The sequence below is a fragment of the Juglans microcarpa x Juglans regia genome, chromosome 5S (genome assembly GCF_004785595.1).
Source record: "Juglans microcarpa x Juglans regia isolate MS1-56 chromosome 5S, Jm3101_v1.0, whole genome shotgun sequence".
NCBI lineage: Eukaryota > Viridiplantae > Streptophyta > Magnoliopsida > Fagales > Juglandaceae > Juglans > Juglans microcarpa x Juglans regia.
This window is the reverse complement of record NC_054603.1, coordinates 28,981,946-29,126,124: the sequence shown is the minus strand read 5'-3', so window position 1 is coordinate 29,126,124 and position 144,179 is coordinate 28,981,946. Positions and strand designations below refer to the sequence as shown.

Below are 144,179 nucleotides of genomic sequence, written 5' to 3'. Positions count from 1 at the left end.
TTAAACTCTTATTCTCATAAAGTAGCTGATTTCTTTTATACCACATACCCTACGCACATAGGAATAGTCTCTCAACTTCACCTTGTTGATTCCTTCTAATCAAATGAGACAAAATCTGCATAAAATCAGTCTGAACTTGAAAGTCTTGCAAAAAACTGAGTTGTGCTTGCAAAACATCTTTGAAACTAGAGCAGTATAGTAAAGCATGATTAATGTCCTCCTCTTCCACATTGCACCATCTGCATTTGGCATCATCCACTACCTTTTTTGCTTGCAGATTTTTCAAAGTTGGTAGCCCTACACACCCTCCAAGCAAAAATCTTTATTCTGTCAGGAACTCTCATCTTCCAAATCTTCCTCCACCATCTCCTTTGCTCCTCCCCATATGAAACCTCATCAAGCTGTCTTTCTTCACCCAGGTCCATGAATAGTCTGTAAGCACTCCTGACACTAAACATTCCATTAGACTCATGCTCCCACACCATACTATCAGATCTGTTATCAGTAGGTAGCAAGATGTTTAGGACCTCATGAGCTTCTCTTTGAGGTAAGAGTCTTCGTACCTTTCCCAAATCCCACCACCTTGTCTGTTCATTTATCAGATCTGAGACTGTCCAGTTCAACTGAGTTGGAGTAATAGAGTCTGAAACTGGGATTAACTTGTGCTTTGGCAACCAATAATCAGACCATATATTAATAACCTTTCCATCTCCTACTCTCCATCTGCACCCTTTTAATAGCAAACTCTTTGCTTCTCAAATACCCCTCCACACATAAGAAGGAGCTGCTCCTAGCTTAGAGTCTTTAAACTTCGAAGAGGGGAAGTACTTAGCCTTAAAAAGCTTGTGAAGTAGTGAGTCCTCCTCTTTCAGAATCCTCCATCCCTGCTTTGCTAAGAGTGCTAAATTGAAAATTTTTATATCTTTAAAACCCATACCACCATTTTTCTTTGATTCACACATTTTTCTCCAGCTAACCCACCTAATTTTATTCTCCTCTCCCTTTTGACCCCACCGAAACTTAGCAATCAGACTCTCCAATTCAGTACATAGAGATGAAGGAAGCTTAAAACAACTCATTGTGTAGGTGGGTATAGACATAGCTGCAGCCTTGATAAGTACTTCTTTCCCTCTTGAGACAGAATCTTCTCCTTCCACCCTTGAAGCTTTTGCCATACTTTCTGCTTAAGCTGAGAAAAAGCTTGGTATTTTCCTCTCCCCACCATGGAAGGGAGCCCCAGATACTTGTCATAGTTTTGGCATTGCCGCACTCCCCACACCTGCATGAAAACAGCTTGTTGAGTAGGAATAACATTTTTACTAAACACCATGGCAGTCTTCTCCTTATTCACCTTCTGCCTAGAGGCCTTCTCATATATGTTTAGTAGGTGCATTATGTTCAAGTTGGTTTGTAAAGTAGCCTTGCAAAAAAATACACTGTCATCTGCAAACATTAAGTAATTAACAATAGGAGCATTCCTGCATATCCGAATCCCTTCTACTGTCCCATTTAACTCAGCTTGCTTTAGAAGAGAAATAAGGCCTTCAGTGCACAAAAGGAAAAGGTAAGGGAGATTGGATCCCATTGCCTTACACCTCTAGTAGGATAAATTGGACCTTTGGGCTCCCCATTTACCAATATTGAGAAGGAAACAGACTTTATACAATGCATAACCAAACCAATCCACTTTGCTCCAAAACCCATTTTCCGCATCACTAGTTCAAGGAAACTCCACTCTATACGGTCATAAGCTTTACTCATATCAAGTTTGATGGACATGAACCCTTCTTTCCTTGCATCTTCCTTCGAATAAAATGGACTAGTTCATAAGCTATTAGAACATTATCCGAGGTTAACCTCCCTGGGACAAAAGCACACTGTGAAGATGAAATTAGGGTGGGTAAAATTCCTTTTGGTCTGTTTGCAATCACCTTTGATACCCAACTTGTATATGACATTACAAAGACTAATAGGTCGAAAGCCAGAAACTAGTTCAGCCTTATTCTTTTTTGGGATCAAAGTGACAAAAGTATGGTTCAACATGGAAGGAAAAATACCAGAATTAAGGGCATGTAACACAGCATGAGTAACATCTCTACCCACAATATGCCAATATTTTTGATAAAATAGAGGGGCCATGCCATCAGGGCCAGGGGCCTTTGTGGGATTCATTTCCTTAAGAGCAGCTCCCACTTCTGCTGCTACAAATGGCCTGTCAAGCTTCTGTCTCATATCATCAATGACCCTGCCAACTAGATTCTCCAAGAAATCAGCACTACCCCTCTCAGTAGATGTTGTAAACAGACCTTGAAAATAATTCACAATCACTGCATCTCTTGCATAATCCACATGCCAAGTCCCATTAGAGTCTCTAACACCCTTAATCATGTTTTTTGCTTTTCTTTGTGAAGCCTTCTGATGGAAAGATTTGGTATTTCTATCCCCTTCAGTTAACCATAACACTCTCGACCTCTGTCTCCACATGATTTCACCCATTTCCAACCACTTATGCACCTCTGATCTTGCATTTTTGATAGCCTCATGATTAAGGCCCTTAGGATCTGCATCTTGTACCATTTGGAGTTTCTTCTTAGCCTTTCTTAGATTTTTCTGCACATGCCCAAAATTGTTTTTGTTCCACCTCTCTAGCTTTTCACCACACCTATTATTCTGTTTCATCACCCCCTCTATTGTTCTTTCTCCAACACTGTCCACCCAAGCAGTCTTAATAATCTCTTGACAATTCTTGTCCTCCACCCACATTGCCTCAAAGCGAAATGGTTTTCTTCCTTTCCTCATAAACTCATTAGACTGCAACTGTAACTTAATGGGAATATGGCGAAATCCATCGAGTTTTATGTATCTATTTCCTTTTCACTCGAAACAATAAAATCTTGACAAACATTTGAGCAAATTAATTTTTTCCAAGATCCTTCAAGTTTTGACCAATTAATATATGTTCCAGAGATGCAGCACCCACAAGTTTCGACCACTCTACGCATTACAAAAAAGATATTATTTATTTGCTGTCAGTTATTTTTTATTAAAATGATTACTTCTTGCCAAAACAAATATATTTTTATCGCAAATAATTCATTATAAATACTCATTAACACACACATATATATAGTTGAATCTTGCCAGTTCTAATTAAGGTCAATTTTCTGAAACAAAAAAGAATTCGTTTTTGTTTAAATTACTGTATACATGTCCAAATTAATGAGCCACAAAAGTGAACCACCATCTTTTGTGTGTGTATAGTCAAAACAGAAGCACGAAAGGAAATAACCACAATATTGGTTCAGTCAATAACAGGCGGATTAATATATTATAATTGAGGTAGGAATATTATTAAGAATAGCAAGCATCTAGTACCTACGTACGTACCCAACTTCTAAGGTCAAAACAGATCATTTCAAAAGCATTTTATATATCATTCAAATTTGTGGTTATTTGGACAACAAATTATATATATAGGACCTTCTGGAAAGCAGTATATTATATGTATATAATTAAGAATCAACGAATTTAGGTCAATCGTGTGGAAAATTCATGGCTGCCGATCGACGAAGCATGCAGCTAATTATTGTAAATAACAAACCCATTTCAGAAGTCTTAATTTCTTTCTCAATGAAGCTTCCTCCATCTTTAGGGGCGCAGGTTGTCTTAATTGCATGTCTGGTATTTTTACCAGGCCATTAATGCCAGGAGGTACTGTCGATTTATCTCATCTTATTATTATAATTTTTTCAAATTTCTATATAAAATATAATAAATAATTCAACTTTTATTCTACTATTTACAAACCATCTCAACTCATCTCAACTCATCTCTGAATTTAAACCAGATCTATATTGAATAAACCTACTTTCTGCAAATATTTAAATTGGTGTCCAAGAAGATTTTCCCTTGTTTCTTTAGCCTTTTATAGTGGAGCTCACTGGATATTGGGCTTTCTCGGATGCATATATAACAAAAAGAGTAATGCTAGTTAGATACAGAGTATTCTTTGCAAGTGTTGTGCATTTTTATTAAAAAATAAATAAATATGGAATTTATATAAAAAAATATTTTTTTAATAATACATCCCATCTTTTTCAAATAGATTAGTGCATGATACTTGCACACTATATAAACTATATATAGCATTAATCCAGATTTGTATGGGTGCGTACAGCTCCTCACCTTCTAGTTCTTTAGGATCAGGATAGATCATGATCTTTTCGGGCCTCTACTGGATTTGTATGGGTCTGCGAGCCCATTTACCCAATATTTGGTATCAGAGCTTCACTAAGCTCAATATGTATGTTGCATTGTTGCCGGCCACTAAAATGGTTCTGTACAAGGATGCTAAGGTCATTGAAATAACATAAAAACAAGAAAAAACACTGGAGGAGATAATATATGTTATTACAATAAAATCGATTATTTGTGGTTGTTGATGCAAGAGTTTGGTTAGGCTAGGCAACTAAGATGAGAAAGTTTATTTTATCATTGGGTTTGTAATTTGGAGGAATGTAAATTATCTTGACTTTATCTATAACTATTTTGAGTTTATTTAGAAGTTATTAAGAAGTGCTTTAGATAAGTCAAGAGTGTGAAAATCAAGTCTCAAGGAGTCTGTAATTATCTAGAGAAGAATTTGAATGAGAATCTACTTCTACTGAGAAGATTTAGTGTCAGGTGTCAGCATCCCATCAGGAGAGTTATTATGACATAGTCGCTCCGTCAGCAGAGTCCTATTGCAACTCAAATTGCTTTCAGATTATTTATTTTAAGGGATACAATTGGGTAATTGACTTGGAGATTTTTGCCTGGAATTATTGAAGAGTATATTCTAAGTGCTTGTGTGTGAGAAAATTCACTTGAGAATTTTTTAGTTATTTTTCTCTCTTCAAGTGTAATCGTGCTCCATGTTAGAAATTGATTGATTGTGTTCAGCCACTGGAGTTCCAGGAGAGAAGTCAATACTTAAAGATTGTCAGAGGTTCTGACTGCTATTGCGGTAGAGACAAACGAGTCGTTTTTCTAGGCAAGTAAAAGTGTCAATTGACAAAAATTTTGTAACTGAAACTTGCTTGTACATGATTTTCAAATAATAAAATTGAATTTTCTGGGTTTGGCTGTCCTGTAGGGTTTTACCTCTAAGGTTTCCCTTCGCTACCAGTATTGATGTTATGCAATTTATTTATTCTATGTTATTGGTTTATTATTAAATAATTACATAGTTGATGACTAACCAATTTGTTGAGTAAATTGCTAGATCTTTGTGTTACACTACAGGGACATTTGGGTAATTCACAAGATATGGAAGGTTTACAACAGGCTAGAGATGAGTTGCAAGTTTGGTTGGAAAGGGCTGAGATCATGTGACAGCAAAGGTCAAAGGCTTTGTGGTTAAAAGAGGGTGATTACAACACAAATTTTTTCCATAGGAAAGCTACTCACAGAAGGAGGAAGAAGTAGATTATGAGGCTTCAAACAGATTTAGGTCTGTGGAAAGATTGGAAGGAAAAGGATGAGCTTATTATGCACTATTTTCAGGATATATTCACAACAAACTCAGAATAAGCAGAGATGGACTTTCTTTCAGATTTACATGGTAGAGTAACAATTGATATGAATGAGATTCTAACAAGCTCTTTTATAGCGAAGGAGGTTGAAGATGCTTTGAAGGAAATGAATCCAACAAAGGCTCATGGTCCTGATGGAATGCCTCCAATATTTTTTCAACAATATTGGAATACTGTGGGGAGCTCAGTTACCTCAGCTGTGCTAAAAGCATTGAATGATGACCACTTTCCAGGTTCTTTGAATCACGCATTCATTTCTTTGATTCCTAAAACCAAAAAACCTGTTAAAGTGAGTGAGTATAAACCTATTAGTCTTTGCAATGTAGTTTATAAAATAATTTCCAAAGTCTTAGCTAATAGGCTTAAACAGATTCTGCCTAATGTTATCTCAAAGTCTCAAACAACTTTTGTTCCCGGAAGAATTATTTCTGATAACATATTAATGGCATATGAAATGGTCCATTACCTGAGGAATAAGAAGGTAGGAAAAAGAAGGGCTCATGTCCCTCAAGCTTGACATGAGCAAAGCCTATGATAAGCTAGAATGGAATTATTTGAAGGTGGTGATGAAGTAGATGAGATTTGCTAGTAAGTGGATTGATATGGTAATGTTCTGTGTTAAGTTAGTGAGTTTCTCTATACTCATAAATCTTGAGCCAAAGGGACCAATTTATCCAACAAGAGGTGTGAGGCAGGGAGATCCTTTATCCCTACTTATTTCTGTTGTGTACTGAAGGCCTCATTATTCTTTTGAATAAGACTACTGAAGGAAGACAGATTAGTGGGATTAAAGTGTGTCGATGGGCCCCTTTAGTAAATCATTTTTTGTTTGTTGATGATAGTGTTTTATTTTGTAAGGCTAACCTCAATGAAAATGTGGCAATGCATGAGCTTTTACAAGTTTATGAATTTGGTTCTGGGCAGAAAATAAATAGAGACAAAACAACAATGATTTTCAGTGGGAATGTGTCAAATGAAAAAAGGATAGATCTGTTACAATTATGGGGGATACAAAGATTTGAATAATATGAAAAATATTTAGGACTCCCACCAATGATTGGAAGAGCTAAGTCTTTATATATATATATATATATATATATATATATATATATATATTAAGCATAAGGTTTGGCTCAAACTACAAAATTGGAAGGATAAACTCTTGTCTTAAGGAGGAAAATAAATAATAATCAAGGCAGTGACTTTATCAATACCATCATATTCTATGAGTTGTTTTAAGCTACCTTCTTCTTTGTATAATGAGCTTGAGCAAATGATAGCAAGTTTTTGGTAGGGCCAGAAAAAAGAAGAGAAAATAATCCATTAGATCAGTTGGAAAAAGATGTGTGAACCGAAGAGCAAAGGGGGTATGGGTTTCAAGGATCTCATAACTCCCAATGAAGCCTTATTAGCTAAATAAGGATGAAGACTTATTCATATTGAAGACAGTCTGTTTTACAAGGTTTACAAGGCTAAGTACTTTCCAAATAGTAAGTTATTGGATTCAAAAAAAGGACATAACAGTTCCAATGCATGGCAAGGTATATGGTCAGTTAAGGACAAACTATCACATGGTTGCAAATGGAGGATTGGCAATTGAAGAAGTATTAAAATTTGGAATGATTCTTGGATTTCAGGTTTTAAAGAATTAAGAAGCTTTGTGAATGAGAATGTCATTGAGGATGTATGCAGATTATGTTTAAAAGAACTAGAGAATACTCTTCATGCCTTGTATTGATGTGATCAACAAGTTGTATGCCGGAAGAGGCACTTTCTTTACTTGCAAGTTGTAGACTCATAATTGCCATTTGGGGAATTTTAAGATTAAATCAAGAAGGCAAAACAAAAGCAAATTTGGAAATAATGTAGCTCATTGCTTGGAACTGTTGGTATAAGAGAAATCAATGGATTTATGAGGAAAAACAACTTAGTCCAGATTGGGTGATTACACGGGCACTTTCAATGCAAAAACTTTGCAACTCTGTTAAAACAGAACATCCAAACACAGCTAGCAGATTTACAAAATGAATGCCTCCACCTACTGATGTAGTTAAGTTGAATGTTGATAGAGCTGTTTTTCATGAAGTAGGAATAGCAAGAGTGAGAGTACTTTTAAGAGATAGTAAGGGTGAAGTGCTTATGGCTTGCTCAAAGAGAGAATTGATAGTGATTGAGTCCTATGAGATTGAACTTATTGTAGTGTTGAGGGACCTGATCCATCTTTACATTCCATTGGGTTTACAAGAGTTACAAATTGAGAGTGATTCTCTAATGGTGGCAAAGGATATTCAAGATCAAACAGATTCCTCTATAATGATGGGTCATATTGTCAAAGATATTCAACACCTCATGAATAGGTTTCCAAGTTGTTCAATCCTTCATGCTTTTAGAGACTCAAATGTAGTATCTCATAAACTTGCAAGGTTTGCTTGTACTGTTCAAGATACTAATGTTTGGTGGGATAGTTTTCCAACATGTATTCGGCAGCCAATTTGGGTTGACTAGAAGTTGTAATGTTTTATTTCATTAATGAGAAGTTCATGTTTCATATAAAAAAAAAAAATTACAGTTATTATCAAGATTATATATGGTGAGTAATATCATCAATTGATTTTGGTGATATTGCTCGAATCAGGCCGGGAAGTACTGATTCCTGTCTCCATGTCGATTAATTATGTTATTATATATAAGATATAGACATCCATTCTATTTTCCTGGCCAGTTAAAAGAGTAAAAGAAAAACATATCTGAATCCGACTAGAGTATGATCATCAACGACTCCTTATAAGCTTACAATATTGTGCAGAAAATCATTGGTACAAAAAAAGAATAAAAAAGAAAGAAAAGAAAATCTTACTTGGGCATCTTTCAAACGGGTTGGATTGATGAAGAAAATCTTTGGCACTGAGATATTGCACGCGTGCTCATTGCCCGCTCGATCAGGAAACCATTTGTCTCATTGAGATCACTTAGGTATCCCATGCACTGTGATCATCATGTAGATGATGCTCATCGATTTCTTTTTCCACAAAAATAATAAATTATGGTCCCAAAAGCATATGCAGCATGCAAGCAAGCAAGCAACCTTTATGGAAAGCATAAAGAATGTTTTGCTGCAAAAAGCTGACGAAGGATAGAAATGTCAGAGGCAGAGAATGAATGCAAAGAAAATAGTTGTAGTGAATTATTATGTCCACGTACGTACCAACTAACTCCAATTTGAAGAGCTAGCTAGCTAGCTACCTACAAGACGTCTTGCACGGACTTCAAGACGTAAGGATCAAGACTCCATTTTGTAGTTCTACACAACTCGAACTCAATTATTGCTGGGCGACAGTACCAAAGACGGACGAAAAAAAAAAATAACCTACTTATCACAAGGTTTGAATGAAAACATGCGCTGAAAAATCTTATTAAGATCTTATATATTGTTAAGAAAATTAAAGGGTTAATTACATTTTATTTGCTCAAATTTTTATTTAATTCATAATATAAATGTACCTCTGAAATTAATAATTACATCAAAGTAAACTCTCGAACTTTTAAAACTTCTCATTCCGTCTACCATCAACGTTAAATCTAACAGAAATTCACTACACGTGTACTGCTCATATACATAACATTCACTACAAAGATTTATTATTAAATAATTTATATATAGTTAATGAATATCACATAATTTCATTGTGTACATAGATTATTCATACTTACTTGCTACTTAGGTATAAAATAATTTTATATATAGTTAATGATTAATGACTTATTATTAATTGATAGTATATATTATTTTATATTTTACATGGTCAATGACAATAAATTAGATGAAAATTACATCTATGTATTGAATTTCTATTAGATTTGACGCTATTGATAGACGGAATGGGGGATTATGAAATTTTGAAAGTTCAATGGTCTATTTTGATGCAATTATTAGCTTTGGAGGCATATTATAAATTGAATGAAATTTTGAAGGGGAAAAGTGCAATTAACTCAAAATAAAAATTAATAGATAATGCTGTACAAACGTAAAAGTGCAAGAAGTAAGGAGGCATATTATGAATTGAATGAAAATTTGAAGGAAAAAATTACAATTGACTCAAAACAAAAATTAATAGATAATGCTGTACAAACGTAAAAGTGCAAGAAGAGGAGACAACGCATGGAAAGTGTCGTAGTGCGAGTCCATCTTTGTCAAGCAGACTGTAAATAAGGAGACTGCAAAATTAATCCATCGTTGGTCCAGGAACCAGTGACGCGCGCGGGGACTCAGTCCTTTCTTTGTCGTCACAGTTCTCTCTTTTGGTCTGTGCCTTGAGTTGCACTCCACCTTTCCTCCCTCCTACATTTCTGATCCTGAATTCCCCCCTTGTATCATCCTCTAACACTAAAGAAAAGGATCACCCTATATAATATTAATATGCACCAATGCAAATCAAAATCAATGGGCCCCTTACGTACACTAGACAAGAAATTATTATATGTTCTCTTTCATGGCTCTTCCACCCTAGCTAGCTAATTCCCATCTTTGGGTCGACGCTTGGTCCTTGCCTATCTACCAAAGCTCTGATCCATTTGTGCGCAAATCCACGTGATATACTCGGCTTTCATGCACACACCACCTCGCATATAGTAGTAATGGTGGTATTTTCCCGCGTATTAATGGTAGTATTATCCCGGAAGGAAATTTAAAAGAAAAAAAAAAAAAAAAAAAGAAGCTAGTTTCTTATTTCATTTTGGTATTTTCCCGCAATGTTATCTATTATATACTTCGTTAATTATACTGCATTAAGTAGTCAAGAGCCTGATGACATGATGACATATAACCCGGTTCTTCAAATGGAAAACATAGGTTCGAGCCCCTCACCCCCTTATAAAAATAAAATAAAATTATACCGCATTAAGTACTTAATTATAAATGATTATATCAAACCCCTCTTAACCACATGCACCTCATGATTTTGAAATAAGAAGTGCTAAACACACGGGAGCACTGCACAGATCAGATCAAACATGGGGTCAAAGTAACGTACTATTATTCATGTAATGTTCACGTGAATAATAAAATTTTATGAACTGAGACATGTATGAACAAAATGTTACTCCAAGATCAACTTCACTCATGCATATATATGTTCACAAATGCATGCAACATGACTAGCCTTCGTTCATTATTGGTCTATATAGACCGATCAAGGACACAGCGGGGATATCGTAGTAAACTTGTACCTGAATTATAAACATCTCCATGCATGAAGATGGATATCATGAATTAAATTTATTCTTGAATTTCTTTTATTCTTCTTTGTATCACGTGTTAGTTACATGTATTTTATTTCCCTATCTACTGATATAAATACCTGCTTTGGTCACTGTACATAAACGGATTCATTATTCAATTGAAGTATTTTTCCTCTAGAACCTTCTCTCGATCTTTGCTCAACTCTGCTAAGGTTTCATCCCTTTACTGTGCTAGGGTTTTACCCTTTGTATTCTCCTAGGATTTGCATTTTACATGGTATCAAACGTCCTTTTTTATTGCTTCCATGGCACCATCTCACAAATCCATCTATGAGGATGCTACTTCTCCTTACTTTCTTCATCCTGGTGTTTTTTTGGTCACTCAACCTCTTCTCGGTGAGAATTATCATGCTTGGTCCCGTTCAATGTCCATGGCTCTCTTGGCGAAGAACAAGCTTAGATTCGTTGATGGATCTATTCCTAAACCTTCAGATTCGACGGATTCTCTTCTTTCTACATGGCTCTGATGTAACAATTTGGTGATATCTTAGATCTTAAACTCTGTTTTTCCAGAGATTTCTTCTAATATCTTTTATATTACAATTCCTTGTGAAATCTGGTAAGATCTTAAGGAACGGTTTTATCAGAAAAATGGAGCTCGCATTTTTTAGTTGCATAAATCAATTTCCTCTCTTTCTCAGGGTTCTCTTTCGGTGAGTAATTATTTTACTCGTCTTAAGGGCTTTTGGGATGAACTTACTAATTACAAGCATGTTCCTACTTGTTCTTGTGGAGATGTACGAACATTGAACCCCTATGTTCAACAGGAACATGTTTTACAATTTTTTATGGGATTGAATGAATCTTTTGCACTTGCTCATGCATAGATTCTGCTTATGGAGCCTCTCTGCCTCCTCTTGATAAAGTTTTTTCTCTTGTTTTACAAGAGGAACGACATTAAGAAATCTCTTCTGTTTCTCTGCCCCTTGTTGATTCACATGTTTTTGCTTCTCAAATTGATGGAACCAGATCTGTTAAATCGTTTTCTAAGAAAGATAGACCAATATTTAAACATTGTGAAATTACTGGTCATGTGATTGAAAAATGTTACAAGTTGCATGGTTTTCCCCCAGGCTACAACCCGAAACAGAGACAACAATCTATGGCTAATAATGTTGTCCTTAGTGATAGCAACTCCCTACTATTTCTCATTTTTCCTTAACTGAGGCTTAGTATCAGCAACTCTTGTCCATACTTCATCCTTCTAAATCTGTTGATGAAGTTCTTTCTGCTGTCAATGCAGTTATTTCGAATTCCTTTTCTGGTATTATTTTTCCTCATAATAATACTCACTCTATTTTTCCTGGATTCTTGATACTGGAGCCACTAATGGTCAATTTGTGTTTGTTACCCATATGTTTCTATTTCTGAACATCTTATATTACATGATGTTTTATGTGTTCCAACTTTTAAATTCAAATTGATTTCCATTAGCAAGTTAACACAATTACTAGCTTGTTGCTTTCTGTTTTCCTCTGACATTTGTCTAATACAGGACTTGATTCGTTGGAGGCTGATTGGAGTGGGTAGATTGCAGGTAGGCCTTTTTATACTGCAACAGTCAGACCTTTCTATTTCTAAACCTACTTCCTTTTTTAGTAAATATGCTGCTTGTTTACCTGCTACAATATCTTCACATGCTTGCTCTATTTCTTCCAAATGCTCTAATTATGAGCTTTGGCATAATAGACTTAGTCATCCTTCTAATTCCATGATACTGTTAGTGAATACTTTTATTCCTAAATTGATTGTTCCATGCAATCCTTGCATGATTTGTCCTTTAGCTAAACAAAGGAAATTAATTTTTCCTAATAATGTTTATTTGTCGGTTGCTCCTTTTGATCTTGTTTATTATGATGTTTGAGGTCCATATTATGTACCTACAGTTGAATGTTACAAATATTTTTTTAACTATTGTTGATGATTCAACTCGTGCTACATGGCTTTATCTTCTTTAACATAAATTTGAAGTTTCACATATTTTTTTAGAGTTTTTTATAAAATGATTAAAACACAATTTCATGTAAAAATAAAATCACTTCGCACAGATCATGGCAAATAATTTTCTTTTGCTCCTTTTTTGCATTCTAAAGGCATAATACATTAGCACAGTTGTGTTGAGACTCCTCAACAAAACTCTATTGTGGAGAGAAAACATCAGCACATCCTTAATATAGCTAGAACAATGATGATTCAGTCTCATCTGCCTATTCATTTTTTGGGTGATGTTGTCTTAACAATAACTTATCTCATTAATAGGCTTCCTACTCCTCTTTTCAAACAAAAATCTCATTTTGAGCTTTTGGTCAAAACTTCTCCCTCTTATGATCATTTAAGAACTTTTGGTTGTCTTTGTTTTGTTTCAACTTTACAAAGATCTTGAACCAAATTTGATCATAAGGCTTGAAGTTGTATTTTTCTTGGTTATCCTTTTGGCATAAACGGTTATAAACTTCTTGATCTAAAAACTAATCAATCTTTTATATCAAGAAATGTTGTTTTGCATAAATATATTTATCTTTTTACTTCTCAAAATACCACTGATTTTTCTTCTATCATACCTTCTATTTTTCCTGTTGAATGTTTAACCTTAGATTCTTTAACTGTGCCTTCAACAACACATTCTCCGGATTTACCTCTTAACTCCTCTTCACCTTCTCATTCAAATGATTCATTTGTTTAGTCTTCTTCTTTCCCAATTTCTGTCATTGTACCATTGCCTCTGATCTTCCTAAAAGATCTTCTAGAATCAGAAAGGTACCAAGTTATTTACAGAACTTTCATTACAATTCCTCTTCTGCACACTCCACATAAGATTCTTCAACAATTATGATTCATCAGGTTCTTCTTCCCTTTTGTCTGCCTCTCCTAAATATAATATTTTCAACTTTTTATCTTAAGCTAATATTTCTCTTTCACATAAATATTTTGTCATATCCATTTCTGCCGATACTGAACCTGAGTTCTATCATCAAACTATCAAGCACTCTCATTGGAGAGATGCCATGTCAATTGAGATTGTAGCCTTGGAAATTAATAATACATGGACTGTTACTTCTTTACCTCCTGGCAAGAAGCCTATAGACTGCAAATAGGTTTATAAGATTAAGTATCGTGCTGATGGTTCCATTGAAAGATATAACACAAGGTTGGTTGCCAAGGGTTATACCTAAACTGAAGAATTGGATTATTCTGAAACCTTTTCACCTGCTGCTAAAATGGCTACTGTCAGAACTCTTTTGTCCATTGCTGTTGTGAAAGGCTAGCATCTTACACAGTTTGATGTAAATAATATTTTTTTAGATGGGGACATTTGGAGAAGTGTACATGATTTTACCTCATGGTTATCATGTTAAAGAGGGGTCCCAAGTTTGCAAGTTATATAAATCACTCTATGGTTTGAAATAAGTGTCACGTTAGTGGTTCGCCAAGTTTTTAGCTTCTATACTTAGTATGGGTTTTCAACAATCCAAAGCTGATTATTCCATTTTTACTAAGACTAAGAGTTCATCTTTTATTGCCTTTATTGTCTATGTTGATGATATTCGCATAGCTAGTAATGATATAAAATCTGTTGAACTTTTAAAGTCCTTACCTGAAGAGAAGTTTAAGCTTAAGGACCTTAGTAAGCTCAAATATTTCCTTGGTTGGAAGTGGCTCGGTCTTTTGCTGGTATTTTTTTGTGTCAAAGAAAATACTTTTTGGAGATTTTTCAAGATGCTAGTTTACATGCTTCTAAACCTATTGTCTTTCCTACAGAACAAAATATTAAGTTGAGTAAAGATGTGAGAGACTTGTTGCCTGAACTTACAGTTTATAGACGACTTGTAGGTCGAGTTCTTTACCTCACATTAACTCGGCCAAATTTTGTGTTATTCTGTTAATAGGCTTAGCCAATACATGGCTCAAACTAGACAACCCCATTTACAAGCAGTCTATAAAATTCTACAATATATCAAAGGCATTCTTGGTCATAGTCTATTCTTCCCAGCTGCCAATTCATTATCTCTCAAAATTTTTGTTGATTCTGATTGGGTTTCCTATCCTAACAGTAGAAGATTTACAAGTGGTTATTGTATTTTTTCAGGGATTCTTTGGTTTCTTGGAAAACAAATAAACAAACCACTGTTTCTAGATCTTCTGCAGAAGCTGAGTATAGATCCATGACTTCTACCACTTGTGATATTATTTGGTTTCTCACTCTCTTATCTGATTTTGGTATTTCCCATACTCATAATGCTCAATTTTTTTGTGATAGTTAGGCCACCTTACACATTGCTGCCAGTTCAGTCTTCCATGAAAGAACAAAGCACATTGAGTTGAATTGTGACTTTATTCGAGAAAAAATTCAAGCTAGAGTTACCAAGACCTTTCACTTGGCTTCTAATCATCGACTTGCTGATGTGTTAACCAAATCTCTTGGTTTTCAGCAATTTCATCACTTAGTTTCCAAGATGAGAGTCCATTCTATATACTTTCCATCTTGAAGGGGTATCATGAATTAAATTTATTCTTTAATTCCTTTTATTCTTCTTTGTATCACGTGTTAGTCACATGTATTTTATTTCCCTATGTACTGATATAAATACCTACTTTGGTCACTGTACATAAACGTATTCATTATTCAATTGGGGTACTTTTTTTTTTCTAGAACCTTCTATCGACCTTTGCTCTACTTTACTAGGATTTCATCCCTTTGCTGTGCTAGGGTTTCACCCTTTCTATTCTCCTAAGGTTTACATTTTACAATGAAAAAAGATTTAAGGAAAAGAAGAAAACAAAACTTGCTAGATGAGTCGTCGATCTCCAGGCCAACAAATTAAAGATCATAGAAGGCTAGTGGATCCCTTTATATATTTCCTTGATCTCCATATCAAGATCTGGACCAAATAAACAATTAAAACTTTGATCAATGAATACTAGCTTGAACTATTTTAATCTATAATTATGATGATATGATGTTCATCATTAGTTAATTCCCACCTATTAATATATAATCAGTGGTTGCTTTGTGATTCTTCACTCATACAGAAACTCCGGTTGTTCCATGCTAAATTAATCATCATCACTTATATACATGCTATATATATATATAAAAGATTGATAGGTCACTTGTTTTTCTGACAAGATTCTTTCTGCTAATTGTACTGTTATTTGTATTGTTTGTTTTGTTAAAGGCTCCTCCTTAACCTATAAAAGGGGAACCTCACCTCAGGGGAAGAAAAACTTCTAGAGAAATCTAGATAGTATGAAAGGGAGAGAGAAAAAGTAGCTAATGGAAGAAGTTTCAGGATTATGAAGATATTCTTCTTTGAATTTAGGATATTCTTGATCTTATAAAGATATTCTTCTTTGAGCTCAAGATTAGTAATTTAACTAATCAAGGTTAACAACATATTTTCTTGTTCTTCAGTTTTGGTTAAGACATTGATTGTTTTATCCAAAGATTTAACCACTATCTTTGCTTCGTCAACAAGTGGGGTTGCCCCTTTTGGTATCAGAGCCAAATATGGCGTCTGGTAGGTGATTATATCTGTTCATCTTATCTATTGTGCTGTCTCCCATCCTTTACTTCATACTCTCTTCATCTTATTCAATTCTTGTTTCTGTTGGCGCCACCCTGGTTGTAAAGAATCCCAAGGATCATGTCTGTAAGACTCGTTTTGCTAGGAAAAATGTTTAGGGCATGAGTGGGTAGATGGTTGACCTCAGAGTATATGTTACAAAATGCAACAGATATATGAATGACGATAGGATTAGTGAGTCTTAAGTTTAGTTTTGGTTGATTTCATGATGAATAAAATGTTTAGATCTAATTCATCTATTAGTTCTAGATCTAGTATGCCCCCTGATATCATTAATGAGGACTTTTCTATTCAAGAAACCGGTACTGTTGGTTTTATTAAATTGAGTATTCCAAAGATTGATACTAAATCCATTTACAAAATCAGTTGGGTTCAGTCTGCTTTTAAAACTGAGTTCAATATTAAAATTGTTGAACAAACCTATGTTATTTCTAAAACCCATGAAAAATGTTGTCTGTTTAACAGAAGATTGATTCAAGATTTTCTGGTAAAATATTACAATTTTTTGCATATTGGTTCTGTTCAAGTTGTTGTTACACCTCTCACAAGGAAAGACATCAATGCTTTAGTACTTCTTTGTTTGCGTGATGCTAGGTTCAAGAAATTTGAAATCAGCAATCTTGGTATGATTTAATCTTCTTTGTATAGTGGTCATGTCCACTTTGATTGTTTCCCTAATTTAACTCTTGTTTTGGATGATCCTAACATTCTTAAAGCTTTGACTTTAAATATTTTGACATCTGGGTATGATATGGAAGAAGGTAGCAAAGCTTTTGCCATAGTTTATCGTATTTATTATCGTACATTAAAAACTAATTTAAATCCTAAAGCTATTTTAAAACATGAAGTTTCTCCTGCCAAAGTTATTTCTGATGAACTTAACCTTAATTATATTCAGCAATTTTTGAACGGTATAATTAAAATTAGTTTTGATCAACCCTTGGTTAACAATGAAAGGAGAAATTCTTTTGCTAGAATCAGAAGTTCCTTTGCAAGATCTATTGTTGATAACCCGGAAGGAAGAGATCAAAATTTCAAAAAATTTCTGGAAGATTCAGTAAAAACTGTTAAACCTGATTTAAAATTGAAAGGCGTCTCTACCGCCTCTTAGGTTACTTTTGCTTATTACAATACCAAGGATACTAGCGTAGCTAAAGGTAAATGCATAAAGGAAGAAGCTGATAAAGAAGAATAAGATGCTTCATCTTTATCCCCAACAGCTTCGAATATGGTTGCTCATATTCATCACAAATAGCTTATTGTGATTAATAGAGCTTTTAAAATTGATTTAATTGCTTTATATAATGAATATAATTCTGCTAAAAATAGTGATAAGAGAAAATTTTATCATGCTACTTTTTCTAATTTTTAAAAATCACATGTTAAAAGGAAATGGAAAGAAAAAATGAATGCATTACAAAATCACGTTTTAAATGTTTTTAAAACCAATTGTGTCAAGGAAGAAGGAAAGATAGTGATTAAATCTAGCCACCCTTCTTTAGAGACAATTGTTATTTACCGTAAGGGAATTGGATTAAATGCTTCTCCCTTTAAAGTATCCAATCCTGATCCCAAATTTACTGAAATAAAAAAGATTATTGAATAAAATAATTCTGTCATTCAAACTCTTCATGTTATAGGTCAGCAATTGGACCGCATTGAAGAGAAGGTTGAGGGGCTTGTTTTTGCTTCGACTCCCAAAATGGGGAAACCTATTTAAAAACCATTGATTATTTTACCTGAGAGTAGGCAAGGTCCCAAGACCAAGCAAGCCAACACTCTTTGTAAGATTAATCAAATGCTCACTAATTTAAAGAAAGAACAACCCTCTACCAGTGTTTTAAATAGCAATGGCAAGAAAATTGTTTCTAGTTTTTCCACAGAAGAATCATCTAATACTGATTCTTCTGATAGAGATTTTGTTTTACATGGAAAGAAGTTTCAAGATATTGATTTGGAGAAACCTGGGAGTAAAAGATTTTCTTTAAAAAGGCCCAACCCAATGAATCTAACTAAGAATTGGTATCACAGACCAACTCCACTTGATTTATAGTTTGAAGAAAGATTTTTTCAAACACAGTTATCTGTTTCTTCTGAAAAACTTTATGAATAGAATATTGATGGATTATCTGAACAAGAAATTTTCAATACCATGAATAAAATGTTCATGGTTGCAAATGCTTATGTTAATAACAATACTCTTAGTCAAATTGAGACAGTTGATTTATTAATTCTAGTTATCTAGTCTTGCTTTTATTTCTTTTAATTCACCTGCACTATCAATCCAGTTATCTGGTCTCTACTTCAACTCCAGTCAGCTGGTCCCCCTTTCTTTATCTATTTATCTGTTCTCTATATTATCTTACTTCCTCCCCTTTTGGTATCAGAGCATTTGGAAGTGTAACAAGCGGTTCTGAGGTCAACCATCTACCCTAAATTCAATAGCACGACTAATAGATTGAATCATACTTTCAGAAATATCATAATCAATAAATCTAATCTTGGTTTGGAATAGTTTGATTTCCTTAGCAGAGACAATAGGACCATTTTGTCTAATGATATCTAGAACGAATTCAAATATTTCTAGTGTTCATCAATAGATTTTGAGTAAATGAGGACATCATCAATGTAAACAATAGTGAAATTGGTAAATGAATTGAAAATATCATTCATAATGTTTTGAAATAGACTAGGGGCATTTTTCAGTCCAAAATGCATTATATTTCACTCATAATATCTAAATGGGGTAGTAAGGTAGTTTTATATCTATTTGACTCACTAATCAGGATTTGCCAAAATCCTGATTTCAGGTTAAACCTGGAGAGCACTACCGCATTACTGAGCCTATGATTATAGTCATTCTTATTGGGGATAAGATACCTAATCCACTCTAATACTTTATTCAAAGGTTTGTAATTAATAACAAGGTGGAGTGTCCCTCTCTCAATTTCTGCATTTTTCTGAATATAAAAAGCAGCACAAGACCAAGTAGACTTAATATGCCTAATAATATTCTTAGCAAGCAAATCTTGTATTTCAGTTTTGTAAAATTCTAAAGTCTCACTATTCATTTGAATAGGTTGAGCTTTACTGAGAGTATTTTTCTCAAAAAAATCTTTAATATAAGGTAAAGTAACAACATGTTTCTTCATATGCCAGAAAGCATTTGAAAGATCAGAACAAACATCATCAATCAGTTTTTTGTTAAAATTACTGATCTTTGACTGTAATAATTGGCCATTCAATTGTTCAGCAATTTTTTTATATTTGATTTCCTGTTGTAGGAAATTCAAATGTTTTGTTTTAGCAGAAAGTAGAGATTTCAAACTTTTATCAGTATCAATGTCAAATTTTGAAGCAAATTTAAACTTTACTTTCTAACCAAAAGAATCAGTAGTAATGCCATCATTTTTTAAAGAAATGGATATAATGAAGAAATGAAAGGAATTCCTAATATGACTTTGTTAGTCATATTTTTAACAAGAACTAAAGGAATTTTAAAACACATATTATTTTGGCAGACATGAGCAGTGTTGAGCTCATGCTTGATCTTTCATCTGAGATCCATTTGCCGAGAATGATCTTTTAGTAGATTTTTCATAATACTTACTAGATATTATTCCTTCCTGAATGTAATTCATATCAGAACCGGAATCAATCATAGTAATCATAGTAAATTCATATTCTATATATATATATATGTATGTATATCGGTTTTTTATATTTCTAGTTTTTCTTTACTTTTCAGCGGTCTTCTAGTTGTTTGTGTGTTTTGTCTTTAGCCCCTTGAATATGGTTCAAATTTAATAGAGGCTTTAGTAAGCCAATGAAAATCATTAATTAATTCAAAATCTTTCGTTTATAATAAATAAATGTTTTAGACGTTTTGCTTCGAGAAATAATTAATTTCCGTATTACTGTATGTTGTAAAAGAACTTGAAATATCACCCCATTAATGACTTCACTTGATCCGATTCCACTTTGATTAGAGTAAAAAAAGTTTAAAATATAGAGTTGGAGTTGGAGTACTACTCCAACATCTTCCAAAAACGTTAGATCAGTAGAAGCCAGATCAGTTTGGAGTCCAAAAGTCAATTTTATTACACATTTCAAAAGTCGCATAATTAATTGATTACCCCGTGGGTCGACTATACTTCTAAAATAACTGGGGGTAGTGAGTTAGGAACGTGATATATATATATATATATATATATGATTGGCTCATATCTACAAGTTTGTTTTACCATAGTAAGACAACACATCACCATTCTAGAAAGATTAGAATAGAACTAACCTCACCTAATCCCATACAATCACGCTGTCTCTCTCTCTCTCTCTCTCTCTCTCCTCAAGCTACACCCCTCAGTCTCTCTCCCATTTGTACGATGTGATGAAGACATTGCAGACGCTTCTACTTAAAGTTGATTGGGCAAAGTCTCTTTCCTACACAATTGATGAAAGGTTGATGGCTCTGTAAGAAGGTTCTTATATGTTGTCAATGAACCTATGAAACAATTTTGGCATTTCCAAAACCTTATAGACCAATCATAAGAAATTACATGGGTGTTTAGGTCTTTTTTGAAAGCAAGATTGGATTTTATAATTTGATAAGATTTGCTAACAACTAACAACTCTTGGATAATAACATACAAGACTTATTAACTAAGATAGGAATCATGTGATAAACGGAGTTTATCTAGATAAGTCCCAAATGTTGCTGCAAATAACTCTTTCTCACTGATTGTGGTTGACTAGAACACTTCAACTCAAGATGACTCTAAGCATTGTTGTGTCATTTCTTTAACAGCCCCTCTCAAACTCATGGGAATAGTTAAGACCATGAGTTTGTTTTGAAGAATTAAAAACCTAGAAGAAGAGAGCCCATTTGTAAAAATATCTGCACATTGCTCATCTGTAGAGATATATTCATTAACAATTTCTTTGTGTAAAACCTTCTCTCTAATAAAATGATAATCTCCTTCAGTATGTTTAGTTATTGCATGAAAGATTGGATTAGAAGCTAAAGCAAGTGCACTAAGATTGTCACACCCAATTCAGGGAGGTGAAAAAAGAGGAACCTCAAATTCCTTGAATAACATTCTCAGCCAATATAACTCTGCAGTTACTATTGCCATAGATCTGTACTCTGCTTCTGTGTTAGATCTAGATACAACAAGTTGCTTCTTAGCTTGCCAGGAAATTAAGTTAGGAACAAGAAATACCCCATAGCCACTTGTAGACCTATGATCAATAGGGTCACCAGCCCAATCAAAATCACAATATGCTTGAAGTTGTATAGGTCTTGTAGTGAAGTATAAGCCATCGCCTGGAGTCCCCTTCAGGTATCACAATACTCTTTTTGCTGCTTTGAAATGAGTTATAGTAGGAGAGGAAAAACTGACGTAATTGATTTACTGAGTCGAAAATGTCAGGTCTAGTGAGAGTACAGTACTACAATGCTCCAACTATATGTCTGTAGATTGTTGGATCTGGTAAAGGATCTCCATCAAATTTGGACAATTTTCTACCTAATACAAAAGTGTTGAGTATGGCTTGGCACCTACCATGTCAACACGATCTAGTAGATCAACAATATACTTGGCTTTACTGAGATGAAGCCTTGTGTTATCTCTGCAAACCTGTATTCCTAAGAAATAGGAAAGTTCTCCAAGATCATTGAGTTTAAACTCAGTTTGTAGACTACAAATGAGTGTACTTAGGCTAGAAAAATATGTGCCAGTTATGATAATATCATCTATATAAATCAACACAAATATATGCATAGATGACTTATGAAGATAAAATAGTGAAGTGTCAACCAATGAACCAGTGAATCCCAAATTAAGCAAAGCTTGAGTGAGCCTATGAAACAGGACTTGTGGTGCTTGTTTTATGCCATAGAGTGCATTCTAAAGTTTACATATATAGATTGGATGTTGAGGGTCAGAAAAACTCATATTTTGCTCCATATACACCTCCTCAGTTAAGTGTCCATGCAAAAATGCATTGGACACATCTAATTGCTTAATAGGCCACTGAAATGTAACTGCAAGGCTAAGTAGCAATCGTATGGTTGCTGGCTTAATAACAGAAACTAAAAATTTCAGAGAAATCAAGACCATATCTCTGCTCAAACCCCTTGGCTACCAATCTAGCTTTGTACCTCTCAATAAAACCATCTGGCCTTTGTTTTAGCTTATAGACCTATTTATTTTTTTATCACATTCCTATTGGATGGCATGGGACAAAGGGATTAAGTACCATTATCCAGCAATGTTTTGTACTCACATTCCATAGCAGCAAGCCATTTGGGATCTAAGATTGCTTGAGAGAAGGAAGTAGGCTCTCGAGGAAGTAAGGTGACTACTAGTTATTTGAGAGGATGTTTGGTGGACTTTGTTGAATGATATAATTGAAAATCTGGAAAGGGCTTAAGTTTGAAAGTACCAGCCATTGATCTGGGGATTATATGTGGTGAGGAGGGTTGAGCTAAGGAGACATGACTTGTCTCAAGAATGGAAGGAGCAAGGGTAGTTGTCTCAAGAGTATGAGAGACAAAGGAGGTAGGACTCTAGTTTTCTGGTATAGAGGTTGTCTATAGAGGTGTAGAAGAACCAGAATGAATATGTTAAGGTGCACTGGTGAAATTTGCATTAGAATAGTCTATAGGATTTGAGGATTGGTAGGACTGAATAGGCATGGAATTAGAGAAATAAAATTGAGAAAGATCTAGAAAAATACCTTTGTGTGAGAATGGTTCTGTTGTAGAGTCTGTAAGGTGGGATCCATCCTATGCAGGAAACAATTCTCCATCAAAGACCATATACCTTGATACATAGATTCTATTGTTAGACAAGTCAAGACATTTATAGCCCTTTTGATTTGGGTTGTACCCTACAAAGACACATCACTTACTACGGAATTGGAGTTTGTGTTTAGTGTAGGGCTTCAAAAGGAGGGTAACATGCACATCCAAAGACATTTAGGAAAGAGTAGTCAGGTTCTTTATTGTAAATTTGGTGTAGGGAGTGTCATACTAGAGCACATGTGTGGGTAACCTGCTGATTAGAAAAACAGAAGTTTGAAAAGTATCAAGCCAGTATTTGGAAGGAAAGTGTGATTGAGCCAATAGTGCAGGACCTATTTCAATAATATGTTTGTTCTTGCACTCAGCAATCCCATTTTGTTGGGATGTATAAGGCCAAGTGAATTTATGATGAATCCCATTTTCAGCAGGGTATTTGGCAAATAATTGAGACGTGTACTCTCCACCTCCATCACTTTGAATCTGTTTTATTTTGGTGGAAAGTTGATTTTCAATTATACATTTAAATTGAACAAAAGTAGAGAAAAATTCTAACTTATGTTTAAGGGGAATGAACCAAGAATAACGAGTGAATTATCCACTATTATTGCATAATATTTGTTGCCATTGATTGAAAAAATAGGAGAAGTCCAAATATCACTGTGGACAATCTCTAAGGGAGTAGTAGTTACATGGCTTGAGGACTTAAATGGAAGCTATTTATTCTTTTCTAGCTGACATGAGACACAGATGGACTAATTGGACTCAAGTTTAGACATTTGGAGTTCCTGATTTTTTAGTGCATGCTTCAACACAAATTGGTGAGGATGACCTAATCGATTGTGCCAAACTGAGGTAGTGGTCTTGATGCCAGCCATAGCCATATGTGATCTTGTCTTATTGATGACTAATTGTTTCAGCTTCATAGGATAGAGTCCATCCTCACTAGGCCCCTGCAGTAGAATCTTCCTTGTGGTTTTGTCCTTCACAACAAAATTTTTATCTGTTAGCTTAAACTAGTAATGATTATCTCTATAGAAATGATTTATAGAGAGTAAGTTGGTCGAAACATCGAGACAATGAAGTATATTTTTGAGTTTAACAATAGAAGTTTTGGTCACAAAGGAAGATAAACCAATATGAGAGATTGAGAGTCCACTACCATTTCCCACAGCAACTGCTTCTTTGCCCTGATATGGTTGCTGAATGGTCAGGTTTTCCAACTTTGCTATGACATGGTTGTTGGCTCCACTGTCTGCAAGTCACTCCTCATTATCTTCATGCAAGGAGTTGGATTGAGAGACTATAGCTGCAAGTTCCTTGGGTGGATGTCTACCTTGTAAAGCAAAATCCATGTGATGGAAGCAGTCCAAGGCCTGATGGTTGCTCTTTCCACATATTTGGCAAGAAGCTTGGATAGTGTCACCAGAGAAATTAACAGAAGAAGTCCTACCTTGCAGAGGGCTGCCAGAATAGTGTTTCTTTTGAGTTGAGTTCTTTGCATCATATGAGAATTTGGAGGGAATGTTTGCACCATATCTTGGCTTAGAACTTCCTTTTTTTGAGTAGAAGGCAAAGGATGTTGTTTCAGGTGTATTTTGGAGCTTAAGCATTTGCTCATAACTGAGTAACTCTGATTGAAACTCTTCAAGGGTCATACAATTATCTTTGGCATCCAAGGAATAATAGGTAATGAAGGGGTTGTACTGAGGATGTAATCCTCCTACAATGTGGGAGATTAAATCTTCATCTTCCACTGGTTTTCCCACCAAGGCAAGTTGATCAGCAAGAATTTTGGCAACTTGAATGAAATCTGTGAAGTTTTTGAAGCCCTGCTTCATATTCTGCAGCTATCTCTTGAGATGATTCACCCGAGAACGTAAGGGAGATACATACATGTTTGCTAATGCACTCCAAACTTGTGAAGTGTCAAGTCCATACACAATAGGTACTACCTTTTCAGATAAGGTAGCAATGAACTACCTTAGTATGCACTAGTTTTTCTTTTCCTAGAGTAGGTAGTCAGGATTCAACATATCTTGGATAGAGGGTTTCCCATTATTGGGAAGATACTTGGGAGGAGGGGGCTCGGACCCATCATCAATGCCCATAAGCCCATTGGATCAAGAATAGGCAAGAATTGACATATCCAGACGAGGTAGTTATTGTCATCAAGCTCTGTAGGAGCAAGATGAGAAATGTTTGGAAGTGAAAAGGAGGGAGTTGACATTGCAGTAGCTTTGCTGGATTCTGCCATTAAAGTATGAGTGGTGTTAACCTTGGGTTGCTTTGGTACCATGAAAGAAAGATTCGATTTTGTAATTTGGCAAAATAATTTCCTTGTGTATTCATTGTATATAAATAGAATTACAACATATGATCAGTTTACATTTGATAAGCTTTGCTAACAACTATTGGATAAGAACATATTGTTACATACAAGACTTATTAACTAAGACAGGAACCATGTGATAAACGAAGTTTATCTAGATAAGTCCTAAGTGCTGCTGCAGATAACTCTTTCCCACTAATTGTGGTTGACTAGAACACTTCAACTCAAGATGACTCTAAGCACGACTGTGTGGTTTCTTTAACATTTTTTCCCTTTCTTTCATCACTGTTCTTTTTCAAAAAGGTTTGTTGTCTTCAATTCGATTTGTGAAGGTCTTATCCTTCTGTAATTACCTTCTATTAATTGTGAGCCTCACAATTGAGAAGCAAAAATACTAAAAAGAGAGTACTAATATAGACAACTTATGGTCATGGGCAATTCTTTTATGTTCAGTCTATATTTTGTGCAAAGGCAGTCTTCATCTATCTGGAGAGCGAGAGAGAGAGAGAGAGAGAGAGAGAGAGAGCAAATCATTCAGATTGAGAGAGAGGGAGAAAGAGGAGAGGAAAGAGGGGAGAAGAAGAGAGAGACAATTAGCTGAGGCCAGTTCTATTTTAAATTTTTTAGAATGGTGACATGTCATCCAACCATTGAAGTGTGTAAAGTTCCTCTTGAAACCACATCTGATCTGAAGTTATTCTCTATAATTAATGATGACGTAGGTTCCAGCAAAATGGTGGGGTGCTAATTAAAAACCCTAATATTTCATTCTCTCGATTCTTGAAATGGTCTCTCCCTAATAACATAGAAGCACCTTTTTCTCTCTCACACACACACTCTTATTTTTCTTCTCTCTCAACGCTCACACTCTTCCATTGTGCCTCTCATGGTTGTCATTTCTCACTAAGTAGGTTTAGGATTTGATTCCTATAACTTTAGTTGAACTTCCAAATGTTCTCTAACTTTTTACATGAATTTGCAAACCGCTTTATTTGAATTTTGTTTATGATTATTTGTTGGGTTTTGAAACTCTAGGTCTAGAATTGAGTAATGCTACTCATTATCTCAATTTTCATCATCATCTTATCACCTCATGATATGTCATTAAATGATTGAAGACTATTTATTATATTTCACTTGTAAACCTAACATATAATGCTAGAAATAATGAGAGGATAATGAAAAAAGAAACGATGAATAGATTTTTTCATTCTCTAGTGATCATGTTTCAGGTTCTCACTTCAATAAAAAATAAAAATTAACATTCAGGTTTTCTCTTGACATGTTCAATCAAATTATTGACTTTTAGAAATAAATTAAAATTAGTTGTCATTGCTGTCTCACTTACGTACCCACTACAAGCTGCTAGATGCTATTAACAAAAGTCAACCGTCATCAACTCAAACCACACAATCACAGGAGTTACCAAGTGAAGCATATGCAACGGCTATAGAATCCACACAATCAGAAGACTTACCATCTCATGCAATAGCTACCCAAATTCTCAAAGGAAAGTCCTTCACATGCAACGGTTAGATAATTCCTTTTTGGTTCAATATTCATATCCTTGCATTTACATTTTCAATGTATAAATCAATGTGTCTAATGGAAATATACATCTTTTAATATTGTACTCTATTATAAAATAGATAACAAGAAAACTCTCAGACACTCAGAGTTATTGAGGTTTTTTACAAACACTTTGTGTGCACATTGTCTTTATGGTATCAGAGACCGTGTGAGTGAAGAGAGTCTTCCTCCATGGCCACAATTGCATTGAACGTAGGAAATCTTGTGACCCTGCGTCTCTCCAACAGTAACTACCCACTATGGCGTGAACAAATACTAGCCTTGGCTGAAGCCAAGATCTAGTCCACCATCTGCTATAAGCAGACTCTGCCTCTCCCGAATTTGAGATCCCTCCCGATGGATCATCAACCTTGAACAAAACACAAACAGAGCCCTACCTCCAGTGGCACAAGTCTGATAGACTTTTATAGGGGTGGATTATTGGCACCCTTTCGGAAGAGGCACTTGGCCTCGTCGTGGGTTTGGATTCTGCCCACCAAGTTTAGGCGGCGTACGCCCATGACTCTCAGGAGCGAGAGTTTCATCTCACTCAACAATTGACATACCTCAAGAAGGAACTCACGATGCCTCTTGTAGATCACCTTCGAACCTTCAAGGGCTTGTGTGACAACCTAGCTTCAATCGGACGGCCCGTTGCAAACAAGATGAAAGTTTTCTCCCTCTTGAACAGTCTCGATGCCCGTTACGAACCGTTCACCACCTCTATACTGAAACCCCCTATGCCCACTTATGTCGAGATTCTTCCTCTTCTTCACGGGTATGAAATCTGCACCTCTCTCCATGAGTCTAACAATTCTTTTGCTTTCTATGGTCATCGGACAAGTGCGCCGCCATATAAGGATCATCGTGGAGGTGGTGGTTGCTCGCAACAGAGAGGGTTCTCCTCTCGAGGCCGTGGGTTTCATCCCACCACTCAGTTGGGTAGAACCTCTCCAAATGTGGGCTCTCAAATCGTGGGCTCCTCAAATACTTCTTTTACACGTGAGCCCAACAATAGGCCCAACGATGCTAAAGCCCGAGACCCACCAGATATTTGTCAAATCTGTGGTAAAAAGGGCAATGTTACTCTTAAGTGCTAGAACCGATTTAGTCACTTGTACCAACCTGATGATATTCCTCAAGCTCTAGCAATAACGACGTTGGAAAATTTTTCTCCTGATAATGAACAGATTGCAGACATTGGAGTGTCTGCTCACATGACAGGTAATCCAGGTATGCTTGAAAATTTACATCACTATTTTAGTACTGATGCTGTTATTATTGGAGATGGTAGCTCCCATACTATTACTCATGTTGGTGATACGTACATAAATAATTGTAACACTAGAATTAAGTTTTGTGATGTTTTTTTAGTGCTGGCACTTGCAAAAAAATTGTTATCTATTGGGAAACTTACCAATGATTATCTGTATGACTGTGAATTTTATGGTGTTGGTTTTGTTGTTAAGGAACAAGAGACCAACCGTGTCCTAGTGAGCGGACGTCAGAAAGGTAATCTTTACACCTTATCTGCACCTTACGAAGCGCACTTCTCCACTCGTTTCCGAACTGCCTCTAAAGACGTGTGGCATCAACGTTTGGGTCACCCTCAGGCCTCTGCTATCCAAATCCTAAAATCTAAAAGACTTATTCAAATTACCGGCTTCAATAAATCTCAGTCTGTTTGTGAAAGTTGTCAGCTAGGCAAATTAAGCAAATTTTCTTTTTTACCATCTTCTAGTTTAACTCATGCTATTTTTGATAAAGTTTATTGTGACTTGTGGGGATCTACCCCTGTTATTTCTGTTGGTAAATTTCATTACTATGCATGCCTAGTTGATGCATTTTCTAAATTTATGTGGTTTATTTCTCTTCAAAAAAATCTGATTTTTTCTTAGCCTTTTTATTTTTTGAAAAATATGTAAAATGTCAATTTAATAAAAAAATCAAAATTTTTCAAACCGATGGGGGTGGTGAATTTGCTAATACAATTTACCTCTCATTTAAAAAATCAAGGTATTATTCACCAATTTTCATGCCCTTATACCCCTGAACAAAATGATGCTATTGAACGTCATCACCATACCATTCGTGAACTTGGTATGACGATGCTTTTCCACAGTGGTGTTCCAAAACGTTTTTTAGTTGAAGCCTTTGTCACTGCTACCTTTTTAATTAACCGTCTTCCCACTACTACTCTAGATTTACAATCACTGTTTTCAATTCTTTATGAAACTTTCCTTGATTATCGGTCCCTTCGTGTTTTTGGCTCCAAATGTTATTCATATACTTGGGACACCTAGCATAATAAATTTGATCCAAAAACCTTGCCTTGTATCTTTTTAAGCTATAGCGATCGACATCGTGGGTATAAATGTTATCACCCACCTACTTGTCATACTTACATTTCTCGTCATGTTATTTTTGATGAACTTAATTTTTCTTATAAATAGCCTAGGAACCTTCATTTACCCCCACCCTCTAATTCGACCTTGTCTATTTTTGACATGTGGGTGATGCCTCCTTTGATCCACCCTCCCCTTACTACTTCCTCCCCTCTTCTAGACCTAAATATTCCCTTACCCACACTCATCACCTCCTTCGCTACTATACCTAATCCCCCCTCTCCACCTTCTCCACTCTTGCACTCCCATCTTCTCCTTCACTGCCTTCTACTTCACCTTCTCCAAATCCACCTCCATCCATTCCACATACCATGATCACCTACTCCCGTTCCGGTATTCACAAATCCAATCCCAAATATGCCAACCTCCATGACCTCTCCCATATACCAAAAGAGCCCAAAACCATCCACCTGCTCTCAATCACCCTGGTTGGACCCAAGCTATGCTTAATGAATTGTAAGCTTTGTATGCTAAAAATACATGGACTCTTGTTCCTCGTGATTCCTCTATGGCTGTTATTGGTTGTAAATGTGTTTTTCAAACTAAACTCAATGTAGATGGAACCCTTGATCGATTGAAAGCTCGTTTAGTAGCAAAAGGATTTCACCAAATAGATGGTATCAACTACCATGAAACTTTCTCTCCAATAATTTGTCTAAGCACTATTCGGATTGTTATCGTGCTTGCTCTGATCAATCATATTCGTCAGTTGTATGTCAAAAATGTGTTTCTCCATGGGGACATCCATGAAACCGTCTACATGGATCAACTTCCAGGTTTTGTTCACCCAACTTACTCTTCTTATGCTTGTAAGTTAAACAAAGCTTTGTATGGCTTAAAACAAGCCCCACGTGCATGGTTTGATAAGTTCAGCAATTTTTTGCTCACTTATGGTTTTCATTGTAGCACTGCTGATTCATCTTTCTTTATTTATCGTTCTGCTCGTGGTTGTCTTATGTTACTCCTCTATGTTAATGATATTTTACTCACTGGTTCCTCTACTGATTTCCTACATGAATTTATTTTGACCCTTAGTAGTGAGTTTGCCATGAAAGATCTAGGTCCTCTCCATTATTTTTTGGGCATTCAGATTGCTCAAACCACTAATGGCCTTACCTTGACCCAAACTAAATATGTTCTGGACATTTTAAACCGTGTTCAAATGACTGACTGTAAGCTCATGGGCACTCCCATGATGGCTAAAACCAAAGGCCTTCAATCAACAACGGCTTTCTCTGACCCAGCCCATTATCGCAACCTTGTTGGTGCTCTCCAGTATCTTACTCTTACTCGTCCTGACCTTGCATACAGTGTTCATTTTATGTCTCAATTTATGCACTCTCCTACTGAAGGTCATTTTAAAATGGTCAAACGTATTCTTAGATATGTGAAAGATACAATTGATTTTGGACTTCATTTCAGTTCCAACTCTACACTTGATCTTTATGCCTTGTCTAATGCAGATTGGGCTGGTTGCTCCCTCACCCGACGCTCCACGATTGGTTATTGTGTCTTTCTCGGTAGTAACTGTGTTTCTTGGTCTGCTAAGAAACAACATACTGTCTCTCGCTCGAGTACTGAAGTTGAATATAGAGTTATGACCCAAACTACTGCTGAACTCACTTGGATTTCCTTTTTGCTTCATGACCCTGGCATCAAGCGCACCACCTTTATTGCTTTGTGATAATCTTAGTTCCCTTTACATGACCATTAACCCAGTTTTTCTTACTTGAAGCAAGCACATTGAGATTTCGTGAACGTGTTGCCCTTGGTCTTCTTCATACCCGTCATGTACCTGCCTCTTTACAACTTGCTGATCTCTTTACCAAATCACTTGGATGCCCAGCTCTCTTTCTTCTTTGCACCAAAGTTGGCCTCGTACCTTGGCACAGTTTGCGGGGGCATATTAACAATAGTCAATTGTCATCAACTCAAACCACACAATCACAAGAGTTACCAAATGAAGCACATGCAACGGCTATAGAATCCACACAATCAGGAGACTTACCATCTCATGCAACAGCTAGATAATTCCTTTTTGGTTCAATATTCATATCTTTGCATTTACACTTTCCATGTATAAATCAATGTGTCTAACGGCAATATACATCTTATAATATTGTACTCTATTATAAAATAGATAACAAGAAGACTCTCAGACACTCAAGTTACTGAGCTTTTTTGCAAACACTTTGCACATTGTCTTTAGATGCCGTATATACCTTCATTAATTGAACACCTCAAGATTGTTTGGGGTCCTGCCTTTTATTTGGGCCATCGTTAACGGTTCAATTAATTTATTGCGATCTAATAATAAATAAATATTGATTAAAATTTGCACAATTTTTTATATTTTCAGTGATATACGTATAATCATTTTTATAATTTGTTTACAACTATATTTTACAATGAGGGTACGTATTTATGTTATAAATTAGTGATGTTAGTTTTCTAAGTTGTTTTATAAAAATATCTATATTTTAAAATATAATTATAAAAATAGTTATATGTCTATATTTTTCTTTTTATATTATCCAAGCCTCAGACTCGATTGAAAGAGTAAAAATAATTATTTACCACCATATATCCAGGCCATTATTACTTGGAAATATGGTATTTTCCAATGTCATAATTACATCAGGATGATCACTTTGCAGGGAATTCAAAGATGGAAGAATTCGATCGATTACTAATTAATATGAATTAAAAATTCTTTTAATTAAAGTCAATTTCAATAAAATTATGGTGATTGAGAAATCATGAAGTCATCGGTTATATATATATATATATATATATATATATATATGTAATAGCTAGATTGGTCTAGATCATGTAGATGACTTTCTAATCATAAACTAAGGATGTCAAAACCTTTAAAAATATATTAATTAGGGCAGCGACTGGATGTAAGTGTAATATATATTAGGGCAGCGAATGGATGTAAGTCATGTTATGTTTTAAAACATTTTCCTAGATATATAGATTCATCAGTGTAGTAATGGAGGAGGGATTATATATATATATATAAGCTTACATATATATATATATATATATATATATATATATATATATATATATATATATCTAAGCAATGACGTACGTAGAATTACATTATTAATTATTTCAATATTAATGTCTTATGTACGTACCTCAAATTCTCGACCCCGAGGAGCGAGCTTTACTAGTATCTTCTTGTATTTTACGGTTAGGGAAATGATCTTTGTAATAACGTAATATTTTGTCTTATATGTTATCGTATGTAGTAAATGTATATCATTAAAAAAATTCCTATGATTATATTGATATATTTGTGATGACATGTTTTTTAGCCTAATTATTTAGGCTACGTTTGGATATTAAGATGAGTTGAATTATGAATAATAGTATTTTGTAGGTCACATTGAGATGGGTTTAACTTTTTTAGATTGACATATGTTTAACTTTTTAGATTAAAATGTATGAAGTAGCTAGGGGTGTAACCGGTCTGATTTTAGACAAAATTTAAGACCGAACCGGTATGTACCGATTTTACATTTTTAAAAATTGATTAGGTACCAGTTACCCTCTAAACCGGTACATCCGGTTTGATCCAGTTTGTCGGTTTTAAAGTATATATACTAATTTATATATAGACTTAAAGTATATTACTAATAGTAATATAGTATTAGACTATTAGTATTAGGCCATAAAATGCAAATTAGAATTAATATACATTATATACTAATGTATATTAGTATTACTAACTCACTAATGCATTATGTATTTATGAAAGAATATATTGAGAATTTATTAGACCATAAAAATTTGGTAATAATATTTGAGTGATTTTATTTCTTTTTTGATAAATAATATTTTAGTGATCTTATTTACAACTTTGGTATATAAATTCAAATCTTTTGATATTTAGGATTTTTTTTTTTCAATTGATGTGATTTATCAATTTCAGTTTAAAGTTTTACATTTTCAGTTTATTTTTAAATTAATTTATATTATTATATATATTATATATAAAAATTATATATAATATAAAAATTATTATATATAATATTAAAAAAATAATTTAAAATATATATTATATAGAATGGTTCTAGTCTAGTCCGGGCCTAAAAAGCCTAAAACTAGAACTGGACCAACTCCAATCAATTTTGTCATTACGGAAACTGATTTCGGTTTTCGATTTTCTTTTACACCCTTGGAAGTAGGTTGAGATGAGATTGATTTTTTTTATAAAATATTGAAAAAGTAGCCTACAATGGGACATAGGGTAAGCTTTTCTTATTTTCTTCGACTCCCGAAACATATAATTGCCTCTCTCTAGATAGTGCATGTCTCCGTTTATTCAACACTAATTTCCTAAATTGTTTCTTAGTCTTGTTGTACGTCCCTTTATGTTTTTTCTTTTCCTTAATTCGGTTTTGAGGTTTTAATGTATTTCTTCATCTTCTGTCATAAGTGAGAATTATAAATAAAATTAAAATATTATCATTTTTTTAAAAAAATAAAATAAAAAACTCCAACTTTGAGAATTACATATGTTATAAACACACCAATACTTGTTAATATCTATTATGAGAAAATATATTTACAACTGTAAATTGTGTAATCGCTACATAATCACTTTAAAAAAAGTAAAAAAATATGGAACTTATATGAAAAAATTAATTTTTTAATAATGAATTCTACTCTTTTTCAAAACGAATACGTAACGTTTACATATTTTATAATTGTATGTTTACATATTTTATAATTGTATATAGAATTATTCATCTATTATATGTGTATAGGAGAAAAGATAGTAATAATTTGTGAAAATCTTTCCAAAAAAACTAAATCACAATTCACAATTAAAAAAAAAAATGCATAAAAATATGTTGTCACGTACACGCACTTTCTAAAACTTGTAACTATTATAAAAATATATATTTATGGAAAAAATATCAATATGTTAAGGGCCCTACCGACACGTTGTCTCGAGAAGTTTATTTCTTTTTTCTTTTCAATTATTTTTTAATATTTTTTTTTTTTAAAAAAATTATAATATTATTAAAAAATACTTATTTAATCCTTACATATGTCTTTTACCCATGGCGTTTTTCATATGTTAATATATGATTATTTGACTTTAATAATTTAATAAAATTGACTGGTTCGAGGTTAAGGAAGGTGACCGGTTACCGGTGGCGGGGGCTGAATATTATATAAAGGATGCTTTGGAAAGCTTGTTCAAGTATGTATAGGTTGGACTTTAGAGTGCAAAGAGAGCTTCTCTCTTTTCTCGGATCACATCCATTTCTACAGAGAAAGTGAGAAACGAAAGAGACATGGAGTCCGACGAAATCGATCGTCGCGAGTATCTCTGATTTGACATTCAGTTTCAGTCACCACTACTTCAAGGTAAGATCCATGAAATTCGTCTGTTTTTCCATCCTACTTCTGACCTTTTCAGCAGTCGAACGGGAGATTTTGTTTGTTTAATTGTGTGTTGGTAGCTGATTTTTGTTGGATTTTTTTGTGTTGGCTTCGTGAGCAGCGAAGTGAATTGCGAACGTGCTTCCACTCTGCCTGTACCATCTGACTCTGTCGAAGCTCTTCCTGTCCTCTCCTCCTCAAAGGGTAGTTCATCGTGAACTTTTTGCGTTCTTTGAAAAACTTTCAAATTTCATGGCGTCCTCGTTCCAAGAAGTCCAGGCAATTGCTCTTTATGTTTTCCAACCGTGTAAAATTACCGGTCATATCTGAGACTGAGAGTGAGAGGGGAGTTTTCGCGATGGGTTTTTTGCTTGATTGGTCAACGGGGCCTCCGATAAAACGAAGAGCGGGTTTGCGGATAAAACAGGCGGGGCGAAGTTCATACAGGGGCAGCTAGTGAAGGTTTTCTTATGTGATAATTGGACTGAGTTTTCTGCTACTCTACTAGACCTTTGTAAATTCCTTGAGTGTCAAGTGATGGAGACTACTGCTTTGAGGCAGTTGTTGAAAAGTCTCTGCAGCAATTCGCATTGGGAATATTCAGTCTTTTGGAAGCTTAACCACCGAAACCAAATGTAAGTTGCTCTGCAGCTACTTATTTTTTAGGCTGGGCTTTTCAAAGTGGGTTCTAACTGGACTTAAGGTGTTTTTTACATTAATTTCTAAAGCTTTCTTGCCCTTTCCCTGTCCATGTCTATCCGTGTGTTTACGTATTTCAAGGAATTGAGGGGCTTTCTTGCCTTTCATTCAGTATTTTGACGTAATCATTATTCTATCCTGGGTGAGATCTTTAGACTGCGAACATTGAAATGCAACGGCAAGAAATAATGAGCACAGATAAGATCTTGACTGCCATAGTTATAATTCAGGGGCATGGGAGAAACCGAAAGGGTTTTCAGTATTTACACTTACAAAAGAAATGAAACTTGTTGAGACTAGACCGGTAGACTTTCATTAATTTATGATTGTCTCTCTAAAAGCCGCAGTTATTTGAATATTTCGTCGAGCGTTGCCTTCGGGAACGTGGACACATTGCTGCAGTCGGCTTGTGCTGTTGGGACTCGATGTCTTATTATACAGATTTAATTTTGTTTGGCTTACTGGTTAGTGCAGTAAAGAGCGTAGCGTCCTGCTGCTTGGGCGTTCTAAATGGATCAAATTATTTTGCACTTGTTTTGAGTAATAGAGGCTATGTAAGACATCACACTGATCTTTCGAAGATGAGGAAACTACGAGACTCGCGTCCCTACTTCCCCATTCCCCCTCCCAACCCCACCCACAAAAAAAAAAAAAAAAAAGGTTCCATGAATCACCTATTTCTGTGAGATATTTTCTTTTCAGGAAAGTTCGTTGTTTACTGATTGTGTTTTGTTATTTTATGGATGTAAGAATAGAGTTCATGTCTCCAGTATGACATTAGTTTCTTGATATTGCAGGGTTTTATGTTGGGAAGATGGATATTGGGCTTGTCCAAAAACAGCAGAACCTGTCGAGAATATACCAGATGACATTTACTTCGAAGGCGTAAATGAGATATTTTCTTCAGCAAGTAAAATGAATATAGGTGATGATGATGTAATGGAATATCGAATTGGACGAGCAGTGGCTGATATGTCATGTCATCAGTATGCCATGGGAGACGGGTACTACCGTGTGCTTTTCCCTTTGTATTAAATAACTTGTTGTACTTTCCATTACTCTCCAATGTTATTAACTAAATATATTTTCAGAATATGAGATCATCCCCTTCAATTTTGATGGATGAACTCTTCTTGAACGAAGGTTTCCGGAATGAAGCCTTATTAATTTGATTTTGAAGGAAATTTCCAATGGTTTTCTGATCCTTCTCTTATCCCACCACCTCTTAAACTTGTGGTAGTGCACGCCAAACTAGTCCCATGCTTAGGTTCGAAATCTCATCCATCTCTGTGTGTGTGTCTCTGTTGGCCTGTCTGTGCAACATGTTATAGAGTGACACTCATCATTTCTTAAGAAGATATACTAAACTAAATAGTATGCTTACTACCGAGGTTCTATTTTTATGAGGCATTGAGTTTAAAAATTAATGATAATTGACACTGGATTTCTAAAATTCATCAGGGCTGTCGGTGAAGTTGCATATACAGGAAGCCATTGCTGGGTTCTCTTTGAGAATGATTTTGCTAGTGAATGCAACTCCAAGTTAGTTCCTGAGGTGAGTTTCTAATGATGATTGCTAATTTGAAAAATGAGCTTGTTGATAGTTCTGCAAGTAGTGGACAGAATACCTCACAAGTACCTTTTTTTTTTTTTTTTTTTTTTGTGGATAGTATCCAGAAGAATGGCTACTTCAATTTGCAGCAGGTGTCAAGGTAACTTCATTATGAATTATACCATACCAAAGTATTGGTCACCTGGACAGATTTGAGTGTGCCGGTGCTGGTGCACATATTAGGCTAACTTGCAATTTGGTGGCTCAAATTTCACTTATTATCATTTCCAAAATACTGATGAGTAATTGTTGACATCCTGGCAGACCATTGTGCTGGTTCCTGTACTTCCACACGGAGTTGTACAGCTGGGCTCATTGGAATGGGTGCGTATTTATTCTCAACTTCATTTTCTGACTGTAATGAGAGATTAATGAGTTAAAAAGCCACTCTAATTCCAACTTTTGTTGTGTCGTTCTGGGTTCTATTTTTGACCAAATAGTGTATAATTTAAGCCTAAAGTGTTCAAAGGTGTGCAAGTCATTAGGATCAACACCACTACCCCCCCATCCCAGTGTGTGTAAATGCATTTCTGTTGCTTTGTTAGTATTCATCTTATGTGTTGCATTCTCTCCCATAATATTTCAGGTTGCTGAAGATCTGGCCTTGATTGCGTATGTCATAGATAGGTTCAATGCCCTTTACAATGTTGCACAGATTAATATACCATTCACCTCAAACAGAGATATTCAATCACAATCGTCTTCATCACTAATGTCTGGTTTCCTGGAGAACCCACTGGAGCCCTCAGACATGACCATTACCCTGCTGAAGGCTGAAGATTTGAAGGATTTTGACCACATTAGACCAAATAAGAACAAATTCTCAACATTATATGAAGTTTTGCCAATGTCAATGTATCAAGATGCCGTTCAGGTCTCTGAAACAGAACTTCCTGAATTGTTTGGTAATGTTGGCCAAAATGTGACTGATGCTCCACCAAATAGTCTCATTGCCGTATCAACTCCTTTATGTCAACCAATAAATACCAGCCAGTTAGAGACACTAGAGAGTGAGTTGCTTGGATTATCTTGTCTGAATGAATTGCAGGCTTATCCTCAATTTAACAGCTACAATTTGGGGGCTTCTGTAGAACCCTCCTGTGGAATCAGTCCTTTGTGTGGTGAATTAATGAGTCTTGGAGACACAAGGGTTAATGATGCAGGCCATAGAAGTGCGAGCAGTATCACTAGCCTTCCCATAGATTCTGAGCTACATGAAGCACTTGGACAAGCTTTCCAGAATCATATCGTTGAAGACATGCACAACTCATCATTCTTAATTGAGGATTCGTGTAGAAGCTCGAGTTTAACCCACAATATAGATATTGTCAATGGTGCTGAGCCATCATCGTTTGCTAAAGCTGATGATGCAGATCATCTGTTGGAAGCTATAGTTGCAAGTGTGTCTAGTTGTATAGACGACTCTTTAGCTAGCAGATTTAAAAGTTCAACATCATCTACATCCTCGTCAGGACAAGGTGCTAGTTTGTTCAGGTTACAAAGTCAATCTGAAGCAAGTGGCTTAATAAGTGATGACTCAACTCCATGGAGTGATTTTAGATCATCATTTGTTTCCTTCGACACAAATACCTCTACTGGTTCTGTTTCTTTCAATAATACAAGGAGCAAATTGATTGATAAAGAGCAGCAAGGAAAACCTAATGGCTCTATGCAGCCTAGGAAGGGAAACAAGTTGTCCAATGCCAGCAAAAGACGAGCCAGAACTGGTGAAAATCAAAGGCCAAGACCAAGGGATCGGCAAATGATCCAGGATAGGCTGAAGGAGCTCCGACAACTTGTCCCAAATGGTGCGAAGGTGAGTGTAGTCAAAGTACCCGTTTGGTTTTGAGGTTGAGAGTTAAATTTTTGATAGGTTAAAAGCTCTTTTGAAGAAAAAATTCTATGTTTAGAAAATTTATAAAAAGTACATTAAAATTTAAGTTATGCGCCCCCAAAAAAGTGGCAACCCATTTTCTAAAAAGCTCCAAATTGAAGCTTTTGTTGAAAAGTTCCTGCAGATATTATGTGACTTGCTGAGAACAACTGTAACAATTTGAAAAGCACTTTAGAGATACGTTTACCAAATAATAAACAGCTTTTCAATAGTACAACTTTTTAACAAAGCTCTACAAATAAAATCTCTATCCCCTACAACAATCCCAAACTCACCCTAATTGTTAGTATTTGTAGTGCTTGAAGTTGGTAATTACTTGTATGTTTTCTCGTCCGGTCTAATTCAAGTGAGAGCCATGTTTTGTGTAAATTCAGTGTAGCATTGATGGTCTCTTAGATCGAGTGGTAACGCATATGCTGCATTTAAGAAGCATGACTGAACAGGCTGAGAAATTGAGGCACTTGGCTCCTCGAAAGGTATGTTGAATCGGCTGGTAATTGTAAAATTGTTTACATCAACTTCCCTATATATATATATATATATATATATTGAAGAAATATTAATTTTCAGATTTAGATTAAAGATATCTTTAATAGATTAAATTGGAAATGTGTTGGCATCGAAATATTTTGTGCAAATAACGAATGACTTCTACTTCAGAAACTTAGAGGCTGCAGCTATGAATATGAGTCAACTGATTGATTTTGGGTGGGTCCGTAAGATGTTTCTTATGTTGAAAATTTTCTGATTAAGGATGCAGAGGGTAATAGATTAGAATTTATTGTAGAGTACATAGTCACTATTTATACCATTTAAACTAGATTAGCAGAGAGAGTCCAGGCATAATCAATTGATTCAAGTCAGAGAATCCTCGGTAATATTAGGGATTCAAAGGAAGGCTGGGTTGCAAGACATGGATTGTCCAATAATTTTCACTGGATAGACCACAACTTGAAAATGGTTAGTTGGTTGTGGAGTGATTTTGCACGTTGCAAATAATAGGCTATCCATGGAATTTATTTGCTGTTTGCAGAGACTATAAATCAAGCTAGTAATGGAATAAGTTATTTACTCAGCTACATTAATGATTTATTTGCTAATTCCGGAGATGACAAAATCAATGTAGGAGTCGAATCGGTTATGTACTTAGCTTACTAAGGTTATATACCTGGAAGTAACAAACAACAATGTGCTATGCAGGTGGCTGATCGGAAGAGTTGGGGATCATCTGAAATGAAAAATAGTAGTCAAAATGGGACTAGCTGGGCTTTTGAATTTGGAGACGGACTTCAATCATGCCCCATAGTTGTGGAAGATCTTGAATATCCGGGACACATGCTGATAGAGGTATTTGCCATCATCTTAATAACTAAATTTACCCAGCTCCATTGCTTGGATACGAATTTGTTTTCCCCCAATTTCCAAGCCATTTTTTCTTCCACATGCAGATGCTTTGCAATGAACGTGGGCTCTTCTTGGAGATTGCCCAGGTGATTCGAAATTTGGAGTTCACCATCTTGAAGGGTACAATCCACCACCGTTCAAACAATGCCTGGGCTGAGTTTATCGTCGAGGTAATCATATACAAATGGGCTATTAACAACACAAAAGTGCCGCCACCTCTCTTAATTTCTTTCTCATAACACTATAATCCGGGATGTGCACAGGGTCAGAAGGGCTTTCATAGGATGGATTTGTTCTGGCCGCTCATGCATCTTTGGCAGTGTAAAAGAAACCCCGTCTGAAACAAGTTTTGAGAAGTACTGTTGAATTGACGCTAGAGATGGTTGGTCTACATGAGTCTTATAATTTATTACAAGGCAATATTAGAAGTTCCTGATCATCTAAACCAAAGTAAAGGGATTTCTTGCTTGTGAACAAACTCATGAAGTTATTGGTGTGCTGTTAATGATGAACTAGCAACTCCTAAAAGAAGAAAGACATGAATACTTGCATATGCATGTGCACACGACTTCTATGTACATAATACGTAAAAGAACATAGTGTTCAACTGACTAGTATACCCTGCTCACAAAGCTGTCACCCATTAACCCTCAGTGGACAATTTTGGAACTCAGCCAGCTGCATGCAACATCTTTGTTGCTTTATAACCATCAGATGAAACTTGGAAAGGCGCGTTTTGGTCGATGGAATGATCTCCTAGCTAGGTCAAGCTGCAAGCAATTAGCAGGAAGATAAGAGGTGAATGCAAGAATGATACACCTTTCCTTGAGTCTTGACTGTCCTTTCTTCCGCATTTTCCATGAACTCTAAACATCCAGCACTTTTCCAATCAGCCCATGTCTAGCTTCTCGGATTCAGCTTATATTCTTTCCAAACCCCACCCTCAACATGCTAGTCAACATCATCCACCACTTCCAAATCTTTGCCTTTATAGTCATGGACGGTGTATGGATGCACTGAAACAAAGGAAACCATGTTCAAGCATCCCAAACACCCTTGGAAATGGCAAAGCAAATTACAAGACTGTCACTGGAACATGCCCTAGCTTGGTGCCAAAAACAAATTCTCCCATCTGCTCCTTGCAACCGCTACCAGCCGCTTCTCTAAAACTCTAATTGCGATGCGGGTCAACTACGCCATTCTAGCTGGGGTATGCAAAAACATCAAGGTGAGATCATCCAATCTGGGGCAAAAAGTTTACCACGACTGCTCTCAAGCGGCTCTACTTGCCATCAAAGAAGCATCTCCTCAGCGCAGACAATATCATTTTAGAAGGAGACTCTGGATGACATTGACAAATCAAATCTTCAGTAATACTACTGAAGATTGATGGCTTCTCTAGAAATACCAAAAATGGTAATCGACTCAAATGGTAGCTGCCAACTTCTAGAGGGACAGCATAATGACACTTCCATCCACACTCTTGGTAATGAATACATGTGGATTCTACCCACCATGATACTCCTCATGTAATCTTTAATGTTTCTAGTTATATGTTATTACTTTCGCCAAAAACATAGATAAACAAGATGTTGATAGGTTATATAGTTTGATAGCCCATGCATGCACAATGAAATAGTAGTCTTTGGGCAAAACCAAACGGAGAATAATCTAAATATACAAGTTCCTTTCATTCTCCTTTCTTAACGACATAAATTTCTTTTGTACTGGCGAGATAAATATGTAAAATTTAAGCTAAAGAATAATATACATATTGAAACTTGGCGATGACAAAACAGAGGTGTGAACCATGTTTTCGTCGATATATCTAACTACAGTTGAACTTTGGAAAAGAGAGGTCAGCCCATCCGATCCGGTGGTAGTCAAAGCCTTGAAACTTTGAAGGTGGATATATAAGGGAAAGTACTTCATTTTAATTTCTACATTAGCAACCTAGGAAATCCTATCGCAACTCATTTGCCCAAAAATGCATTTTGAAGACACCGCTTGAATACCAAGTATAACCTTAAAAAATTTAGACATTTAAAAGAAAGAATATGGGGAAAAGTTAACAACCAGAAGAATAAGTTTTTGTCTCAGGCAATGAAGAAAGTGTTGATCAAAGTTGTGATACAAGCAATACCTACATTTCCAATGAGTCTTTTCAAGCTGCTCAGGAAGTTGTGCAAGGAAATCATTACACTCATGTCGAAATTCTGGTGTGGTCACAAACAAAATGAGAATAGAGTACATTGGAGGAGTTGGGTTAAAATGGGGGAATTTAAAAAAAAAAATGATGATTAGGATTCAAAGATGTTGAATGCTTCAACAAGGCTATGCTTGCAAAGCAATGTTGGAGAATGCTAAAACAACCTTACTCCCTGGTTGCCAAAGTTATGAAGGACAAATATTTCAAGTAAGGTCATCTGTTAAAGGCAAAACTGGGCAATGGACCTTCACTAAGATGGGGGAGTCTATTTTCATCTATAAATCTAGTTAATGCAAGTTTGATGTGGAGGGTGTAAAAAGGTGACCAGATAAGTATTTGAAAGGACAAGTGGCTGCCTATACCCACTTCATACCAAGTTCAATCTTCTATTAAAAATTTAGACAAAGAAGCAACTGTAAATGAACTTATAGAGCAAGGGATTGGTAGATAGAAGGAAAATCTGATTAAAGAGACTTTTCAACAAGGTTGAAGCTGAGATTATTAACAGCATCCCTTTCAGTAGATTGAGTGTTGATGATAAAATTATGTGGATACATACCAATAATGGGATGTTTACTGTTAAAAGTGCTTACCATTTAGAGCACACTAGAAACAGATTGATGAAATGGGAAATATCAGCATTAGCTGTAACAAAAGATGGCTGGAAGTGGATTTGGGATTTAAAAGTGGAAGGTATGGTCAAACATTTCTTATGGAAGGCTGGACAAGAATTACTCTCAATTAAATTGAGCCTTTTTAAGAAGAATATCACTAATAATAGCTTATGCCCAGTTTGTGAAAGAGAAGTTGAGTCATCTGTGCAAGCTTTGTGGAGCTGTTCTGCAGCCTCAGATGTTTGGGTTGACATTGGTAGCCCAATGCAGAAGTGGTCTAGCGATGAAACTGCTTTCATGGATCTATGGAAGAAACCGAATGAGAGACTAAATGCTGAAGAAGTTGAGTTAGTGGCTTATATAATGAGAAGAATATGGTTAAGAAGAAACTCTCTAATTTTTTGAAACAAATTTGAGCATTCGAGAAAGTTATTTCTAAATGCAAAACAATGTTTGGTAGATTTTAATTTAGCATAGAGCTATCAATAGGAGAGTATGCTATCAAGAAGAGTTGAGAGACCCTTAAGCAACTGAAAAAATCAACTGGTTTGTTCTGTAAGGCCAACTGAGATGCTGCTGTGGATAAACAGTCAAAGAAAATTGGACTTGGAGTGATAATCAAAGACACCGTAGGTGATATTTTGGATACTCTGTGTTCAAATATAAAGCATGCAATGAAACCTATTATAGCAGAGACATTGACCTTGAGAAAAGCTATGGATTTCTATTTTGAGCTAGTGCTGGGGCTGTCAAGGGTGATACTGGAAGGAGATTCTCAGACAGTTGTGAAGGACACAAACAACATGGAAGATATTTATACAGGTTATGTAAATGTGATTGTTGATACTCGAAGCATGCTCATTGAAAGACCAAGCTGGAGTGTTTTCTTTATATATATATATATATATATATATCAGGAGGCCAAAACGGTGGCACATAAATTGACAAAGTCAACTCTTTCATGTTTAAAAGAGAAAGTACGGATAGAGGAAGGTCCTATATAGATTTTGAATTCATCTTTGAGTGAAAAATTCTGCAATGACTGATTTGATTTGCATTTGATCAATAATATTCTATCCATATTCAAAAAAAAAAAAAAGTAAGTAGGATATTATCTTGTATTCTATTTAAGAAAAAAAAGACCGTTAGTAATTTCCCACGAGGCCCAAAGGAATAATATCTTAATTCTATTATCCAAATTTGAAGGTTATATTAACCTGAAGTCCATCTATAAGGATTGCTGACTTTGGGATTTAAAGCATAAACAATGGAATTAATGTAACAGCCCAAGTCCAATTCCCAAGCCCAGCTCATAGCCCATGATTGTTTTTTTAGAAAAAAAGACTACTCTTTTAACACATTCACCCGTACAGCCCGGGCCCCCTACTTTCCCATTTCTTCCCCCGATTCTCTCTCTCTCGGCCAAATATCGATTTCTCTCCTATCTCCGTCTCCTCATTCTATATCTCTCTCTCTTTTGGGTCTCGAGAACTCACTACCCCCGTGAAACTTCACGGCCACAAGTCTTCCACTGATTCAAGTAAGTAACTCTGAACCGTTGTATTACGTCTTGGATTTTTGGTAGTTGGGAAAAACACACTTGTTATATATAGATGAAATAAGTTTTTCTTAGTGGGTAAATCGACTAGACTGAAATGGAGTTTGGAATCATGATACCTGGTTCCAATTGTAGTCAATATTCTTTCATACAGTTTTTATCAATTTAGTATCTTCAGATCTGTCTAGGGCCCATCCACAATTGTGTTTTTAAGGGTAAACTCGTGGGTCTTGATTATGTCTGTTAGCTAGAATTAATCAATGTTGCGTGTCACTGTTATATGGCTGAGTTTGGAATAATAATGGACTAAAGGCTGGTATATGTGCTGTCTAGCAACATGTTGGTAATCTAGAATTTGGGATTTTATCATTAGTGAGGATCATTTTTTTAGGCACGCCCAGGGGCTGATCAAATTTTATTCTAGGTAGCCAATTTAATGTAAGTCTCATTTATGACAAATTTATCTTATTTAGGCCTTGTTTGGAAAAGCATCTCAACTCATTTCATCTAATCATTACAATTTTCTCAAATTCCTAAACAAAATACAATAAACAATTCAACTTTTTTAGATCCCAAAACAAAAATACTATTAAAAAATAATATTCTAACAATATTTTATTTAACTTTAAGGGACACATAAGGTGGAAAAAGAAGGCACAAGTGGGTCCCATCTAAAACCAAACCCAGCTAAATGTAAGGGACACGTAAGGTGTGCTACAGATCAGCCATGAACAGTGGCTGATCCATAGCTTTTCTCTAAAATAAATTTTATCAAATTTCAGATTAACCCGCATGCACCAAATCTGGGTATCAAACATCAAAATAAATATGAATACTAGAGCAAAGCAAGTCAATTATAAGACATTGATTTTGGTGACGAAGGGAAACCTTTTAAAGAAATCTTTAAAGGTAAAACCACTCAAGGGCATCCTGCCAGAACAAACCAATTTCACGATTTGAAGATTAATACAAGTAAGTTTCTTACAAACCATTTGTAATATGAATCCCTTACTTGCACAACAGAACGACCAGTTTTTTCCCACTGCAGTAGCAGTCAGAACCTCTGACTTTCTTTAAACTTGTCTTCTTCTGGAACCTGCAGTGGCTGAACACTTTAATCAATATCTCCACACAGCAGCAGCACCAAAATTCATTTTTCTCTGTCTAAGAAGTTACTTTTGCTTCACTGAACTAGGAGAAACACCTTTTACTTCTTATCTTGATATTTTTAACGTCTTGACATGCATGTATATCTTTCTGCCTTCTCCCTGCGCCAATCGGTACATCATATAGACTGGTGGTTATCTTTTGTCTTTATCGCTTGATCAGGAAACCACACTCAACTTCGTTCAGATGAGATATTCCTGCAGAGTCCTGTCATGACAGGTTGCTGGAATACTTATCTTTATTTGGAGTGCACGTAATCCTTATCTCTTTGCTGGAACTTGAATTTTACATAATCATTTAAAACCATTCTAGTTTATCAACAACTATACCACACTTTGACTACCGAATTTAAGCCAACCTAAAAACCTAACCAACCCCCTTGACTATTCGGTGACAAAATACAGCTTAAGCTCTCAAACTCATACAAGGTTTTGAGAAGAATTTAGTTCTCAGAAACTTTTCCAGCAAATATCCAGAATGTCTTCCATTTAGTCCTGCATCACAAACTTCAGGTCAGGTGAGTGGACATGTATCAGTATTCATGGAAATGACTTATGAGACTATCTAGACATTGTTTCCTAATGTTAGATAAACTGCAACCAGAAACATATCACAAGTTAGCATTACTAGCAACACAGCTAAGATAAGAGTTTAACATTACATGTACTTAAGATAAGCTAGAAATACAATTTAACAGTGCAGGTACTTAAACTATAGTCTGTCCACCCAAAAGAAATTACTGTGGCCATGAACCCTTCACTCGAATTTAATAGTTACTCCCCTTACATATGTTGTCACACCCCGGACCCAGAGGGTTAGGGAGTGAGTTCCTGCCACTTAAATCAAATCCCAACAATACAAATATAGACTCCAGATGATACATGGAAAGGCTCCATAACATATAAAGCTCATTTATTAAAAAAATATACATTCCTCCATAGAGACGTCTATGAACTCCTCCAACATATATAATAAAGATCTCCACAAAGTCTCAATAAATGCATCAATATCCTAAAAACTATTCAAAAGAAAATAACGTATTTTCCAAATAAGATCCTCTAGTAGTCTCTTGTACCCTTTGGCACTTATTCCAGTCTGTTAATCCACTTGTGCCTCTTAGGCACTTAATTCCACTACACTCAACTAATCCCGCCCATGCTTCCCATTATTGATTCTTAGTTGAAACATCAAAATCATCTGAAAAATAATTGAGAACCAGTTACAGAATGCAAAAGAATTCAGATTATCAAAATAACAGAGTGATATTTCAGAAAACATTTATATACAATTACAATATAGACTAAAGATCTTAGTAGAAAAAACAGTGTGGATAAAGGATGTCCCAGACTTCTTTGTAAGTTGTCTGGTTAGTGACAAAAGTTGTAGTACTTGATCCTTATTAATGAAATACAAAGGTATTGTTTTTCAAAAAAAAAAAAAAAAAAGATCTTTGTCATAAGCATGGCTAAAACAGCATCATAATAGAACAGAGGCCAGGTTTAACCCCATGGTAGGGTTGTGCAAACCCCGGCGGCCATGTTTAACCCATTATTTTTCAGATGACTATGTTGGTTGTGACAATTGAAATAGATGGCACGTGACAGGATTAGAATAGGAAGGTAAGATAGGTGTCGAGTGGCATAAGTGAATTTGCAAGATTTGAGAGAATATTTAGTAGTGTTGAGTTTAATCTGTTTCGAATAATTTTTGACGTATTTGATTTTGGGGGATTATTGTATCAAAGTTTTATATTTTGTGGATTTCAGGTTAAAAGGGTTCACCCCCCTTTTTGACACCATGGGCAAAGGGTGGTCTAAGCTGAACCAGATGCATGATCTTCATCTTAAGTAACAGCAGATTGACCCATTAGAGAGCAAACATCTAGTGAGAGCTGGACCAAATGATCATTTGCCCAGACCGTGTCAGACCGAAGAAGTCATGTGTCAGAAGTCACCTGCTGCATGTGCGGTACAATACATTCCATATGAGAGTCATGGTGAGCCCTTGCCTCTTGCAACCGCGAATCAATGTAGGCATGTTGTGTAGTAAGAAGCTCATGAAGCTGGTCCACCTTCCGAGATAGAGCATTGAGCTGCTCTTGAAGAGAGGGACTAGAGGTCTGATGCACTGAAGGTGAGGGTTCAGACTTCTTGCCCTCAACAGCAGCAGAAGATTTTGTGAGATTGTTGATGCATCAATGGGATCAAGGATTCTCAGGGAAGGCTCATAGTCGCGTATGAGAGCATTATAATGGGCAGACATCTTGGTGATAAGACAACCAAAAGGCAGGGAGACATCCTGAACAACATAAGCATGATGTATAACACAGATGATAGGTGTAGGAAGATCAACAGAGAAGTCATGAAGGAGAGCATAATAAAATTGAGGTTATCAATTGTGACCTCGGTGTGACGATTAAGTGGTCAGTGATTTGTAAGAACGATCTTGGTGAAGTGCCGCTCAGCTGGCATCATCACAGATAGAGAGGAATGCGCTGTGATCCCATTTTCCACTGCTGAGGAAAACTAAAAAGAGTAGAAAGTAGAGCTGGTGTAAGATCAATATGGATTCCTCGAAGCACGACATGAATGCTAATGCTATGAGTGTCGATGTCGAAGTGAGAAATATTAGCATAGAATTCATGCACCAATTCTACTGAAGGAGCAGGAAGAGGCTCAGCAATAGCCAGCCAACTGCGCTCTCGAAATAAGGTGGGAATAAACTTATTCGCAGGAGCAGAGAAACTAGAAAGACCAATTATACTGAGCTCTCTTGATTACTTTGACCTGTGGTTGAAGAATACAAAGCATAGGTCATAGGGAAAGTAAATGGAGTTGAAGATAAGATAATCTAGATAATCATGAAATTCAAATCTTTTGATAAGCTAAATCTTGGCCTAAACTTCTCATCTCATCTAATTATTAAATTATTTTCAAATTTTCTCACAAAATAAAATAAACAATTTAATTTTTTTAAATCTTAAAATAAAAATAATATTAGAAAAATATATTTTAATAATATTTTATCTCAATTTATCTCATCACGGAAAATAAAGGAGGCCTAACGGACATGGTACCCTTTCGGCTTAAATCCATTCATTTCCCCTCCCATATATACTAGGATCTCAATGTCTGTTTAGCGCAAAAGTCATTTTAAACTGTAAATGACAATTCGATCGATAGAATTGCATTAATTCAAAGTTTAGGGATAAGTAAGAATGGATGGCACTTGTTCGTGAGATTAAACTATACCAAGTTAAATTGTCTTTTTCTAATCTTAATAAGGATTGCCATCATTGACTTGTCTCCTCTAGAGAAAATTGCATCACGGCTGATGATCCTTTGATCTTCATTAGTTGACATGGCAGACATTGTTGCTCAATTGGAGGAGAAGGAAAAGGGAAGGAGTTTTCATTTGATGGGCACTCTGATTCCAGTTTTACATACAGAAAAGGTCAAAACACCCAACACAAAAAGGCTAACCAAGCTTTACGGAAAAATGAAAAGGTCAAATTCCTAACTGCAATAGCAACAAAGGGACTAGAAAAGGTCAAATTACTGCAATTGCAACAGTGGGCCACTAGTCCTTTGCCAAGTGGCTCATTGCCCGTTGGCTGAACAACAATGTCCAATACAAATACATTCATATTTGAGAAATGCTTTTCAAAATTTTATAACAGTTATAAATTAACGTGATTTGACGTGGTATATCTGTAAAGTTATTTTTATTATAAAGTAGATATGACGTATCACATAAAGATAGTCAATTTGTGAGTTTATTTTTATAAATTTTTTGTAGTTGTAACATTTCTATTCATATTTAAAATTTTTAAGATTAACCTCCAATATTTTATCTTAAATCTGTTTATTTTGTAAATCAGCTTCATATTGTGCAACATCAAGCTTTTCATTTTCCTAATTCTCAGTGTACAAATTATAAAATAGAAAAATAAAATAAAGTTTATAAAGGGAGGACCAAAAACAATTTGGAAGTATACATATTAAAAACCCAAAGAACAATGTAAAAAAAAATTAAAAAACTAAAACAAAATCTTATATATATATAGCTGAAATAAATAAAAAAATAATTAGAAGAAATACCAAACATATATAGAGAGAATTGTCGTGTAATGTTTTGTTTATTTATTTATTTTTTCTGAATAAAATAAATAATAGATAGTTGAGCGGCGCTAATTACCCTATTACCCTCTATTTAGAACTCAAACGTTTAGCCGAGAATTTGCCATGCGAAATCTTCGAGGGAATTGATCAACTCACATTCTCGTCTTCTTTCTTCTTCTTCTTCTTCTTCTTCTTCTTCTCCTCTTTCTCTCTCTCTCTCTTCTCTCTCTCTCTCTCTCTCCCCGTGTGGAATTGAGAAATAAAGCAAAAGAAACATAGATAAAGTCCGGCACTTTCGTTCTTTTTCCCTGCAGGATTCCATTCCTCATGGTAGGAAGCGGCATGTTTTCTTCAAGAGAAGTAATTCACGATCCCTTCAAAGCCTGGAAATCCATGGTTTTCCCCACAAAATTAGCCGGCTATGCTGCGTTCTCTCTCTTTTGCACGATCGCTTCTATCTCCTTCGTCTGCTATGTCGCTTTCTCAACCTATTCCCTCCGTTGCCCCGAATGCCATAGAATGATCTCGCACCAGAAAGTCTCTGACGCTGATATTTCCCCCGCTTACGAGAAGACTAATATATCCCACATCCTTTTCGGCATCGGAGGTTCCGCCAAGACATGGCAAAAGCGCCGGTATTACACTGAGCTGTGGTGGAAACCGAACGTCAGCCGCGGATTCGTCTGGCTCGACGAGGAACCTCAGAAAAACGTGACATGGCCGGAAACCTTGCCGCCGTTCAAAGTCTCTGAGGACACGTCAAGATTCAACTACACCTGCTGGTACGGCAAGCGCTCTGCAATCCGGATTGCTCGCATTGTGAAGGAGAGCTTTGAGCTGGGTCTGGACAACGTGAGGTGGTTCGTGATGGGCGACGATGACACGGTGTTTTTCACGGAGAATTTGATCAACGTATTGGCGAAATACGATCACAATCAAATGTATTACATCGGTGGGAATTCAGAGAGCGTGGAGCAGGACGTGATACACTCTTACACAATGGCCTACGGGGGAGGCGGCTACGCCATTAGCTACCCGTTGGCAGTCGAGCTCGTCCGAGTTTTGGACGGCTGCATAGATCGGTACGCGCATTTCTTCGGCTCCGATCAGAAGGTCCAGGGTTGCCTGAGCGAGATTGGCGTACCGGTCACAAAAGAGCTAGGTTTTCATCAGGTTCTTCCTCTCTCTCTCTCTCTCTCTCTCTCTCTCTATATATATATATATATATATATATATATCTCTGTGTCTCCTTATGGAAATGAAATTGTCGCGGGGGCATTGATTTCGCTTCCATTTGAATATACAATATTTTATTTACAGCTACCATTTCTCAAACCGAAATCAATATTTCAGGTCGACATACGAGGAAACCCGTACGGTTTATTAGCGGCACATCCATTGGCGCCATTGGTGTCTCTGCACCACCTAGACTACGTCGAATCTATATTTCCGAACCGGACCCAGATGGACTCTTTGAAGAATCTGATCCGGGCATACGAAACGGACCCGAATCGGGCCCTGCAGCACAGTTTCTGCTACGACTTGAGACGGAATTGGTCCGTGTCGGTGTCTTGGGGATACACCGTGCAGTTGTATCCGTCGTTGGAGACGGCGAAGATCCTCGAGACTGCGCTGCGCACGTTTCGGACGTGGAGGAGTTGGAGCGACAAGCCCTTCACGTTCAACACACGTCCGGTCAGTACAGACCGGTGCAAGAAACCGATTTTGTATTTCTTGGACCGGGTCGAGAGGCTTGGCTCGGGTCAAACGTTGACCACCTATAAAAAGTACTTGTACCAACGGGGGAAGGAGTGTGACCGGGTCGAATACGCCTCGGCCTTGGCCGTTGGATCTTTCAACGTATCGGCTTCCAACTTCGACCCTGACTTGTGGAAAAAGGTAAATCAACACCTGTTTCTTGTCTCATCCTCACCTCAGCAATTACTTATAATCTTCCAATTCGATTCTCAAACGCGGAAACTAAATCAAAGGGTGCAATATTATTTTCATCGTGTTGATATATAAATAAATAAAATAAAAACCCTTTAAAATTTGAGCTGTGACTACTCAATATCCATTTATCAATTTAGTCGTGTCTCAATAATTACTTATCAGTGAAATAGAGGGTTATGATGTCATTTTGAAGATCAAAGAGTAATGCCAAATACAAGTCTCAAATAAATAAATTTTATACAAATCTTTTAATAAAAAAGTAGATCTCGTTAATAAAAATAGATTTTTTTTTATATTTTTTTAACGTGAAATCCACTTTTTTAAAAGAGCTTGTATGAAACTTGTCTATTTAAAACATATACAAATCATTTCAAACATGACCGACCGGCCAACTAATTGGAAGACTTTAACATGAATCGTTTGGTTTTTTTGTTTTTTTTTCTTGCGTGAAACTCTCCATCATTTTATTAGCGCAACCGGTGTAACTAAAAGGTAATGCAGGGTTTTGATTATTGACTAACTTTGTTTGTTTGTTTTTGGGGGGTTCCTTGATTGAACGAGCAGGCGCCACGCAGACAATGCTGCGAGATCATCAACGGTGAAGATGGGGTGGACACCGTGATTCAAGTCAAGATCAGAGGCTGCAATCGCTTTCAGAGTGTGACTCCTCCATAAAATTAGGACGCCAACATGTACGCGATCGAGTTAGTCAACTACTTATTTGACCCTTACGTGGCGTGCATGACGACGTTGCAACCCGTGTTCATAACACGTGTAAGGCGCTGATTGGAGACATGTTAATTTAAAGTTCCGTTGGTAGGCCCACGTCTTGCCCGCCTCACCCGACTCGGTGTTTCTATCTACATACACGTCCGTACAGCAAAGGAAAATAACATTTTGATCTATAACTAGTAGGTAGGCTGGCACGTGGAGGGTCCTTACATGGCATGGCATGTGTTTGTTCCCTTTATTAGTTGATAATCCGAATAATTTATTTCAACAAAAATTATTGTTTATGAAAAGATCATGGCCTCTTTTTATAGAAAGAATGCTGAGATGAGAGAATCCCAATTGATGTTATGTTATCCTTGGATTAAACTTCATACTAAACTAATTTATAAAAAAATAAAAAAAATTATTTTTATTGAAAATTAGTTATTATATTTTCAATTCCATGTGTAAAAATAAAATGAATTGAAACAGATCAACATATTGTGACTCAAACCATTTAGTATTGACAAAGCACTATAAGAAAATTGTTTATTTATTATCAGTTATTTCCTGTTAAAATGATTATTTCATGTTAAAATGAGTGCTTTTATCTCAAATAGTCATTCTCATCGTAAATAATTTGTCTCCAATACCCTTTTTTTTTTTGTAGTGAAGTCTTTAGCTGGACTCTTGTAATTAATTATATCACTAATATCTTTTTATTTATTTTTTAAATAGATTTATCGCGTAAATAATATATAGTTTAGAGGCATTAGAATAACAGTGCTCGTTAGATATAAAGATGTTTTAGAACTTTATTCTATATATATTTGTGAGCAAAAAGTGCTTGAAGATTTGTTTAATGAGTAATGTGTTTGGTTTATTATATATGCATACATATACGTATGTGTATATATATATATATATACATACATACATACATATATATGCATGGGAAATGTATATAAGTGCATGACTATATTGATCCATAACTCGATCAAATGAATCTCAGGTGCATAATGGATGGAAATTTTAGTTTTAGTTCATTTAGGTCATTGATATTTTATTATATTTCAAGAGTTTAATAAATGGGATCAGAGTCCAATTAGGTTTCGAGCTAGGAAGATAGCTTTATTTGAAATAAAAAGGATATTTGCTGTCTCAAATATTGTCATCTAGAAAGAAGATAAATATTAAAGGGTTCTTCTAGAAAGTAGCTTTACACCCTACACATATTAAGAAAAATAAATAAAAAATAAAAACAGATGTGTGGTGTAGCTGCTAAGTTGAATTTTTCTATATATATTTTTTTCTATATTAAAATACACCTAAGTTATAAGCTCATGATTATTTAAGTGATTTGTACATAATTGTAAATTGAGTAATGTTGTATACAATTGTCGAGTTCGTAAGTATCGTGCAATCGTTTTAAAAAAAATTAGAATTTACTATTATTCATATGGATCTCATATTTACTCAAATTTTTTAAAAAAAATTACGTGATGCTTGCGCATTCCATTACATTTCTTTTGTAAATTTAATACAAAGTACTCTGTGCTCTTGTAACTTTTTCTCTTTAACCAAATAAGGTATACAGCTCTTAGCTCAAAATAATAATAATAATAACAACAACAACAACGTAACGTACAGCTCCATATTTCACCTATTTGTAATTATTTTTGCTAAATAAAATTATAAAAAAGTTAATATTTATAAATAAACCATTTTATTTATAAGTCAGTGTCAAAATATATTATTTATATGGTATGATTTGATTTATAAAATTTAAATTTTTAAATTTTACTTGTCACATCAACAATGTAGAATATGTGCCCTATACTAACATATGAATACAATTTTTCTTCATAAATTTCTATCCTAATTTTCCAATAAGAAAAAAGATGCTAAAATATAAGATCCGGTTTAGATATAAGAGCGATCCTAACTCATCTCATCTCATAATTACAATTTTTTTAAATTTTTATAAAAAAATAATAAACTATTTAATTTTTTTTAAAATTTCAAAATAATAATAATATAAAAAAATAATATTTTAATAATATTTATCCCACTTTCTCACAACCCACTGTTCAAATTACGCCTACTACTGGTGGCCATGATAACGGTCTGTGTACCCGACCCGTGGTTTTAGCATTTTCAATACAAACTGAGTTTCTATCCCAAATGGAAAATGATAAATACATTTTTTTATAAAGCAATTTATAAAAAAAAAATTATTTTTAAAATATAATTATATAAGAAATTATGAAAATGGGGCGATACAAAAAAGAAAATTTTCATCTAGGAGGTGACGACTTTACATGAAGGGATCGAGGCCTTCCGCTCGTCTCTTATTCTGATGATTACTTCGGATTTCTTGAAAGGTAAGCCGAGGACGGCATATAAGGATGGAAAATGATCCACTTACCATAATTTTACAATAATTAATAATTTTATAACTTTATATTAAATGAAGAGTAATTTTATTACATTAAAATTTATTTTTAATAGAGTTACGTGATTGTATTTGTTAATCGACTATGAATTGTCGAACAATTATAAAAATTAAAAAAAAAAAACTGTAAGTGTATCATTATCCTATAAATATATCAGTACAAGGCTACAACTTGAGGGATGTTTGACAAATATAAAAGTATATCAAAACTTTTAAAATTTTTCATTACTTCATTCTCAAATATCATTTAAATATAAAACATCTTTCATTTTAAAATTTTAAAATTTTTTATCTAATCATTATTTAAACAAAAAAAATTAATACAATTTTTCAAGCCTTGAAAAATAATTCGATTCTGGCCAATTTAAATTGAATCGGTAAGAAACCGAACCGATTTTAGTAAACATTTTGAAGCGTTCATTGAACCGCTTCTAGTCAATTTTAGACCAATTTGTATCGATTCTAATCGATTCAAAACTGTATTTATTTTTAAGTTGTCTAACAACTAGATTTTTTGTACAAAAATATGATAAAACTAAACATATATTAAATTTTTTATCATTTTATTCGATAAGAATTGCAAAAAAATTAAAAGATAAAATATGTAGTTCTTTATTTTTTTAGTTGAACAAAAACTTAAGGAGATGGATGAGTATTTTATATTAAATTTATGTTTGTGTATAAAATATTACATTTGCCATGTATTTATAACTTAATGGTCTTTATATTTTTCTTATATAACGCAAAAAAATGTCAATTATTGAGGTTAAATACATAAAGTACATATTTATTGAAATTATTTAGATTCATATAATATTTTTATTGAAACTAGTCAATAAATTTATATTTTATACTCTTTTATACATGATATAAAATGCTTGAATTGCATCAAATAAGATTTTTAATACTTTTTTATCAACATTAAAATATCGGATTCAAAATTGTCATGAATCGGTCCTTACCAAATTTTGATTTTTTGAGCCTTGCAATTTTTACAAATTTCAAAATAAAAATAATATTAAAAAATTATGTTCAAACAATTTTTTAATTTATCTATTAACTTTCACAAACTACAATATAATACTTATTTTTAAATATATTTTTATTCAATTTTTTTTTCTTTTTTTCAAAACCCAATAAAACAACTTAACTCAAACTATTTTACTATTACTCACAAAATTTTGAGATTCTAATCGTCCAAACATCACCTAAATATATTGAAGCATGTATATAATAGATTTGAGAAATGATATTTACAGTCGTGGAGTATGCAATTGCCACACAATCTATTTGAAAAAAGTGAATAAATATGAGATCCACATGAAAAAAAAAAATTAATTTTTTAATAGTGGACTCTACTCTTTTTCAAAACAATTGCACGGGACTTATATACTCTACAATTATATGTAGCATTACTCAATAAATTTTATTTCCTTTCTCCTATGCCATGTTAGAGAGTAAAATCTCCCTAGCCCATACGTTATTTTTGGTCCATTGCGTTATTTTAGGACATTAACACCATGGACATCTCTAAGTAAGAAAATCGGAAGCAATAAAGAATATGCATGTATTTAAAACACAGACAATTAATACGTAAGTACTTTAACATATACATGAATTGACACAAACATTAGGAAACCGATCGATGATTGTCTTTGTCGCATGTAACTTTGTTTTTTTGGGTTTCTTTTTCTAGAAGAGTCCTCCTAGGCTTGAAAAAGTATTAATAGGAGGTATTCGAGTCATGTGCTTTAATCAAGTTGGCCATTTCATACATCTATCGTTCACAACTTAAACCACGTGTCATATCGACATCTCTAGTATCATAATATGCTTCTAATTTATATCTTAATCGTAACATGCATCACTAGAATCATACTAAGCTGCAGCCACATCAAATCCCCTTTCAAATAAATTAATAATACAAGTTTAAAATTTTAAAACTATTTTCTTTTTGAAAAAATTAGAAAATAAATATAAAAAAATAAAAAAAAAATTGAAAAAAGTGGGCAGGGAGGTGTAACACCCCTACCAACTCTTGAAAAAAGTGGGTATGCTTGGCTAGGCGACATCCCGCTCCACCCCCACCTTTTTCTAAGCTTTATTATTATTATTTATTTATTTTTTAATTTAAGTTCTTAGTTTTAGTTTATCTTTTTAAATTTTTACAAAAAATCAAATAAATAATTTAACTTTTTCAAATCTCAAAATAAAATTAATATTAAAAAATATATTATAATAATATTTTATTAAACTTTTAATTTTAATTTCAACCCATCTTATCTCATTTGCAACAACAAACGAGATCTTAAGCTTTGGTTTGGATAGAGAGATACTTTCATTTCATCCTCTCTCATCTCATCTTATCGCATCTTATTTTTATATCTAAACACCATAAAGAAAAACACTTCAATTTCAATTTTTTAATTTTTTCATCTAATCATTATCTAATTATTACAACTTTCTCAAACTTTCAAACAAAAGACAAAAAATAATTCAACTTTTTTAACTCTTAAAATAAAAATTCTATTCTAACAATATTTTAACTTTATAATATTTTTATTCAATTTTTTTTTTCTCATTTTTCAAAATTTTATAAAACATCTTAACTCAAATAATTTCTAACTCATCTCATTTTAACTTAAATATCTCATTACTATTTACAAAATTATTTCATCTCCAAGTAAATATCCAAACGAGACCAAAATGTTAAGTCACGAAAGAAAGGAATCGAGATTCATGCGAAAAAGGGAGGGGAAAAAACAAACGGATATTTGAATTAATTAGTTTTGAGCCGTACTTTTAATTACAATTATTGATTTCCTGGTCGACTCTTATTATTTTTTTAAGATGTACGTGCTGATTGCATTATGTTATAAATTCTAGATGTGAATAGTACTGTAACCATAATATATATATATAGATGTCAGAGTTAGTGAAAATCTAGTTTAGTGGAGCTGCTATTTGATGAGAAGAGAAAGCAGAGTATGTAAGAAGTTGCTGGGAGTAAAAAAAAATGTTAATGAATTTCATTCAAAAGGTAAGTTTCGTATGCTATACAGTTGAGGTGGTAATATGTGACACGACGCATTAACCCAATACGAACACGACACGATAAAATCGGATTAGGGTTGAGTGTTAATGGGTTCAGGTCAAGACGGATTGACCCGTTAAGACACGATTGCTTAACGGGTCATAACAGGTTAAACCCGTTATGACCCGTTTAAAATTTTTAAATTACCCTTATACCCTTTACCCTTATAACCTAAAACTAAAAATAGTAAAAAAAAAAAAAAAAAAAAAAAACCCTAACTCGGTCTAATGTGCAGCCGCCCCCCCTCTGTTTCTTCTTCAATCTGAAAGCCCCCCCTCCCCCGGCGCGTTTCTATTTCTTCCCCGTGTGTTTCTTCTTCATTCTGAAGCCCCCCTCTGTTTCTTCTTCGTTTTGAAGCCCCCCCAGTTTCTGTTTCTTCTTCGTTCTGAAGCCCCCCCCCCCGGTTTCTGTTTCTTCTTCGTTCTTCTTCAGAAACGCGACCACGCCGCCCCCGCTCGCCGTTCCACTCCTCTTCATTGTGACGCCGCATCGCCCTCGCCCGTAGTCCAGTGTGCTTCAACCTTCACGCCTCACGGTGACGCCACCCCCCTCCAGTTTCACGGTGACGCCAAGTCGCCCACACGATTTAAACCACGGATTCGCAGTTGCCACCGCCAGCGCCCCGTCGCCCACGCCGTGCCGCCCATGGTAAGAAAATTTTATTTTCGAGATTATTACTCGATGAGGTTTTTCGAGATCCCCACAATCACAATGTCAATTGATTTTCGACACTGATCTAGAACTCTAGAACGTTTGTTTGGTTGATTACCCAAAAAAAATGTAGGAAAAAATATAGAACGTTTTTTCGAACTGCATAGCCCCCCCCCCCCCCCCCCCCCCCCCCCCCCGGTTTCTGTTTCTTTTCTTTTTTTAATCTATATATTAGTTAATGCTATATGTTGATTTGTGATTGTGAATTTATGATTAATGCTATATGTTGATTTAGTTACTAGGAATTGACATACTTATCTCATTGAAGGCTTGAAGCCAAACAGCTTGTCGATTGGTTGAGTGTGGACAGTTTAATGTTGTTTCGATAATCTCAATAGTTTTATATAAGTAAAGAATCTCAATAGTTTTTATCTGTAAATGATAGATTTTCAAAATTTTAGCATATGAGATTGTGATTAATGCTATATGTTGATTCTCAATAGTTTAATGTTGGTTGAGGGAGGATGAGCAATCTGTGAAAATGGAAATGAAATGAACATAAAGTTTTGTGTTTTGCTTTGGTATGTGCTACATATTGAGCTAAAAGTTTTGCTTCTTACATTTGTTCTTATTGTTTGTTGTCAGATGAGTTCGACAGCAAGTGAAAATGATGAGATAATTGATTTGAATCCGTTTGACTCAAAAAATTTTCAAAATAAGGAAGCTAAAACGAAAAGAAGGAAACGGTCAAACGTGTGGGATTTTTTTGAAATGGTTTCTGATTCTAAGATCAATGATGGCAAGCCACGAGCCAAGTGCAAGACGTGTGGAGTTACTTACATGGCAGCAAGCAAATATGGAACTGTCTATATGAAGCGTCACATTGACACATGCCCTAGGAGAAGTTCACGAGATATTGGTCAGATGATGTTATCACAAAATAGTGAAAATATTTCGGTAATCACTCATAAATTTGACACTGAACAATATAGAGAAATTTTGGTAGCTGCCATTGTGAAGCATGAATTGCCTTTTCGGTTTGTTGAATATTCGGGGGTGAGATCTTTATTACAATATTTGCGTCCAGATGTTCCAATTATTTCTAGGAATACTGCTAAGACTGATTTGGTTAAAATGTATCATCGAGAAAAAAAAAAAGGATTAAATGCATGTTAAATGATTCTCCTGGTAGAATTAGTTTAACATCTGACTTGTGGACTTCTATAACCACTGATGGTTATATGTGCATTACAATACATTTTCTAGATAAGAATTGGGTTATGCAGAAAAGGGTTTTGAACTTTTCTTATATGCCACCACCACATAATGACATATCTTTGTCTGAAAAAATTTATAATTTGTTATGTGAGCGGGGAATTCAACACAACATTTTTTCATTGACTTTAGACAATGCTTCTTCTAATGATGTTTCAGTAGAGTTGTTAAAAACTCAATTGAACATTAAGAAACCTCTTCTTTGTGATGGTGAGTTCTTTCATCTTTGTTGTTGTGCTCATATTCTGAATTTGGTAGTACAAGATAGGTTAAAAGAGATTGATGTTGCTATCCAAAAAGTTCGTGAAAGTATCAAGTATGTCAAAGGATCACAAACAAGGAAAGTAAAATTTATAGATTCAACAAATCAAATGTCTTTGGATAGCAAGAAAGGGTTGAGACAGGATGTCCCCACTAGATGGAATTCTACTTATCTTATGCTTGAGAGTGCTCTTTTTTATCGTCGTGCTTTTACTCATTTGGAGTTGACTAATTCCAATTTTAAGCATTGTCCATCAATATCTGAGTGGGAAAGAGTACAGAAGATTAACGATTTATTGAGAGTTTTTTTATAGAGAGATTTGTAATTTTTTTGGGATGAAATACCCTACAGCCAATCTCTACTTTCCATCGGTGTTTTTGATTTATTTTACATTAAAGCGGCACTCTGAGGGTGAAGATGACTACATGAAGAGAATGTGTTGTAAAATGCTTGCTAAGTTTGAGAAATATTGGTCCGAGTTCAATGTGTTGTTGGCTATAGCAGTTATATTGGACCCTCGATACAAGCTTCATTTTGTTGATTTTTCTTATACAAAACTTTATGGAGAATGTTCCATAGAGTATATGAATGTTCGGAGCAAAATGTCATCTCTTTTGGAAAGGAAATGAATTTCGTTATCCTGATCTTGCTCGTATGGCTCGTGACATTTTGAGTGTTCCAGTTTCTACAGTTGCTTCTGAATCTACTTTTAGTGTTGGTGGGCGTATTATTGATCAGTTTAGAAGCACACTAAAAGCAGATATTGTTGAAGCATTAGTTTGCACTAGAGATTGGTTATATGGCGAGGAGCAAGGTAATATTATTTTTATTTTATTGAATAAATGACTGTAGCTTTTCAATAATATAAAACTTTAATGATGTCTTTTTTTTTAATAGAAACACAAGAAGTTAAATTGGACGTGTTAACTGAAGATGTAACGGAGTTGGAGAACAACAAGGGCAAGGGCTTGGAGGACGCTCCACCTCATTCTTCAACTTCAAGATTTGTTTAGATTTGTGTTTTTAATTTTTATTATATTTGGGATTGTAACATTAATATATTTACTATGTGTTTTGTTTATTATATTTGAGATGTAATTTTAATATATTGTTACAATGTGTGTGGATATTTGTTTGGATTGTAATTTTAGACTTGTAGTTAAATTTTTTTTTGTAGCTATTATTTATATTTAAAATTTATAATCAAGTAAAACGGGTCGTGTCTTGTCTTGTTGTATCGTATCTGTTTAACCCATTAACGTAAATGGGTTGGAACGGGTCGGGTCATGTCGTGTCAATTTATTTCTTAATGTGTCATAACGGGTCGGGTCTTGTCAACCCGTTATCAAACCGTGTCGTGTTAGGAATTTTGACACGAAACCCTTAACGGGTCGTGTTCGTGTTGACCCATTAACTGTAATGTATATACTCTGACACGACACGAACATGACCCGTTAACACGATTTGACACCCCTACTATATAGTGTGCAATTTATACAAGAAGAACAAAATATTCTATACAAGAATGATTATACTAAATTGCCCTTAAACAACTATATACATCACAGACTGTCATGAGAAAGTTTGTTGAGAACTCTGGTGCATGCAGTGTCGTTGATTCCTCTGGTTTGCTCTTTGTCCATGGCAGACGTAGTAGATGATTTATCATCTGGCAATATCCCCATGCAAGATGCGTGCCAAGGGAACCAGCATCGAACAAGATATCTAAAGCGTATTTCCGTTGGCATATTGAAATTCCTTTGGAAGAGCGGGCTACTTCGATGCTGAGGAAATAGCGGAGATCTCTAAGGCACCTGATGCAAAAATGGTCATTGAGAAAAGTTTGAAGAACATCAATAGAATCCAAGTTGGAGCTGGCCACGATAATATCGCCAACATAAACTAGGAGGGACGTGAAAAAGCCATTGTGCATGTATGTGAAGAGGTTGTAGTCAACCTTGAACTGCTGAAAACCAAAAACAAGTAAGGCATTAGAAAACTTGGAATACCTTTGCCTTGAGGCTTGTTTCAAGCCATAAAGACTTTTGTTCAGCTGTTAAATTTGAGTTGGAGATCCTTTCAAATAGGCAGGGGGCTTGCACATGAAAACTTCCTCTTCTAAGTCGCCGTGGAGGAATGTATTTTGAATATCAAATTGCTGTAAAAACCATCCTTTAATGGAGGCAACAACCAAGAAGGTGTGAACGGCGACCAATTTGGCCACAAGAGAAAAAGTTCATTGTAGTCGAGGCCCTCCTGTTGTGTAAAACCTTTGGTGATCAATCGCGCCTTGTAGAGCCCGATACTACCATCGGAGTGATGCTAAACTTTGAAGACCCACTTAGAGCCGATGGTATGTTTTCCGTGGGGGCAACTCGACTAAAGTCCAAGTGTTGTTGAGTTCTAGAGCAAATATTTTAGAGTGCATAGCCTTGCACCAATTAGGATTCTTAATTGTTTCACCATAAGATGTTGGTTCAGAAATAGAAGAAATAGCAAATGCAAAAGAATGATAAGATTGAGATAGTTTATGAAAAGAAAGGGAATAAGAGAGTGGAAATGCTTTACTTGAGGTGCATGGCATTACTGTGGACAAGGATGGAGAAGAGTGAGAGCTATCACGAGTCTCCTGCAAAGGGGAAAAATGCATGGTTTGGGGAGGTGGAGGGATAAGATGGGAGGGACAGATATAGTTATTTAAATAAAGTGGAGGGCGACGGGAGTGAGTGAATCTTCGAATTAGTGGAGGAGAGGTGGATGATGGTTCTTTGATGGGAGGTGAGGAGGGAGGGAGGTTGGGTAATGTTTCGGATGAAGTGGGAGGAGAGACAATTGTGGGGGCAAGGATGGAGTCAGGATCAGGTAGTTGGATATTTGGAGAGATAGTAGAAGGAGAAGGTAGAGATGAAATGGGAAGTAGGGAGGGAGAATGAAAAGGAAAAAGGTGCTCATGAAAAATGGCATCCATAGAAAGAAATATTTTGTGTGTGTCAAGGTCAAGTAATCGGTAACCTTTGATGCCAAAGGGATCTCTGAGAAAGGCACATCTTTTACTACTTGGATCAAACTTGTGGCGATGTTGAGAAATTGTTGAAGCAAAAGCGAGGCACCCAAAGACTCGAAGATGAGAATATGATGGAGGTTTATGAAAAATGACTTCATATGGAGTCTTGTTTGGAGAAGTGGGGTAGGTATGCGATTTTTTAAGTAGGTTGCAGTGAGCATACAAGTTAACAAAAAATGCAAGGGTATGGCAAATTGGAAGCGAAAGGCTCTAGCCACTTGAAGAAAGTGTCTATGTTTGCGTTCTACCAAACCATTTTGTTGGGGGTCTTGACACAAGATTTTTGGTGGATGATGTCGTGTTCAAAATAGAAATCATCCATACAAAACTCTAGTCCATTGTCACTACGTAAGATTTTTACTCGAGTCTTAAATTGAGTGACTACTAAATGACAAAATGATTTGATACAAGTGCGGGCATCATATTTATTTCTCAAAAGATAAACCCAAGTGCAGCGGGATAAGTCGTCAACAATAGTAAGAAACAAACGTGAGTCATCATGGGTTGTTATTGAGTGTGGCCGCCATAAATCACAGTGCACTAATTCAAAGCAAGCAGTAGTAAAGTGAGTGCTAGAAGGAAAAGGTAAGCATGTTTGTTTGGTGAGAGGAAAAATTAAACAAGGCAAACTTTTCTTGGTATTCATTTGAGTAATTACATGAGTATCATGTATAAGTTGCATTCGGGAATGGGAGGGATGACCTAATCGACTGTGCCACAAATCAAAGGTGATGATGAAAATTTTGAGATAAGGAATGAACTAAGGCTTGAGGCGAGAAATTTTCTATGAGTAAATGGTAGAGTCCGTGTACCATGCTACCCTTCCCAATCATTATCCAAGGAGAAAGGCTCTGTATAAAGCACAAGTCAGAGAGACATATAAGACAACAGTTAAGTTGTTTGGCAAGTTTCCCAATAGTTAACAAATTAAATGTAAATGTGGGTACGCATAGAACATTATGAAGGAGAATAGTTGTTGTCATTTGCACTATATCAATGTGAGTGACAGGAGCTAATTATCCATTAGGAAGTTTGAAATAATAAGAAGCTGTGGCAGTGATGTGAGTGAAAAAAGAGGGGTTGTAGATCATATGATCAGTGGCGCCTGTGTCAATGATCCAAGGTTTAGATGTAGTAGAAGAAGATGACAAACAATAAAAAATACTAGCAGCGAAAGAAGTATGGGGATGAGAAGGTGGAACTGTTTGGAGTTGATTGGTGGATGGAGAAGCAATGGAATTCTTTTTGTGCAACAAGGCTATGAGTTTTTGGTATTGCTCCTTAGTCAACGCCATACTTGACTCAGAATGGCCTGCAGAATCGGGGGACTCAAGGGAGACAACATTGATGTGTGGTTTGTAGAATTTGTGACTAGGTGGATAACCATGGCAACGATTAAGTGTGTGTCCTATCATCTCACAGTGAGTACAAATGGGAGCTTCTGTATTTCCAGATTTGAAACATTGAGCCAAAGTGTGGCTTGTTATCTTGCAGTGGGAACAATAAGGTTTGTCTCTCTTGGCAATAAAATTAGAAGATGTAGGAGGGAATTTTTGGGCCAAAGCAACAGATTCAACACTAGGAGCAGCCAAAGTCATGAGCTGATGACGCTTTTGTTTTTGAATATAAGAGAATACTTTGGTAATTGGTGGCAGGGGGTCGATGAGCATGACTTGGTCATAGACATTGGTGAATGAGTCATGTAGACCCATGAGGAATTGAATCACATAGTCCCTTTGGTAACTGTCAGAGATGACCTTCGTTGAGTCACAAGAGCAAACAGGTAATGGGTCATAAATAGATAATTCATCCCTAGAAGATTTAAGTTTATCTTAATTGATACTGACGGTATCATTGGCTTGGGATATATTAGCAAGAGTCTTCTTCAACTCACATATGTGAGGACCATTTTGGGGTGAGAAACGCTCTTGCAATTCAAGCCATAGTTCATGAGCATCATCGATGAAGGCAACAAAGGGGCGTAGAGGTAAGCTAATGGAGTTTTGGATTCATGACAAAATCATATCATTGCATTGTTCCCAAATATAAAAAAAGGGGGTCATTGGTAGAAGAAATTTTGGAGAGGGTTCCATTTAGAAATCTCATTTTGTTTTTGGCTCGAAAAGCACATTGGATGGACCGGGACCAGGTAGAGTAATTATCGGTTGTAAGAAGTTCTGTGATAAGCAAGGTGCTTGGATTATCTGAGGTTTCAAGGCGGTAAGGGTTTGTTGGGCCACTTAGGTTGGTAAACTTGGTGGTGGAAGGATTGATAGCGGCCATATTCACCGCTCTGATACCATCTCAGAGTTAGTGAAAATCTGGTTTAGTGGAACTACTATTTGATGAGAAAAGAAAGCAGAGTAAGGAAGAAGACGCTGAGACTAAAAAAAAATGTTAATGAATTTCATTCAAATGGTAAGTTTCGTATGTTGTACAGTGTGCTATTTATACAAGAAGAACATAATATTCTATACAAGAATGATTATACTAAATTGCCCCAAAAAGACTATACACATCACACATTGTCATGAGAAAGTTTGTTGAGAACTCTGGTGCATGCAATGTCATTGAGTCCTATATTTTGCTCTTTGTGCATTGCAAACATAGCAGTTGATTTATCATCTGGTAATAATAGATATTGGGTTCACCCTAATTATTTAAGAATAATGTTAAGTATAAGTTTTAAATAAACAAATCTAGCACAAACTTTTTGTGAAAAAATAAATCTCACTTAAAAAGAATATATTATTTTTACACTGGAGTCTATTTTTTTTTTTTATAAAAGTACTGCGTGTGCAGTGTTTGGATGACATATTTGGACTCTAAGTGAGAACCCAAGTCACTATTTTGCAAAGAGTAAAACCAATGAGTAAAACCAAATTTGTACTTACAATTTTCCATTTCTTGAGTCTTCAATCTTGTTTCTTGTAAGAAAACAATATCAGGACCTTCTTTCACAATGACATCGCGATGAGTACAAATGCCTCGTGGATTCCCAAGCCTACGGACATTCCAACTGTGAATTTTTATGGCTCCCGGCAGGGATGGGAGCCAGCCTCTACTGATATCTTCTGATTGACACTCCTCTGAATTTCATCTGTTTCTATCAAAATGTGATGTTTCTTCGCCCCTCTAGCTTGATCTTCCTCAGTTCCTAGAATCTCCTTTCTCTTTCTGTTTCCAACTTTCGACGGGGTATTGTGTTTCTGAGCTTTACTAATTTGGGATAGTCATTTCCACCTCTTACCCTCCAACACATCAGGTTTTGCAAGACAATGGGCCTTCCCGTTCTTTAACAGACTATCCTCCCCAAGCCCATTTCCCTTAATAGGCCCATTTAGCCCATAATCCCCCTTCACCAAATCTGTTGTTCCCACATATCCTTCTTGCAATGCAAACTCACCCACCAAACTTTGCGAAAATACAGCTTCTTCCGTTATCAACTCTAAATCCTCAACCGTTAAAGGAGTCTTCTGAGCCCTGTGATTACAGGGAACTTGCATATTCTTATTGATTATAAAATCTTGAGGCCGTGATTGACTCCCAACATTTTGCTCTATCCTTGTGAAATCCGCTATCTATATCTCTTTTGCTAGAATTCCAATCGAAGAAGCATGACTAGCTTGGCTTTTCTATTCACGCCGATCCCACCCACGTCCTCCAGTATTGCTTGCGCCTAGCTACTACCCATAAGGAAGACAATCTATCTCATTTTCTGCGTTTTCAGTTTGCCACTTCTCACAATCATTATGTCCATGCCCAATTCAACCACAATATTAACAGTAATCTAGAAGTCGTTCATAGGAAAAGTGAACCCAGACTAGTTCATGTAATCCTAGGTTTGTTGATAGGGAGGGGCTGGCATTTACTAGAAGAGAAGTTCAATTATGGTTGGGGAGGGATGAGTTGATGTGGCATCAAAGATCCAAAGCTTTGTGGCTGAAGGAAGGTGATCATAACTCTAAGTTTTTTCATGCTAAAGCTACACACAAGAGAAAATGAGTTATATTCTTAAGGTTCAAGATGACAATGGTGTTTGGAAGGATGTAGATGAAAGAGATCAAGTTATAATGGGTTTTTTTTTTTTTTGCAAAGTTTTTTGCTATTGTTGATCAGAGAGGACTTATGGACTTCTTGGGAAATTTGACAGGAAGAGTGACAAGCCCAATGAATGAAGGGTTAGTAGCAAGGTTTTCTGAGCAGGAGGTGGTTGAAGCTCTGAGGTAGATGCATCCATTGAAAGCTCCAGGTCCAGATGGAATGGCGCCACTGATTTATCAAAAGTTTTGGCCTGAGGTTGATGGATTAGTCATTGCAGTTGTTTTGACAGCTCTGAATACTGGTGAGTTCCCCACTACTTTGAATCATACTTATATCACCTTGATTCCCAAAAAGAAATTCCCTACTAAAGTTGTTGATTTTAGACCCATTAGTCCATGCAATGTTGTGTATAAGTTGATCTCTAAAATCATTGCAAATAGACTGAAGAATGTGCTTTCTTGTATTATCTCAGAGTCTCAGAGTTGCTAATGTACCTAGCCATCTGATTACAGACAATGTGCTTATTGCTTATGAATTAATTCATTTTTTGAAGCACAAAACGGTAGGAAAAAAAGGTTTTATGTCTCTTAAGTTAGATATGAGTAAAGCATATGATCGTATTGAATATGATTTCTTAGAAGCAGTTATGATGAATATGGGTTTTGAGAGACAGCTTGTGAATATGATTATCAAATGTATTTCCACAGTTACTTATTCAATGTTGATCAATGGTGTTCCTAAAGGTCCAATCATACCAACTAAAGGCTTGAGACAAGGGGATCCATTATCCCTTTATCTCTTCCTTTTGTGTACTGAGGGTTTGATTTCCTTATTGAATAAGGCTGGGAATGAGAATAGAATTTCTGATATCAAGGTTTGTAGGGGTGCACCTCGGGTCAATAATTTATTGTTTGCTAATGACAGTGTGATTTTCTGTCAAGCAAATGTAGAGGAAACTAGGTGTGTAAAAGGGCTGTTGGATGTTTATGAGAAAGCTTCTGGTCAGAAGATTAATAGGGAGAAGACTTCTATGGTTTTTAGCACTAATATGACTGATGATGTGCGTGAAGAGTTACTGGGTATGGGGGGTACAACCTGTGAACAACAGTATGAAAAATACTTAGGTTTGCCACCAGTTGTTGGAAGGTTAAAAACTAAGACCTTTTCTGAGATCAAGCATAAAGTTTGGCATAAGCTACAGAGATTGAAAGAAAAGTTACTTTCTCAAGGTAGGAAAAAGGTTCTCATTAAAGCTATAGCTCTATTTGTTCTTACATATTCCATGAGTTGTTTTCTGTTATCTTCTACATTTTGTTCAGAGTTGGAATCTATGATGGCTAGATTTTGGTGGGGCCAAAAATTGGAGGAGAGGAAGATTCATTGGTTAGCTAGGAGAAAATGTGTGAGCCTAAAACTAATGAGGGGCTGGGTTTTAAATATTTGAAATCATTCAATCTAGCATTACTTGCTAAACAGGGATGGAAAGTCCTTAATACTCAAAATTCTCTTTTACACAAAATTTATACGGCTCGATATTTTCCTAATAATAGCTTCTTTGATTCTAAATTTGGAGGTAACCCTTCCTATACATGGGAGAAATTTGGGAGGCAAAATCTTGGTTGTTCAAAGGTTGTAGATGCAGAATTGGTGATGGGAAGATTGCCAAAGTTTTGAAAGAACCTTGGATTCTTGGTTTCAATGATGCTTCCATGGCTATTGCAGTTGGTTTTGAATTAAATGAGGATGATACAATGGATATTTAACTAGATAGAGACAATAACTGGTGGGATGTAGCAAGAGTATGAGCTCTATTCAATCCAAATGCTGCCTCTGAAATTCTAAATATTATAATTGTCCAAGTTCTCAGCCAGATAAATGGTTTTAGACTCTAGAGAAAAGTGGCCTTTTTAGTGTAAGCAGTGCTTATAGATTAATAAGGCATGGAGTTTAGAAATCTGTGGGGGAATGCTCGAGTGCTAGTTTACAACAAGATTTGTGGAAAGCTATATGGAAGATGCAAGCTCCAAATAAGATTAAAGTCTTTGCTTGGAGAGCTTATAAGGATGGCCTAGTACCTACACAAAATAATCTGAAAAGGAGGAAGATTATTAGTGAGGAGGTGTGCTGTTTTTGTCATGCAGTTTGTGAATATTTGGTTCATGCTTTGATCAGTTGTCCTTCCATTAATGATTAGTGGGAATTTTTCATGCCTGCTCTGCAGAATGTGGACACTAAGGTATCGTTTGGATTCGAAGATGAGTTGAGATGAGTTGAGATGAGCTGTGAATAGTAGTGAGATGAGTTATGAATAGTAGTGAGATTTATGAGTTAAAGTTGATGAATAATAATAAATAGTAGTGAGATGAGTTGAGATGAGTTGAGATAACTTGCGAATACAAACCGGGCCTAAATCATTTTTACATATTACTTTGCAAATTAAAGCCTTAGGTAATATAAAGGCTTTGACTAATTTATTCTCAATAGTGTGGGGACTATGGTATAGGAGAAATAAGAAGTTGCATGATCAAGTGGTTCTTAAGCCGAGGTAGGTTGTGGAACATGCTATTTCTCTTCAAAGGATGTTCACAGCGGCAAGACAGAAACCCAGTATAGAGATTAAGAAGTTATGTGGGTGGAAACTATCTCCAGTTGATTTTTTGAAGTTGAATGTTGATGGAGCTATGTTTAGAGACCAACATAGAGCTGAGATTGGTGCATTACTCAGAGATGAGAATGAGAAATTGTCATGGCTGCTAGCAAATCTAAAGTTGAGGTTACTACACCTGAGGATATAGAACTGCTTGCTATATTTCGCGGTCTGCAGCTTTGTATTCCTATGGGCATTAAAAAGTTGATTATTGAGACTGATTGTCTATTGACGATAAGGGATCTTCAAGCTTCAACAAAGTCTACTTCAAGTTTGGGGATTTTATTGCAAGAAACCAAGAATTAGTTGTTGGCTGCTTTTGATGAATATCAGATTCAACATGTGAGTAGATTGGGTAATGAAGCTGCTCATTATTTAGTCCGACATGCTTTAGTTGTTGAGTCTATTGAGATGTGGTATGATGGTTTTCTAGATTTTATCTCTCAAACAATTTGGCTTGATAGTGGTCTGTAACACTTTTATCATTAATATTATGATTCTTCTTATCAAAAAGGGAAAAAAAAAAAAAAGTCACTATTTTGCGCGTAATACCGATTCAATATACATATAGCTACGAAGATGCATAGAAATGGGGCTTTTTAACTTGCAAACAGTGACTTTTTAAATTTTTTTTAATTTTTCCTTGTGATGGCGGCAGGTAAAACTAGCATTCACACAGATATAGTTCCAGATAGAGGACAGACGTACGTAGTACGTGAAATGTCCACACTACGGAAATAAACATCAAGAAAGAAGCAAGACATAAGGTGGTGGACAAATTTAATTCATTTGGACGTTGGTTGGTCAAAGTCGTATTCTTGACTAGCAATGAGGACCAGACATCATTGGACTTGTGTGGGGCCAAATGGTCCAGGTTGAATTCTGGTCATGAGTAGGAGGAGTTGTACGCGCGAATTAATTCTCCGATCAAAACTAGTTGAGCGGGATATCAATTGATTTGTAAATACTAATTATATTTTATAAATATATTTAAATATAAATAAATTAAAATATGTATTTAAATATATGAAATGATTTAAGACAAGTTTTAATTATTTTTATAAAAAATTTAAAAAATAATAAATCTTATCAATAATTAATTTAAAATAAATTAAAATGTATTATCAACTAAACACAACCTAAAGCGAAACAAGGGCGGCAGCAGCAGTGGTACTGAGATCATCGCCAGGTCAAGCCGGTGGTACAGGGAGATTCTACGATCGATCTGAATGGGAAAAGAAAGGAAAAATGTCAAGTACTTTCAATTTCAAGCAACACGGTTTAAGACTTGAGAACCCTTGACTTCCATCATCGATCTGGTCCCATAATGAAAACAAAACCAAAGAAAAAGATCTAAACAATCGTATAAATTAAAGTTACGTTTATGGGTGGATAAGACTTTGATAATTTAAAACAAAGAGCTTGAAAAAAGGAGGAATTATATACGTTAAGTTCACATTTCACTTTCACGTATGCTTATTGCTTGCTTGCTTGTGTCCCCACACTGTAGCTTGATAAGGACCTACATGATGTTGCATGGAAGGCATGACAAATGAAGCACAATCAGTACTGCCTTCTATGCGCTGGTTCGGATTCGGAGAAAGAAAGCAGGGATGAGATCATTCTAGATGAAAAATAAAAATTAAATAAAATATTATTATTATTTTGAGATTTAAAAATTTTAGATTAAAATTTAAAATTGTTGAATTGTCCATGTATAAAAAAGTGTTAGTCATAAATTTTTTTTATAATCAATGTCTTCTACGCGCATAGAATAGTCATAAAATTTTTATACAAAAGTGAATTTAGATATAGTTTTATATGATACGTTATATTTATTTTATGTATTTACTTTTATACTTAAAATATTTATCATATATATCTATATATATGTATGTGTGTGTATGTGTATGTGTATATTATATATATATATATATATATATATATTTTAATTTTTCTAACAGGCCAGATTTATAATTTCATGGTAATAGAGAAAAAATCTATATTTCTTTTATTTGCAACACATATCGTTTAGTTCTTAAAACCATTTCAACTCATCATTACAATTTTTTTAAATTTCAATACAAAATATAATTAATAATTCAATTTTTTTAAATTTTAAAATAATAATAATATTAAAAAAAAAACTCAGAAAATGTGATTAGCTGATGTTATACTTTCATACTTATTTTTATGAGAATTAAATAGAATTATAAGGATTTGAAAATAAGAGAATATAAAATATATATAACTTAGCTCATGATGATGTAGCTCTATTACCTATACTTTCCTACTTATTTTAATGCTTTCACACTTACGATTACATAAAATATTATGAAAACTATTCAATCATGATCAGATTAGATGATGCCAAAGAATGGGAAATAAAACAATGTCCACAAGTTTATGGAAAAATCTAATTAATAATTAACATTCAAATATATATAGTAACACTTCCCCCACAAGAATCGGAGAGCATCATCATGCATCAAAGGAACTTCAACGTTCAAACTAGCACTCACTCTCTCTCTCTAAATAATACAAAATTCTCCGTCTCTTACTCTGCTTGAACTGTCCAAACGCGTCCGCATGAACGAGCTCCGAAATGTCCTCTCTCCATGCTGCCTCCATTCATTCCCACCACACCATATATATACTTAAGTTTCTTTCTCCAATCTCCACCCCAAAACCCTACCTATCTTTCTGCAACCATATAATTAGCATCAACAGACACATACACCTAAGTACGTACACCTCTTAACCTACGGGAGGTAAGCTTTTGGCTATGGTTGTTGCCACCATGGCCTGGCTCTCTGGGGCCTCCAAGAAAATCCACCCCGATCGTCATCTCCCCCTTTTCTCCCACCACGACAAGTCACCCCCGGCCACCCTCGGAATCCTCGCCTTCGAGACCGCCAAGACCATGTCCCGTCTCATTTCTCTCTACAGGTCTCTCACTGACGATGAAATCTCGAAGCTCAAAAAGGAAACCATGAAGTCCAAAGGTATCGCCTTCCTGAACTCCAGTGACGAAGGCTTCCTTCTTAACCTTGCCTGCGCCGAGCGGCTCGAGGATCTCAATCAGGTGGCCATCACCGTCTCTCGCTTAGGCCACAAATGCTCCGATTTTGGACTCAACCGTTTCGATCTTGTCTACAATGATTTGAAACTCGGCGTCATTGACATGGGCAAACTCGGATTCCGTGCAAGTAGCATCCAGAAAATCATCCGAAAAATGGAGAAAAGAATTTCCGCTACCGCCAACCTGTACGCAGCTTTGGAATCTCTTGCCGAAATGGAAGCGTCGGAGCGAAAAGTTCAGCGGTGGAAGGACACCGGCCTTGGTCCAAAACAGAAAACGAACTTGGATTACTTAAACCAGAAAATCGCATTTCACAAAAAGCAGGTGCAACAATTCAAAGAAACCTCGTTATGGAGCCAGAGCTTCGACAGAAGCGTTGGACTCATGGCTCGTATAGTTTTCATTATCTACGCCCGAATCTGCACTGTTTTTGGACCCTACAATCCGGGTCTACCATCTGTGTTGAAGAATTTATCACGTCCTACTTTAACTCGGGAAAGGCAACCTTTTTGGAACGTCCATATAAACCTCAAAGACGAAGAAATATACGGGAACAACTATTGCCTTATCGAACGTCGAGAAAAGAACGAAAAGCTCACTTCGAAATCGGGTCCGATTCCAAATAAGTCTAAAATGGGTATGGTTCGGTTTCTCAGTAATGAATTGATGAACCCGTTTCTCCTGGATGATCCCGGGTGTGCGGGTAACACGAACTGCGGTTCGATGAGAAAGAATAACCGGGTTTTCGGGTTGGCTCCACCGTCCACGGTGGGAGGGTCTGGGATCTCGGTACGGTACGCGAATGTGATACTATACGCGGAGCGGTGTTTGTACACGCCGGAAACAATAGGAGAGGACGGGAGGGAGGAATTGTACAACATGTTGCCGGCGAATCTCAAGTCGACGGTCAGAGGAAAGCTTAAGAGACATTGGTTGAAAAAGGAGGAGGAATCCGATGGGTGCGATGGGTACTCGCTGGCAGAGGGGTGGAGGGAAGCTCTGGAGGAAATATTGGAGTGGCTAGCGCCCCTTGCTCACGACACAGTGAGGTGGCAGGCGCAGAGGAACTTGGAGAAGCGTATCAATTTCGATCCGGAGCCAACAGTGCTGCTGTTGCAAACACTACATTACGCAGATTTGGAGAAGACGGAGGCTGCAATTGTCGACGTTTTGGTGGGGTTGAGTTGCATATACATGTACGAGAATAGATGGTAATTGCCTGGTAATTCTTGTGCTAGCTACCTGGTGATCATCAGTACATGCATATACATGATCCATGCAATATTAAAGGGCTCCAAGTCGATCGATCGGGACTGTGTTTTTGCATTTCAGATCAGGCTTTGCTTGTTCTTTTAGTTCAAGTGATTTTTTTTTCCAGCTTTCATATTTTTTCTTGAAAAAATAAAAAGACGGAATTAATAGAAATAATAAATTATGCTTTGAGCCTTTGATTTTGTTTTAATTTACGTCCTTTGATCCAAGAATTTGGATCGAGTTACTTGTTTGTCTTTTTTAATCACTCTCGATATATATAGGATTAATGTACGACATTGTTTAAAAAGATTGAGATTTTAAATAAGAGATCTAATTTGGATTAATGGAGATAAGTTAGTAGCTAGAAAAGTGAAAAATATGATTGGAAGTGATTTTTCGATAAATAATATTAGGTATAAATTTTAAATAGATAAATTTCGCATAAATCATTTGTAAAAAGGTGGATCCGGCCATTAAAAAATAACATTTTTTACACTTCATTTAACATGCGATCTAATTTTTTTATAAAGATTTACGTATAATTATACTTTGTATATTTAAAATTTGTAAAATTTATTTCTCTTTTATAATACATTTAAGGACCGATCGATTGATGGGATTTGTAGACATATAATAATATAATAATGTGGCCAATTATAACCTAAAGTGGACCTAACCTTAGCTTTTATAATTATATATACGTACGTGCATGTTTGATAATTATAAGTTTGGTTTAAATCAATTTGGCGAGGTTTAAGTAATTAGGCCATGTTTTTCAAATAAAAAAAGTAATTAGGCCACATCAACATTATGATTACCATAAAAACCGCCACCAATCGAGTTAAGTGAAAGCTAGTTGTTGTGACGTACGTTCAGAGACATGAGTGCGTGTAGTTGGCCAGCTATATGAATAAAGAAAGATGGTAAAAAAGAATAGAAAAAAATCTATTTATCATTATAACTCTCATCATTTTATAATATAGTATTAAATAATATATTTATAAATAAAATATAATAAATCATTTCTAATCATTTAATGTTATATCATAAAATAATAAAAGAATGATAAAAGTTAAGATGATGAATAATACTATTCAAAAAAATAATATATAATTAGAAGAATATATCAACAATATGGATGCATGATAAATGGGAGCCGCCTGGAAGAGAAGGCACCGACATCCCTCGAATCATAGTTGGCCCGGTCGGTCCGTTATATCAACATGATTATAATATATGGATAATAATTTTTTTAATAATAGACCTCATTCTTTTTTAAAGAAATTGTATAATATTTATACACTCTACGACTATATATAGCATTACTCTTAATCGACTTGATGCTTCCAAAACGTTTGGGTGGAAAGATTTTTTATTTTTTATTTTCCCATGAAGATGAGTACTATATCTAGTATGGCAGATCATCATGTAAACTTAGATTAATTACACCATCTAATAGATCAAGATTGATATTGGAAATATTGCATGATCGAGATCAAATCATCGATCGTATATATAATGCATTGAGACCTACTCATGTTATGATCGTCAATCTTCTTAATTATTCTTCTTCTTTCTCTTCGATCTTCTATCTTCTTAATTTTAAGAAGAATATAAGAAGATATGCCGGAAGAAATTGCTATTTTTTTAAGCCGGTGACAACGCGTAAGAAGCCGGTGGACAATTCCATTGTTGTCCAAACATATATGTTGATAGATATAATATATATCAATGCCGGATTGTATTTATAAATTCTAAACAGCAATCTTTTGCTTTCTAGTCTGTGGCTTGTTCTAGCTAGCTAGCTAGCTAGCCGCTAGCTCTTCGGCCAAAAGTTTAAAAAATCTCATCTTTTTTGTCGATTAGTTATTAACATATATACATGCATTTATATTAGCAATATTATCTTAAAAACTTCAAAATCGACCTTTCGGATTATGATCCCATGCATAAAATTTTCTGTTCGACTTTTAGGATGAAATCAAACAGAGACACATCGATCGTGTGAATCCTACAGATTGTTTAATGTGCAATGATATACATGCATGCAGACAGCTATCTCTTTGTCATTTTAAGTTATTCTTCTTGTTTTGTTTTGTTTGATGTAATATATAAAGATCGAGCAGTCGATCTCATGAGTGTTACGGTCCTTAATTAATTAGGTTCTTTAAAATGATCTACAGCTTTTTGAATTTTGATAGTTAAATTTGAAGATTAAGTACCTTATCTTTTTTTTTTTCTCAAGAGAAGATAATGACGGTATCCCAATTTTGTTAATTAACTTCACTTACAACATAGAAATAACTTATAGAAGGATATAAATTTTGGTATTATAAAGATAAATTTGTAAAAGTCCCAAAACCAGATTCCTAAAAAAATATAAGGATCTTATAAAAACAAATCATTACGATGAGACTAAGGAATAATAACATAGAAGAATTAGTGTCGAATAGAAGAAAGACTTGCATGATCTATAGAGAACAGAACATGAATCATATGCTTACGGAATTGAAGAAGAGACGAAAAACTTACCTTATGTCCCATGGTACCATAATTGGCTAGGCTATCAACTAACGCATTACATCTCTGTAAACATTTCTAGTACTAAATGGATAAAAATTCTTTTTTTAGGAAGAGAGACGATACCCTCAAATTTATTAATAGCCCTCAGTTTCAACTGAGAATACTATGTACAAAGATAAGAACTTGGGGGTTACAAAAATCCCAAACCAAGTCCTAAAACAAATGGAGAAAAACTATACCAGCTAACTATCAATACAACACTGAAAAGTAAACTATATTAATAAAACCTTACAATGTAAAACATGAGTAAAAACTATGATGTATGCCTAAACACTGGCAATCCAGTTAAATGACCTAATTTGAATTATCTCCATGCTAATCTAGGTAAAAGAGAGATAGCTAGAAAGAAAGCTTCGGACAAACCTTTAGCACCAATTTTTGTTACCTGGTCAGCAATAGAGTTACCTTCTTTATAGGTGTGTTGCATAGAAAAAGATTAAGATTGGCTAAAAGTGATTATGTCATCCCAAATCTCCAAGCATTTCCAAGGTGGAGAAGGACTATGATTAAACTAATGGATCAAATTTACAAAATCAGACTAAAGAATGATATCATTAAACCAAAGCTGAAAACAATATAGTTTCCCTTGCTTTAATGCCATTACTTCATCAAACATATTGGTTTCCACTTCTAAGTGAAGAGAAAAACCAAATATAAAGTCTTTACAGTCACCTCTCAAAACACTCCACAGCCAGTAGGGCTTAGATTTCTTTGAGATCAACCATCAATATTAAATTTTATCCTCCCTACTAACAAAGCATAATATCTGGAAAAGATTCCTCAGTCATTGCCATGACTTCCTCCCCGTGTTTTCTTCATTCAATGATTCTTGTATAGCTGTATATTTTCATACTTATTACTTTCCTTGTTTTGCAATTGTATAGTTGGTAGTTGACCTCTATAAACTTTCCTATAAATGAGTTCAAGGGCCTCATATGTTAGGTAAGCCATTCTTCAACATGGTATCAGACGCCCCTAAGGTTGGTACAATGGAATTTTCTTCAACCTCTTCGATCTCACCTGTGGAAGAATTTGCTTCACTTTCGTTTTGTCCTGCCAAGACTAACCTCCCTAAGGTCTCGATTAAACTTTTCTCCACTAACTACTTGTTGTGGAAAGTCCAAGTTGTCCTTGTTTTACGTGGCCATGACCTTCTTGGCTATGTCAAAAATGAGGTTCCATGTCCACCTGCACCTACTATCGACGAAGATGGTACGGTGCACCCCAAACCAACGGCAATTCATTGACCACGCACTAATCAATTAATTTTGAATTAGCCAAATAGCTCTCTATCTGATGCCCCTCTATCTCAGGTCATCAATAGTGAGTCATCCCATGATGCTTGGGATGTTTTGGAATCCTTGTATGGAAGCCATACATGTGACCATGTTCAGCAGATGAAAGGTAAGCTCCAAACGCTCACTAAAGAAGGATTTTCGTTGGAACACTATCTCCACAAAGCCAAGGTGTTGGCTCTCTCACTTCGTGGTGCCGAGAAGCCCATGGATGATGATGACTTCATTGTGTGCCTTCTTTGCGGCTTAGGTCTAGAATTTGACCCCATTGTTGCATCTCTCAATGCCTGCAACATTTTCCCCTCTGTTGAAGGTGTTATCAGTAAGTTGCAGGACTTTGAGCTACGACTCGTCACTGTCTTTATACAAATCGTTGTGGTTTTTCTACTGGATCTCGTGGAGGTTGAAATGGGCGTACTCGTGGGTCTCAACAGCGTTCCAATGGCTCTTGCTCTACAGACAATCGTTCCCAACGATTCACTGGTAGCCGCACACCGCCCTTCACTCGTGGTGGTCGTGGTTCAGATCATGGTACCGATGGATCTCGTACTGGTAGTCGTGCTTGCATCACTTGCTTCCAGTGCAGTGGTCCCAACCACAAGTTTGAGGGCTATTATGCAATCGATGAAGAGGCTGAACAATACAAGACTTTTACAACCTTAAAGGTGGGTGACACTGTTAATGAACCATAGTACCTGGACACTGGGGCTAATCATCATATGACTTTAAATACTGTTGATGTTGAAGGTATTCACCCTTACTTTGGAACGGATTTGGTTGTGGTTGGAAATGGAAATGGTCTATCCATTACTGGTATTGGTAATCTTAAAGTTCTTGCCACTAATCTTAGATTAGATAATGTGCTTATTGTTCTTGAGATCACTAAAAATTTGCTTTCAGTTTCTCAGTTTACATGGGATAATCACTGCTATTTTTTATTTTATCCATTGGGCATTGTTGTTAAGGATCCGAGAAATAGCAAGGTGATGTTTAAAGGCTCTTCAGCACCCACATATTGGTTTGACGGCAACTAAAGTTTCTGGACGTGTGTGGCATTCAAGGCTGGGGCATCCTCATTCTCGGACTCTTCAATCTTTTTTGTCTTGTTACCATCATTGAATAAAACAGTTGGTTTTTGTGAAAATTGTAGTTTGGGAAAATCTACTAAATTACCATTTTCTTCCAAAAATTCATATGCTTCTACATTTTGCATACTCTTTGTAGTGATGTTTGGGATTTGGCCCATCTCTTATCATACAATGGCTATCGGTTTTATCTTGTCGTTGTTGATGAATATTCCCGATATGTTTGGCATTTTCCGATGGTTCAAAAATCTGTTGTTATTACTATTTTTTCCACCTTCCTAAAATTCTTAGAAACTCAGTTTAACATCCGGCCTAAAATTCTCCAAAGCGATGGTGGAGGTGAATTTTCCAATCACACTTTACGACAAGTATTTGCATCTTATGGGATTGTTCATTGCCTCTCTTGTCCCGATACTCTTGAGCAAAACGGTCTAACTGAACGTCGTCACCACCACATCATTGAAACAGGTTTGACCTTGTTGGCTCATTCCTCTGTTCCATCTAAGTATTGGACAATAGCTTTTCACACTGTAGTGTTTCTCCATTCTTCTACACCTACTTGGGGAAGTGCCCAATTCACTAACAAGAGCCTTAAAAACAAAATTATCCCTTGAGAGCCATAATTCGCATAGAATAATCATTGAGGCCAAAGTAGATAGCATGCTAGCTTGATCTTTTCGTTTAGAGAGCTGACATCATTGTAAAACACATCTCTTCTAGGGGATCCTTAACAATAACGTGAAACCAAATAGAGCAGCAAAATGTTCCCAAACTTTAGTAGCTAACCTCTCATTCTCAAACAAGTGATTAGCAGATTCTACCATTGGAAAGCTAAGGCAACAAACACACTTGGATACCATAGAAATTCCATAGCCTTCTACTGCAAAAACAACTAGAATTGCATTATAATAAAGCTTCCATCCAAAAATAGAAACTTTTGGAGGCAAGATATGTTTCCCAATACAAGCAGAAAGAGGAAAAGTATTAGATGGACTTCTAATTAATTCCTATACAAACTTGATAGAAACTTTTTTATAGGGAGATGGCATCCAGTCCCTCAAATCATTTCTGTCTTTGATCTGGACTTTAGACTTCAAAACAACTTCCTTTAATTGGTCTTGTTGAGTGATAAGGTGGATATTAGGCCATTTTTTGTTCATTTTTCTTTAGGTTAACTAACAAGAAACTCTCTTTTAGATAACGAGCCTTCCATTTCCCAATTTTAAACAAGAAATTAATAGCATCTTTACCAATTATCCAAGTGTTGTGTCCATAATGAAAGGGAAATGTGAATACACAGATTTCCATAAAGAAGAATAGGAATCTTGCTTTGGATATTGATATGGAGGAACTATGTTTTTAGCATCATTGAAATGTAAGATATTATCCTAAATGTCAAAGCATAGACAAGGGGAAAGAACCATTATTAATCCAATTAACCATTATCAAAATGGACGGTATTTTGGTTTACAAATTGCAGTTTCCCACAAAAACGAGCTATGTTTTTGCTATCAGTACACTAGAGACCGTACGTTTATCTTATTTATGATGGACTCTGAGTAGAAAGTTGGAACCAACTTGTTGTTTTTGATCTTCATGGATGAACAAAAAGCTCATGGCCAATGGGGCTAGGGCTGTGCGAAAAAAAAAAAAAAAAAAGAAAAAAAAAATCCAACTCTGGTAATGACTCCGCACCGTCGAGGTAAGAGTCGAATTTGCTGTCTGATCAACTCTACTCCGAATCTGACTCTGACTTCGACTCTGAGTCTCTGACCTTTGACTCCAACTTTAATACAATTATTTATTATTCATATATTGATCATATATACTCATATGTTAAGGTAGATAAAACTTGACTAATGAATAGTGAGTGATGTACCATGTATAATGTATATATTGTAAGACTATCAATCTATTATCTCGATTCTAATATGGTAGTATGTAACAAGAAAACTGATGGTGTGTCATTTTATATATAGAACAATAAGAAGTGCTACAGCCACAAAAAAATTTCAAAAAAGTAAACTCACAAACTAACGTAACTTAATATGATACGTTAAATCTATTCTATTGTAAAAGTAGTTTTAAAATCTAACATATTACATCACACCACGTCAGTTTGTAGGTTTACTTTTGTGAAACCTCTTTGTAGCTAAAACATTTCTCAAGAACAATTGTTAATAGTTATAAACTACACATAACTCAATATTAGTAAATTAGTAATTGTTAATTATCAATGATTCAATACTAACAATTAAATTTAGTATTTAAATAAATTAGAAAAATGTATTTTTTTAAATAAAAAAATAGGTTTAAAACAATGTTTAAATTTAGGGTTTTAATAGGTTTAGGGAAAAAAAAAAGGTTTTGAAAAACACCATAACCACACAGTCTACACCAGAGAAACCACGCCCCAGCCCATTTCAACCTAATGGCATTGTTTGAGTGATATAAAAGGTGTTATTTCGAGTGACCATTGAGTGCCTCACTCCATCAATGAAAATGGCGTCGTTTTCCCTAACCCAAATGACATATTTTAGGTTAAGATTTCTAACCCTAACCTCTCTTGCTTGAAACCCTCCTAGTCTCACTTAATTTCATCTCTCTCTCTAGTCTTCATTTCATTTCGCTGTCACCCAAAACCCTCACTCATTCACTCACCAGCTGCCACTGTCCCTAGCCATCAGATCGTCCTCGTCTAGTAGTTTCGCGCCATCATGTATCTCCTCTCAGACATGAGGTAACATTTCCCTCATATAAATTTAGGCTCCGTTTGGATGCTAAACATATCTCAAATCATCTGTAAATAGTAGTGAACTGTTTGTGAATAATAATGAAGTAATATGAGAACAATTGTGTTACCAAACATATCCTTAGTTTGTTGTTTTCTAAGCAATAATATAAGGTTGGAATTATACCAGTTGGAGATATGATCAATTAATTAGAGATCGGAAAGGAATTAGGCCATTAGAATTTAGACGTGAGATTTTCATATTTTGTTATTTTACAACCTGAGAAGAAAAACCATGTTTTTCTACTTAATTCCAAAAAAGTATTAAAAAAACAAACGCTCTCAATAAGGACTGATCGATTTTGAAGATGACTGGTCGATTTTTGGGCTTGTTGGGATGTAAAGCTGGATGTTGCTTCTTCTTCTTCACATATCGGAGTCGGATCTGATAAAAGCCCAAATTTGTGGCCCAAAAAAGCCCAAATCTGACTCCACATTGAGTCTGATACGTTTTATAAGAGTCAGAGTTGGATCAAATTCTGTGTAAGTCGGAGTTAGAGTCGCAGTCGCAGTCGCAGTTGTAGTTCAGGTTCGAACTCTAACAAAGTTAGATTCAGATTTCCAGGACACTGACTCCAACATAGTCGGTGCTAGGCCCTAGATGGGGCATCAAATTAAAAAGCCACTAAATGACAACAGTCCTTGAACTAGGTTGTAATTTGCTTGCCATTTAGAAGTTAAAATTGTAGTGTGGAAGAAAGAGCCGATTGAAGATAAAAATCTAACATTTCTTGATATTCCCTTTCATAATGTAAACACTACAAGAAGATAATACATAACAACTTAAAAGGTCAAACTCATATAGCTAGTATTATCCCATCGGCTACTCCATTTTGTGCTACCATTTTGTACTGTATTTTACACTTAAAACAGAATGATGATCATGATTTATGAAATTGGAATAGAGACCCTTTTTTGAAGAGTAATGCTACTCATCGTCCCACTTCTCATCATCTTATGATGTGGCTTTAGATGATTGAAAACTATTTATTATATTTCACTTGTGAACCTATCATCTAATGCCACATCATAGGATGATGAGAGTTGTGACGCCCCCAATCCCTGCTTGAGATGGAATGGAGATTTAAAGCGTCAGGACATGCAACACAAGGTTACATACCCCCGTTCATGATAGTTAATATGCAATGCATCCTAGTATGCAACTAGCAGTATGCAATAATTGCAGCGAAAATAAAATGTTAAAGTGAAAAATATGCCAGAATAACTAAAACATCCAAACTTCATTAGATAATCATCATGTTTGAAATACTAAAGTAGCATAGACTTATATATAAAGTCATATCATTCTCTTCATGCGATCTGAAGCACAAAGGACTTGGGCTATGAACATCAAAATTAAGTCCAGCTTCCTCTCCAGATCTGACTTCTCCTCAATCATGCGAATCTAATGCTCCATCTATCTCATCCTGGTCGATTCCTAACATAACTTCTATCATTCCGAGTGGAATGATAGTGGTCCCATAAAAGGGGGAGATTTACTCAAAATCTCAATAAGTTAAACAACTAATTGACACAAAGATAAATCAATCATGAAAAATGATAAATATGCAATGCATGAGATGCAGAAAATCAGTATACGTGTCTCCCATCCAAATTCCTCAATCATCTTTTAAAAATATGGAGACATGGGTTTTTACTCAATAAGTAATTTCGTCATCATTTCTGAAAAGATATAACTTCTTCATAAAAATTTCATCATAAACTTTCATCATCATAAACTTACATCATTATCTTAATTAATAACATAACGTGTGGTAATGTCACAGTTCCCCATATGTACTATGAGTACCTGCCAGTGATCGTAGTATAACTTACGTTGAAACTACGTTGTCTATAGACTCGTTCTCAATGTATTGGTAAATGACATAACATTATAAAAATTATAACGTGTACACCCACCAGCGTTAGGTGTCATAACATGTTGATTTCACTCTGGAATTCTTTAAAAAGAATTCATTCGAAACCTTTTGACTATTATTCGTCAACCCGGGGGTTACCACTCCATTATTAAACACTCTAGAGTGGATAGAGGAGTTTCACTAAGATAATTCCTCATCCTAACCTTTGGGGTTGTGATAAAATGATTGTCATGCAATGTTTTAGAAAATATGTTTCATGACATGTGCATATTTAGCAAGTTTCATGAAAAATGACATTTATATGCAATATACTAAAAATGGTGAAAATATCACATGTCTTGTAAGTATGAATTCAATGTATCGTATAACATGATATTTTATACTCAAAATGATAATTGAAATGTGAATGAATATTTATCAATAATTCATAAATAATTTATCAAGGTGTAAGTTAGAGGTCAACTTACTAACTTCCGGGAAAATTCAAAAGTAGCGCCGTAGCTACGTAAATCGTGTGTATACTAAGTTAGGGTTAATACTCTTATGGATAGGTTCAAAATCAAAGGCTTCAAAAATTAAGTATTTACAAAAATACCCCTAAACTTTTAAAAATTGTCATTTAGGCCATAAATTTTCACTAATTGCAAACGAACTCCGAATTTAACCAAATTTTATGGACTTTATATTTTTGGCATTCTAAACTATCTATAGCCTTGGATTTTCAAAATTCAAAGTGGAATTTGTTCAATTAGTCCCAACCCCTGGCATGCATCCTAGTTGATACCTATGTATATTTTCAACTATTGATCCCTATGAATGCATGCATATCAAGTTCATCCCAACACTTAATCAAAGTTAAGAAATCCTTAATCACCAATATGATTAAAATTGATTCATGCTTGATAATCAAAACAAGATAGATTTAAAACTTATCATGGCATGCTTCTAATCACTAATTTAACCTTCCATAATTATGTTAGGATAATGTTAGATCATATCAAATCATGCTTAGGACATGTCATAGCTAAATTTCTAATTAAAAACATTCCATCATTCAAACATTTTTTAATTGACACGGTTTTGCATTAATCATCATAACCTTCTCAAAACTCAACCAAATTTCATACCAACACTTGGAAACAAAACTTGACATGCTAGGTAAGATCAAAATGAAGAAAACTTACAAATTCCATAGTCTTCCAAGCTCTCTAGACTGCCTTACACAAGAACACTCAAGAACTCACCAAAACTCACTCGGTTTGCACTCTTTTGATCTCTAAAAGGGGGGAAATGCTCTCAAGACTCAAGAAGATGCTTGAAGCTGTGGTGTGGGTGAAATGAGAAGGGGATGGAAGTATTTATAGGTGGCCAAGGGGTGAGGGACATTGGCTTGGGTGCTTGGTGATTGGGTGAAGTGGGAGGTGCTCAAATCTGGAAAATTTCCAGATTTGTTTGCATGAGCTTATGTCACTTGTGCAGAATGAAATAGTGCCCTAAACCACCATCATTTCCTCTCCGCAGTAGCTGCAAGGGTCCTGTAGATGACTCCAGGTCGTGGGGCATCATTTGGGTGGCAGAAGATCCCTCAAACCACCTTTAAAAACAGGTGGATGAAGGTGGTTTTGTGGTGGCAAAAAATAAATTTGGTTTTGGATGTTTTTGGGCAACAAAAATGAGTCAAAATCCTTCATGATGGTTATGGGACTTCTTAGTGATTGGGTGGAGAAGGAGGTGGCTTGGGGTGGTGGTGCAAACCATGGTAGGAGGCTAATTCAAATTCAATCTAAATGGTTCTTATACAAACTAGACCAAGGTGCACCCAATTTGGTTCTTTGAGTTGGTTGATGCAGCCAATTTCGTCCAAGGCTCAAACTGAGTTTGGGAGGGTCTTATGAGGTGTATAGGACCATATTACCCTTGAAAATAAACCACAAAAATGTTGGGCCCAAGGACAAAACAATCCAAGCATTACAAAGGGCAATGCACAAAACCAATTGAAGCATGGTTTGTGATTGTTTTGTCATTTTTCTTAATGACATGTAGGATGGTTTAGCTAGGGTATTAACATGGTCTAATTATAGTTTAAGGGTGTATTAAGTCAAGAAAATTTAAATTAAAAAGTTTAAGAAAAGACTAAGCATGATTAAGGTTCAAAGCATGGCTTAAAGTGCACTAACCTCAAGTATGATGGTTAATGGCCTTAGCCCATTTTCAAAACTTAATTTGGGTACTTTGAGTGTGATTGGGCTTAAGGAAACCAATAGTATAGTGTATTGGACCTTTGGTCTTTGAATGGTGAAATGAGTCAAAACATGACTTTGCGCCATAGGGGCTTGAAAAGGGCCAAGGGTCCAATCTACACCAAATGCCTTATACCTTCCTATACTTAGGCCAAAACTAGCCTTGATTTCCTAAGAGCTTAGTTCAAGGTTTTCTTGGGCTAGGCCCATTAATGTACTTGGGTCCTAAAAAGCCTCACCAAAATTATTAATGGGCTTGCCTCTCTAATCCTTAGCTCATTAATACTAAGTACCAACATTAATACTAATCTCACTATCAACCTTAATGAAAGTGATTAACCTATAATTAAAATTCTAATCTAGAGTACTTAAAGGTTAATCAAGAGTTAATTGAGCGAGATGTTACAAAAGAAACATGAGAAAATAGATGATGAATATATTTTTTTCTTTATTGAATTGGATCTACTTGCTCGGGAGATGGATAAACACGTCATATGAATTCTATAGTATTTAATACTTTTCGTATAGGACTTTTGTACAGTACGTGCTTTTTTTAATTATGAGTATTTAATGTTGTCTCTTTCTTTATATTGGATTATCAAATTTAGTTGAACAATTGAAGATAATTTCTATTATGTCTTGGGCTTGTTTTGACTTTACTTGTGCATGGCTAGTAAGTTATAGGATAGCCAAAAAATGACGTACGATGAGGAATTTCAATATCTTGTTGTTTGGTTTTCGTGGTTGAGAATCTGATGCTGGGGGATTCGGATGATCTGACGAATTCTACATTGATAGCATTGGACTATCTTAAAAAGGTAGATCAACACAAATATGATAGAAAAATATGAAGATTACTCGGATTGGGGAAATATTGCATAGACGTCAGTAATTTGGCCATAACCTTTGCTAAAGGTATCAGGATCTTGCATATTACTCCAATTCAGAAAGTTGTTTTCGAGGTGCACGCTTTGAGCTTCAGGCATTTCGACACCCAAATCAGCCATTTTACTTCCAAATCATCAATTAAAGTTAATTTTTTTTCCTTTTATGGTAATATTTTGTTGTCAATTTTAGAAATGGTTTTTATTCTAGCTTAGGCTAGGTTTTTTGTAAGATATTGATTTTATTACTTATTTTATTTTACCTAGTAATTGGAATTTTTCTTTTTTGGGAAAAATTATTAAAATCTAGAATTTGTTTAGCTATTTAAGCCCGACTTGTGAGTTTCAGAATCAATTCTTGACTTTTATGAATAAAGCATAATCATAGAATTTTCTCTCTGTTTTGCATCTTTTTTTCAATCTTAATCCCTAATTTATGTTGATTAACTAGCCGTTAGGATAGTTCTTATTATGCCAAATGTTAGAATCTTGGGACTCAATTAGCACGTTTTGCAAAGAAATTATTACTTTTTTTCCCTACTAAAATGATATTACTTCAACTTTATTCATTATCGTCACTTTTAGTAGAACAATACCATTGTCAAAAGAGTTTTTGGGTACACAAATTTCAAAACTAAGCTCTAGAAAACTAATCCCAATTAAAATTTTATACATCAAAATCTAACCAGACCTATTAATACAAGAAAAAAATCCAATAACAAGCAAACTAAACTATTTACATCTCAGGCAAGAAGAGATTACTTACATGAATTTAGTTCTTCACACTTGAAATTATTGGCTGTACATATCCATTCAACGTATTTTTGTTCTAGTTATGTAACTTTTCTTTTATTTAAAAAAAGATATTAAGTCACATTATTTTAGAAGAGATGGGACGTCGGAGGGAGAGGGTGGAAACCCAAACTGTTATTATAAGTGTGTCCAAATATGTGTGGCATGACTTCCTATCCCCAATTATTTTGCTGCCTTCCAAACTTTGAGTTTGCTTAAGAGGGTGCTGATGCATTTTCCCTTTATCTAGAGCCCAACAAGATGGTATGAACAACCTAAGATAGTGGCTTGGATGTTGATATGGTACTCTTGTGTTCATCTATATATAACAGTTAATAATAAATAAAAGGTAAGAAAAATAGATGAGAGAAACGCACAAATTTACATGGTTCGGTATAAAAGCCTACATCCACGGATGTTTTGGGGGGTGAGAAGTCCACTAGCTTGGTGATTTTACGGTCACTCATGGCCTCACATATCTCTCAGTACAATGGAGGTTGAAGAAGATCCATTCTCTACTCAGCCAGAGGATGTCTATGGAGCCCAAAGTAGATGATGGCTTTGTGTGTAGAGAAATCTCTTTTTTCCTTAGGCCTCTTTGGAGTGGTTGATATCCTGCTAACTTTATGTGTCTTTTACCTTTACGTGTTTGACTTAAATTCCTTTGTTTTCCACCTCTTTTAGCTTTTCTCTTTTTCTTCTCTCTCATGCTTTATCTCTTTTTCTTGCTTTCAATAATCCCTTCCTAGTGGGCTTGTAGGCCAGGCTCATTTTACACCAAACAAATGCACACAATTCTTAAATTTGACTTGTCCAAGAAGAAGGCTATGAGGATCTTCAAGTTAATCATAATAAAGATGATCTACAAAAGCTATAGAAAGATAAATACTGGAAACTTGTGATTAGTTTTTCGTTGTTGTGTGATGCAATGAAGATCTCTGAGGGCGGACCTCGAGGAGACACGTAAATCCCGATAAGGGCCTCCAAGGATGGGCTTCTAGTATGCTTGTTTGTGTGACTGAATATATGACAACCCAGCATGGTCGCGTGTGATTGTTTAGTGAACATCGTGGAATGCGTGCATTTCCATTTTCATTTTTGTTGGTGCTAAAGCATTTTTTTGCCCGTTTGAGGAGATTTGGCATTAGTGTTGTTGTTTTGGCACTAATGGTCAGGGAGCCCGTCAACTTCTTAGGTCCATCTCAGGTAATTGTCGAGCTCATCAACTCGTTCCCAAAGGCAACCTGTGCAAGGAGTTATGAAGCTTGGAGTCCCATTCCCGGAGGTAACCTTGCTGGTGGTAGTTATGTCAAGAGTGTCAATCTCGATCACATGCACGTTGCCGTTGCTAACATCTCTCATTGTGGTGGCAAGAGGCATTACTCGACTGCATTGTTGAGGTGCAAGTGTTAGCCATGATCACATGTGCATTGCCAACACTCAGCTTCATGAATGGGTTGGAGATTTTCTCGATCATTGCTTGGTGGACTAAAGTTGTTCGTGATGGTGGGCTAAAGTTGTCATTGGCTTATTGTCGCCGACTTGTGGGTTGAGTGATCTTCAAGCTCACCATATACAGTGTTTGAGAAACATAGTCTTTTGACATTTGGTACTACTAGAATCTAGTTGAACTGGCTTGGCAAGTTCCTAACAGGGTGAGGCAGTTTTTGTGGTTTGCAGAAACCAGAGCTCTTAGTGTGCCCGCAACTCCTCTGCTTAGCGTGTGGGTGGCGAGGAAGCTTATGGAGGTATCACAAGCTGACCTAATTGTTCCAGAAAATATTATATTAGAATACACGGGTTTGCCTTCATCTTCTTTAGTTATAGAGAAAGGAGGTTGACACCCATATGAGTCCACTTGGCAGCTCACTTGTGGTGGAGGATTTAAAACAATCTAAACCTAAAATGGATGATCAAATGAATGTTCCTCTGGTTTCTGAGATTGCACCAGCGAGAATTTTCCTCAGCTACAGAGGGTAAAAGTATACAGAGGGTAAAAGTATCGAGAGCTCATCTAAGAAGGGTCTCGTGGGTAGCATAATGGCCATGGGGGTAAGGCCATGGAGGAACCAATTGTTTCTAAACAGGAAAGGGGTGTTCAAACAACTAGGCTATTCAACTCAAGCAATGCTTGTTGTTGGCAGCAAAGTTTGCTTCCACGTAGCGGTGAGTTCAACGCTCATTGTTGGCAACCAAGTGGCGGGTTCATTACTTGTCATGTGAGTGGCGAGCTACGGTGGGCGAGCCTAGTGCTTTCCCACTGTTTTCCTTGAGGGCTCCTTGCCCCCTATAGGGAGTTCCTATCAGTTGGCAGGGTCGTTGCCTGCCACGGCGTGTCCTTCTCGATTGGTAGGATTGTTGCCATCCACTAGGGTAGCGAGCTAGTCAAGCCCGTGCTTGCTCACTGGTGATGTTCAACCAACTTGTGCATGGAGAGAGGATTGTCCTCATCGGTGAGTAGGGTGAGGCACAAAGCAACTGAACATTAGTAGCTTTCCTTTATATGGTCTACGCTTATGTATGGTGGCTCCGAGCATGCCCCTACCTTCAGGGAATGCCATAGTGGCGATAGAAATTATTGTGTGAGCTGCAATCAAACTAAAGCGCGATAGTTAGGCTGTTTTCAATAAAGTGCAGGCTCAAGTAGTTCAGTAAATTTTGTATTGCCAATTTTTGGGGTCTCTCCCAATGAACCCCCATGCCTATTGTTGTCACTATACCGCCATGGGCAAGTGCGTGTGGTGGGTGGCTAACTAGCCAGCTTTCAATGTGACGTGACCCTACTGCTAGTGATAGAAACCATCATCGGTGGTCTATGGTGCCTCTAGCAGCGGGACTTGAGACTGTCGGTGTCCTACGCTGCTGCGAGATGAACCTGCTCAATGTGGTTAATTGGCTCATTAGCGGGGGTCCTATTGCCAACTCTTGTTCTGTGTGGAGGTGAGGGTTTGTAGGAAAGGTTCTATCATCATTGCCTAGCCATCCTGTTAGGTGGCCGGACTTGGCCAACGCCATGCAAGGGAGGTGGCGGGCTTACATGCCTGCCTTCAATAAGTTCCCTGGCAGGATTCCCATGCATTGGTTATACTCTGGGTGCATGGAGATGTGCACTCTTTATAGGCATAGTGTATGCTATGTAGCCCACTTCGCCATATAGACATATTTTTTTAGATTACAATCTACATGAATGATAAAGGGGAATGATAGGGAAACTTATATTCTTTGGAGGTGCTCTTGTGCGACAAATCATCATATGCTCTCTTTTTTTTCTTTTTTCTTTTTTTGGCAAAGCTTGATAAATCACTTCCCACGTACGGCACCAACTGTTATGCATTTTTCTCCTTTGCTAGAGCCCAACTAGACAGTTTGAATTGCGCACGGTAATGGCTTGGACGATTATGTGATGCTCTTGTGTTCATCCATAAAAGTAAATAAGTATGAAATATAAATGAGAGATATATAAATTTTACGTGTTTGGGCATAAAAGTATATATACACAGATGTTTTGGGGGGCAAATGTACTATGCTTAGTGATTTTTACAATCCTTCATGACTTAACGTATCTCTCAATACAATAGAGGTTGTAGAAGACACCTTCTCCCCTCAACTAGAGGATGTCTTTGGAGCCCGAAGAATATGATGACTTTTGTGTAGAGAAATCTCTATTTTCCTAGTGAAGTTGTTACAACTACCAAGGATCCTCACCGAGTATGCTTTTTATAAAAATGTTTTTTAAACCCCTTAAACATTTAAAAAAAAAAAATCAGTAAGGATCCTCGGTGGCCACATTATTCTTTTCCTAGGCCCATTTGGAGTGGTTGATTTTCAACTAACTTTATGTCACTTTCATCTTTTATGTGTTTTAACTTAATTTTCTTTGCTTTTCAATTCCTTCAGCTTTATTTCTTTTTAACTTTTGATAATCCCTTCCCACTGGACTAGGTGACGGGCATGGCTCATTTCACACCTAGAACCGGAGGGAATATATGAATTAGGAGAATGAAAGTGATTGATCAATCACTTTTATCACTATCAAACAGTACTATAGCTAAAATACCTGATTTGCGCGTAACTGTAAATTGCAATGCCTGAAGACAAAGTTGACCAAATCAAATATCTAAAATACATACGCAGATTTGACTGAAAGAATTCCTTTTGTACTATGGGCCGGAGCCAAGGAAGCCTCTAGTTTTCATATGACTTGGAATGTGGTTTTTACATATATTATTTAGGAAAAAGAAAGAGAATGCGCATGTTGTGTACGTGTGCCCGTTTAAAGCTATGTATACTTCATTACAAATGGATAAAAGAAGACGAAAGTCATGGCGGTTTTGAATATGTCGACTCCTTGGCTTCTTAGTTGGAAGTTGACGCTTTTGCCTCATTAATTTGTCCCTTTCTATATGTTTTGTTTATAACCTGAGTTAGTACTGAACATGCTTGCCCGTACAATTATTTATGCTTTCTTCAATGGTTTTGAAGAGAATATTTGGGTCCTTTTACTGCTTAGCCCACGGCTGGAAAGCAGGCTCAGCCTACCACTTTGACCTACAAGGCTTGCGGCTTAAGGGCCTATGAGAGTATAGTATCAACAAGATAATAACACTATTCACAAGAAGATAATGCCTCAAGATGAAGGTAGTTATCCTAGGATGGATAACCCCTATAAATCAGAGTTGTTATCTCCTCATACTTTATTAAGGTATAATTAGAAATAAACGCATGGGACGGATGGTTATCGACTCCTTTGACACGCTCCTGCATGTGTCACTATAAATGGTACATGAAGATAACAAATGTTTTCTCGAATTTCTTGAGATATTTTATATTGAGACTACTTCTCTAACTTAAGCATTGGAATTTATCCCGAGCAGCAAGTGCCACCAAATTATTCATTGCAGGTTGTTCGAGTGGTTGGTGGTGTAAAACACGTCCTTTACAAGTTTTTCCCTAACTTTTGTATATATGCTTTCTCTTTCTTAATTTAATTTAATTTTTTTTCTTTATTATTTTAAGAAAAAAAAAAGTATAAAAAAGGATTTTGAAACACTTTATTAATTATTTCAACCAAAAACATGCATAATTTATGCCAAATAAATTATGAGATCAGGTTCTGCATATTAATTTGTATAAACTTCAAGTATACAAGTCTCACGTAGGTCTTTTATAAAATATAGGCTCCACTATAAAAGTGAGTACAAAAAATCATTTTTCTTTTAGAAAATGCCCCTTTTTATTTTTATAAAAGACTTGTGCGAGAGTTAAACACCTAAAAATTTATACCTAACCTTACCCGTCTCAAAACCTGTTATTTGACTTGGCTTACGTATATAGAAATATAAATCCACACAATTTTGCATGAATATTTTTCTCATGATTACTAAGCTTTGATTTTGAATAACATGATATCTTAAAAACGTGGAAAAATACTTTAACTAATATAAAGTTAATATAATATCCTTTTATTTATAAATTAAACCAGAAAGCAGATCAAGATGTGAGTTACACCCAATAAATTAATCTCATTTCTTGCAAAACCAGACCTTCCTTTTCCACTTCTAGTTTCTTCGAAAAACACATACACACTCATACTTTATAAAAGAATTACTTCGATCTTAGGTCAATGTATTGATAAAGGATAGAGATCCTTGCTAATTTTCCTAGTCAAACATAACAATGTTTATGTAACATATTGCCATAACTCTGGTTAAAAACAATTTTAAATATTATAAGATCTATATATATGTTGTGTCTTATCTTTTTTTAAATTAGAGAAGAGCAATGTTAGATAGAGTTATTGGTTGTGCAAGCGTTGTACATTTTTTTTGAAAAAGAGTGAGATCCACTATTATAATCTTTTTATGTAAGTCTTATATTTTTACTTATTTTGTAAAAAAAGAATTACGTGAAGCATTTTATAACTGCAAATATCATTTATCATTAGAGAGAATAAAAAAAATTGAAGGCATGTTTATCTTCATATTAAAAAGACCAGGTTGATTAAAATCTTGATTATTATATAACTCGAAATTTCCCGCCATCTGATTAAAATCTCATGATACCCTAACTTGGGTAAGTGAAATCATTTATTATTTATCATTAAAATACTGGATATCACAATGAGTTCCGCTTTTGAGCGGTCCATCTTCTATTGAGGCATAAACAGCCAACAATAGAATTGTGCCACACCATCAATTGTAGAGACTTTACAATAAACTCATTACACTATATTTCCTTCACCCAAATAACTCCACTGCAACTCACCAACTCCACTTTTCATTTCTGCCTATTCTCATTTTCTCTCTGCAACTCACCAATTCTACTTTTTTCATTCCGTTTTGCGATGGAAGTCTTAATTCCCAAGCTCTTCTTCATCTTCTTTTCATTTCTCGCTCTTGTTTCCGCTGATCTCCTACACCATCTGGAATTAGTTCAACGATTTTCGCTTTATGTTAAGAGTGAAAGAACAACATATCATCATCCTCTTTCAAACAAAAAACATTGTCAATCCACAACAGCGCCAGTGGCAAGTGGAGCTGCAACTGGGTACCACAACCAGTTCAAGCCATATATATAGCAGTAGTACTAGTGTGTGCTAGATTGAGAAAGAGATCAGTACGAGCGAAATCTCGCTATCCATACTCCCCATGGCCTTCAATCCTCTTGATTTCTACATCGCATTACCCAAAAGAAAAGGGCAAAAAACCAAAACACGTCAAATACCAAAAAGATATAAATTAGCAATGACCAATCATGTACCTTCTTAGAATTCTTCTTCTCTCTAGCTTCATATCTCTCATGGCACATATCAGTCAGCCATGCCCCAGGACTCACCAACTGCATGCCACCAACTCGATCAGAAAAGAAAAACAAAAAAAATAAATTCAAAACCAATACAAACCATATAAGATTCAGGGGGAGCGTCATGGGTAAAGCATTTGGTGGGGGGTCTGTCGTCGATTACGAGGGGAGGGGGGGGAAAGGATTTAGTGGGGGTTTTTTTTATTCTGTGAAGTTGGTATGTGGTGCGGTATAATGGAGATAAAGTGGAACCCATATGTGTATTTTTTGTTAGAGGGCTGTTATTTGAAGATAAATAGAAAGACCAGTTGGAAGTTTTTCTCCATCATAATTCATTATTTATCATTAAATTTATTTGATATTACGTGAGAAGACGGCAAGGAGATGATGACTAGACTAAAGGCACGTTTTGATAATAAGATAAGATATATAATTTTTCTTAAAAATTTTAAAAATTCGTCACAATTTTCTTTTTAAGCATCATTTAATTATAAAATACTTTTCAATTTTAAATATTTAATTCTTTTATCTATTCATTATCTAATCATTATAATTTTTATAAATTTTAAAATCAAATACAAAAATCAATATTACTTTTTTAAATTTCAAAAAAAAATATTAAAATAATTATATTAAGATAATTTTTTAACTTTTTATTTAATTTTTTAATTTTTAATTTTTAAACTTTAATAAAATATTTAACTCATTACTATTATTCGAAGCGTATTCATATTCCCAGCGTCGAAAACAGCCCACGGTGATGAAAGAGCCCACGATTCAGTCACCCAAGAGCCACACCTAATACAGCCAATTCCATCTATGCGGCCGTTGGGAAAATCGTAAGCCAATCCACAGGATTCCCATTTCCCTTTCGCTTTCTTCGGCAGAAGCTCACACCCATGCTATATACATATATAAAGTCCCTCTCACCTTGCAGCTTGCACTCTCTTCTCATTATAGACGACACTCCAAAAAATTTTCAGTTCCATTACGTCTCTACTCTTGAAGCCTCCGACTCCATTGCAACCTTCTGTAATCAATGTCTGCTTCGGTTCCAGCTGTAGGAGCTCTTAACAGAGCACCGGTACTCTGTTTTTCCCTCCGCCCTTTTTGTGTCGCATGTGCTGCTCCATTTCCTTCTTATTTGGTTTTCACCGAATGCATTCTTGAATTTTCTCTCTTTTGGATAAATCGTTTCTGTTGTTTTCATCGATAAATCAGCCAGTGCCGTATGCACTTCCGTGTATTGCTTCGGAGAATCAGAGTTTTAGTATACCTATGTTCTAAATTTATTCTCACTTAAAATGTTTTAACTCTACTCCTGTTTCTAAGACGTATGGGTGAATTTTCCTTTTCTGGGTTTGTTGAAATTATTGGATGGAATCAATGATATCATAAAATGAAAACAATATGTCTTTCGCAGTGGCAGTGGAAGTTGAATGGGTCCATGGCCCGAGTTTCGGTTCCAAGCTCGTCATTCTTGGGCAAAAGCATGAAGAGGGTGACGTCCATGATCACCCACAAGAAGACATATTTTGGGAATTTCAAGGTTATAGCAGAGTACGATGAGCAGAAGCAGAACCCCAAGGATAGATGGGGGGGATTAGCCTTTGACAGTTCCGACGATCAGCAGGATATCACTCGAGGAAAGGGAATGGTGGACACTCTCTTCCAAGCTCCCATGGGTTCCGGGACTCACCATGCTGTCATGAGCTCTTATGATTACATAAGTGTTGGTCTTCGCCAGTAAGTTATTCAATTTTTGTCAGCACAATTGATTTCTGCTTTTTCATGTTCATCTCGGAGAACAGAGATTGGGTTAGCAATTTCCAGAAACTCGTAAATTTATCTTTGTGTTTTGTTGTTTGAGGACGAATTAGATGGTTTACGTCTTTTAATTCTGGACTTACTACTTTGAACATGTGACACGATTGAGTTCTTCTGCAGATTCAACCTTGATAACAACATGGATGGGCTTTACATCGCTCCTGCATTCATGGACAAGCTGCTTGTTCACATCACCAAGAACTTCTTAAACTTGCCAAATATTAAGGTTGTTGGTGGAATATTTCATAGTAGAAGTGAGGACTGGTTCTTTTTTCTTTTTTTGGGTTACATGATTTATGAAACTATTTCAGAGATATGGTAAATAATTGCGACAGGTTCCTCTCATCTTGGGTATCTGGGGAGGCAAAGGTCAAGGGAAATCATTCCAATGCGAGCTTGTCTTTGCTAAAATGGGAATCAGCCCCATCACGATGAGTGCTGGAGAATTAGAAAGTGGGAACGCTGGAGAGCCTGCAAAACTGATCAGGCAAAGATATCGTGAAGCGGCAGATATCATCAAGAAGGGGAAAATGTGCTGCCTATTCATCAACGATCTCGATGCTGGAGCCGGTAGGCTTGGAGGAACAACACAATACACTGTGAATAATCAGATGGTGAATGCCACCCTTATGAACATTGCCGATAGCCCAACCAATGTCCAGCTTCCTGGCATGTACAACAAGCAGGAGAATCCTCGTGTCCCCATTATTGCCACTGGAAATGACTTCTCAACATTGTATGCCCCTCTCATACGTGATGGTCGCATGGAAAAGTTCTACTGGGCACCAACTCGGGATGACTGCATTGGTGTCTGCTCAGGTATCTTCCGGACAGACGGTGTGCCCGAGGATGACGTAGTGAAGCTTGTCGACACCTTCCCCGGACAGTCCATAGGTAAATATTGGACTAATTAGTAGATCTGATTTGATTAGTATTTAGTACTATATTGTGTTTCATGGGGGTCTGTTTGATAAATCATAAATAGTGAAGTTAGAACAACAAAAGTTCATGCTCCTCATATATTGAAATTTGGAGAAAGCAACTTGACATGATAGACTAGTTCATATGAAATGCTGACATGGAAAGGGTAGGAACATATATGGATGTTTCAAATATTTATAGCTGAAGGTTCCATTTAAGAAGACTTCATAATATGGAGAAAACAGCTTCCTGTGATCAATTATAAATTGGTTTTAACCCTAGAATATAGAAAATAAGAAGGAATAGATGGCAGACAGAACAATTCAAGAGTTCAAAGGAACTTTGGTGATTAAGACAAGGATAGGAAAAGTGGACTTCTAACGCTCTTTAATTGGGTGGTTGAGATCTTATGTGTTGAGGAATAATCTCATATTGCCCGTGGACAAGGTCTTGGGCATGTTTATAAGGAATTAGCAATTTTCTCTTGTTGAACCAGTTTTATGAGACGAGTTAGGTCTATGAATTTCTTTATGGTATCAGAGTCTGGTATAGGACAAATGAGAGCCCACACTATTTATCCCGTGACAAGAAACAGGAAAAATACTGGCCCGCACTTGATGGAGGGTGTTGAGGAATAATCTCGCATTGCATGTGAACAAGGTCTTAGGCATGTTTATAAAGAATTAACAATCCTCTCTTGTTGAACCTATTTTATAAGATGTGTTAGGCCCATTAATTTCTTCATTATGCTTTCGAATGAGACCCGAGAGGTTAAAAAAAAAAAAAAAAGTCCAAATCATCTGATAGTTTTAACATTTTGTTTTCAATTGTGTGCAGACTTCTTTGGTGCGCTGAGGGCAAGAGCCTATGATGATGAAGTGAGGAAATGGATATCAAGTGTTGGGGTAGAAAATGTTGGGAAACGGCTTGTGAACTCAAAGGAGGGACCTCCAACCTTCGAGCAACCAAAAATGAATCTGCAGAAGCTCCTCCAGTATGGAAACATGCTGGTTCAAGAGCAGGAAAATGTAAAGAGAGTCCAACTGTCTGAAAAGTACTTGAAAGAAGCAGCTCTCGGAGATGCAAACGAAGATGCCATCCAAAGTGGAAATTTCTATGCTTAGGTTCTTCATCCTTAAAGGTCTTGATGAGAACTTTTCATCTGGCTTTAGGATTTATACACAATGGGAAAAGGATTTTGAGAGAGATTATTTAAGTTTTCAATAATTCTTTGGCTGCAGTCAAGAGCAGCCCAACAGTTCAAACTTCCTGTACCCCAAGGTTCAATGCGGCAACTTTGATCCTCCATACAGCTAGAAAGTGTTGATGGATGTGTCTGTAAATTTCAGAACTGTTCCGCTCATATATTTTGAATATATTTACCACTCATAAACCTGAAAAAATGGCATGAATTACTCAATTTATTAAATGAAAAATACATTATTATTATTATTATTATTATTATTATTATTATTAAAGAGTCAAAATCACATGTCTAATAGTGACTATTTCTCAAATTTATTAAAAAACTCTCATTTATAGCGAAAGAACACCGTAATAACAATAACGAGAACTTGAGAGATTGCAAAAAAACAAAACTCAAGTACTAACAAATCCCACGAAAAGAAAACTTCAATCATTATCTAATGTATGGAATGTCAAGTTTGTCCATGCAATGAGCTCCCGAATATTGAAAAATACATTATTTAACTAAGTTAAAGTAGAAAACTTATTTTGTTTTATCTCCCAATGTGGGGTGCTGCTTTCATTATTTTTGTAATTCAATCTATGGACAAAGCATTTCTTATTTATTTATTATGTCTTTATTTCAGCAAATGGCAAAGATCACATGCTCATTTTCCTTGGTTGTGCAAGATTTTATTTAAGGAAAATGCTAGTATATTGTCGAATTTGTCAGAATGTTGGCCATTTATATATATTTTTTAATTTTTTTTTTAGTTAATGAATAAGGAAATGATTTTTAATATATTGGTTTTTTTTTTTATTTTTTAAAAATATTTAAAAATATTAAAAAATATTAAAAAAATATATTAATTAATTAATTAATTAAATATTCTAAGCCGCACACTCAACAGTCAAAACTGGCGGCAGCCTAGACGACTCTTTATCTAACTAATAACACTGGGTCACCCATATGGTCAATATTCCTTAAGGTTTTGGATTCAACAACTCTTAGGAACACGCATATCTAGGGACGTATGTCGTCCATGATGTAAAATAACTAAAACAGTGTTAGGCCTCGAGTTGTGGGGTACATGTCATCCCTTCCCAATGAAGCGACAAGGGATATAATTTCTATATTTTATTTTACTTTGTTTTGCATATATTAATAATATGAGAGCTTGGGGACCGACCCTCTTCTATTTTATATTATTTCCTTACACTAATAACAATCTCAAACAGGAATTAATTTATATGCTCACTTTATTAAATCTATTTTTTTTAAGATAAATTTAATTTTTTTTTTACACACCACTTCATATCAGTTTTTTTTTTTTAAATGGATATTACCTTTCATTAAGAGAAGACTTACAAAGTTGACTTGAAAAACAAGCCAATTACAATCGTTAGTAACTTCCAAGTACACTTTCGTGACTGACATGGTATAGTCTAGACGGTAAATCTCTAAAGACCAAGATCTTAGAGAAACTATCACATCTATCCACGACAGAGGTTACAAAGCCCCATATCCCGACTAAGCAGGGTAGGGTATACCAAATCCCACCAAAACCCGGCAACGTGGAGGGGGGACTACAACTCCATTTGGACCAAAGTCCGAAGGCACTACTTTTTTAGATTTTTATTTACCTAGGAACTACATTACACAAAAGAAACAATAAAGAAAACACTGCACAAAAAGGAAAAAACAGTGCACAGAGACTGCTGTGGCGCGTGCAGTACACGCGCCACTCTAGGAAGAGAACCGACAGTCGACCTTGGAGATCCCGAACTCACAGACTCCAGAAACGCCGCTCGTGACGTTGGCAGAGGACTCCCCGGTGGTGCATGAGATTCACGCACCAAATGACGCCGGAACTTTGACTCGCGTATGGTGTCCAAAAGTACGTTTATTGTAGTAAATAGAAAATAAATATAACAAGTATAAATAGAAAACGAGTCATACAGATTTACAGAGTTGTACTACACAGAATCTTCACACCTCTACGCACAATTTAAAAATATGTGATTTTATTTTTTTATCCTTATATTTCATATTTCAATTCAATATGAAATATGAGAGTAAAAAAGTAAAATCATATGTTTTTAAGTAATGTGCAGAGTGTGAGATTTATATCTAAAATTTTTCAAATTTACGTGGTTCAATACAAAATTTACGTCCACGTGTCATTTGGAGAGAAAATTCACCATAAATGGAAGTATTTTACAATGGTAATAATACTCTTACCACCCATTATTACCTCCGAGTAATTCTAAATACAACCGTGAAATACGTAAACATCGTATAATCGTTTTGAAAAAGAGTTAGGCTCACTATTAAAAAATTAAGTTTTTTATATAAATTTCATATTTTATTCATTTTTTTCAAAACAATTACACGAATGTCACAATTGACGATTCTAATTATTTTTTCTCTATTACCCCCTCTACTACCCAAAGTCCACGTTGCTTACTTTTTTTTGTTCTTTTCTTTCTTGATTCAAACAAAAGTTTCTGAAGCAAGTCTCTTTTCTCCAACCATTCTGAGAAACGAAACAGAATCCCGTCGCACCCAATTGTTCTCACAGGTGAGCTCTCCCCTCCGACCACAAGCCACTGTAAACAACGCGGACCAAAAGCCCCTCTCTCCTCTCTTCTCTCTCTCTCTCTGTAGTTTATAATCACATTTGTTATTTTCTACTTGTTTATACGAATACTACAAAAACATTTTATGCTGCAAGTATTTTCTTTGAGATTCTATATCATTTGGGCGCCCTTCAGCCCGATGTGAGTTTTTTTTATCATGCTATTTCTTGCTGTATTTATTCTTATTTATTGTGCAGAAACTCTTAGAGCTGAGAGGATTTGATGTTAGTAATTTAACTAAAATCGGCTTATCAATTTGTAAATATTTGTGGTACGAGGGATATACAAGATTCAGGGGCGCGATTGTGAAAATGTTTTGAAGGTATGAGCTTTTGACTTCCAAAAATTTAAATGTAAGTCCTTCGTTTTGACAGGAAAGAAAAAACTAAAGTAAGACACGTGGGCTTTGAGCAGTAAAGGGATAGTAACAGGTACTAAGCAATAAGAGTATCATTATCTATTTTATTGTCTCTCGTCATCTTTCGTAATAGACTGTACAAATGGGGTCGGGTCACCTAACGTTGGAAAAAATAAGAAGCTCTCGCATCAAATCGTCCATAAGTTTCCATTCTCTCCATAGTTTTAAATTTCGTACCATACCGGTTGGTACGGTTAAAATTTTTCGTTTCGGCCGTCCGGCTGATACAGGTACTATATATGTTCCGTACCGGCCAAAATACCGGCTGGTACTGTACCCGCCTATATTTCGGCTGGTACCGGCCGATATTTTGGCCTGTGTTTTTTTTTTTTTCATTTTTTCAAACTACAAGTTTATTTTTTAACCCCCAATTCAGACTAGATTATTTATAATTTATATATATATATATATATATGTATTTATATATAATTTATTTATATATAGACTATTATTTTAGAATATAATTTTTATATATATAATTTATTCATATATCGACTATTCCGAAATATTATCCTGAAACGCTATCCCGAAACGATATAGATATCGAAATATTTCGTTTCAATGCCTTGACCGGTACGACGTCCGGTACAGTATTCAAAACATTGATTCTCTCAGCCAATCTAATCTCTTTTATTGACCTATAGATTAAGAATTCAGTTTTATGTCACTTTATTATTCTTTTGTGCGTGTCTGGCCCAATTTCTCTCTCTCTCATTTGTCCCGTCACTTCCCCCTTTACCTCTTACTTCCCCCTAAATCTTGTTGATAAAACCCCTTCTTTTAAGCTGGGCCTATGATGCAATATGGATTAGGAATAGTTTATCCCTTTTAATATCAATAATTTATTTTTTTATGAATATAATGTAAATAGTAATTTAAGTGCCGAAAATCAGCAAACCAACATCTTTATATTACTATAATCAGTCAGCGATGGGGTCAATATTCCTTGAGATTCCGTTTTTAATAGTTCCTTGCAACGCACATTTGGTTGGCATCGATTTGTTGGGGTACATGTCATCCCTTGCCAACGAAGCAATACGTGATCCATCCCTATTTTTGTTTTTTTTTTTTTTTAATAATGAATGTCTATTCCTAATTTATTTTACTTTATTTTGCATATATTATGAGAGTTAAAGGCCGGGAACCCTCTCCTATTTTATAATTATTACTTAATATAATAATTGTGCAAGATGCTTTTTTTTTTTTTTTTTAATTTAAATTGGGAATCACGCATCCTTTTTCTTTTTATTTGAATTATTTAGATCGAACTGTAGGCCTTACGTCACGATTTCCATCGACCATGATCACGTAGTGTTTTAGCTTTTCTAAACAGAGTAATTGCAAGTTTAGCACATTTTATTTAGGAAAAATACGGATTATTATTAAAAAAATAATTTTTTATTTTTATTTTAGATTTACTTAATTTTTTTTAATAAATGTGCATAATTTACACATTTTAAAATTACAAATATCACTTTTTTTCTAACAAACAATCCAGCGAAATATTTTTGACAAGTAGAGCAAAACATTTTTGCTTTGTTAGCAAATGACTTTACGCCCATTTAAAATTTCTACCCAAAATAATGATTAAGAAAGAGAAATGTCTCGTTTGGTTATACAATGAGATGAAATATGAAATGAGATAAAATTTAAAAGTTGAATAAAATATTATTATAATATTATTTTTGTTATGAAATTTAAAAAAGTTTAATTTTTTTTTATATATTTTGTGTGGAAGTTTGAAAAAGTTGTAATGATTATATGAAATGATCTCATCTCCCAAACCAAACCAAATAATTATAAAGAGATCTCACAAAAATAAACTCGCAAATTTATATGGATTCATACGATATATTAAATATATTTTATAATAAAATTAATTTTATAATTTAACATACTATATTAAATTATATCTATATCTGTTTATAAATTTGATTTGATGAAATCTCTTTAAAACTGCATGAATGCTCTCTCTTCGCAGATTATAGGATAGACACAAGGTCCAATATTCTTTGATGGCCCGAAGAGGCAAGCTCATCAAAAGGGACGGGATAAGATCAAGTGTGGCACACCATCTTGTTCAACAGCAATGATTGATGGTGAGAGGAACAAGGGATGCCGCTCCTTGAATACGAGAATAGAAGTGGAAAGGTGAAGGGAATGTAATGTGAAGAGACAAAAGACATCATCCATTTAACTTGGTGGGAGTAGGTGATCATGAGGTGGGTGTTGATCAATGGCTCACTACTCCTCCCAAAATGCGAACACATGAAGTGGCTTTTTTATTTTATTTTATTTTAATATTTTGTAATCAAATTAACGGCTAATATTTATGCTAAATATTCAAAGTCATGAGAAGAAGATGCAAAATGATTGCATTGGTGGAATGACACGCAAGCATATATAGATGCCTGGTGTTGGATTCCAAAGGTAGGTAGGTAGGTTAATGTTCAAGTCGTATGTATGTAAGAAAAACATACATGCAATCGTTTATTAAATGGTAGTGGTTTGACCATGGCCATGAGTGTATGACTTCAAAAGATACCCCAAATTTAAAATATAGTTCTAAAAAAGATTCTAAAAATGTTTCTGTCTCTGTCAATTTTCTTCTCCTCTCTACTTTTCTATTTTTTTTTTCTTTTTCCTTTTCTCAGAAGGAATGATATAGACAACATATTTCATAACAATATTATAATATGACTGTATTTTTATAAAATAATATTACTCTTATAAGACGTTTTATAAAAATACCTCTTATTTAAAATATAGTTACGTAAAATATTATAAAAAATATGTGTGCAAATCATTTTCCAAAGAACACGAGTAACCCATAGTTAGGGCTCGAGTCTCCTCATCTCCAATCATGTACGCATTCGGACCCACGACCATGGTTGTGGGATGGGCCAAGCTGAAATAGAATGGAGCCAAAGAGGGAAGTGATTGCCCTACCTGGCAAGGACGAAGGTGGAGGGATGTTGGCGTCGAGTAGAAGACATGAACACTAGAGAGTCAAGACACACAACCAAGCAATAGAATGGCTTGCATTAAGCTGAATGTATAATATTGTAGAATAGTTTTACTATTCATCACTCCCACACACTATACTTATTTTTTTTTATTCTTTCTAAACTAATTGAATTCTTCTACTCATCATCACTACACTACAAATTTGCTAAGAGAAAAAAATTTAAAAATTATATGTGGTATATAATGTGTAGTGTGAGAATGATAAGTAGAATTTTTTATAGTAGAATCCCATGTAAATTTCCTTAAATATTTGACATACATATATTCTATTCATTAAGGAAAATGCTACTGGAGCCTCTCAAACTTACTGTTCAACCTTAGCGCTCATGTATTTTATTTTTATTTTTATTTTTTATTTAATGGTTAAAGAATTGATTATTAGTAAAATTATATAGATTTTTTTGTTAATAATTAAGAATGTTAAAAAAATCAAAAGGAAAAAAAAAAAAATTATAACTAGCAATATCCGCTGGCGACCCTCTAGCAGTGTAGCATCATCCTTATATTAATATTGTAGAATCCCATGTAACTTTCCTTAAATTGGCGTCTATGGTTGATTAAGATGTCGTTTGGATTCAAAAAATATTTTATTTTATCTCATCTTAATGAAATCATCTTATTTTTTTATTATAACTTATTTAAATTCTCATACAAAATATAATAAATAATTTAACTTTTTCAAATCTCAATTCAACTTTTTTAAATATCAAAATAATAATAATAATAATAATAATATTTTTTTTATAATTTTCATCTTTCATCTAAAACTATATATCATATCAACCTGGGTGTGTTTGGCAAGTGAGAGTGAGTACTCTCACTACTATTTTTTATTTTATTATTATTTTTTACCTAATTTTCTACTATTCATTACTTTTTATCTATTTTTTAATATTTTATTATTACTTTTTTATTATTTTTTCATTATTATTCATAAACATTCTCAACACTTTTCAAATATTCTCACTATCTAAACGTAGCTTAAATCCAAATCAACCCTAAAAAAAAAAAAACAAGGAAAACCACCACACGAGACGACCGAAACCTCTGGCATGTCTTCCATCTGGAGTCATGTGCAGTATGGCCGTGCATCGGTGCGTGAGTCGTGACCCCAAGGATAGGGCAGTGTACCCAACATGCAAACAAATTTACAGTAAGATGCTTTCTGTAACAATCTAACCTCACATTACTTTTTAATAGATTTCGCTTTATTTATCTTTAATTTAATTTTAATTATGAATTTTCAGTAAATAATAATAATAATAATAATAATAACTTCAAATCGATGTGGTGTAAAAATATAAAAATACATTTCTAATATATATATATATATATACATATTTATATAAAGTCAGTAATTTCTGGTGCCATTGTCAAGATTAAAAAAAATACATCTATATTTTATTATAATTCCTTTTTATAATTTTGAGAACGATTATATAAAATTGGAATGTTCAGATTAAGAAAGTTGGCATTGTCTTTACATCTTTTTAATATATTTAAAAATTTTTAAAAATAAAAAAAAATACAACAATACACTAATAATAATTTTTTTAATCATTAAATGAAAGAAAAAAAAATTAAATACATAAACAATCAGAATGAATAAACAAAATGAAACTCTATAATATCATTATTATTATAAAAATGTTTCAAAGGTGAGGCTCAGATTTATGAGTCTATGACAGAAAATATCATAAAAAATGAAACAAATTTTTTTTTTTTTTTTAAAGTAATGGGAGTTGAAGGAGTGGCAGAGAATATAAATATATTTATATACTAGTAAGGAGGCTATGCCCCTTGTACGTAGCGTCTTGTTGGAGGAAAAAAAAATTTATACAAAAATAAAATTTTTCTGTAAAAGCATTCAATAGTAATAATTTATTAATTAAATAAAAACTTTTTAAAAGGAGATTCTGAACAACACTTAATTAAAAACACTATTATTTATATAAATAGGCCAACATATAAAGTCACCATTTAATTAACAAGTTCATGAGAGTTACATATTTAAAATTATTAAGTTTATAAACACAATTTTTTGCATAAATATTATCAAATTTATAAGAAACATAATAATAATAATAATAATAATAGTAATACATGTTGAAGTTACAATCAAATATAAGTGTCTAATATATACATGACAGCATGTGTATAATGTCATACATTATGTAATAACTAAAAGTCGACGAATCCAAATTTGTTTGTTCAACAAAAGAATCGGATAGAAATAAGATTAGTGAGTCGTGTAGTATATGTCAGATTAATAAACCGATCGACGCTGTAAATGACGATCTACAAGACATGATAGAAATGCTAGAAACAGAAATAAGATAGAGATCAAGTAATAATGCAATATGAAATAAATAATTTAGTTTCACTCACCAATTACGTGCATGCTAGCTAGCTAGCTGAATGATTTGATCATCACCACATGATATACATAATTATATGCTAGCTAGCTAGCTTTTTCTAATTTAATTTAGACTCTTCTTTATAAATATATACATGATAACATAGTTAGCGTTATTCCTAACAAGACATACTATTTACTGGCTGCAATTTTCAAAAAAAAAAAAAAAAAGAGTGGCGCTACAGCCACCGCTGCTTTGTTGAGGGCTCCCGCTAGTATATTTCATGTGTTTTTTGTTTTCTTTTGCTTTTTCACTGGTTGCAATTTCCAAAAAGAAAAAAAAAAAAGTAGCTCTATAGCCACTACTGCTTTGTTGGGCTCCTGCTAGTGTATTTCATGTGTTTTTTTTTTCTTTTTTTTGCTTTTTTTCACATGCATTTTTTTAACATTTTTCAATATTTTTTTTTAAAATAAACAACATCATTAAAAAATATTTCTTTAATTACAAAATAAAAATAAATATAAAAAAAAATTCTAGAGGAAGGCAGCAAAACAATTGTGCCTGCCTAATATATACATACGTATGAGCTTATGTAACTATGTCATACTGCACACATGTCAACCCATCTAAAAAAATGGGATCATTCTTTGTCAATATACTAAAAGAGTTCAAAACTTTTAGAAGATGAGAAAATATATTTGTAACTGTGAATTGTGCAACGGTCACATATCGTTTTGAAAAAAGTGAATAAAACATAGGACCCATATGAAAAAAATTAATTTTTTAATAGTGGACTTCATTCTTTTTTAAAGCGATTACATAATATTTACACACTTCATGATTGTATATAAAATTACTCTTAGAAGATACTACACGGCAAATGATTTTTAATGAAAATTTTTGTAATTATAGTAGGCTATTTTTGTATTTTTTTGTAAAACTGAAGACCTAAAATGATATAATTGTAATAATAGTCAGTTATATAGGGATATATACGAAATAAAAAGTATTCAAAAAAAAATACTATTTATGATTGTTCGTCTTACTGCTCATATGAGGATAGACGCTTTTAAGATATAGAATATATATATATATATATATATATATATATATATTTATATATAATGGACACCAATCGAGTAGAGTGGAATTTGGAGACTACAAGCAAGGTTGATTCGTTGACCAAACTTCTCCATCTTTTTCAGAAATTGCAGCCACGATAATAACCAAACTTGAGAATGTTACAAATATTTTTAAAAAAGTGGTCACTTTCTTGTTTGGATTTCATTGACCAAATTGTTTAGATGCCATTTCCCATCGTTTGACTATTTTAACCTTAGGACGGGAGAAAGAGAGATATTTTTAATAATTTGGTAAGATAAATATGGCACTCAATAAAACCATGTTCCACATTTTAATTGCACAAAAAGAAATAATATTTGTAACCATTGATTACGTAAGTGTCGTATAATTTATTTGAAAAAAGTGAGTAAATATGAAATCTATATGAAAAATATAAAATTTTAATAGTAAACTCAACTCTTTTTCAAAAAGATAATATAACATTTACACAATCTACGATTATATCTATTATTATTCAATGTAGCAATTCTCATACTATTCAACCATATCTAGTGTAAAATATGAAATCGTGACGCTCAAATGACTCAGATGTAAATTTCCTCCCATAAATAAATAAGAATCAACATTATACATCTATAATGGAGATAAGAATAATATATTTTAAGAACATAATATATATAATTTAATTTAATTTTTTTATTAATTTAAAATTTTTAGACAACTAATAATTTTACTAATATTAAGACTTATTCAAATACTATACTTTATTTAATTAATTAATTGTATTATATCAATATTGAAAAGGGTGGTGCTTCTGTATACGAGAGGAGTGACCAATAATACATTTGCGTGACTATTTTAATTTTCGTGTTTTTTATTAATATTAAAAAATATAACACATAAATACACTATCGGTCAATGTCTCGAGCACTCCATTAGCATTTTTCTGTTGAAAATGATATTAGGGTAGACTTTGGAAATCGAAGACATGAAGGACTAATATCTATTCTCTTATTTTTGAAGTTCTCTTATATTGCTTGTTAGCTAACAGACGTGACAGCAGACGTGACAGACGAAGTCAATCTATTTATTTTTTTTATGAACTATGATAGTCTTACTATTCTTTCACTATCTTTCTACTATTTTTTTTTAATTTTTTTAACTTAAATGATTAAAAAAATAAAAATTAATAAAAAATATTTATTTACTAAAAGTGGTTACGATACTAAAAGTGACTATTAATATCTTTTCTTAATGATTAAAGATATTAAAAAAATTACACTTAAGTTCCGTTTGAATTGAGAGTTGAGATGAGATGAGTTAAAATGAAAGTTGAATAAAATATTATTAAAATATTATTATTATTTTAGAATTTGAAAATGTTAAATTATTTATTATATTTTATGTAAAAATTTAGAAAAATTGTAATGATGAGATGAGATGAATTGAAATCACTTCTCAATCTAAACAGTGTCTTAGAGTAGTAAAGTGGTGGTAAAAGAGTTGTAAGTCTATATCTACCATTACCCGATTCACAAAAAATAACCATTCTAGATAATAAACTTCAAACAAGTGAAAGGTAAAAGTACTTCTACTTGGTGATTTTTGCTGACGTGGAGGGGGTCATATTTTTCTCTCTACTTTGGAGAGGCGATTAGGGTTGATGATGGCGCTAGTCGCTGACCCTACGTCTGGGCCCCAGTCTAAGATGGTGGGGCAGGGCGTGGGTGCTAGTTCTGTTTGGCATTTTGCGAAGGCTTCGTTTCAAAAGCCTGGTGGTAGTTTATCTGGTGCTTTTGCGGAAGTGGTGGCTGAGGCCGCATATGCTTCTTGAAGTGGAGCTTCCTTTTTGGGATCCAAAATTCACTGAGGAGGAGATGTATTTTATGTTTTCCAAATCTGAAATTAAGCAATCGGTGGAGCCTTCAAATTTTCAGTAGTACTTAAATTCTTATGTAGAAGACCATTGCTGGACCATGTCCGTGGGTTTATTAAAAAAAGATGGGAGTGCGTTCTGTTTCGGTGGTTGGGTAGCTGCGCAATCCGCGGAATGTTCTTGTTTGGATTGCGAATGAGGAGAATTTTATTAGTGTGATGGCTCGAGAAAATTCTGATATAGAGGGGGTTCCTTATAGAGTCTCACATTGGACACCGAATTTTGTTGAGGAGGAGGATTCACCTTGGGTTCCTATATGGATTACATTTCCGAGTTACCGTTTATTTATTTATTTTTTTAATGAATCAATATTGAGAAGTATTGGTGGAGGCTTTGGTCGATTCTTGAAGAGGGATAGTGCAACGTGTGTAACTCGCCCGGAAACAGTGTGAATTTGTGTTGATATTGATGTATCGAAGCTGATACGCCATTCTTTTTGGCTGGGAACACCAGGGCTAGAAAATAGTCATTTTCAAGAAGTTTTTTTTGAATCGATTCCTGTGTTTTGCTTACTTTGTCGGAAGCAAGGTCACCTTGTTCATCAATGCAAGTGAAACGAGAAAAATCAAAATAGAGCGGAAATGGTGAAACAAGATGTGGGTAGAATAGAGAAGCCAAAGAAAGTGTGGAAAATTGTGAATTCTAAGGAGTAGGAGAAGACTTTTGCAAAACAAAAAAGTGTATGGGTTATGGGTGGGCTATAATGTGGTGTGGCGGAAAGAACTTATGGAGGTTGTTAATCGAAGGAATGAGGGGATGAAGAGTGGTTCGCAAGAAGCTTTGTTTATTGCATGGATGGTAAGGTGCGTTCTAAATTTCAATTTGAAAATTTTAGTTTTTATGCTGATTCGATAAAGTAGGTGGAGTATCTGGAGGGCCCTGGCGTGGTTGAAAAAAATCGGAGACGACAGGACAATTGGGTTGCTTTAATAGAAAATGATTCGGATGATGTGGAAGGTCATGAAATTGTTGCTGAGTCGTCTCCTAGGAGTTCCCTTTAAGTTTTTTGATGAGGCATTGGAGTTTGAATTAGGAAGTTTGATAAATAGGGGATGTATAGAGGAGGAAGGGAGACGAGAAGATGAATTATTTTTGCATGATCGAGCAATTTCAGATATTGAACCTGATGAGGAACTGAATGAATTAGCAGCAAAATGTTTTGATTCAGATTTGGATTTGCATGTCCCTTTGAAGAAGTTCAGAGGGATAAGGAAAGAAAAATCGATTGTTGTGTTGGAGCGAGGTACTCGCTCAAAGAAATTATTTGATTGGTATTGAACATATTAACGTGGAACGTTAGGGATATTCTTTCGTCGAAGAGTAGGCGTTGGCAGTTATTGAATAAAAGTTGACCTTCTGTGGTGGCTCTTTTAGAACCTTTTCTTGGTAAGAATAAATGTCGTCGATGGGCTAGATGGATGAAGTTGTCTAATTTTGTTAATAATGCAGAAGTTGGGGGAAAATTTGGCTTTTTTGGGATGTTGATCTTGAGTTTGAATTATTGTCGATGACGGATCAGGCTTTAAGTGTCTGGTTTACGCTTGGTAGAGTGTGGATTCTTGGTACGTTCATTTATGCCAGTTGTTTCCGTACCAAGAGATTGGAGTTGTGTGATTGTTTGTGTAATCAAGACTCGGGTAGTTGTCAATGGTTTATTGGGGGTGATTTTAATATTATCCGTGACAGTGGGGATAAAGTTGGTGGTATTATGCGGGCTCCTCGAGCAAAAGAAGAACAAAAGGGTTGAGAAGGTGCAATTGGAAGATGGTTTGCTTCTAGAATCTATTGAAGAGGTGCAGAATGGGGCGGTGGCCTTTTTCTAGGAGTTGTTGGCTGCGGATGAAATCGTCCGGAGGAAGATGCATTGGCGTTGTTGACTACGATTATTTCAGAGGAAGAAAATGAAGTTTTAACTGCAAGGCCTTCAATGGAAGAGGTAAAATCTGCACTTTAGTATATTCCTTTGGGTAGTAGTCCAGAGCCGGATGGTTATTCGGCTAGTTTTTTTTATTCTTGCTTGGGAAATTGTTAAGCATGATATTCTAGAATTGGCCTTTGATTTTTTTGAGGGGATGTCGCTATCAACATTTTATGGTGCGACTAACCTGGTGCTCATTCATAAGGTTGATGAACTTGTAGGCTTCGGCCAATTCCGACCTATTAGCTTGTGTTCGGTGCTTTATAAAATTTTGTCGAAGATAATGATATTTCGATTGGCTTCTTTGTTGCATAAAATTATTTTTCAAAAGTAATATGCATTTATTAGGGGGAGAAGTGTTTTTGATAATATAGCTATTGCACATGAGATGGTTTAGGGGATGAATCGGAAGGTGAGAGTCGGGAATGTTATGGTTAAAACTGATATGACCAAGGCGTATGACAGGTCAATTGGGGGTTTTTAATGGAGGTTTTGAAAATGTTGGGTTTCTCGGATAAATGGAGAAATATGATTTTTAATTGTATTTCTTCTCCATACTTCTCAGTTATGTTAAATGAATGTTCTTAGGGATTTTTTAAGGCTTCACGGGGGCTTTGTCAATGTGATCCTCTTTCACCATATTTGTTTATCTTATCAGAGGAAGTGCTTTTGCGAATGTTAAATAGGGAGTATCAATTAGGAAGGATTAAAGGCAGGTTTGGGTCATAAGACAAAACGCAAAATTTTCATCTCATATCATCTCATCATTACACCTTTTTCAAATCTCCATACAAAATATAATAAACAATTCAACTTTTTCAAATCCCAATACACATTTTTTAAATCCCAAAACAATAATAATATTAAACATAATATTTTAAACACAAAACAAAATACAAAATTCTCATCTCACCCTCCAAATTCTTGTGGAGGTACCATGATTAGTCATTTGTTATATGCGGATGATCTACTTATTTTTTCTAATGGGGGTAAAGCTTCGATTAGAAAACTTTTGGAGGTAATTCATTTATATGAGATGATGTTAAGGCAGCGGGTTAGTGCTCATAAATCTTCTATATTTTTCTCTTCTAACTTTTCGGTGTCAAGGAAAGTGGAATTAAAAAGAATTTTTAGTTTTGAGGAAGGTGTGTGGCCTTGTACTTATTTGGGAATTCCATTGCATGTGGGGAGAATGAGACTTTGAACGTTTGATTCAAAAGAAGTTAGCAGGCTCGAAAGGTAAACTTCTCTCTTTTGGAGGAAAATTTTTTTTAATTAAGCATGTCTTTAATAGTATGTCAATTCACATGCTTTCAGATTTGAATTTACCGAAGGGAGTTTTGTCTGCTTTGAAGGAGATTTTCTCTAATTTTTTATGGGAATCATCTTTAGATAAAAAGAAAAAATAAAAAAAGGAAGTGGGTTTCGTGGCGAAAGACTTGTTTGCCAATTGAAAATGGGGGCTTGGGATTCGGGATTTTTCCGAAGTACAAAAATCTTTGCTTATGAAGTTTGCTTGGAAATTGCAGCAAGATAATTCCTTATGGACAAATTTTTTCACTACTAAATATGTGGGGGATAAACACATTTATTCAGTTATGAACTTGAGGAGGGGATCTTGTTTCTGGAAGTGAGTTATGAGGTTAATTCCAATTGTGATGGAAAATTCTAAATGGATTATTCGTAATGGGGAGACCAACTTCTGGTTGGGGGATGAAATTTTGGCAGTGCGTACTTTGGTGAGAGGTGACCCTGGCTTGTGAATAAAATGTATGTAGGATGAAGTTGGGTGGAATGAAGAAACGCTACGAGGTGTGGTCTCAGAGCAAGTGGTGGAAAGAATTATGCGGTCAAATATAAGAGCGAAGGAGTGAGAGGATTCGTGCGTATGGGTTTCGTCGGCTGATGGAAGGTTTTCTATGAAATCTGCTTGGCAGATCGTGCGGAAGAGAGGGATTTTGTGTCCTTAGCGCATATGGTTGTGGCAAGAGGGGGTTCCCAAGAAAATGTCATTTTGTTGTTGGAGAGCTAGTAGGAAATCTTTACCAGTAGATGAGGCCATTATGCAATTGGGTATTCCGCTAGTATCCAAATTTAATTGTTGTGCAGAGCCATGTTCTTTGTGAGGGAGAGGTGCTGAAAAAAATTTGGAATCATTTTGCAGTGATTCGTGGGATTTGGTTGCCACGGGTTATTACTTGGGATTGGATGATGGCTTTATGGTGGAAGCGTGCAACTTATTCTTCGCAGGTTGGTTGGATCTGTTGTGTGTTGCCCATTATTATTTCTTGGACTCTTTGGAAGGCTAGATGTGCTTTTTGAATGGAGGGTATTAATTTTGATTGGAGGGGAATGTTGAGAGTAATGAAAGTGAACTTAAGGGATATGAAAAATGGCTTGCGGAAATTTAAGATGATGGGTCCTAATGATTTTTCAGTTTTGCAGGATCTTAATTGTCCTATGCTTCAGGTTTGTGATAGATTACCAAGACTAATAGCATGGAAGTCGCCGGAAAGGGGATTATTTAAACTTAATGTTGATGGTGGTTGTTGTGAAAATCCGGGGAGGTTTGGTGGTGGGGGATTGATTCGGGATTCAAGGGGAAGGTGTTGGCAGGTTTTGCTCATTTTTATGGGCATGCAACAAATAGGATTGCTGAGTGTCGGGCTCTTCTTGATGATCTTCATTTGTGTCAATCTCTTAGGTTGAGAGATTTATTGATAGAATCTGATTCAAGTGTGGTGATGGGTTGGCTAGCTTTTAGGATATGCAAATATTGGTTTTTTTGGGACTTTTGAGAGGAGATTAAAACTCTTGTGAATGTGCTTAATATTTGATTTCAAAATATTTTTAGAAAGGCTAACATGACAGCAGACTTTTTGGCAAAAGAAGGGACTATGGGCAAAATCATTGATTTTTTAGGCGAGGATTTCGTACAAAGACGACTACGGGGCATTGTTCGACTTGATTTATTGGGTACTCCTTATATTCGTCATTGATGTATTTTTTTATAAAACCTTGTATTCATGATTTTCCTCTACCTTAATGAGGTTATTAATAATAAGTGGCCTGACCTCGCTTTTGGATTTAAAAAAAAAATGTGAAGGTAAAAGTGAGAAAAGAGAAAGGAGCCCTCTTAGATCGGTTCCAAGGTTTGAGAGATGGAGAGGTTGGACGAATATTGAGAACTCAATTATTTGCAAACATTGTGCGCTGCCTACTTTAATTCTTAATACTATGAGCATTACTATTAGACTTATCAAATTTATCTTTAAATTTTAATAAAAAGTATATATTTTTCATATATCTAAAACTTTTTTATTCATAACTCTACATTAGATTAGTTATTGAATTCATCAAAATAATAATATAATATTATTTTTTTAATAATAATATTTTTTTTTCATATTTTATAATTACACTAATTATATATTAATTAATAATTTAATTTAATTTTTGCATTATTATTATAAGACAGTTGGAGATTAGACGTGAATAAAAAAGACTATTAAAAATTAAAAGTAAATAAAAAATAAATTTGATAAGTGAACAATAGTAACGTTTTAAATTTAAAGAAATATAGACATTTACTATAGTTTAAAATTTCATACTTATCTTTTTGATTAATCTAATATAAAATTTATCATATTATACATTTAATTAGGCTTTTAATAAAGCCAATATCAATATAAAAGAGTCAGTCGAGAGTGGCTGCTGGCTGCTGGTGTGGACCCGTGACTTTACTAGTCTCTTTCGTGGGTGGCGTCCCTAGACTCTTCTTTAATGTGGGTTTCACTTCAATTAGAGTATTGATAGTGGCTATCCATCTTTATATTTTTTTTTTATTTTTATATAATATTTCTTTAAATTGACCTGTATTAGACTATGTATTTTCAAAATTTTACATAAATATAAACAGTATTTTATTATTATTTTACAATTTAAAAAAATACTGTTTACTCTTCAAATATTATTTTACTATTTTTTTCTCTCCTACAATTTCTCTCTCTCAATAGCAACACAAACAAAGAAATTAAAGATGACCGAACGAGATTGATAATTACTTATTTGAAGCATATCAAGAAAATATAATTCTAAAAAATATATTTTATTATTATTTAATTTAAAGATGTATAATTTAATATGATAATTTTTTTTAATATGTAAAATCAATATCTAAAAGATGTGATTTTGTATATTCACATAAAAAAATCAATCCTAGTGCTCTAGAGATAAGTGTTTGCCTTGAAAGAAACGAGACAAAAAGAAAGTATCGATGTTGAAATTCAGTTTCGTTCGGATTTTAAGATGAGATGAATTGATATGAAAATTAAAAATTAAATAAAATATTATTAAAATATTATTTTTTAATATCATTATTATTTTAAAATTTAAAAAAATTAAATTATTTATTATATTTTATATGAGAATTTAAAAAATTTATAATAATAAAATAAACTCAGATGAATTGAGATTTCTCAATCTAAATGGAGATTAAAGAAAAAAAAACAAAAAAAAAAAAAAAAAAAAAACATAATTCCTGTGGTGAGGTTAAACAGGAATACAGAACAGGTGGCTAACCTCAGAAATCTGTCTTGTTCAGCTCGCCAACATAACAGACAACTTTTCCTCCATAGTTGTGACTTGGGAGTCCAGAGTTCGAGAGCCGGTTTGTCTTCTTATACCATGGCGTAGACGTTTAACTACAAAATCGATATCTTGAATGAACTGTTTGCTTGCCCATGTGCCGAGTTTGCTGTCCAAGATCTAAATAACCTTTCACTGTCAGATATTCTTCTCTTCTGCTTCAAACCCTTCTGATTGAAAACTCCATTCCCACTTCAAAATTTATTACTCCGTGCATATACAATTCTTAACTCGCCAAGCTCGTTTATATCCGAAACCCTCTCTGGATTCTAAATGCCTTGATTCTTGTGTTAAACTATGGCCAAGTTTCTTCGATTTCTCTCTGCTTTTATCTTTCTTTCAATCCCGGTTTCATCCCAGATCACCGAGCTGTTCTTTCCTGGATTTAGTGATGTGGGCACCAACATAACCTTAAATGGCGTCGCCGAAATCCAAAAAACAGGCATTCTTAAATTAACCAACGACACCACTCGGTTAATGGGCCATGCCTTCTATACCTCTCCATTTCAGTTCAAGAACTCCACCAACGGTAAGGCTTTCTCTTTCTCCTCCTCGTTTGCTTTTGTTACTGTCCCCGAGTACCCGAAGCTCGGAGGCCATGGCCTGGCTTTCACAATATCGACCTCCAAGGATCTTAAAGCTCTGCCCAGCCAGTATCTGGGCCTCCTTAATGCCAGCGATGTCGGAAATTTCTCCAACCATCTTTTCGCAGTTGAATTCGACACTGTCCAAGACTTCGAGTTCGGAGACATAAACGACAACCATGTTGGCATTGATATCAATAGCTTACAATCCAACGCCTCCGCCGCCGCTGCATATTTCACCGATGATTCAACCAAACAAGATCTTTACCTCAAGAGTGGGAAACCTATTCAAGTGTGGATCGACTACGATTCAGCTGAACATGTTGTCAATGTTACGATTTCGCCATTTTCTTTAAAACCCAGAAAGCCAATCTTGTCATTTCCTGTAGATCTCTCTCCGATCCTTGAAGAATTTATGTTCGTTGGGTTCTCTGCTTCAACGGGTTTGCTCGCTAGCTCACACTACATATTGGGTTGGAGCTTCAAGATTAACGGGCAAGCTCCCGCCCTTGATCTCTCTTCACTGCCTTCGCTACCGGGACCCAAGAAGAAGCACACGGCTCTAACAGTAGGAGTTTCTGTTGTAGCTATTGCTCTTGCAGTATCTGCAATCTCTATTTCGATTTACCTGTTTAGGAAAATAAAAAACGCCGACGTAATCGAAGACTGGGAGCTCGAACTTGGCCCGCATCGGTACTCTTACCAAGAACTGAAGAAAGCAACCCATAGTTTCAGAGACAAAGAGCTACTTGGGCATGGTGGGTTCGGTCGAGTTTACAAAGGGACGCTTCCAAATTCGAAGACCCAAGTTGCGGTTAAGAGAATCTCGCACGATTCCAAACAGGGTCTTCGTGAATTCGTGGCGGAAATTGCTAGCATTGGGCGGCTTCGTCACCGGAATTTGGTTCAATTATTGGGTTGGTGTCGTAGACGAGGCGATCTTCTTCTTGTGTATGATTTTATGGCTAATGGGAGCTTAGATAAGGTCTTGTTTGATGAGCCAAAGGCAATCCTCAGTTGGGAGCAAAGGTTCAAGATCATCAAGGGAGTCGCTTCTGGGCTTCTGTACTTACACGAGGGCTACGAACAGGTTGTGATACATAGAGATGTGAAGGCTAGCAACGTATTGCTCGACAGTGAACTCAACGGAAGATTAGGAGATTTCGGGCTTGCAAAATTGTACGAACACGGTACGAACCCGAGCACAACGCGGGTGGTGGGCACTCTAGGCTATCTTGCACCAGAGCTGTCGAGAACAGGCAAGGCCACAACATGCTCTGATGTGTTTGCATTTGGTGCATTTTTGCTCGAGGTTGCTTGTGGGCGCAGGCCCATTGAGCACAAGGCGATGCCTGAAGAGTTGAGTTTGGTGGATTGGGTGTGGGACAGATTCATAGAAGGAAATGTCCTTAATGTGATTGACCCTAAGCTGAATGGGCAGTATAATGAGGATGAGGTGGTGAAGGTGTTGAAACTGGGGCTAATGTGTTCAAATAATGCGCCAATTGCACGGCCAAGCATGAGGCAAGTGGTTAGATATTTGGAAGGAGAGGCTGAGATCTCGGAGGACTTGAGGACGCCAGGTGATTACAATGGAGGGAAGGGTCATGTGGAGGGATTCGAGGAGTTTCTGCACTCCTTTGCAGCTTCTTCCTATGACAGGATGAGGTCCTATTCTTTCAATAGGACCAGAGATGTCCATGCTAGTTTTGCTTCACTTTCAACTTCTCTCTCTCTTCTCAATGGCAGAAGGGAAACTAGGTAGTGAATTCCTCGTCTTTTGTTTCTTGTGAGGTTTCTGTTTGGTTTAGTGGAAAATTTTCGAAAGAAATATGTTGCAGATAAACAAAAAATATAGAATTCATATGCAAAGGGTTCAGTTCTTCAGATCATATACACAGTTATGCTTTTGTTGTGGACATTTTGTATTGAGTGCAAGTTTTTCTTCATTCTCTTCCCGAGCTATATGAGAAATGATAGTTGCATAAAGTTGTAGCGAGAGTGTAAGTACCGTATAATCATTTTAAAAAAAGTGAATAAATACTGAATCTACATGAAAAAAATTAATTTCTTAATAGTAGGTTTTCTGTAGGGTATTGATTTGGTTAGGTTTTTCTTAGACGTGGGTTTTGTAGAGGATATTGATTGGGTTAGTTCTTTCTTGGACGTGAGTTTTCTATGCGATTTATATGTCAATTATCACTTTGTTTCTTAATTTTTGCATATAATCTTTCTATACTTAGCACCTCAACTCCATTAAACTACCATTAGATTTTGTCCTTAAATTTGGGAGAACAACCTACGTGCTGACAATTTAATGTAAACAAATTGAGTTTTGCTAGGTACAAGCGAGTTCGTGCACCATATCGCGTATCGACGATTTTTTTAATTTAAAAAAAATGAAAAAAAAATTTTTGAGAGAAGAAGAAAATCTCTTATATCATGAAAATTATTTTCGTCTTTAATTCACATCGTTTCGTTAAACATATGTATTATATATCAATATTAGTACACAAATTGGTGCACCAACTTGCTTGCAATAAAATTTTTCAAAAAAATTTGCCAGTTTTTAAGTTTGAACTTGTTTCACTCACCAAACAATTTGTAGTAGCATCAGACGTCAAATTTAGAAAAGGAAAAAAATGTTTAAAGAGAAGTAGACATTTACATAAATAGATACACTCACGCAATTTTGTTTTCTTTGATGGATGACAGTCCTAATTATCTGAAACAGAGCTGCCAACAAAAGGATAGGGGAAAACCAAGTATCAATTGCATGTTCATTTTTTTTTCTGAAGAAAGTTGCAACTTAAATCACCTCTACTGAAGATTTATGATGTCCATGTGTTCTAAACATTGATACTAGGAGTTCAGTTAGGTGTTTTCTGGAAGTTGGTTGATGCCTCTATTAATCTGTAAATAGAGCATAATCATTCACAGGTTTCATTGGGCCTATTTGGATCTTTATACTCGGTGCAGAATCCAACTATGGAGTTGGAGCTCGTTTTTCCATACGGGGATAGAGCGAGTGGAGGTTAATTTTTAATTTGCCTTCAGTGCATGAAGATGGTAAAGCTCTAGTATGTCAGAGCCACTAGCCTCTTATAATTCCACTAATTTTCTTAATCTAATGAATTCGGTGGTAAGTAAGGAAACTGCCACCAACCAAAATGGGTTTCTTGGCTTGCCAGAAAAAGAACCTCAAGTGTTGAATCTTTCTTTTTCACTTTTCGGTATATCCTAGTTAATTTGGTAATTACCAAATTAACTGTTCCCCACTTATTGATGCAAGTTTTGGCACCAGCATGTACTTTTTGGTGGAGGAGACGATCTCGAGTGGCAGGCAGAGGTCAGTGGTGGAGGAGATGAGCCTCACGCCGGAAGTTGAATGCGAAAAAAATTCCTGGAATGCGCAGAGTTGGGCAGCGGCAAAATGTTCTGTTCTCTTTTGAATTGCGATTCTAAAAGTAGGCTGAAAGCAATTTGGTCATTTGGAAGACATGGTCATTTTGGTTATTCAATAAAGATGATATGGACAAAATGTTCTGTTCTCTTTTGAATTGCGATTCTAAAAGTAGGCTGAAAGCAATTTGGTCATTTGGAAGACATGGTCATTTTGGTTATTCAATAAAGATGATATGGACAAAAGACAAAAAACAGTGTACGCGGGGACTGACTTTAGGGACTGTAGCTAGCACTCCTCCCTCTTTTATGAGTCTTTCCCCTCTCGGTAGTTCTTTGCTATTACACTCTCCCCACTTTCTATCCTTTTAAACAAACCAATTCCCATCCCTACACTCCTGACCCTCCCTTTCTATCCTTCCCAGTACCTTAAACCAATATAAAAATGTCCACAATCCAACCTGATATCGACAGGCTCATTTCACAAGCTGAAGCTCTCTCATGGAATGATCTCCACTTGGAACCAGAAGAAGGTCCAGCAAACCACTTCTCAAACCGTACTTTGGTTGGCAAATTAATTTCCACAAAACCTCTCAACAGACACACTTTCCATGCTGTGAGAAGAAGAAAATAAAAGGCATTCAGTTTCTGGAATGGATTTTCCTCAATATGTATTCAGTATCGTGTGCGCCTTTATATAAGCATTCGGTTACAAGTAGAGTACTGGAAATATAGCAGTATAGAAGGAATAAAGTTTGTTATAACAACTATACAAATGAGCATCAAATAACATAATTACAGTAGCTAAAATATTTTGAAGAGTCTGCTGAGGTGGATTCCTTCTTCTTATTTTGCTGTTGTGGTGCATCTTTAGAACTTAGTTTAATACGCCCCCTCGAGTTTGATGGAGTGTCACACACATTGAGACTCGTCCTTAATGAAGAAAACTTGTCAGCAACTAATGGTTTTGTAAAAACATCTGCAAGTTGTTCTTTGCTGCTACAAAATGAAACCTGGAGTGTCTTGGCAGCTACTCTATCTTGGACAAAATGAAAATCAATGTCCATATGTTTAGTTCTTGAGTGGTAGACAAGATTAGAAGTAAGATACATTGCTTCCAAGTTATTACACCATAAGATAGGTGAATGAGAAAGAGAGAGACCAAGCTCTTTGATCAAGGTTTACAACCAAATAAGTTCTGCTGTGGTATTGGCTAAGGATCGATACTCATCCTCCGTGCTTGATCTTGCTATTGTGTTCTGTTTACGAGAGCTCCAAGATATTAAGTGATGACCCAAAAAGATGCAAAATCCTTCGGTGGAGCGTCGATCATCATGACACCTTGCCCATTCAGTATTCGAATAAGCATCAAGAGTGAAGTCAGAATTTTTTTGTAAAAAAGAGACCATGATTTATTGAAAATTTCAGATATCGCAGGATCCTTTTTACAACTGTCCAATGAGTGAGTTTAGGGTCATGCACGAATTGACAAACCTTGTCACAACAAAGGAAATGTCAGACACTTCGAAAAAGAGTAGGATCGCCAAATGAGGGAGAATCAAATTTTGAAAGTTTAATGGAGGCAGACATAGGGGATGAAATGTGATTGGCTTCAGTCATATTTGTCTTCCTGAGTATGTCCAAAATGTACTTCCATTGGGACAACGACATTCCTTTGCAAGAGACTACGACGAGGCTTTACGTTGAAAGAACAAGAGAAGTAAGGAATTACATTCACAAAATCAGAGGTCAAAAAGGTGGTAGGAGAAAGTTTTGTTTGATGCTACTGGTGGTTGCTGAGAGACTAATAAACAAAGGAGGCTTTTTAAAACACAATGTCAAAGGTTTGGGACCAGTTGGCTGGCATCAATTCAAGGACATGGGGATCAACAAATTCTTGATGGAGTTTCAACTTGAACAAGACAAAAACAAGGTCCTGCAGGAGAGACTTTGGATTTTGATAGATTCTTGGTCTGTATGGTGGATGTTGATTGGACAATTCCTCCAAATGAGATCATTTTTTCCCATGAGTCTTTCTGGATCCAAATTTTTAATATGCCTTTGGGAATTATGAATATTGATATTGGCGATCAAATTGGAGTAGGTATTGAAGATGTCATGGAGATCAACACTAGCAGTTCAAGCTGTGCAAGGGGTCAATTTTTATGTATGAAAGTTCGCATCAACATCTCTGAACCCTTGATTCGTGGTAGGCTCAACTGCGAACATGGATGGGAAAAATAGGAGTATGAAGGCCCATCGTGAAAGAGGTTCCTTGGATGGATTAGGCCCATCTATTGATACTCAGGCTTGTTCCCTTAATCTTTTCTTGGACTCTCAAATCAAACAACTAAATGCCTCAAAGAAGACTAAATGGAAAAGAAGAGCTAGAGAACAACATTTAAGATTAAGAGACAATGAGGATGGGGACCATGTTATGGGTTGTGATGATTACCTTCGAAGAGAGGGGTGGAATTTCATTCAGACAGCGCATATCCTGTCAAAAAACAGAAGCAAGATGAGAGGACAACAATGGTTATTAAGCAAGAAAAATGGTGGTGGCTGCTAGGTAGCCCCACCAACAATCATGATTTGATTAAGCTGGAACTGCCGAGGGCTTGGGAATCCTTGGACAATTCGAGAGTTTCACCTTTTGGTGAAATCCAAATTCCCTAGTCTCATTTTCCTAATGGAGACTAAGACTGAGTTTGGATGTTGAACTGAGTTGAGTTGAGATGATAAAATATTGTTAGAATATTATTTTTTAATATTATTATTATTTTGAGATTTGAAAAAGTTGAATTGTTTATTTGTTTTGTGTTGAGATTTGAAAAAATTGTAATGATGAGTTGAGATGAGTTTAGGTTCCAAACGAAGCCTAAATGCAGTAGATACAAGAGGGTGCTCGAGAAGAAAAAGTTAGGAATGACTCATAGTTTCGTGGTAGAAAGTAGAGGGGCAAATGGAGGTATGGCCTTCCTTTGGAATGACATAGTAAATGTGAATCTCCTCAATTATTCTCAAAATCACATATCCCTTTGTGTGGACTAGGGGATGCTAATCTGGGATGGTCTCTTACTGGCTTTTATGGAAATCCAATTTCTGCAAAGAGGAAATTCAATTGGGCCTTACTTCGAGCATTGTAGCTTGCTAAGAGTCATCCTTGGCTCTGCCTGGGTGACTTTAATGAGACAAAGGGCCAAGCAAAAATTGCTCCAAGAGGGAGATAGAAACACCAGTTTTTTCCACCAATGTGCTACACAGAGACAGATGAGACAGGTTCCTCAGCCCCTACACCTGAGGGTGTTAGTGCAAAGTTCCAAAACTTATGTCAAAACCTATTCTCCACCTCAAACCTTTAAGGTATCCTAGAATCCCTGTTGCATCTCAAGACTAAAGTGACTGTAGAAATGAATACCCAGCTCATGAGAACATTTACAAGGCAAGAAGTGGAGGAGACTGTTTTTAACAAAAATCCACTTAGTTCCCCTAGTCCAAATGGGTTCCCCCTGCCTTCTATCAAAACCATTGGTCTCAAGTGAGAAATGAAGTATGTGAAACTATTCTCTACATTCTCAATTCTGGTGGTAAGGTTGATGATACTAATGCTACTCATATTGCACTGATTGCAAAGAAAAATAACCCCTCAAAAGTTCCTGATTTTTGTCCTATCAGCCTCTGTAATGTCATGTATAAAATGGTATCAAAGGTCATTGCAAATAGGCTGAAATTCATTTTGCCAAACATCATTTTTGTCACACAACTTGCCTTTGTCCTAGGAAGGCTTATTTCAAATAATATCATTGTTGTATTTGAGACTCTACACACAATGAACAGCAGGTTGAGTGGAAATGAGGAATACATGGCCTTAAAATTTTACATGAGCAAATCTTATTACAGAATGATAGTTTTTGAGAGAAGTCATGATCAGTATGAGATTTGCAAAAGAATGGGTGCAATTGGTGATGAAATGTGTGGAGATAGTCTCATACTTAATCCTCTTGAATGGTTTTCCTCAGGAACCTTTCAAGCCAACTAGAGGCATTAGGCAGGGAGACCCTTTGTCTCCCTACCTATTTATTCTATGTGCAAAAGTGCTGACCTCCTTACTCAACAATGTTGAAAATACTAAAGTCATAACAGGAGTTCCAATTGCAAGAGGAAGAATATCTATCAACCATCTTCTGTTTGTAGATGACATCCTTTCGTTCTGCAAGGCCAACTCCCTTAAGTAGAGTAGACTTCACTTTGTGCTTAATCTCTATGAACAAGCATCTGGTCAATGTCTCAACAAGGAGAAAACCTATGTCCAATTTAGCAGGAACACTTCTCAAGAAAACAAGACACTAATTTTGAGTATAGCAGGGGTGAAATCTAGTCAGCCATATGAGAAATATTTGGGTCTTCCAGCCCTGGTGGGGAGATCAAGAACATAGTCTTTCAAGTTGATTTTGGACAGAATTTGACAAAAACTCAGTGGTCAAAAAGTCCAATTGCTCTCACAGACAAGGAAGGAGGTCTTCATAAAATCTGTAGTCCAAGCCATGCCAACTTATAGTATGGTTGTTTTTATTCTTCCATGGGCTTTATTGAAAGAAATTAATAAGTTGATGAAGAATTTTTGGTGGGGGCAGGTTAAAAAAGAGAAAAAGATCCATTGGATCTCGTGGAACACCATGGGAAAGGCAAAGACAATAGGGAGCTGGGATTTCGAGACCTTCACAATTTCAACCTTGCAATACTAACAAAGCAAGGCTGGAGACTCCTTCAATATCCTCAAGCACTTGCTTCCAAAGTATTAAAAGCAAAATACTTCCCACATTATCAATTCTTGAAAGCTAAAATGGGAAGCAAACCCTCAAACATATGGAGAAGCATAATGACAGCCAAATTTCTAGTAAAGAGAGGTACTGGATGGAGAGTTGGAAATGGCTCAAGTATTAACATACTGCAAGATAGATGGGTCCCGATGCTACCTATTTCAGAATTCAAGAATCCATGTCAAATGTGAACCATAAGGCGACAGTTAGTGATCTCATTGACCAGAACTCAAGGCAGTGGAAGATTCAGATGGTGGAAGAGTTTTTCTCTAAGGAGGAGGCAGAACTTATCAAATGGATTCCTATCAGTTACTCAAACTGTGAGGATAAATTAATCTGGACTGGAACCTCTCAAGACACTTTCTTAGTCAAAAGTGCTTATCATATACATAAGGAGTTGAAAGAGATGGAAAAAGGACACAGGTCAAGTAGTTATCTCATGGAAAAGTTCGGGTCAAGGTTGTGGAAATCAAAGGTACACCCTATAGATAAGATTTTTCTTTGGAGGGCCTGCTATGAGGCATTACCAACCAATCTTAACCTGTTTAAGAAGAAAATCCTTGAAAAGCCTTTCTGTCCTATTTGTCTGCAAGATGAAGAGACAGTCATCCATGCCTTATGGTCTTGTCCTGCTGCCCAAGATGTCTGGTACCAACGCCCAAGACAGTTTCAAAAGAGTAGGACTTTTGTTCACTCAATCTATAATCTGATTGTCACACTGGTCTCAAGTGGAAAGAAAGAGCTGGTTGAAGAATTAGCAGTGGTGGCTAAGAGAATATGACTCAGAAGAAATGTTTATGTCTTTCAACAGGAATTCAAGGGTCCCAATTTTGTTGCTGAACATACTAAATCAATATTACAGGATTCGATGAACCTGCAACTTCAGAAAATAGCTGAATATACAGGGCCACCACAACTGAATTCAAATTGGTCCCCACCTCTTCCACATGCTTATAAGATCAATTGGGATGCTGCCATAGATAAAATGCATTGCAAAGTTGGGATTAGAATCATAGTAAGAGACCACACTGGCTTGGTTGTGGCAACCTCAAGGCAAGTCACATCCCTTTATCCAGATCCTCTTCTTGCATAATCAGTAGGATCGTTGGAAGCAACCTGTTTTGGCATTCAGTTGGGCCTCACAAAGATCATCATTGAAGGGGATTCTCTCCAATTGATTCAAGCAATAAATGGAAAGGGTGAAAACTGGTTTGCAGCTGGCATGATGATTGATGATGTTAATGGCCATCTATCTTATTTTGAAAGTTGGTTAGCGATTCATATTCGTAGAGAGGGTAATAAGGCAGCTCATGTGCTTGCCAAGAATGCACTTTTGACTTCTACTTCTTCTGTTGTTGTTTAATGTATTCCCTCTTGTATTATTAAATTAATTTTTTCATATGAATATCATATTTATTCACTTTTTTAAAAATGAGTATGGTGCACGTTCTCTATGGCTGTAAATATAATTTCTCTCTTTATAAAGAGACTGTAAACTTGTCTATTTCAAATTTATACAAATTATTTCTCTTATCTACTATGCCTTTTTTATTTGTTTTTTTTCTTGGTTAATTATAATATTAGCCTTAGCATTTTAGTTCATTTGTAATTCGCTTACTTGTAGGTATTTTCTTTGTTCTGAGCAAAGTGAGTCCCTGGGTTTTTTTAAACTACAGAGGCATGTATGGACGCTGAGTTAGAGAGACTATGGCTAGGCTTTACATTGAAAGAACATGAGAAGCAAGGAATTACATTCACAAAATTAGAGGTCGAAAAGGTGGTAGAAGTTAAAAAGTTTTGTTTGACGCTAGTGGTGGTTGCTGAGAGACTAATAAACAAAGAGGCTTTTCGAAACACAATGTCAAAGGTTTTGGGACCAGTTGGCTGGCTTCAATTCAAGGACATGGGGATCAACAAATTCTGGGTAGAGTTTCAACTTGAACAAGACAAAAACAAGGTCCTAGAGGGGAGACCTTGGACTTTTGGCAGATTCTTGGTCTGTATGGAGGATGTTGATTGGACAATTTGTCCAAACGAGATCATTTTTTCCCATGAGTCTTTCTAAATCCAAATTTTTAATATGCCTTTGGGAAGCATGAATACCGATATTGGCAATCAAATTGAAGCAAGTATTGGAGATGTCATGGAGATCGACATTGACAATTCAAGTTGTGCATGGGGTCAGTTTCTATGTATGAAAGTTTGCATCAACATCTTTGAACCCTTGATTCGTGGTAGGCTAATGAACTTTGATGATAAATTATTATGGCTCCCAGTCAAGTATGAGCGGTTACCATCTTTTTTCTCACTGTGGAGTTACAAAACACAAGGGTGGAGGCTACACCAAGTTGATTAGAGGCAACAATGAGTCTTACAAGTCTGAATATGGCCAATGGCTTCGGGCTAATGCTCTAAAACTTGGTAGCTTTTCCACAAAGCGATATGATGGAGGTGGAAGGGGTGGGGCAGAAACTCCATGGCAGCGAGAGGAATCATGGGCATGAATCAGTGGATCCTCCCTCAAATCATGCAGCAAATTTGGTGCTAATCAAGGATATAGATCCCATAAGGAAAGTTAACATTCTTAAGTCAGCCTCAAAAGCAGATCACATAAGGTATGTTTTTAAAGCTGCCCAATCTAAGGTGGCTGACTCTTTTCTTGAAAATAAACCGAATCAGAATCTTGCAGATATAGTCATCCAGGTTGTACCCGAGAATTTATGTTTTGTTAAGGGAAATGGCTCAACTGTGATATGGATGGGAAAAACATGAGTATGAAGGCCCATCATGGTAAGGCCCATCGTGAAAGAGGTTCCTTGGATGAATCAGGCCCATCTATTGCTACTCAGGCTTGTTCCCTTAATCTTTTCTTGGACTCTCAGATCAAACAACTAAATGCCTCAAAGAAGACTAAATGAAAAAGAAGAGCTAGAGAACATCTAATATTAAGAGACAATGAGGATGAGGACCTTATTATGGGTTATGATGATTTACCTTCGAAGAGAGGGGTGGAATTTCATTTAGACAGCATAGATCCTATCAAAAAAAGAAGCAAGATGATGGGACAATATTGGTTATTAAGCAAGAAAAAATGGCAGTGGCTACTAGGTAGCCCCACCAACAATCATGATTTGATTAAGCTGGAACTGCTGAAGGCTTGGAAACCCTCAGACAATTATAGAGCTTCACCTTTTGGTGAAATCCAAGTTCCCTAGTCTCATTTTCCTAATGGAGACTATAGACACAAGATGGAGCTCGTGAAGAAAAAGTTAAGAATGACTCATAGTTTCATGGTAGAAAGTAGAGGGGCAAGTGGAGGTATGGCCTTCCTTTGGAACGACATAGTAAATGTGAATCTCCTCAATTATTCTCAAAATCACATTTCCCTCAGTGTGGACCAGGGGGATGATAATCTGGGATGATCTCTTACTGACTTCTATGGAAATCTAGTTTCTACAAAGAGGAAATTCAGTTGGGCCTTTCTTCGAGCATTGCAGCCTACTGAGAGTCATCCTTGGCTCTGCCTAGGTGACTTTAATGAGATATTACACAATGGAGAGAAGTTTGGGGGAGGATTAAGACATTTTTTTCTCAAATGGAAGAGTTTAGACTAGCTCTAATGGAAACTAGTTTGCATGATCTGGGGTATATGGGAGACAAGTTCACCAGGTGCAATAATATGGAAGGTTCTCAATTTACAAAAGAGAGCCTTGACAAAGCTTGTGCAAACTCCCATTGGCAGAACATGTTTGGAGGTTTTTCAATTACAACAGTACCAGCTAATTGCTTAGACCATAGACCTCTTGTGGTTTATATATCCTCTGCTGACCAGTCATTTGTAAGAGGTGATAGACCTTTTAGATATGAGGCCAGCTGGACATTAAGGGAGGATTGCCATAAAGTGATAGAGGAAGCTTGGAACAGGCCACTGTTGGTGTCCAACAAACTTGAGGTGGCTACAGATAGCCTAAGCAGATGTTGAGATAAATTGAGAATTTGGAGCAAAGCCTCAGTGGGGTCTATCAAGAAACAAATCCAAAACAAGTTCCAACAGCTGCAGTCACTTCAACTTGTAGATAAAGGGGACCTCAAAGAAACTATTTAGGCCACTAAAAAAAATATTGATTAGCTTATTGAAGAGGAGGACACTAGATAGAGACAAAGGGCCAAGCAAAAATGGCTCCAAGAGAGAGACATAAACACCAGTGTTTTTCCACCAACGTGTTTCCACCAGCGTGCTACATAGAGGAAGAAAAAGAATACTATAAAAAAAGTAACAGATGAAACAGGTTCCACAGCCACTACACCTGAGGGTGTTAGTGCAAAGTTCCAAAACTTCTATCAAAACCTGTTCTCCACCTCAAACCCTCAAGGTATCCCAGAATCCATGTTGCATCTCAAGACTAAAGTGACTGAGGAAATGAATACCAAGCTCATGAGAACATTTACAAGGCAAGAAGTGGCAGAGGCTGTTTTTAACATGAATCCACTTAGTTCCCCTGGTCTAGATAGGTTTCCCCCTGCCTTCTATCAAAACCTTTGGTCTCAAGTGGGAAATCAGGTATGTGAAGCTGTTCTTTGCATTCTAAATTCTGGTGGTAAGGTTGATGATATTAATGCTACTCATATTGAACTGATTCCTAAGAAAAATAGCCCCTCAAAAGTTTCTGATTTTCACCCTTCAGCCTCTGTAATGTCATATATAAAATTGTATCAAAGGTCATTGGAAATAGACTAAAGTTCATTTTGCTAGATATCATTTCTGTTACACAATCTGCCTTTGTCCCATAAAGGCTATTTAAGATAATATCATTGTTGCATTTGAGACTCTACACACAATGAACAACATGTTGAATGGAAATGAGTGATACATGGCCTTAAAACTTTACATGAGCAAATCTTATGACAAGATTGAATGGAAGTTTCTAAGAGAAGTCATGATCAAGATGGGATTTGAAAAAAGAATGGGTGCAATTGGTGATGAAATGTGTAGAGACAGTCTCATACTCAATCCTCTAGAATGGTTTTCCGTAGGAACCTTTCAAGCCAACTAGAGGCATTAGGCAGGGAGATCCTTTGTCTCCCTTCCTATTTATTGTATGTGCAGAAGTGCTGACCTCCTCAGTCAACAATGCTGAAAATACAAAGGCCATAACAGGAGTTCCAATTGCAAGGGGAAGAATATCTATCAACCATCTGTTGTTTTTAGATGACAACATTTTGTTTTGCAAGGCCAACTCCCTTGAGTGGGGTAGACTTCTCTTTGTGCTTAATCTCTATGAACAAACATCTGGTCAATGTCTCAACAAGGAGAAAACCTCTGTTCAATTCAGCATGAACACTTCTCAAGAAGACAAGACACTAATTTTGAGTATAGAGGGGTGAAATCTAGTCAGCCATATGAGAAAAATTTGGGTATTCCAACCCTGATGGGGAGATAAAGAAAATAGTCTTTCAAGTTGATTCTGGATAGAATTCGACAAAAGCTCGGTAGTCAAAAAGTCCAATTGCTCTCACAGGCAAGGAAGGAGGTCTTCATTAAATTTGTAGTTCAAGCCATGCCAACTTATAGTATGGCTTTTTTAATCTTCCTTGGACTCTATTGAAAGAAATTAATAAGTTGATGAAGAATTTTTGGTGGGGGCAGGTTGAAAAAGAGTGAAAGATCCATTGGATCCCGTGGAACACCATGGGAAAAGCAAAAACAATAGGGGGCTGGGATTTCGAGACCTTCATAGTTTCAACCTTGCAATGCTAGCAAAGCAAGGCCAGAGACTCCTTCAATATCCTCAAGCACTTGCTTCCAAAGTATTAAAAGCAAAATACTTCCCACACTATCGATTCTTGAAAGCTAAAATGGGAAGCAAACTCTTATACATATGGAGAAGCATAATGGCAGCCATATTTCTAGTAAAGAAAGGTACCAGATGGAGAGTTGGAAATGGCTCAAGTATTAACATATTGCAAGACGGATGGGTCCCGAGGTCTACCTATTTTAGAATTCAAGAATCCATGTCAAATGTGAACCCTAAAGCGACATTTAGTGATCTCATTGACCAGAACTCAAGGCAATGAAAGATTCAGATGGTGGAAGAGCTTTTCTCTAAGGAGGAGGCAAGACTTGTCAAACAGATCCCTCTCAGTTACTCAAACTGTGATGATAAGTTAATCTGGCCAGGAACCTCTCAAGGCACTTTCTCAATCAAAAGTGCTTATCATATGCATAAAGAGTTGAAAGAGACGGAAAAAGGACAGGGGTCAAGTAGTTATCCCGCAAAAGAGTTCTGGTCAAGGTTGTGGAAATTAAGGGTACCCCTTGCAGATAAGATTTTTCTTTGGCAGCCTGCTATAAGGTATTACCAACCAATCTCAACCTGTTTAAGAAGAAGATCCTTGAAAATTCTTTCTATCCTATTTGTCTGCAAGATGAAGGGACAGTCATCCATGCTTTATGGTCTTGTCCTGTTGCCCAAGATGTCTAGCACCAATGCTCAAGACAGTTCAAAAGAGTAGGATTTTTGTTCACTCAATCTATGATCTAATTGTCACACTGGTCTCAAGTGGAAAGAAAGAGCTGGTTGAAGAGTTAGCAGTGGTAGCCAAGAGAATATGGCTCATAAAAAATGTTTATGTCTTTCAACAGGAATTCAAGAGTCCCAATTTTGTTGCTGGACATACTAAATCAAGATTACAGGATTTGATGAACCTGCAACTTTAGAAAACAGCTAAATATACAGGCCACCACAGCTGAATTCAATTTGGTCCCCCCTCCTCCACATACTTATAAGATCAATTGGGATGTTACCATAGATAAAATGCATTGCAAAGTTGGGATTGGAATCATAGTAAGAGACCACACTGGCTTGGTTGTGGCAACCTCAAGGCAAGTCAGATCCCTTTATCCAGATCCTCTTCTTGCAGAGTCAGTGGGAGCGTTGGAAGCAACCTGTTTTGGCATTACTTGGGCTTCACAAAGATCATCCTTGAAGGGGATTCTCTCCAAGTAATTCAAGCAATCAACGGAAAGGGTGAAAACTAATTTGCAGCTGGCATGATGATTGATGATATTAAGGGCCAGCTACCTTATTTTGAAAGTTGGTCAACGATTCATATTCGTAGAGAGGGTAATAAGGTTGATCATGTGCTTGCTAAGAATGCACTTTTGACTTCTTCTTCTTCTATTGATGTAGAATGTATTCCCTCTTGTATTATAGAATGAATGATGAATGAATTTCCTTTAAAAAAAAAATCGCTTACTCAAGTTCAATTTTTTAAACTTTCTTTTTTAGATATGTAAATTTTACAATTAAATCATTCCGTTCATCTCCCATCTAATGGTAACGTTACCTTGTCGAACACCTTGCTGCAGTGGAGTGGGAACCCCTCGTCCCTTTTTTTTCTTTAATAATTTTAATAATTTATTTTTTTAGGGTTTTTGATTTTTTATTAATATTTGTAACTTTATTTTTTCAAAATAATATTTAATTTTACGTTTTCAAAGAAATTTCATAATTTTCTAAAATCTTTAGTCTAGTTTTAAATCATTTTATAGTTTATTCTTATTTTTAAATAAATTTATAATTTCAAATATTAAGTTTTGTTTTCTAATGGTATAGTTTTCAAATTAATTATTTTTAGTTTTACTTTTTTTTGTTTAAATTTTTATAACTTAATATTAAGTTTTTTTCTATTTTTTTTATAAAACTTTCTCAAATTTACTAAATAATATTTACTTAAATAAGATTCTCAAAAACATTCTCAAATTTTCAAATTTAATATTAAGTTTTTTATAATATTTATTAAATAATATTTATTAATATTCTTAAATTCTCAAATGTTTTATTAACCTAGTTTGATTACACAAACTAGACTACCTCATCTCATATCTTATAATTATTACAATTTTTTCAATTCTTGATAAAAAATATAATAAACAACTCAACTTTTTAAATTTTAAAATAATAATAATATTAAAAAAATTATATTTTAATAATATTTTATTCAACTTTTAATTTTTATCTCATATTATCTCGTCTCATATGTATATTCAAACGTGAACTTAGATTTTTCTATCTCATTTGTAAAGTTTCAGATTTTTATCCAGATTTTTAGATTTTTTATTATATATTTTTTAGTAAAATGCTACTCTGCCGCTGGACTCAATTTTTTTTATTTAAGTATTTTTTAATGATATTTTAAATATTTTAAAAAGAAAATATTTAAAAATTTTAAAAAAATATATGTAGAAGAAGAAGAAGAAGAACCAAAAAAATAAAAAAAAAATAAAAACTAACGGGATCGGGAGCCTTCCAGAGGCGGCGTAGAGGCAGCCATTTTTTTAAGAAGAGTATTGAAATGTCGAGTGATTGGTTGCCATGCGGCAACCTCCCCGTCAGTCAAGTTGCAAAAGTTGACTGATATAGGTTTGGAGTGATCTTGCCCATTGTTGGTCTCCAATGGCGGCTATCATCAATATGTTTCTCTGCCAAGTTTGCGAAAATGGAACTGAGAAAATAACAGTGAGATCAGGAGAGAGGTGCATCCAAAATATGGCCGTCTCCCCCAACCTAATAATAGCGCTGCCTCTAATACTGATACTTAGTTTAGTAGCCTCTCAAGATACCAGTTTCAGCTACCATGGGTTTAGATCGGCGAATCTAAGCCTAGACGGCATAGCCAATATAACTTCTGATGGTCTTTTGGAGCTCACCAATACGACCATGTTCCAAACTGGTCATGCTTTCTATCCCAGTCCAATAAGCCTCAAGAATTCTTCAAATGGCAATGCTTTCTCCTTCTCCTCCACTTTTGTCTTTGCTATCATTCCTAATCCTGACAATTCCATTCGAGGCGGTCATGGGATTGCTTTAGTGATTGCTCCAACAAGAGGGCTCCCAGGAGGAGCTTCTGCCCAGCACCTTGGCCTTTTCAATTCTACCAACGATGGTAATCCCAGTAATCGTGTGGTTGCCATAGAGCTCGATACATTCAAGAACCAGGAGTTTGGGGACATCAATAATAACCATGTTGGGATTGATATGAATGGGCTGAGGTCCAATATATCTGCTCCAGTAGAGTATTACATTGACGACAATAGTCGAGTGGCGAGTTCTTTAGACCTTGTCGGTGGCCACCAAATGCAAGTTTGGGTGGAATATGATGGTGTCGAGAAGCGAATCACTGTTACTTTAGCTCCAATTAATGCCACACAACCCAAAAATCCGCTGTTGTCTTTATACTGTGATCTTTCACCAATAATTTACAAGAACATGTATATTGGCTTCTCCTCCGCAAATGGAGCATTGGCTGCAAGCCATTATATTGTGGGATGGAGCTTTAGAATCAATGGCCAGGCTCCAAAACTTGATCGCTCTCGGCTTCCCGTCTCCCCACTTCTTGGTGTTCCTCAGTCAGGAGGTAAAAAGAGATCAAAGTTTTTTACAATTGGGTTGCCCGTGATTATAGTTAGTTTAGCCGTGGGAGCAATTTCAAGTTTAGTTTCTGTCATACGACGGAAGAGGCAGTTTGCAGAATTGCAAGAGGATTGGGAGCTTGACTATGGGGCTCACAGATTCACATACAAAGATCTTTATATGGCAACAGGAGGATTTAGGGAAAAAGAGCTATTGGGAAGTGGTGGATTTGGTAGAGTCTATAGAGGGATGCTACCTACTTCAAAAATTGAGATTGCAGTGAAAAGGGTCTCCCATGAATCAAGGCAGGGCATGAGAGAATTTGTAGCAGAAATTGTGAGCATTGGTCGGCTTCGCCACAGGAATTTAGTTCCGCTATTGGGCTATTGCCGGCGCAAGGAAGAGCTGCTTTTGGTGTACGAATACATGCCCAATGGAAGCCTGGACAAGTACCTATTTGGCCAACCAAAAGTCACCCTTGGCTGGAGCCAGAGATTTCGAGCCGTAAAAGGTGTAGCAACGGGGCTATTTTATCTACACGAACAATGGGAGCAGGTAGTTGTTCACAGAGATGTTAAGGCCAGTAATGTCTTGCTCGATGGTGAGCTGAATGGTAGATTAGGAGACTTCGGTCTTGCAAGATTATATGACCATGGAACAGATCCTCAGACTACCCATCTGGCAGGAACTATCGGGTATCTTGCGCCGGAAAATTTTAGAGGCGGCAAGGCCACAACAAGCACTGATGTGTTTGCTTTCGGGGCCTTTTTGCTTGAGGTTGCTTGTGGAAGAAGACCAATAGAACAAAGTACGCCAACGGAGGATGTGATTTTGGTTAATTGGGTATTTTCTCATTGGAAACGAGGCGACATTCTCGAGGCAAGGGATCCAAATTTGGGGGAAGAGTATGTGGCAGAGGAAGTAGAGCTGGTATTGAAACTTGGGTTGTTATGCTCTCATTCGGCACCTGCCGCTAGACCTAGCATGCGCCAAATCGTGCAGTACTTGGAGGGCGATGTTCCTCCTCCTCCAGAGTTTTGTGCCAGCAGCTTAGCATTTGCACATTGCGAAGCTTTCGATGATTTTTACTTGGCATATCAGGCTTCTGTGGACAATGCAGCTGTTCGTTCCTCTTTTGTTGCAGAATCAGTTCTATCCGGAGGTCGCTGATTCCGAAAGCTTTTGTTTGAGAACGTAGATCGTGGCCTTTTGTGCAAGATCTTAGATAGAATTGGGGTACTAGAATACAGTTGCTTTTTGAGATTTTGCAGTATAGGGATCAATTTGTATTAGTGGACATGGCTCTCTGTGGCTGGCTGGGGCTTTCTCTCATGGTCGGCAACTAAAGTAAATCATTGAGTTGATAAAATTCGTCATGTAAATTCAAAGTATTGATTGTTATTTCTACAATATGAAGAAATCAGCAGTACTATGTTTCATGATTTTTTTTCCACTACTTAAAATGACTTGCATACACGATGCGCGCTCTATCCTGTGATCTCTCTCTCATCATCAGCCTTCACATTTGGTTAGATTTCATTTTGGACTTGGGATACGATCATCAATCATAAAAATTCTGGCAAGAACGGTGGAGAGCTCTGCACCTTCTCATGTTTCAGGTAGGTATTTCGTTTTCCTTAAAAGTTGCATCATGAAGAAAACACCAACACACCATCTGTTTGTAAAAATGCCATACACAGAGTACCTTCAATTAATTCACTGCTTTTCTACACACGGACATATACACAATAGACCTCTATTTATAGAAGCAATGAGTAACAACCCAGAATATTCTTTCCATTTAATACATGACATCTGTCCATTCTGTTACATAGCAGAATTCTGGAATATTACACAGCAGAGGGTTGTTACACAGCCGTATACATTCCACTTAGTGCTCTGTTGTTGTGGACTCTGTTAGTTGCGTTGGTGATGCCTTAATACCCTCCCGCGAGTCAAGCGGCACTGTTTTAATAGTGAGGCTTGATCGAAGAAGATGAAACCGTGCAGCTGAAAGTGGCTTGGTAAGAATGTCCGCGATTTGATCCTTGCTGGAAATGAAGGATACTTGAAGTGTCTTTGCTGCTACTCTATCACGAACAAAGTGATAATCCAAGTCAACGTGTTTGGTGCGAGAATGAAGAACTGGATTTGCTGCCAAGTATGTGGCACCTAAATTATCACACCAGAGTGTGGGGGGTTGTTTGAGAACAACACCCAGCTCACGCAGTAGGGATTGAAGCCAAAGAATTTCACACGTCGTATTTGCGATTGACTTGTATTCAGCCTCTGTGGAAGATCTGGCTATAGTGGGCTGTTTCTTTGAACCCCAGGAAATGAGATGAGTCCCAAAGTACACACAAAAACCACCTGTGGATCTGCGATCATCTGGGCAACCGGCCCAGTCAGCATCAGAGAAAGCGGACAGTGTAGGAGAGGAAGATGAAGAGAAGTACAGACCAAGGTTTTGAGTGTTATTTAGGTAACGTAAAATTCTTTTAACAGCTTGCCAGTGGGGCAGCCGTGGACAGTGCATGTACTGACACACACGATTAACAGCAAACGAGATGTCTGGACGAGTGAATGCTAAGTACTGAAGACTTCCAACCACACTTCGGTATAGCTGAGCATCTTCAAAGGTACAACCATCTAAGGCAGTCAGTTTGGTGGATGTTGACATCGGAGTGGATACTGGTTTAGAGGCATGCATTTTGACTCGGGTAAGAATATCACAAATGTATTTGGACTGAGATAGGAAAAGACCAGAGGAGTTACGAGTTACTTCAATTCCTAGGAAATAATGCAAGCACCCTAAGTCCTTAACTGGAAAGTGTGTACTAAGGGAGGAAATAAAATCAGAGATAAGTGCAGTACTGGATCCCGTGACTATGATATCATCTACATAGATGAGAAGGTAAATACATCCAGTAGAAGTGTTTAAGATGAACAATGAAGAATCGGACCTAGAACCATGAAAGCCGAGTGAAATTAAAACATCAGATAGTTTAGCAAACCAAGCCCTAGGAGCCTGTTTCAAACCATAGATGGATTTAAGCAACTTACATACATGAGTGGGATGTTCTGGATGGACGAACCCGGGTGGCTGACGCATGAACACTGCCTCTTCAAGATCACCGTGGAGGAAGGCGTTTTGTATGTCCAGTTGATGGAGTGGCCAGTTGGATGAAACGGCAAGGGAAAGAAGGAGACGAATGGTGACTGGTTTCACGACAGGGCTGAAGGTTTCTGAGTAATCCAGGCCAGGTTGTTGAAGAAATCCCTTAGCCACAAGTCTAGCCTTGCGGCGTTCCAGGGAACCATCAGCTCTGCGTTTGGATTTGAGAATCCATTTGGAGGCCAAGACATTATAGTGAGGAGATGGAGAAACAAGCACCCAAGTGTGATTGTTCATTAACGCTTGAAATTCAAGATGCATGGCGGTCCTCCATTCTGGGTATTTGGAGGCTTCAGTGAACGAATCGGGTTCTTCAGGTATGGAGACAGACGAGGAAGAATGAGAAGACACCGAAGAGGTATGAGAAACGCTGGGTTTGGGTGGAGGCCATGGTACCGTACCATCGGAACGAACCAGAGGGCAATGGATGTTGGACTTGGCTCTTGTGACCATCGGATGTGAAATAGAGTGCAGCGAGGAGTCATTGGAGGGAAGTGATGAAGGAGAGGAGGATGAATGTTGAGAGGCAGGGGAGAGGGATGTTATCGGGGATGGAGGGGAGTCTGTTTGTGAGGGAGAAGAAGTCGAAGCCCTAGATGAGGAAGAAGTCGAATTGGGTCTGGGCTGAGATGGGCTACATTCAGTATGTGGGCTAGGAGAAGAGATATAAGGTATGGGTGAAGTATCAGGGACCGAAGAGTAAGTAATGAAAGGGGCTGGGGAAGGAATGCGGGGCCCATGGTCAGTTGAGAGCTGAGTTGCAAACGGAAAGAAGGTCTCATGGAAGATTACATCACGCGAAACATAGATGCGGCCCGAGGCAACATGAAGACACAAGTAGCCTTTGTGATCCGGGCTATAGCCTATGAACACACATGGTTTGGACCTGTAGTCCATTTTATGTTTATTGAATGGTCTCAGGTTGGGCCAGCAAAAGGAACCAAAAACTCTTAAAAAGGAATAGTCTGGTGCATGGCCCATTAAGACCTCATATGGAGAGTTGTTTTGGAGAATGGGAGTGGGCATTCTATTTATTAAAAATGTGGCAGTTTGAAAAGCATCAACCCAATATGTATGGGGCATAGAGGAATGAGCTAGAAGAGAAAGGCCTGTTTCAACAATGTGTCGATGTCGACGTTCCACACTTCCATTTTGTTGGTGAGAGTAAGGGCACGTGACCCGATGAGAAATTCCAATTTTTTTAAAAATATTGTGAAGAGGTCGAAACTCACCTCCCCAATCAGATTGAACAGAAATAATTTTGGAGGAGAAATAATTAGTAACATAGTTGGAAAATGCAAGAAATAAAGTGGAAACACTGGATTTTGATTGCATAGGAAAAAACCAAATATACTTGGAATAGTCATCAACTATTGAAAGATAAAACCGACACCCTTTCGAAGACAAAATTGGAGTTGGGCCCCATACATCAATGAAAAGAAGCCCAAATGGTTTAGACGCACGAGTGGGAGACACGGGATGAGGCAAGGCATGGGCCTTAGCCTGTACACACGCAGAGCAGGGAAGATGACCATGGTTGGAGGTGGGAAGATGAAACCGATTCAGAGTAAGAGCCGTAATCCTGGAGGAAGGATGACCAAGCCTAAGATGCCAAAGTTGATTTGTTGTTTTTGTGCTGAGTAGTGCTTGAGGTGGGGAAGAGGAAGCAGTAGCAATGGTGGATGAAGGAAAGACGTACAAGCCTTCTTCAACGGGACCCTGAAGCAGCGTTACCCGGGTGCGAGAATCCTTCACAACAAAATGATCACAATAAAATTCAAAGAAAACGTTATTATCTTGACAAAATTGTCGAACAGACAGTAAATTCTTAGATATGGAAGGAACATGGAGAAGTTGAGTTAAGAGAAAATTGCCAGTAGAGGAGTGAAGTTGAGCGGAACCGATGTTTTGAATGGGCAGTGAAGAGCCATCTCCGATGCTGACCTGGTCAGAGCCTTGATAAGAAGCAGAGTCAAGATTGAGATTGTTGTAATCTGGAGTAAAATGATGTGTTGCCGCAGTATCAGGGAACCAGCTCGAGTTCAGTGTAGCGGAATGAGGCATTGCAGTGAAGTGGGCAGCCAAATTTGGTGGTGGTGATGCCTGGTAAGATTGATTGAAACGATGATAACAGAGGAGAGCAGTGTGCCCTGGTTTATGGCAGACCTGACATTGAGTACGAGTATCAGACCGATTGGTGAAAAGTTGGAAGAAGGACTTGAGCCACGAGAGAAGTGAGTTCCTCGACCAAAACCACGTCCTCTCTGACCACCCCGGTAGTTATTATGACGGCCACGTCCAGATGGAAAAGGAGGTCGAATGGTAGTGTTGTTGGCTGAAAGAGATGTACCCGAGAGAAGGGAGTTGGTTTGATGGGAGAGTCTTGATTCATGATTTAGGAGATAGCTATAGAGTTGGTGAGGAGTGAGTGGGTCTGGACGAGTGGTTAAGGAGGTGACTAATGACTCATAATCTGCTCCGAGCCCTGCTAGAAGGAAGACAGTAAATTCTGAATCTGAGAGGGAACGACCTGCAGCACCTAGTTGAGAGGAGAGATGTTTTGCTTTGTTGTAATATTCTGTAATAGATTCGGCTCCCTTCTTAAGTGTAGCAAGTTGGAATTGAGTGTTCATGAGATGTGCAGAAGATTGTGCTGAGAACAAATTTTGGAGAGTTGACCATACTTGTTTTGAGGTGGTACAGTCAAGAACTTGAGTAAGGACAGATTCGGAGAGGGAGGAATTAATGGCCGAGATAATGAGTTGGTCTTGAAGTAGCCATTGATCATGGGCAGGGTTGGGTTTGTTATCAAGAAGAGGTTCAGGTATCGGGTAAGAGCCATCAACATGCCCATACAGTTTATGACCTTTTAGAAACGGAACTATTTGAGCTTTCCATAGAGGATAGTTTTCTATGGTGAGTTTGAGGTTAACAAGGTGTGTGGCTGCAGTAACAATAGACGAACTTACAGTAGAGGAAGTGGATTTAGCGGAAGTCGCCATTGTAGAAGGGACGTTAGTCCTTTCTGGCTTTGATTACCATGAAGAAAACACCAACACACCATCTGTTTGTAAAAATGCCATACACAGAGTACCTTCAATTAATTCACTGTTTTTCTACACACGGACATATACACAATAGACCTCTATTTATAGAAGCAATGAGTAACAACCCAGAATATTCTTTCCATTTAATACATGACATCTGTCCATTCTGTTACATAGCAGAATTCTGGAATATTACACAACAGAGGGTTGTTACACAGCCGTATACATTCCACTTAGTGCTCTGTTGTTGTGGACTCTGTTAGTTGCGTTGGTGATGCCTTAATACATCAGAATAACGTTCAGAGCCAGAGATAGGGCTTTGCTTTTTCTATTTTTCAGCTTGTTTGCTCACTAAAATTTAGATTCAGAGGATATTCATACTTGTATGGATTTCTTTCACAGTGGAACTTTTCATGGTACTGGAAAGCGTCATTCATGCACTTCCATTGTTGTGATCTCTGCAAATTCGGCTTGCAAATTTTCTTTTTTTTTTTTTTGAAAAATCTATTCATCATCCCAACTCTTACCATCATTTCATCATCTCATGATATGACATTAAATAATAAGTTCACAAGTAAAATATTATAAATAATTTATAATCATTTAATGACACATCATAGAATAACGAAATGATGATATAAGTTGAAATGATGAGTAGTATTACTTATTTTCTTTTGATATATAAGTATTTGCCTGCTTGTGAAAGGTGCAGATTCTGGACAGACATCACCTCCAGCATTCACACTTTTGAGAGTTGGATAGGTTAATAATCTTGGTGTTTTTTTGATGGTAACTAGTAATGTTATAAATAGTCATAGAATAGAATGAGCAAACGTCATGTAATCGTTTTGAAAAATAGTGATGTCTATTATTAAAAAATTAAAATTTTTTTTTATGTAAATCTCGTATTTATTTACTTTCTTCTAAGTAATTACGCGGTATTTGTATACTATAACTACCATTTCTCTTTTCTTTAATATCCTTTTGGGTTCCTCCAGTAAATATGACTATTGATTTCTAACTAGAGACCCTGCTGCATAAATGGTCGAATATGATTAGTTGGCTAATCAATATAATGCATAATAACATAGCTACCACTTCTAAGATATAGTACACTTGACATATTCCGGAATGTTCTTTCAGAAGATGATGACAAATCTTTTGGACCTGAGTAACTAACATTATCTATAGATGGTAACCTGCCGATTTCTTTTAAGGAAATTTATAGGGTTTTTATCCTCTTATTATTTATTTACTATTATTTTATATTTATTTTATTTTTAATTTTTAATTTTACTTAGTGGTTAAGGAAGTGACTATTAGTAAAATTATATATATATTTTTAATTTTTTCTTAATGATTAAGAATGTTTAAAAAATACTTAAAAGAAAATAATAAAAAAATAAAAAATTTTAAATGAACTATGAGTAGTAAATGCATAGTAATAAGATCGTAACCCTATTACTACCCTACCTCCCATTTTGATATCATCTTCTTCATAATATGGAGTGCAGTATTTTCTCTAACCAAGCAGAAATTGCCACAAGTGAGACCGGACTTGTAAATAAATTTATAAGAGCACAGAAATTCCCATGCTTGTTCGAGAATTATATTGAAAAATTGACAAGTGATGTGTCTTTGTTGTATGTGTTAGAGCATTAGTAATAGTCTAACTATTATCAAGTCCAAAATTTGATTAAAAGTTGAGGTTTTAGCTAAAGTCAAAATCATTGGAGAGGTTAATCCATATTGAACAATCCATTCAAAAGTCAAAATGATAATATAATATTAGATATTTTAATAATATTTTTTTTTATATTTTGCAAATACACTTCATATATTAATTAATAATTTAATTTTTATTTAAAATTATTGTTTCCTAACTATTTTTTTCCTCAATCTAACTATCCAATAGTAGTTATTGACAATATTTTTAGAGTAAAATATTATTTGCAAGATGAATAGTTACTGGCCAAATTTGAAAAAGGGGATAGATTTACTGTAGCTCAAAAGTAGAGTATTGGAGTTTTGACTACTCTAATGCAAACCACTTTTGACCTACTTAACCACAATTTGCATGGTTAGGTCAATGTCAATGCTCTTAGATGCTTGACTACTGTTAGAACTCATAAAAATGTAGCAGTTGAAGGAATATATACCTCAAACTCAATCTCAACAGTTGTTCCACAATTACCTCCAGATTACAACTATATTTATGGAATACTTCTTACAGATGTTATTATTTGTGAATTCAAGCTAAATATGCATGTCACATGATAACATTGTTGGGATTCTGCCATCAAACCTAAGTGGCAATGGGAAAATGTTTTAAGATGTGGACGCTAATTAGTGTGTAAGTAGATATTAGTACATTATAATTTGCTGCATCCAGTATGTGAAGGAAGGCCCGCTTCCGAAGGGTCCAAGCCTAGGAAAGCCAATGCCCACTTTCAAAGGGTCCAAGTCTAGGAAAGCCAAATCAAGAAACCCGAGCCCGAGTAGGGGAGCCAAGAACTCAAGGCGAGAGGATCGGGAAGTAAAGTAAGCGTAGGCCTGGTCTGTTCGGGCCTGTCGACTCAAGGTTTGGGAGGATCGGGGTCTGCAAATTAGCAAATCAGGTTATTGGGCCAGGCGGGCACAACATCATCATGCACCTGACCCCAGAGTCCCGGATCCCAGGCA

The 144,179-nt window shown here is 35.8% G+C and overlaps 8 protein-coding genes and 1 long non-coding RNA gene across 9 annotated transcripts; all 9 read left to right on the top strand.

Moving 5' to 3' along the window:
- Positions 1-34,789: 34,789 nt before the first annotated feature.
- On the top strand, positions 34,790-41,136 carry LOC121267605 (transcription factor LHW-like). Its single transcript, XM_041171557.1, has 11 exons — positions 34,790-34,961; positions 35,098-35,611; positions 36,473-36,679; positions 37,137-37,230; positions 37,346-37,387; positions 37,552-37,611; positions 37,874-39,103; positions 39,556-39,657; positions 40,382-40,528; positions 40,630-40,755; positions 40,849-41,136. The coding sequence occupies exons 2-11, from the start codon at positions 35,514-35,516 to the stop codon at positions 40,924-40,926; spliced, it is 2,184 nt and encodes a 727-aa protein (XP_041027491.1). The 5' UTR covers positions 34,790-34,961; positions 35,098-35,513; the 3' UTR covers positions 40,927-41,136.
- Positions 41,137-44,790: 3,654 nt separating this feature from the next.
- LOC121268516 lies at positions 44,791-49,022 on the top strand. The gene is made up of 2 exons (XR_005941180.1): positions 44,791-44,948; positions 47,900-49,022. It is a non-coding gene; the product is annotated as an uncharacterized LOC121268516 (long non-coding RNA).
- Positions 49,023-50,429: 1,407 nt separating this feature from the next.
- Positions 50,430-53,342, top strand: LOC121266731. Its single transcript, XM_041170535.1, has 3 exons — positions 50,430-51,427; positions 51,608-52,153; positions 52,772-53,342. The coding sequence occupies exons 1-3, from the start codon at positions 50,582-50,584 to the stop codon at positions 52,880-52,882; spliced, it is 1,503 nt and encodes a 500-aa protein (XP_041026469.1). The 5' UTR covers positions 50,430-50,581; the 3' UTR covers positions 52,883-53,342.
- A 14,607-nt stretch (positions 53,343-67,949) lies between these two features.
- LOC121267284 lies at positions 67,950-69,526 on the top strand. Its single transcript, XM_041171132.1, has 3 exons — positions 67,950-68,132; positions 68,236-68,909; positions 69,400-69,526. The coding sequence occupies exons 1-3, from the start codon at positions 67,950-67,952 to the stop codon at positions 69,524-69,526; spliced, it is 984 nt and encodes a 327-aa protein (XP_041027066.1).
- A 3,400-nt stretch (positions 69,527-72,926) lies between these two features.
- On the top strand, positions 72,927-74,940 carry LOC121268480. Its single transcript, XM_041172785.1, has one exon. The coding sequence runs from the start codon at positions 73,196-73,198 to the stop codon at positions 74,705-74,707; it is 1,512 nt and encodes a 503-aa protein (XP_041028719.1). The 5' UTR covers positions 72,927-73,195; the 3' UTR covers positions 74,708-74,940.
- Positions 74,941-96,002: 21,062 nt separating this feature from the next.
- Positions 96,003-99,266, top strand: LOC121266866 (ribulose bisphosphate carboxylase/oxygenase activase, chloroplastic-like). The gene is made up of 5 exons (XM_041170710.1): positions 96,003-96,181; positions 96,527-96,843; positions 97,045-97,150; positions 97,260-97,818; positions 98,683-99,266. Exons 1-5 carry the CDS (start codon positions 96,137-96,139, stop codon positions 98,967-98,969), a joined length of 1,314 nt encoding a protein of 437 aa, XP_041026644.1. The 5' UTR covers positions 96,003-96,136; the 3' UTR covers positions 98,970-99,266.
- Positions 99,267-117,002: 17,736 nt separating this feature from the next.
- LOC121268456 (L-type lectin-domain containing receptor kinase S.4-like) lies at positions 117,003-119,554 on the top strand. Its single transcript, XM_041172746.1, has one exon. The coding sequence runs from the start codon at positions 117,354-117,356 to the stop codon at positions 119,403-119,405; it is 2,052 nt and encodes a 683-aa protein (XP_041028680.1). The 5' UTR covers positions 117,003-117,353; the 3' UTR covers positions 119,406-119,554.
- A 6,447-nt stretch (positions 119,555-126,001) lies between these two features.
- LOC121267283 lies at positions 126,002-127,225 on the top strand. Its single transcript, XM_041171131.1, has 3 exons — positions 126,002-126,625; positions 126,725-126,877; positions 126,995-127,225. Exons 1-3 carry the CDS (start codon positions 126,002-126,004, stop codon positions 127,223-127,225), a joined length of 1,008 nt encoding a protein of 335 aa, XP_041027065.1.
- A 6,948-nt stretch (positions 127,226-134,173) lies between these two features.
- Positions 134,174-136,717, top strand: LOC121266717 (L-type lectin-domain containing receptor kinase IV.1-like). Its single transcript, XM_041170517.1, has one exon. It carries the CDS (start codon positions 134,319-134,321, stop codon positions 136,443-136,445), a length of 2,127 nt encoding a protein of 708 aa, XP_041026451.1. The 5' UTR covers positions 134,174-134,318; the 3' UTR covers positions 136,446-136,717.
- Positions 136,718-144,179: the final 7,462 nt, after the last annotated feature.

Excerpts from the sequence above, each read along its gene's own strand:
- LOC121267605 (XM_041171557.1), top strand. The coding sequence starts at position 35,514 with ATGGAGACTACTGCTTTGAGGCAGTTGTTGAAAAGTCTCTGCAGCAAT. Across the intron at positions 36,680-37,136 it reads CAGTATGCCATGGGAGACGG|GGCTGTCGGTGAAGTTGCAT; the intron begins GTACTACCGTGT and ends AAAATTCATCAG. Across the intron at positions 37,388-37,551 it reads AATTTGCAGCAGGTGTCAAG|ACCATTGTGCTGGTTCCTGT; the intron begins GTAACTTCATTA and ends ACATCCTGGCAG.
- LOC121266731 (XM_041170535.1), top strand. The coding sequence starts at position 50,582 with ATGGTAGGAAGCGGCATGTTTTCTTCAAGAGAAGTAATTCACGATCCC. Across the intron at positions 51,428-51,607 it reads AAGAGCTAGGTTTTCATCAG|GTCGACATACGAGGAAACCC; the intron begins GTTCTTCCTCTC and ends TCAATATTTCAG. Across the intron at positions 52,154-52,771 it reads ACCCTGACTTGTGGAAAAAG|GCGCCACGCAGACAATGCTG; the intron begins GTAAATCAACAC and ends TTGAACGAGCAG.
- LOC121267284 (XM_041171132.1), top strand. The coding sequence starts at position 67,950 with ATGCATCCATTGAAAGCTCCAGGTCCAGATGGAATGGCGCCACTGATT. Across the intron at positions 68,133-68,235 it reads AAAAGAAATTCCCTACTAAA|AGTCTCAGAGTTGCTAATGT; the intron begins GTTGTTGATTTT and ends GTATTATCTCAG. Across the intron at positions 68,910-69,399 it reads TTGCCACCAGTTGTTGGAAG|ATGCAGAATTGGTGATGGGA; the intron begins GTTAAAAACTAA and ends CAAAGGTTGTAG.
- LOC121268480 (XM_041172785.1), top strand. The coding sequence starts at position 73,196 with ATGGTTGTTGCCACCATGGCCTGGCTCTCTGGGGCCTCCAAGAAAATC.
- LOC121266866 (XM_041170710.1), top strand. The coding sequence starts at position 96,137 with ATGTCTGCTTCGGTTCCAGCTGTAGGAGCTCTTAACAGAGCACCG. Across the intron at positions 96,182-96,526 it reads GAGCTCTTAACAGAGCACCG|TGGAAGTTGAATGGGTCCAT; the intron begins GTACTCTGTTTT and ends TCGCAGTGGCAG. Across the intron at positions 96,844-97,044 it reads ATAAGTGTTGGTCTTCGCCA|ATTCAACCTTGATAACAACA; the intron begins GTAAGTTATTCA and ends GTTCTTCTGCAG.
- LOC121268456 (XM_041172746.1), top strand. The coding sequence starts at position 117,354 with ATGGCCAAGTTTCTTCGATTTCTCTCTGCTTTTATCTTTCTTTCAATC.
- LOC121267283 (XM_041171131.1), top strand. The coding sequence starts at position 126,002 with ATGGGTCCCGATGCTACCTATTTCAGAATTCAAGAATCCATGTCAAAT. Across the intron at positions 126,626-126,724 it reads TGGTTGAAGAATTAGCAGTG|GATTCGATGAACCTGCAACT; the intron begins GTGGCTAAGAGA and ends TCAATATTACAG. Across the intron at positions 126,878-126,994 it reads AAGTTGGGATTAGAATCATA|TTGGGCCTCACAAAGATCAT; the intron begins GTAAGAGACCAC and ends TTTGGCATTCAG.
- LOC121266717 (XM_041170517.1), top strand. The coding sequence starts at position 134,319 with ATGGCGGCTATCATCAATATGTTTCTCTGCCAAGTTTGCGAAAATGGA.